This window comes from Hyaena hyaena, unplaced genomic scaffold, assembly GCF_003009895.1.
Source record: "Hyaena hyaena isolate Hyena2069 unplaced genomic scaffold, ASM300989v1 scaffold_1114, whole genome shotgun sequence".
In the NCBI taxonomy this organism is placed as follows: domain Eukaryota; kingdom Metazoa; phylum Chordata; class Mammalia; order Carnivora; family Hyaenidae; genus Hyaena; species Hyaena hyaena.
The window spans coordinates 297,803-421,016 of NW_024081733.1; the positions used below are offsets into that span (position 1 = coordinate 297,803).

The window sequence follows — 123,214 nt, forward strand, 5'->3', positions numbered from 1 at the left end:
CGGAGGACCATGGGGGAGGAGATGGGGAGAAATGGTTGGGGAAACGGAGAGAGGCAAACCATGAGAGACTCTTGAATGCTGAGAACAAACTTAGGACTCATGGGTGTGGGGGGGGGGGAGAAGGGAGATGAGCGTGGAGGAGGGCACTTGTGGGGATGAGCACTGGGTGTTATATGGAAACCAACTTGACAATAAACTATTTGTAAAAAAAAATAAAATAAAAAAATAAAATTAAATGAAAATGATTTTTAAAAAGAGGAAAAAAAAGGTAGTTTCACCACAGATGTTTTTCATAGAGTTCATTGTAAGGAACTTTCTTTATAGTTCCCCGAATATGTTTTCAAACACTTGTAACACAGTGAAACAAGATACCAGTTGAACGATGGCTTTCCACAGTGATTTTTCCAGAGAAATAGCAAGAGAAGGATGAGAAAAAGATATTCATTTAAAAAAATCACAAAACTAGTAATATCACAGCAATAAATATGTATCTATCAATAATTAATTTGAATGTAAATGGGTGACATGATCCAATCAAAACCATTGGGAGGAAAAATGGATAAAAAATAAGACCCATCCACATATTGCCTACAAGAGATCCATTTTAGACCTAAAGATACGTGTAGATTAAAGTGAGAGGATGGAGTAGCATTTCTCATGCAAATGGTTGTCAAAAGAAGGCCGGAGTAGCAATTCGTATAGGAGACAAAATAGACTTTAAAAATTAGACTGTAACAAAAGACAAAAAGGACTCTATATCATAATAAAGGGGACAATCCAACAAGAAGATATAACAATTGTAAATATTTATGCACCCAACTTAGAAGACCCAAATACATTAAACACTTAATAACCAATGAAGGAACTAATTGGTAATAATATAATATGAATAGGGGACTTTATTTATTTTTTTATTACGAATAAGAGACTTTAACATGCAACTGACAGCAATGGACAGATCATCTAAACAGAAAATAAACAAAGAAACATGGCTTTGAATAAAACCTTGGCCCAGATGGGTTTAAGAGATATATTCAGATCATTCCATCCTAAAAGAGCAGAATACACATTCTTTACAAATGCATATCGGACATTCTCAGAACACATCACATGTTAGCTCATAACGACAAATACAAAAGCACTGAAGTCATCCCATGAGTCTTTTCTGACTACAGTGCTATGAAACTAGAAGTCAACCACAAGAAAAAAAACCTGGAAAGACCACAAATACATGGAGGTAAAATATCATGCATTTAAACAATGAATGAAAGGAAAGAAGAAGAAGAAGAAGAAGAAGAAGAAGAAGAAGAAGAAGAAGAAGAAGAAGAAGAAGAAGAAGAAGAAGAAGAGATTTTAAAAGTACATGGACAAATCGAAAATCTAGGCATAAGTTGTCAAAGTCAACACCCCAAAAACAAATAATTCAATGAGGAAATGAGCAAAAGGCATGAATAGACCCTTTTCCATAGAAGATATCCACATGGGCAGCAGACACATAAAATGATGTTGAATACCACTCATCATCAGGGAACTACAAATCAAAACTACAATGAGGTATCACCTCGCACCTCAGAATGGCTGAAATTAACAATTCAGGCAACAATAGATGCTGTCAAGGATGTGGAGAAATAAGAACACTTTTGCACTGCTGGTGGGAATGCAAACGGATGCAGCCACTCTGGAAAACAATATGGAGATTCCTCAAAAAAATTAAAAATAGAACTTCCCAACAAACCAGCAATTGTGCTATTAGATATTTATCCAAAGGATACAGGAGTGGTGATTAGAAGGGGCACGTGCATCTTGAAGTTTATAGAAGCCCTATTGACAATAGACAAAGTATGGAAAGAGCCTGAATGTCCATCGACTGAAGAATGGATAAAGAAGATGTGGCATACATATATAATGGAATACTGCTTGGCAATAAAAAAAGGATGAAATCTTGCCATTTGCAAAAACGTGAGTGGAACTAGAGTGTATTATGTTAAGCAAAATAAGTCAGTCAGAGAAAGACAGATATCATATGATTTCACGCATATGTGGAATTTAAGAAAGATAACAGATGACCTTAGGGGAAGGGAATCAAAAGTAAGATAAAACAAAGAGAGAGACCAACCATAAAAGACTCTTAAATAAAGAGAAGAAACTGAGGGTTGCTGGTGGGGGGTTCGGTGGGGGGACGGACTAAATGGGTGATGGGCATTAAAGAGGGCACTTGTTTGGATGACCACTGGGTGTTATATATAAGTGATGAATCACTAAATTATATTCCTAAAATCATCATACTGATATAACATACCACATGTTAACTAACTTGGATTTAAATTTTTTTAAGTGCATGAAAAAATGAGAATGAAAACATAATGGTCCACAAATTCTGGATGCAGCCAAACCGATTCTAAGAGGGATGTTATAGCAATATAGGCCTACCTCAAGGAGCAAGAGAAATCTCAAATAAACAACATAATCTTGCACCTAAAGTAGCTAGAAAAAGAACAACAAACAAACGTAGAAACAGCAGAAGGAAGGATATAATGAAGATTGGAGCAGATATAAATGATACAGGAAAGGAAAGAAGGAAGGAAGGAAGGAAGGAAGGAAGGAAGGAAGGAAGGAAGGAAGGAAGGAAGGAAGGAAGGAAGGAAGCTAGAAAGAAAGAAAGAAAGAAAGAAAGAAAGAAAGAAAGAAAGAAAGAAAGAAAGAACACAAAAAAAATAGAAGGGATCAATAACACCAGAAGCTGTTTTTTTTTTTTTAAAGAATTTAATAAACCTCTAGCCAGATTTGGCACAGAAAAGAAAGAAAGGACTAAAATACATAAAATCACAAATGAGAAAAGAGAGATGACGATCAACAACACAGAAATACAATCTTAAGGGAATACTATGCATAGACACATGCCAGCAAATTGCCACCCTAGAAGAAATTATTAAATTCCTAGGAACATATAAATGGCCAAAACTGAAACAGGAGGAAATAGAAAATTTGAACAGACTAATAGTAAATAAATCAAGTCAGTAATTAAAAAGTTCCAACAAACCCTACCAACCATTAAAGAATATTTAATACCTATTCTTCTTAAACTATTCTCAAAAATAGAAAAGGAAAGAAAACTCTGAATTCATTCTATCAGGCCAGTATTACCCTGATACCACAACCAGGAAAAGACACCACTACAAAAGATAAGTACAGGCCAAAATCCATGATGAACATACATGTAAAATTTTCAATACAAGAATAGCAAACACAATTCAACAATGCATTTAGAAAATCATTCATCATGGGGCGCCTGGGTGGCTCAGTCGGTTAAGCATTCGACTTCGGCTCAGGTCATAATCTCACGGTTCGTGAGTTTGAGTCCCGCTTCGGGCTCTATGCTGACAGCCAGGTCAGAGCCTGGAGCCTGTTTCAGATTCTGTATCTCCCTCTCTCTCTGACCCTCCCCTGCTCACGCTCTCTCTCTCACTCTCTCTCTCTCAGAAATAAATAAAACATTTAAAAAAATCATTCATCATGATCCACTGTGAATTCCTCCTGGGTCAAAGTGTGGTTTGATATCCACAAGTCAATCATTGTGATACATCACATCAATAAGAGAAAGGTTAAGAACCATAGGATCATTTCAATAGATTCAGAAAAAGCATTTGGCAATGTACAACACCCACACATGATAAAAAAAAAAAAATCCTTCAACAAAGTAGGTTTAGAGGGAACATACCTCAACAAAATAAAGGCCATCTATGAAAACCACAGGGAGCATCATCCTTACTCAGAAAATACTGAGAGATTTTCCTTAAGGCAGGAACAAAACAATTCTCACCAATTTCACTCAACATAGTACTGAAAGAGATAGCCAACGCAATCAGACAACAAAATGAAAAGAAAGAAATCCAAATCAGAATGGAAGAAGTATATCTCTCACTATTTGCAAATGAAAGGATACCACATATAGAAAACCCTAAAGACTTCACAATTAAAATGGCTAGAAATGATAAATAAATTCAGTAAATTCTCAGGATCTAAAAATCTATGTACAGAAATTTGTTGCATTTCCATAGACTAATAATGAAGCTGCAGAAAGAGAAATTAAGAAAACAATCTCAGAGGGGCGCCTGGGTGGCTCACTTGGTTAAGCGACCGACTTCAGCTCAGGTCATGATCTCACAGTTTGTGGGTTCGAGCCCCGTGTCAGGCTCTGTGCTGACGGCTAGCTCAGTGCCTGGAGCCTTCTTCAGATTCTGTGTCTCCCTCTCTCTCTGACCCTCCCCTGCTCACACTGTCTCTCTCCTCTCTCTCTCTCTCTCTCTCAGAAATAAATAAAACATTTAAAAAGGAAAGAAAAGAAAACAATCTCAGAGGGCGAGGTAAGATGGCAGAGAAATAGGGAGTTCTGTACTTCCTGTCTGCATCTCTAAAACAAAGAAGTGCTGAAGCCAAAGGACTCTGAACCACAAGAGTCTGGGAGGAAAAGAGATAGAGTCCACTAAGAAGGCAGCTTCATAGGGTATTCAGAGAGAGATCCTATCTGTAACTGTGGAGATTTCTCTGCGCTGGGTGCACCAGTCCCAGTTGGCATCAGGAAGAACCGCTCACCTACTGTACCCCCTACTGGATCCCTGGTTAGGAAGCAATCCGGCCTGCACAATTACATTTCAGGCAGTATTAAAGTGCTTGGTCTAATATCTGTAAATGATGTGGGGCTTGGGACATAGAACACAGCCCAACTTGGCTACACTCGCGGCACAGGGAGATTGGACCCAAAAGAGTGATTTACAATGCTTGGTTCAAGAAGGGACTGCGGGGCCACCATATTTCTCCCAACAACTACTAAGGCGGGGCCTCAGGGAGTGGCCTGCAAAACCCGCAGTGGAGCCAAGACCTGCCTACAACAAACCATGCCCATCTGTGCTGGAGAGATGCTTTTTTCTGGGTGTGTGTGTTGTTTCTGTGTGTGTTTTTGTTTTTTGTTTTTGTTTTTTATTGTTGTTGTTTTGTTGTTGTTGTTGTTGTTGTTGTTGTTGGAGACCAGGGCAAGACCAGCACTGATGCATTGCCATGATTAACTCTAGATCAATTCTTGCTATTCAGATATATTCTCCCTTATCTCATTCTTATCACTTCCCTCCACTGGACTGGACACCCAGGTTATAGGTTTGCTTAAACAGTCACATTTAATCCATTCTCGTGATACATATTCTACACCTCCATCATTACCTCCCTTTCTCTCTCTTTCTCCCTGGAATAATCAGACTATCTAGTTTCACTGGGTAATATTATCTTCATTCCTTTCTCCTTGCCTCTTAACATATTCTACTTTTTCTCTCTCTGAATTAAGTCTCTTAGTCTCTCTGCATGGTCAATGTTCAATTTATATTTCTCCCCACCCCTGGAATTTCTATCTTTTATATGCTTTTCCATCAGGACGGCCTCCACCCAGCTCTTTATTTGTAGCTGGGATTACTGCTTTTATGATTTTACACTGCCCTTTTTCTCTTGTTGTTTTTGTTTTGTTTTGTTTTCCTTTTGGTTTGCTTGTTTGCTTGATTTGTCTGTGTGTTTGCATGCTTTTGTTCACTGTTTGTTTGTCTGCCTGTTTTCCTTTCCAGAAAACTTTCCTTTCTTTTCCAGGGCTACCTCAAGAAACAAGCAAAAGTACACATGGTGGAGAGCCCCAGATATCACTACGAGTAGGGAAATATAATAACCAAAGGCACAACAGGAGATACCAAGGGACACAATAAAAAGAACACTTTCTGAAGAGACAGGTCTGGACAGTCAATGAGCCTTCTTTAATACAGCAATACTCACAGGTGCAAAGACATAACAAGCTTTTTTTTTTTTCCTAATAGGTTATTGTCAAGTTGGTTTCCATATAACACCCAGTGCTCATCCCCAAAAGTGCCCTCTTCCATGCCCATCACACTCCCTCCCCCCCACTCCCATCAGTCCTCAGTTTGTTCTCAGCATTCAAGAGTCTCTCATGGTTAGCCTCCCTCCCTGTCCCGTATTATTTTCCCCCTTCATCTCCCCCACAGTCCTCCGTTAAGTTCCTCCTAATCCTGCTATACGTGCAAACATATGGTATTTGTCCTTCTCTGCCTGACTTATTTCGCTCAGCAGAACACCCTCAAGGTCCATCCATGTTGCTACACATGGCCAGATTTCATTCTTTCTCATTGCCATGTAGTATTCCATCGTATAGATAAACCACATCTTCCTGATCCATTCATCCCTAGATGGACACTTAGGCTCTTTCCATGTTTTGGCTATTGTTGAGAGTGCCGCTATGAACACCGGAGTACATGTGTCTTATGCATCAGTACTCCTATATCCCTTGGGTAAATTCCTAGCAGTGCTATTGCTGGGTCATAGGGGAGTTCTAGTGTTAATTTTTTGAGGAACCTCCACACTGTTTTCCAGAGGGGCTGTACCAGTTTACATTCCCACCAACAGTGTAGGAGGATACTCATTTCTCCACATCCTCGCCAGCACTTGGAGTCCTCTGATTTGCTCATTTTTGCCACTCTGACCGGTGTGAGGTGGTATCTCAGTGTGGTGTTGATTTGTATTTCCCTGATGAGGAGGTATGCTGAGCATCGTTTCATGTGTCTGTTGGCCATCTGGATGTCCTCTTTGGAGAAGTATCTGTTCATATCTTTTGCCCATTTCTTCACTGGGTTGTTTGTTTTTGGGGTGTGGAGTTTGGAGACTTCCTTATAGATTTTGGATATTAACCCTTTATCTGATATGTCATTTGCAATTATCTTTTCCCATGACGTCAGTTGCCTATTAGTTTTATGGATTGTTTACTTTGCCGTGCAGAAAATTTTAATTTTGATGAGGTCCCAATAGTTTATTTTTGCTCTTGATTCTTTTGCTTTTGGGGATGTGCAAGTAAGAAATTGCTGCGGTGGAGGTCAAGGAGGTTGTTTCCTGCTTTCTCCTCTAGGGTTTTGACGGTTTCCTGACTCACGTTCAGGTCCTTTATCCATTGTAAGTTTATTTTTGTGTATGGTGTGCGAAAATGATCTAGTTTCATTCTTCTGCATGTTGCCATCCAGTTTTCCCAACACCATCTGTTAAAGAGGCTGTCTTTTTTCCATTGGAAACTCTTTCCTGCTTTGTCAAAGATTAGTTGGCTGTATACTTTTTGGTACAAATCAGATTTCTCAATTCTTTTTTTTTTATAATTTTTTAAAAATATTTTTATTTATTTCTAGGAGAGAGAGAGAGAGACAGCGTGAGCAGGGGAGGGTCAGAGAGAGAGGGAGACACAGACTCTGAAACAGGCTCCAGGCTCTGAGCTGGCAGTTAGCACAGAGCCCGATGCGGGGCTCGAACCCACGAACCGCGAGTTCATGACCTAAGCGAAAGTCGGACGCTTAACCGACTAAGCCACCCAGGTGCCCCTAGAGTTCTCAATTCTATTCCATTAGTTTTGCGTCTGTTTTTGTGCCAATACCACACTGTCTTGATGATGACAGCTTTGTAGTAGAGGCTAAAGTCTGGGATGGTGATACCTCCCGTTTTGGTTTTATTTTTCAGTATTACTTTGGCTATTCGGGGTCTTTTGTGGTTCCATACAAATTTTTGGATAGTTTGTTCTAATTTTGAGAAGTATGCTGGTGCAATTTTGTTTGGGATTGCATTGAATGTGTAGATTGCTTTGGGTAGTAATGACATTTTAACTATGTTTATTCTTCCAGTCCTTGATCATGGAATGTTTTTCCATTTCTTTGTGTCTTCTTCAATTTCCTTCATAAGTTTTCTACAGTTTTCATCATAAAGATTTCTTGTATCCTTGGATATTTTCTTTTTTTTTAAATTTTTAATGTTTTATTTATTTTTGAGAGATAGAGAGAGAAAGACAGCGTGAGCAGGGGAGGGTCAGAGAGAGAGAGACACCGATCTGAAGAGAGGCTCCAGGCTGATGTGGGGCTCTGTCAGCACAGAGCCCAACGTGGGGTTTGAACCCACAAACCGTGAGATCATGACCTGAGCCAAAGTCGGACGCTTAACCAACTGAGCCACCCAGGCACCCTATCCTTGGATAGGTTTATTCCTAGGTATTTTATTTTATTTTATTTTATTTTATTTGTGCAATTGTGAATGGGATCAGTTTCTTGATTTCTCTTTCTGTTGCTTCATTGTTGGTGTATAATAATGCAACCGATTTCTGCACGTTGATTTTGTACCCTTCAACTTTGCTGAATTCTTGGATCAGTTCTAGTAGGCTTCTGGTGGAGTCTGTCGGGTTTTCTATGTAGAGTATCATGTCGTCTGCAAAAAGTGAAAGTTTGACTTCTTCTTGCCAATTCTGATGCCTTTGATTTCCTTTTGTTGTCTGATGGCTGATGCTAGGACTTCCAGTACAATGTTAAACAACAGTGGTGAGAGTGGGCATCCCTGTCGTGTTCCTGATCTCCGGAGGAAAGCTCTCCGTTTTTCCCCATTGAGGATGATGTTAGCTGAAGGCTTCGCATAGATGGCTTTTATGATGTTTAAATAAGATCCTTCTTTCCCGACTTTCTCGAAGGTCTTTATTAAGAAGACATACTGTGTATTGTCAAATGCCTTTTCTGCATCTATTGACATGATCATATGATTTCTATCTTTTGTTTTGTTGATGTGATGTATCACATTGATTGATTTGTGAATATTGAATCAGCCCTGTAACCCAGGATTGAATCCCACTTGATCTTGGTGGATAAGTCTTTTTATGTGCTGTTGAATTAGATTTGGAAGTACCTTGTTGAGGATTTTTGCATCTGTATTCATCAAGGATATTGTCCTGTACTTCTCCTTTTTTGCTGGGTCTCTGTCTGGCTTGGGAATCAAAGTGATGGTGTCTTCATAAAATGAGTCTGGAAGTTTTCTTTCGATTTCTATTTTTTGGAATAGTTTGAGAAGAATAGGTATTACTTCTGTTTTAAATGTCTGGTAGAATTCCCTAGGGAAGCCATCTGGACCAGGGCTCTTATTTGCTGGGAGATTTTTGATAACTGATTTGATTTCTTCACTAGTTATGGGTCTGTTCAGGTTTTTTTTTATCTCATCCGGTGTGAATTTTGGTAGTGAGTGTGTGTTTAGGAATTTGTCCATTTCTTCTAAGTTGTCCAGTATGTTGGCATATAGTTTTTCATAGTATTCCCTGATAATTGCTCGTATTTTGGAGGGGTAGGTTGTAATCAGTCCGTTTTCGTTCATGATTTTGTCTACTTGAGTGCTCTCTCTTTTCTTTTTGTGGAGCCTGGATAGAGGTTTGTCAATTTTGTTTATTTTTTCACAAAACCAACTCCTGGTTTCATAGACCTGTTCACCTGTTTCTTTGGTTTCTATATTGTTTATTTCTGCTCTGATTTTTATTATTTCTCTTCTTCTACTGGGTTTAGGGTGCTCTTGTTGTTCTCCCTCTAGTTGCTTTAGGTGCGCTTTTAGATTTTGCAGTTGTGCTTTTTCTAATTTCTTGAAACAGGTCTGGAGCGCAATGTACATTCCTCTTAAGACTGCTTTTACTGCATCCCATAAAGTTGGGATGTTGTATTCTCATTTTCACTTGTTTCCATATATTTTTAAATGTCCTTTCTAATTACCTGATTTGCCCATTCGTTCTTTAGTAGGGTGTTCTTTAGCCTCCATGTTTTAGGCGGTTTTCCAGACTTCTTCCTGTGATTGATTTCGAGTTACATACCATTGTGATCTGAAAGTGTGCATGGCATGATCTCAATTCTTTTGTATTTATGGAGGGCTGCTTTATGTCCCAGTATGTGATCTATCTTACAGAATGTGCCATGCGCACTTGAGAAGAATGTGAACTCCATAGCCTCAGGATGTAGAGTTCCAAATATATCTGTGAAATCCATCTGGTCCAATGTGTCATTCCAGTCCATTGTGTCTTTGTTGATTTTCTGTCTAGTTGATCTGTCCATTGCTGTAAGTGGAGTATTAAAGTCCCCTGCTATTAGCACATTCTTGTCTATCAGACTGTTTGTGTTTGTGATTAATTGTTTTATGAATTTAGGTGCTCCCATATTTCGTGCGTAGACATTTAATATTGTTAATTCTTCCTGATGAATGGACCCTTTAATTATTATATAATACCCTTCTTCATCCATTGTTACTGTCCTTAATAAAGTCCAGTTTGTCTGATATCATTATAGCTACTTCAGCTTTTTTTTTTTTTTTACTTCCAGTATCATGATATATATTTCTCTATCCCCTTACTTTCAATTGGAGGGTGTCCTCCTGTCTAAAATGAGTTTCATGTAGGCAGCAGATAGATGGATTTTGTTTTTTTTAATCCATTCTGCTACCTTATGTGTTTTGATTGGGGCATTTAGTCCATTTACATTCAGTGTTATTATTGAAATATATGGGTTTAGAGTCATTGTGTCGTTTGGGGGATTCATGCTTGTGGTGTGTCTCTAGCATCTTGCCTTCCTTGCAACATTTCCCTCAGAGAGTCCCCCTCAGGATTTCTTGTAGGGCTGGTTTAGTGGTGATAAATTCTTTCAATTTTTGTCTCTTTGGAAAGACTTTTATCTTTCCTTCTATTCTGAATGATAGGCTTGCTGGATAGAGGATTCTTGGCTGCCTATTTTTTCTGTTCATCATATTGAACATCTCCTGCCATTCATTTCTGGCCTGCCAAGTTTCAGTAGATAGGTCTGTCACCACTCTGATAGGTTTCCCTTTGTATGTTAGGTCCCTTTTTTCCCTAGCTGCTTTCAAAATTCTCTCTTTGTCCTTTTATTTTGCCAGTTTCACTATGATATGTGGTGCAGAAGATCAATTCAAATTACGTCTGAGGGGACTCCTCTGTACCTCTTGAATGTCAACGTCTACTTCCCTCCCCATGTTGGGGAAGTTCTCTGCTATAATTTGTTCTAGGACTCCTTCAGCACTTTTCCCTGTCTCTTCCTTTTCTGAGTTTCCTATGATAAGGATATTGTTTCATTTGATTGTATCGCTGAGCTCTTGAACTCTTTTTTCATGTTCCTGGATCAATGTATCTCTTTTTTTCTCAGTTTCTTCTTTTTCTATAATTGTGTCTTCTAAATCACTTATTCTCCTTTCTCCCTCTTCAACTCGTGCGTTGGAGGCCTCCAGTTATTCTGTATCTCATTTATCGCATTTTTAAATTGATCACAACTATTTTTAAGCTCCATGGTGTTTGTAGCCATAGTTTCTTAGATGTCTGTCATGCTTTTTTCAAGCCCAGCGATTCATTTTATGATTATTGTTCTAAATTCTTGTTCAGTTATGTTGCTTTTATCTCTTTTGAGCAATTCTTTAGCTGTCAATTCTTCCTGGAATTTCTTTGGAGGAGAGCTCTTTCGGTTTGTCATTTTGGTTAGCTTCTATCTCTTGTTAGTTTTAAAAGCTTATTATGCTCTCTGCACCTATGAGCGCTGCTGCACCAAAGAAGGCTCTTTGACTGTCCAGGGCCTCTCTGTTCAGAAAGTGTTCTTTGAATGATATCTCTTGGTCTCTCTTGTTGTGACCTTGGTTTTTTTATTTTGCTACTCATAATGGTATTTGTGACTCTCCACCACGTGTACTTTGGCTTGTTACTTGAGGTAGCTGCAAGAAGCTTTTCTCAGCGGATTCTGTCTCCTTTTCCTCTCAAACTCTTGGATTCTGTAAGGGTTTCTATGGCTTCAGGCCTTCTCCATGTGAGATATGGGAGCGAGTGCAATGTACGGAGTTCCCTACTTCTCCGCTGTCTCCATAACAAACTTTTAAAACTTACAAGAGATGGAAGGCTAGCCAAAATTATGAAATGAAAAAACTCTCCCTAAGAAATTCCAGGAAAAAATGACAGCTAAAGAACTGCTCAAAACAGATATAAGCAACATAACTGGACAAGAATTGAGAACAATAGTCATAAAATTAATCGCTTGGCTTGAAAAAGGCATGGAAAACGTCAGAGAAGCTATTGCTTCAAAGACTATAGAACTTAAAAATAGTTGTGATGAATTAAAAAATGCTATAAATGAGATGCATAATAAAATGGAGACATCCAGTGCACGGAATGAAAAGTCAGAGAGGAGAATAGGTGAATTAGAAGTCACAATTATAGAAAAAAGGAAGCTAAGAAAAAGAGAGATAAACTGATCCAGAAACTCTAAAGGAGACTTGGAGAGCTAAGTGATACAATCAAACAGAACAATATCCGTATAATAGGAATTCCAGAAGTAGAAGAGAGAGGAACAGGCGCTGAAGGAGTCCTTGAAGAATTTATAGCAGAGAACCTCCCCAAACTGGGGAAGAAAACTGCCATTGGAATCGAAGAGGCACAGAGTACTGCCCTCAGACGTAATTTGGATCGATCTTCTGCACCACATATCGTACTGAAACTGGCAAAATATTAGGACAGAGAGAGAATTATTTTTGGGATAAAAAGGCCCTAACATACAAAGGGAAACCTATCAGAGTGGTGACAGATCTATCTACTGAAACTTAGCAGGCCAGAAAAGAATGGCAGTAAATACACAATATGATGAAAAGAAAAAAATATCCACCCAGGATTTCTATCTAGCAAGCCTGTCATTCAGACTAGAAGGAAAGATAAAAGTCCCGATAAACAAAAAATGAAAGAATTCATCACCACTAAACCAGCCCTACAAGAAATCCTGAGGGAAACTCTCTGAGGGAAATGTTGCAAGGAACACAAAGTACCAGAGACGCCACCAAAAACATGAATTCTACAAAGAACACAATGACTCTAAACCCATAGTTTTCAATAATAGCACTGAATGTAAATAGACTCAATGCTGCAATCAAAAGACATAGGGTAGCAGAATGGATAAATAAACAAAATCCATCAATTTTCTGTCTACAAAAGACTCATTTCAGACCTGAAGACACCTTCAGATTGAAAGTAAGGGGATGGAGAAATATATATCATGCTTCCGGAAGTCGAAAGAAAGATGGAGTAGATATCCTTATATCAGACAAACTGGAATTTAAAGCAACGGCATTTACAAGGGATGAAGAAGGGCATTATATAATAATTACAGGGTCTATCCATCAGGAAGAGCTAACAATTATAAATGTCTATGTACCGAATACGGAGCATCCAAATACATAAAACAATTAATCACAAACAGATAAAATCTTATGGACAAGAATGTGCTATTAGAAAGGGAATTTAATATTCCATTTACAGCAATGGATAGATCCACTAGACAGAAAATCACTAAAGAAACAATAGACTTGAATGACACATTGCACAAGATGGATTTGACAGATATATTTAGAACTGTACATCCTGAGGCTATGGAATTCACTTTGTTCTCGAGTGCGTATGGCACATTCTCCAAGATAGATTCCATATTGGGTCATAAAGCAGCTCTTCAGAAATATACAAGAATTGTATACTATGCACGCTTTCAGATCACAATGCTAAGAAACATGAAATCAATCATAGGAGAAAGTATGGAAAACCTCCAAAACCATGGAAGTTAAAGAACACCCTACTATAGAATGAATGGGCCAGTTATCCAATTAGAGACGAAATTTAAAAATACTGGAAACAAATGAAAATGAACATACAACAATCCAAACTCTTTGGGATGCAGCAAAGGCAGTCCTATGAGGAAAGTACATTGCAATCCAGATGTATTTCAAGAAAATTGAAAAAGCGTAAGTACAAAATCTAACAGCACACCTAAAGGAACTAGAAGAAGAGCATCAAGAGCACAAAAAACACAGCAGAAGAAGAGAAATAATAAAGAACTGGGCAGAAATAACAATATAGAATTCATAAACACATATGAACAGATCAATGAAACAAAGAGTTGATTTTTTGAATAAATAAACAAAATTGACAAACCTCTAGCCAGGCTTCTCAAAAAGAAGAGAGAAGACCCAAATAGACATAATCATGAATGAAAATGGACTCATTACCACCAACTCCTCAGAAATACAAGCCATTATCAGAAAATACTATGAAAAATTATATGCCAACAAACTGGAGAACTTAAAAGAAATGGACATATTCCTAAACACACACTCACTACCAAGATTCACATGGGAAGAGATAGAAAATCTGAAGAGACCCATAACTAGTGAATACATTGAAACAGTTATCAAAAATCTCCCAACAAATAAGAGCCCTGGGCCAGATGGCTTCGCTGGGGAAATCTACAAGACATTTAAAACAGAGTTAATACTCATTCTTCTCAAGCTATTCCAAAAAACAGAAATTGAAGGAAAACTTCCAGATGCATTCTATGAAGCCGCCATCACTTTGATTCCCAAGCCAGACAGAGACCCAACAAAAAAAGAGAACTACAGGCCAATATCCTTGATGAATACAGATGCAAAAATCCTTAACAAGATAATAGCAAATCGAATCCAACCGCATATAAAAAAAGACTTATCCAACATGATCCAATGGGATTCATTCCTGGGTTACAGGGCTGGTTCAATATTCACAAATCCGTGAATGTGATACATCACATTAACAAAAGAAAAGATACAAACCATATGATACTGTTGATAAATGCAGAAAAAGCATTTGACAAATTACAGCATCCTTTCTTTAAAGACCCTCGAGAAAGTTGGGGTAGAAGGAATCTACTTAAACCTTCTAAAAGCCATTTATGAGAAGCCCACAGCTAATATAATCCTCAATGGGGAAAAACTGAGAGCTTTCCCCCTGAGATCAGGAACACGACAAGGATGTCCACTGTTGTTTAACATAGTGCTGGAAGTCCTGGAATGAGCAATCAGACAATAAAAGGAAATAAAAGGCATCAGAATGGGCAAAGGAGAATTCAAACTTTCACTTTTCACAGACTACATGATACTCTACATGAAAAACTCAACAGATTCAACCAGAAGCCGACTAGAACTGATACATGAGTTCAGCAATGTTTCATGGTACAAAATCAACGTACAGAAATCAGTTGCATTTTTATACACCAATAATGAAGCAACAGAAAGAGAAATCAAGAAACTGATCCCATTCACAATTGCACCAAAAAACCATAAAATACCTAGGAATAAACCTAACCAAAGATCTAAGAGATCTGTATGATGACAACTATAGAAAACTTATGAAGGAAATTGAAGAAGACACAAAGAAATGGAAAAACATTCCATGATCATGGATCGGAAGAAAAATATTGTTAAAATATCATTACTAGCCAAAGAAATCTACACATTCATTGCAATCCCAATCAAAATTATAACACCATTCTTCTCAAAGCTAGAACAAACTGTCCTAAAATTTGTATGGAACCACAAAAAACCCAGAATAGCCAAAGTAAACTGAAGAAGAAAACCAAAACCAAAACGGGAGGCATCGCCATCCCAGACTTTAGCCTCTTCTACAAAGCTGTATTCACGAAGACAGTATGGTATTGGCACAAAAACCGACACATAGACCAGTGGACTATAATAGAGAACTCAGAATTGAACTCACAAATGCATGCCTAATTAATGTTTGACAATGTCAGAAAGAGTATCCAGTGGAAAAAAGACAGCCTCTTTAATAGATGGTGCTGGGAGAACTGGACAGCAACTTGCAGAAGAATGAAACTAGATCATTTTCTCCACATAGAAACAGCATATAGAAAATTAAACTCAAAATGGATAATGGACCCGCTTGTGAGCCAGGAAACCAAGAAAATCCTAGAAGAGATTGCAGGGCACAAGCTCCTTGATCGCAACTGCAGGAATTTCTTACTTGACACATCCCCCAAGGCAAGGCAATCAAGAGCAAAAATGAACTATTGGGATTTCAGAAGATAAAGAGCTTCTGCAAGGGAAAGGATACAATCAATAAACTATTAAGCAACCGATGGAATGGGAAAAGATAGTGGCAAATGACATATCAGATAAAGGGCTAGTATCCAAAATCTATAAGGAACTCACCAAAATCCACACCTGAAATACAAATAATCCAGTGAAGAAATGGGCAGAAGACATGAACAGACACTTCTCCAAAAGGACATCCAGATGGCCAACAGACATATGAAACGATGCTCAGCGTCTCTCATCATCAGGGAAACGATTTTTTTCCCTAAAATTCTGCTTTTTTAATCAGAATCTATATGGAACACATTATGGTGGGACTAGAACATAGAGTCATTTGGATAAAAATTGATTGGTCCTACAAAATTCATTAATTTTAAAATAAATACAGATAAACTAGAACTGGTATGTTGACTATATTTTTTAAATCGATCAAGCAATTAAAATGTTTTAATGTTTTCTTGAAAAAACGCTTAAGCAACAAACATTCTGTTAGTATATTTCTTTTTCTTTCCCTTAAATAGTTTATTGTCAATTTGGTTTCCATTAACTCCTAGTGCTGATCCCAAGTGCCGTCTTCCGTACCCATCACCCCCTTCTCATCCCCCCCACCACCATCAGCCCTCAGTTTGTTCTTAGCATGCAAGAGTCTCTCATGGTTTGCCTCCCTCCCTCTCCCCCACTATTTTCCCCTTCTTCTCCCCAATTTTCCCCCTTTAAATTCCTCCTAATCCACCTATACGTGCAAACATATGGTATCTGTCCTTCTCTGCCTGACATATTTCGCTCAGCATAACACCCTCAAGGTCCATCCATGTTGCTACACATGGCCAGATTTCATTATTTCTCATTGCCATGAAGTATTCCATAGTATAAATAAACAACATCTTCTAGATCCATTCATCAGTTGATGGACACTTAGGCTCTCTCCATGTTTTGGCTATTGTGGAGAGTGCTGCTATGAACATTGGGGTCCATGTGCACCAATGCATCAGCACTCTTGTATCCCTTGGGTAAATTCCTAGCAGTGCTATTGCTGGGTCATAAGGGAGATCTAGTGTTAATTTTTTGAGGAACCTCCACACTGTTTTCCACAGAGGCTGCACCAGTTTACATTCCTAACAACAGTGTAGGAGTGTGCCATTTTCTCCACATCCTCGCCATCATCTAGAGTCTCCTGATTTGCTCATTTTAGCCACTCTGATGGGCATGAGGTAGTATCTCAGTGTGGTTTTGATTTGTATTTCCGTGATGATGAGTGACGCTGAGCATCGTTTAATGTGTCTGTTGGCCATCTGGATGTCCTTTTTGGAGAACTGTCTGTTCATATCTTCTGACCATTTCTTCATTAGATTATTTGTTTTTCGGGTGTGGAGTTTGGTGAGTTCCTTATAGATTTTGGATACTGGCCCTTTATCTGATATATCATTTGCCACTCTCTTTTCCCATTCCCCCTGTTGCCTAATAGTTTTATTGTTTGTTTCTTTTGCCGTGAAGAAGGTTTTTAACTTTTTTTTTAAATATTTTTATTTATTTCTAGGAGAGAGAGAGAGAGAGAGACAGCTCGAGCAGGGAAGGGTCAGAGAGAGAGGGAGACACAGACTCTGAAACAGGCTCCAGGCTCTGTGCTGGCAGTCAGCACAGAGCCCGACGCGGGGCTCGAACCCAAGAACCGTGAGATCATGACCTGAGCGAAAGTCGGACGCTTAACCGACTAAGCCACCCAGGCGCCCCCAGAAGGTTTTTATCTTGATGAGGTCCCAGTAGTTCATTTTTGCTCTTGATTCCCTTGCATTGGAGGATGTGTCAATTAAGAAATTGCTGCATTTGAGGTCAAGGAGGTTGTTTCCTGCTTTCTCCTCTAGGGTTTTGACGGTTTCCTGTCTCACATTCAGATTCTTTATCCATTTTGAGTTTAATTTTCTGTATGGTGTGAGAAAATGACCTAGTTTCATTCTTCTGCAAGTTGCTGTCCAGTTCTCCCAGCACCATCTGTTAAAGAGGCTGTCGTTTTTCCATTGGATACTCTTTCTGACATTGTCAAACATTAATTGGGCATGCATTTGTGAGTTCAATTCTGAGTTCTCTATTGTAGTCCATTGGTCTATGTGTCGGTTTTTGTGCCAATACCATACTGTTTTGATGATGACAGCTTTGTAGAAGAGGCTAAATTCTGGGATTGTGATGCCTCCATTGTGGTTTTCTTCTTCAATATTACTTTGGTTTTTCAGGGACTTTTGTGGTTCCATACAAATTTTAAGATAGTTTATTCTAGCTTTGAGAAGAATGCTGGTGCAATTTTGATTGGGATTTCCATGAATATGTAGATTGCTTTGGGGAGTAATGACATTTTGACAATATTTATTCTTCCGATCCATGAGCATGGAATATTTTTCCATTTTTTTGTGTTTTCTTCAATTTCCTTCATAAGTTTTCTATACTTTTCATCATACAGACCTCTTATATCCTTTGTTAGGTTTATTCCTAGGTACTTTATGTTTTTTCTGCAATTGTGAAAGGGATCAGTTTCTTGATTTCTCTTTCTGTTGCTTCTTTACTGGTGTATAAATATTCAACCAATTTCTGTACATTGATTTTGTAACCTGAAACTTTGCTGAACTCATGTGTCAGTTCTAGTAGGCTTCTGGTGGATTTTGTCGAGTTTTCCATGTAAAGTGTCATGTTGTTGGTAAAAAGTGAAAGTTTGACTTCTTCTTTGCCAATTCTGATGCCTTTTATTTCCTTTTATTGTCTGATTGCTGATGCATATACTTCCAACACTATGTTAAACAACAGGGGTGTGAGTGGACATCCCTGTCGTGTTCCTGAATTCAGGGGAAAGACTCTCAGTGTTTACCCATTAGGATGAGGTTAGCTAAGGGATTCTCATAGATAGCTTCTATGGTGTTTTTTTTTTTAAATTTAATGTTTTTTAAATTTATTTCTCAGAGAGAGAGAGTGAGCGAGCGAGCAGGGGACGGTCAGAGAGAGAGAAAGAGACACAAAGTCTGCAGCAGGCTTCTGGCTCTGAGCTAGGTGTCAGCACAGAGCTGACACAGGGCCAGAAACCACACACCGCTAGATCATGACCTGAGCTGAAGTCGGATGCTTAACCGACTGAGCCACCCAGGCGCCCCTATCCTATGTCTTTTGATTGGAACATTTAGTCCATTTACATTCAGTGTTATTATTACAAAATATGGGTTTAGAGTTATTGTGTTCTTTGTAGGATTCATGTTTGTAGTGGTATCTCTTGTACCTTGTGTTTTTTGAAATTTTTCTCTCATAGAGTCCTCCTCAGGATTTCTTGTAGGGCTGGTTTACTGGTGACAAATTCTTTCAATTTTTATTTTGGAAGACTTTTATCTCTCCTTCTATTCTGAGTGACAGGTTTGCTGGATAGAGGAATCTTGGCTGCCTATTTTTTTCCTGTTCATCACATTGAAGATTTCCTGCCATTCTTTTCTGACCTGCCAGTAGATAGGTCTGTCACTACTCTGATAGGTCTCCATTTGTATGTCAGTGCCCTTTTATCCCTAGCTGCTTTCAGAATTCTCTCTTTGTCCTTATATTTTGCCAGTTTCACTATGATATGTCATGCAGAAATCAATTCAAGTTATGTCTGAGGAGAGTCCTCTGTACCTCTTGGATTTCAATGTCTGTTTGCTTCCCCTGATTGGGGAAGTTCTGTGCTATAATTTGTTCCAGGACTCCTTCAGCACTTTTCCCTCTCTTTTCCTCTTTTGGAATTCCTATGATACAGGTATTGTTCCCTTTGATGGTGTCACTCAGCTCTTGAACTCTCCTTTCGTGCTTCTGGGTCAGTTTATCTCTCTTTTTCTTGGCCTCCTCTATTTCTAAAATTGCGTCTTCTAATTCACCTGTTCTCTCTGCCTCTTCAATCCGTTCATTGGTATATCTCCATTTTATTAGGCATGTTGTTTATAGCATTTTTTAATTTATCACAACTATTTTTCAGCTCAACAGTCTTTGTAGCAATAGCTTCTCTGATGTCTTCCTTGCCTTTTTCAATCCCAGCATTTAATTTTATGACTATTGTTCTGAATTCTTTTTCAGTTATGTTGCTTATATTTGTTTTGAGCATTTCTTTAGCTGTCATTTCTTCCTGGACTATCTTTAGAGGATAGTTCTTCCGTTTCATCATTTTGGCTAGCTTTCTGTCTGTTCTAAGTTTTAAATGCTTGGTATGCACTCTGCACCTGCAAGTACTGATATATTAAAGAAGGCTCATTGACTGTCCAGTGCCTGTCCATTCAGGAAGTGTTCTTTGAATGGTGTCTCTTAGTCTCTCTTGTTGATACTTTGATTATTTCATTTCCCTACTCGTAGTGGTATTTGGGACTCTCCACCATTTGTATTTTTGCTTGTTTCTTGAGTAGCCCTGTCTCAATGTGGCCCTTTTATGTTTTTGTTGCAAAGAAGTTCTTCTGATGGTTTCCAGGTCTTTTTCAGAGGGAATCTTTCATATGTAGCCGTATAATTGGTATGTCCGCAGGAGGAGGTGAATTCAGGATATTCCTATGCTGGCATCTTGGATGGCCACAGATCACTGATTGATCAATAAAGGATGTGAGCCGGGAACAGCCAGACAGAAGGGTACAAAGGAGGAGGTCTGGGGGTAGGGCGGGCAGGTTCCCTACCCTCTCCAGGCCTCCACTCTCCCCATGTCTCCACGTGCTCACTAACTGGAAGCTCCTCAAAACCCAAGCCTTATTTTCTTTATTAGTACAGTGGCGCTATTAACATCTATCAAGAACAACTGTTATGAAATTACAGAGATTCCCGGTACATTAAATTCAGAAATCAAATAGAATTTAAATGCCATTAGTATGGCCCCTCAACTCCATGGGAGCTTATTCGCATGTGATACCAAGGAGTCTTCTAGGGGAATAGTTATTTTAAAGGATGGGAGAATCAAGAATAATGGTTCAGTGTTTAGAAGAAAGATTCTGAGTACAGTATGCCACTCACATAAACATAGTCTATGAGAATTCATTCCTAAGTCTTACCAAAAGCGGACTTAGAGATTTCTCTAGAAACTTTGCCTGTCTTACATGAAACTGGTGAGATTACAGTCAGCTTTTCCGCATAAAAGAGATCATTTTAGCCTTTTTTTTTTTTTTTTTTTTACTAAAAAAAGTAGAAAAAGGGAGCATCATACCTGGAAGGCAGAGAAATGAGGTAAGGTGACTTATGGCATGTAGTTATGAAAAAATATATGTTACAAGATATAGGAGAACTTCTTGAAAAATTCGTAAGTCTTTTTAAGAGTCATTTCAGTTTACTAGAGTTCCCAATGAGGCAATATTGGAAGAACTAGGAGAAAATATTTGTAACTAGTTATTGTTACTTAAAGTTTTCCCAGATGATTTTACAGTTAAAAATTCCATGCATATTCGCTGAAAGAATAATATGAACAATTCTTATGTACCCATCCTCAAGTTCTTTTGGTTTTTAATTTAAATTTTAGTTAACATAGAGTGCAATATTGTATTTTTGAGTAGAATTCACTGATTCACCACTTACATACAACACACATTGCTCATCACAAGTTCCCTCCTTAAAATAAGATGAAAACAGGGGTGCCCGGGTGGCTTAGTCGGTTAAGCGTCCGACTTTCGCTAAGGTCATGATCTCGCGGTTCGTGGGTTCAAGCCCTGCGTCGGGCTCTGTGCTGACTGCCAGCTCAGAGCCTGGAGCCTGTTTCAGAGTGTGTCACTCCCTCTCTCTCTGACCCTCCCCTGCTCATACTGTCTCTCTCTCTCCTAGAAATAAATAAAACATTAAAAAAAAAAAAAAGATGAAAACAACCAGGGAAGCAAACCTTAAGAAACTCTGAGGATTGATGGAGGGGGCTTACATAGGGGGATGGGCTAAATTGATAATGGGCATTAAGAAGGGCACTTGGGATGAGCACTTGGTGTTATATGTAAGTGAAGAATCACTAAATTCTACTCTTAAAACTATTATTACATTATGTGTTAACCAACTTGGGTTTAAATTTAATTGATTAATTAATTAACTATTTGAAACACTAAAATAAATTCCCTTCTTAATACTCATCACCCACCTAGTCCATATCCCACCCACATCCCTCTGTCAACCCTCAGTTTATTCTCTAAAAGTTTCTTGTGTTTTATTTTCCTCTCTTTTTTTCCCACCCTTCCCATATCTTCATCTGTATTATTTCCTGAATTCTACATATGAGTGAAATCATACAATATTTGTCTTTCTCTCATTGACCAATTTTACTTACCACGATACATTCTAGCTTCATCCACATTGTGGATGGCAAGATTTCATTTTTGATGGCTGAGTAATATTCCATGATATACATACCACATCTTCTTTATCCATTAATCACTCAATGAGAATTTGGAATCTCTCCATTGTTTGACTATTGTTGATAATTTTGGTATAAACATTGGGATGTACCCCTTTCAATCTGTATTTTTGTATCCCTTGGGTAAATATCTAATAGGAATATTGCTGAATAATTGGGTAGTTCTATTTATAGTTGTTTTGAGGAACCTTCTACTATTGTCCAGAGTTGCTGCATGAATTTTCATTCCCACCAACAGTGCAGGAGGGTCCCCCTTTTCTTACATCCTTGCCAACACCTGTTGTTTCTTGTGTTGTTAATTTTAGCCATTCTGACAGGTATCTTACGGTTTTGATCCGTATTTCCCTGTTGATGAGTGATGCTGAGTATCATTTCATGTGTCTGTTAACCATCTGAATGTTTCCTTTGGAAGTGTATATTCATATCTTCTACCCATTTATTAACTGGGTTGTTTTGTTTTTGGCTATTGAATTTGATAAGTTCTTTATAGATTTTGAAACTAACTCTTTACCAGATATGTAATTTGCAAATATCTTTACCCATTCCATAGGCTGCCTTTTAATTTTCGTGATTGTTATCTTCACTGTGCAGAAGCTCTTTTATCTTGATGAAGTCTCAATAGTTCATGTTTTTTTTTTTTCTCCTTGCTTTCAACGACATATTTAGTAAGGACTTGCTTTGGCTGAGGACAAAGAGGTGATCTTCTGTGACCTGTGGTCTTCTCTAGGGAGTTTGATCATTTCCTATCTCTCATTTAGGTCTTTCACCCATTCTGTTTTTTTTTTTTTCCAACGTTTAAGTATTTTTTGAGAGAAAGAGGCAGAGTGTGAGTGGGAAAAAAGCAGAGATAAAGAGAGACACAGAATCTAAAGTAGGCTCCAGGCTCCGAGCCACCAGCACAGAGCCCGACACAGGGCTCAAACTCACAAGCCATGAGATCATGACCTGAGCCAAACTCAGACGCCTAATGAACTGAGCCACACAGGCACCCCTCACCCATTCTGAATTTGTGTTTGTGTATGGTGTAATGACGTGGTGCAGTTTCATTCTTCTGTATGTTGCTGTCCAGTTTTCCCAGTACCATTTATTTAATAAACTTTTTCTTTTCCAATGTATATTCTTTCCTGTTTGTCAAAGATGAATTGACCATATAGTCATGGATCCATTTCTGAGTTTTATATTTTGTTCCCTTGATCTGTTTGTCTGTTTTGTGCCAGTACCATACTGTCTTGATGACTATAGCTTTATAATATAGCTTGAAATCCAGAATTGTGATGTCTCTAGTTTTGTTTCTTTTTCAGGATTGCTTTGGCTGTTCGGGTTTTTTTCTGGTTCCATACAAATTTTAGGATTGTCTCTTTTACCTCTGCAAAACAATGCTGGTGGTATTTAGTTAAGGATTTTGAGTAAACGTGTAGATTCCTTTGGGAAGTATAATCATTTAATCAATGTTTGTTCTTCCAATCAATGAGCATGGAATGCTTTTCCATTTCTTTGTGTTTTGCTCGTTACTTTCATAAGTGTTCTATGGTTTTCAAAGTGCCGATCTTTTACCTCATTACTTAGGTTTATTCCTAGATATCTTATGGTTTTTGGTGCAATTGCAAATGGGCTCCATTCTTTGCTTTCTTTTTCTGCTCCTTCATTGTTGGTGTATAGAAATACAACAAATTTCTGCATGTTGAATTTATATCCTTCAACTGAGCTGAATTCATGTATTAGTTCTAGCAATTTTTTTGTGGAATCCTTTGGGTTTTCTACATAGAGTATCATGCCATCTGAGAATAGAGAATGTTTGACTTCTTCCTTGCCAATTTGTATGCTCTTTATTTCTTTATGTTGTCTGATTGCTGAGGCTAAGTCTTCCATAGTATGTTAAATAGTAATGGTGAGTGAGAGTGGACATCCATGCCTCATTCCTAACCTAAGGGGAAAAGCTCTAGTTTTTCCCTATTAAGAATAATATTTGCTGTGAGTCTTTCATATATGGTCTTTATGATGTTAATGTATGTTCCTTCTATCTCTACTTCCTTGAAGGGTTTTATCAAGAATGGATGCTGTATTTTGTGAAATGCTTCTCATGCATCTATTTACAGGATCATATGGTTCTTTCTTTTATTAACGTGATGTATCACTTTGATTTATTTCCAAATATTAAAACAGACCTGCAGCTCAGGAATAAATCTCACTTGATCGTGGTGAATAATTCTTTTAATGTTCTGTTGAATTTGATAGGCTAGTATCGTGTTGAGAATTTTTGCTTCCAAGTTCATCAGAGATATTGGCCTGTAATTTTCCTTATTAGTGAGGTCTTTGTTTTGTTTTGAAATCAAAGTAATGATGGCTTCAGAGATATTGGCCTGTAATTTTCCTTATTAGTGAGGTCTTTGTTTTGTTTTGAAATCAAAGTAATGATGGCTTCAGAGAATTATGGAAACTTTCATTCTCTTTCTTTCTTTCTTTCTTTCTTTCTTTCTTTCTTTCTTTCTTTCCTTCTTTCTTTCTCTTTCTTTCTTTCTTTCTTTCTTTCTTTCTTTCTTTCTTTCTTTCTTTCTTTCTTTCTTTCTTTCTTTCTTTCTTTCTTTCTTTCTTTCTTTCTTTCTTTCTTTCTTTCTTTCTTTCTTTCTTTCTTTCTTTCTTTCTTTCTTCCTGGAACAGTTTGAGAATAATAGGTATTAACTCTTTTTTAAATGTCAGGTAGAACTCCCCTGGGAAGTCATCTGGCTCAGGACTCTTGATTGTTGGGAGATTATTTTTAAATTAAATTTACTTATTTATTTTCAGAGAGAGAGAGAGAGAGAGAGAGAGAGAGAGAGAGAATGTGTTGGAGAGGAGTAGATGGAGAGGAAGAGAGACATCTCTAGCAGCAAGTCCTCCAACGTCATTGTCCTGCTGTTAGCACAGATAATGGACGTGTACTTCGTCTCCTCCGTGCTGCTGATTCGAATGAGCATGCCTCTAGAGTATCGTACCATCATCATCGAGGTCCTGGGGGAGCTCCAGTTCAACTTCTGTCATCGTTGATTCGATGTGATCTTCCTGGTCAGTGCCCTCTCCAGCATCCTGTTCCTCTATTTGGCTCACAAACAGGCGCCAGAGAAGCCTATGACACCCTGAACTCCTGCCTCTCACAGGCTGCGACAGGCCAGTCAGAACTTGAGTAGAAGAGGGAAAATGGAGGGGAGCAGGGCTTAACATTTTTTAAACAACCAAAACACTGAGGTAGCAGATTCTACCTCCAGCTTCTGCCTTCCTCCTCAGACAATACTGTGACTGTGTAGCATTAGCTAGAACGCGAGAACGTGAAATAAACTCAGGCCAGCACTCCGCAGAGAGCATCCCGTGTGGGTTTGAGGCTGACGCGGCAATGGCGGAAGACGGTGAGTAAGAGCCAAGAAACTAGTTTGGGAAGAACACACGGGAACTCTAGGGCAAGGAGAAGTCCGAGATGGCTGGGCCACGCACACAGGATTTCTGTCAAGGCTTACGTGGAGGAGGTGATGGCTTCCCCTTAAGACTGACAATCATTAAAATCAGACTGTAACCCTTAAAAGAGAGAGAGAGAGAGAGAGAGAGAGAGAGAGATTCCAAGCAGGCTCCACACTGTCACAACAGAGCCTAAATGGAGGCTGAAACCCATGAATGATGAGATCATGACGTGAGCTGAAATCAACAGACGCTAGGGGCATCTGGGTGGCTCAGTCAGTTAAGCATGCAACTTCGGCTCAGGTCATGATCTCGCAGTCTGTGAGTTTGAGTCCCATGTTAGACTCTCTGCTGACAGCTCAGACCCTGGAACCTGCTTCAGATTCTGTATCTCCCTTTCTCTGCCCCTCCCCTGCTCATGTTCTGCCTCTCTCTCTCTCTCTCTCTCTCAAAAATAAATATTAAAATTTTTTTAAAGAGTCAGACATTAATAGACTGAACCACTCAGGTGCCCTTATTTGTTGGAAGATTTTTTTATTACTGATTCAATTTCTTTGCCTGGTATGAGTATGTTTAAATTTCTTCCTATTTGAATTTCTGGTTTGTTTCTGGAAATCCGTTTCTTTCTTCCAGATTGTCAGGTTTTCACAGTATTCTTTTACAACTGTTTGTATTTCTGTGATGTTAGTTGTGATCTCTCTTCTTTCATTCGCTATTTTATCTATTTGGGTCATTGCTCCTTTTTTTTTTTATAAGTATGGCTAGGGGTTTATCAATTTTAGTAATGCTTTCAAAGAACCTGTTTCATTAATCTGTTCTACTGTTTTCTTTGTTGCTGTTGTTGTTTCTATATCATTTATGCTCTAATCATTATTGTTTCTCTTTTGGTGACTTCAGGCTTTATTTATGGTTCTTTTTCTAGCTCTGTTAAGTATAAGTTTAGGTTGTGTATTTGGGACCTTTCTTGCTTATTGAGATAGGCCTGACTTGCAATAAACTTTCCCCTTTGGACTGACTTTGATGCATTCCAAAGGTTTCGGACTGTTGAGTTTTCATTTTCATTGGCTTCCATGTATTTTTAAAAATTTCCTGGTTAACCCATTCAGTCTTTAGTACAATGTTTTTTAACCTCCATGTATTTGAAGGCTTTCCAAATTTTTCTTGTGGTTGAATGTAAGTTTCATACCATTGTTATCTGAAAAGAGGCATGGAATGATCTTGATCTTTTGTACTTCTTAAGGGCTGTTTTGTGACCCAATGTGATCTATTCTGGAGAATGTTTCATGTGCACTTGAGAAGAATGTGCTTTAAGATGAAATGCTCTGAATATATCCTTAATCTACAAGGGAATACAGATCAGGCTTGCAGCAGATCTGTCCACAGAAACATTGCAGGCCAGAAAAGAGTGGCAGGAAATATTCAACATGCTGAATGAGAAAAATATGCATCCAAGAAGTCTTTATCCAGCAAGACTGTCATTCAGAATAGAAGGAGAGATAAAGACTTCCCCAGACAAACAGAAACTAAAGGGATTCATGACCACTAATGCAGCCCGACAAGAAATTTGAAGGGGAACCCTATGAGTGGAGAAAAACAAACAAATAAACAAACAAGCAAGAAAACAACAGACCGAATGCAACAAAGACCAGAAAGGACCAGAGAACATCACTGGAAATACCAACACTGCAGGCAACACAATAGTAGTAAATCAATATCTTTAAATACTCACTCTGAATGTAAATGGACTAAGTGCTCCAAACAAAAGACATACAGTAATCGAATGGAGGGGCGAAAAAAACAACAAAATCCATCTATATGCTGCCTACAAGACTCATTTTATTTTATTTTTATTTATTTTTTTATGTTGAGCTTCTTTTTTTTTTTTTACAAAAGTTTATTGTCAAATTAGTTTCCACATAACACCCTGTGCTCTTCCCCACAAGTGCCCTCCTCCATGCCCATCCCTCCTCCCCCCCACATCCATCAGTCCTCAGTTTTTGTCAGCATTCAAGAGTCTCTCATGGTTTGCCTCTCTCCCTTTCCCCCACCATTTCCTCCCTTCTTATCCCCCTTGTTCCTCAGTTAAGTTCCTCCTAATCCTCCTATATGTGCAAACATATAGTATTTGTTCTTCTCTGCCTGACTTATTTCACTCAGCATAACACCCTCAAGGTCCATCCATGTTGCTACACATGGCCAGATTTCATTGTTTCTCATTGCCGTGTAGTATTCCATGGTATAGATAAACCACATCTTCTTGATCCATTCATCTGTTGATGGACACTTAGGCTCTTTCCATGTTTTAGCTATTGTGGAGAGTGCTGCTATGAACATTGGGGTACATGTGCTCCTATGCCTCAGCATTTCTGTATCCCTTGGGTAAATTCCTAGCAGTGCTATTGCTGGGTCATAAGGGAGTTCTATTGTTAGTTTCCTGAGGAACCTCCACACTGTTTTCCAGAGGGGCTGTACCAGTTTACATTCCCACCAACAGTGTAGGAGGGTGCCCGTTTCTCCACATCCTCGCCAGCATCTAGAGTTCTCTGATTTGCTCATTTTAGCCACTCTGACTGGCGTGAGGTGGTATCTCAGTGTGGTTTTGATTTGTATTTCCCTGATGAGGAGGGATGCTGAGCATCGTTTCATGTGTCTGTTGGCCATCTGGATGTCCTCTTTGGAGAAGTGTCTGTTCATGTCTTCTGCCCATTTCTTCACTGGGTTGTTTGTTTTTCGGGCGTGTAGTTTGGTGAGTTCCTTATAGATTCTGGATATTAACCCTTTATCTGATATGTCATTTGCAACTATCTTTTCCCATTCCGTTGGTTGCCTATTAATTTTCTGGGTTGTTTCCTTGGCTGTGCAGAAGCTTTTAATCTTGATGAGGTCCCAACAGTTTATTTTTGCTCTTGATTCCCTTGCTTTTGGGGATGTGTCAAGTAAGAAGTTGCTGCGGTGGAGGTCAAGGAGGTTGTTTCCTGCTTTCTCCTCTAGGGTGTTGATAGTTTCCTGTCTCACGTTCAGGTCCTTTATCCATTTTGAGTTGATTTTTGTGCATGGTGTGAGAAAATGATCTAGTTTCATTCTTCTGCATGTTGCTGTCCAGTTCTCCCAACACCATCTGTTAAAAAGGCTGTCTTTTTTCCATTGGATATTCTTTCCTGCTTTGTCAAAGATCAGTTGGCTGTATACTTTTGGGTCCACTTCTGAGTTCTCAATTCTGTTCCATTGGTCTATGTGTCTGTTTTTGTGCCAATACCATACTGTCTTGAGGATGACAGCTTTGTAGTAGAGGCTGAAGTCTGGGATGGTGATACCTCCCGTTTTGGTTTTATTTTTCAGTATTACTTTGGCTATTCGGGGTCTTTTGTGGTTCCATACAAATTTTTGGATAGTTTGTTCTAGTTTTGAGAAGTATGCTGGTGCAATTTTGATTGGAATTGCATTGAATGTGTAGAGTGCTTTAGGTAGTAATGACATCTTAACTATATTTATTCTTCCTATCCATGAGCATGGAATGTTTTTCCATTTCTTTGTGTCTTCTTCAATTTCCTTCATAAGTTTTCTATAGTTTTCATCATACAGATCTCTTGTATCCTTGGTTAGGTTTATTCCGAGGTATTTTATGGTTTTTTGTGCAATTGTGAATGGGATCAGTTTCTTGATTTCTCTTTCTGTTGCTTCATTATTGGTGTATAAAAATGCAACCGATTTCTGTACGTTGATTTTGTACCCTGCAACTTGGCTGAATTCTTGGATCAGTTCTAGTAGGCTTCTGGTGGAGTCTGTCGGGTTTTCTATGTAGAGTATCATGTCATCTGCGAAGAGTGAAAGTTTGACTTCCTCTTTGCCAATTCTGATGCCTTTGATTTCCTTTTGTTGTCTGATGGCTGATGCTAGGACTTCCAGCACTATGTTAAACAACAGTGGTGAGAGTGGACATCCCTGTCGTGTTCCTGATCTCAGGGGGAAAGCTCTCAGTTTTTCCCCGTTGAGGATGATGTTAGCTGAAGGCTTCTCATAGATGGCTTTGATGATGTTTAAGTAGGTTCCTTCTATCCCAACTTTCTCGAGAGTCTTTATTAAGAAGGGATGCTGTATTTTGTCAAATGCTTTTTCTGCATCTATTGACAGGATCATATGGTTTTTATCTTTTCTTTTATTGATATGATGGATCACATTGATTGATTTGCGAATGTTGAACCAGCCCTGTAACCCAGGAATGAATCCCACTTGATCTTGGTGGATGATTCTTTTGATATGCTGCTGGATTCGATTTGCAAGGATCTTGTTGAGAATTTTTGCATCCGTATTCATCAAGGATATTGGCCTATAGTTCTCTTTTTTTGTTGGATCTCTGTCTGGCTTGGGAATCAGAGTGATGCTGGCTTCATAAAATGAGTCCGGGAGTTTTCCTTCGACTTCTATTTTTTGGAATAGCTTGAGAAGAATTGGGATTAATTCTGTTTTAAATGTCTGGTAGAATTCCCCAGGGAAACCATCAGGTCCAGGGCTCTTATTTGTTGGGAGATTTTTGATCACTGATTCGATTTCTTCACTCGTTATGGGTCTGTTCAGGTTTTCTATTTCTTCCCGTGTGAATTTTGGTAGTGAGTGTGTGTTTAGGAATTTGTCCATTTCTTCTAAGTTGTCCAATTTGTTGGCATATAATTTTTCATAGTATTCCCTGATAATTGCTTGTATTTCTGAGGGGTTGGTTGTAATAAGTCCATTTTCATTCATAATTTTGTCTATTTGGGTGCTCTCTCTTTTCTTTTTGATAAGCCTGGCTAGAGGTTTGTCAATTTTGTTTACTTTTTCAAAAAACCAACTCTTGGTTTCATTGATCTGTTCAATTGTTTCTTTGGTCTCTATGTTGTTTATTTCTGCTCTAATTTTTACTATTTCTCTTCTTCTACTGGGTTTAGGGCGTTCTTGTTGCTCTGCCTCTAGCTCCTTTAGGTGAGCTGTTAGATTTTGGACTTGTGCTTTTTCTAATCTCTTGAAATAGGCCTGGAGAGCAATGTACTTTCCTCTTAGGACTGCCTTGGCCGCATCCCATAGATTTTGAATTGTTGTGTTTTCATTTTCATTTGTTTCCATATATTTTTTAATTTCCTCTCTAATTGCCTGATTGGCCCATTCATTCTTTAGAAGGGTGTTCTTTAACCTCCATGTTTTTGGCGGTTTTCCAGACTTCTTCCTGTAATTGATTTCAAGTTTCAAAGCATTGTGATCTGACAGTGTGCATGGTATGATCTCTATTCTTTTATATTTATTGAGGGCTGCTTTATGTCCCAGTATGTGATCTATCTTGGAGAATGTGCCATGCGCACTTGAGAAGAAAGTAAATTCCCTGGCCTCAGGATGTAAAGTTCTAAATATATCCGTCAGATCCATCTGGTCCAATGTGTCTTTCAAGTCCATTATTTCTTTAGTGATTTTCTGTCTGGTTGACCTATCCATTGCTGTAAGCGGAGTATTAAAGTCCCCTGCTATTAGCACATTCTTATCTATAAGCTTGTTTCTGTTTGTGATTAATTGTTTTAGATATTTAGGTGCTCCCATATTCGGTGCGTAGACATTTATGATTGTTAGTTCTTCCTGATGGATGGACCCTGTAATTATTATGTAGTGCCCTTCTTCATCTCTTGTGATTGTCTTTAATTTAAAGTCCAGTTTGTCTGATATAAGTATCGCTACTCCGGCTTTCTTTTGATTTCCTGTAGCATGATATATATTTCTCCATCCCCTTACTTTTAATCTGAAGGTATCTTCCCGTCTAAAATGAGTTTCTTGTAGACAGCATATTGATGGATTTTGTTTCTTAATCCATTCTGCTACCCTATGTCTTTTGATTGGAGCATTCAGCCCATTTACATTCAGTGTTATTATTGAAATATGTGGGTTTAGAGTCTTTGTATCTTTTGTAGGGTTCATGTTTGTGGTGGTGTCTCTGGTATCTTTGTTCCTTGCAACCTTTCCTTCAGAGCATCCCCCTCAGGATTTCTTGTAGGGCTGGCTTCGTGGTGACAAATTCTTTCAATTTCTGTTTATTTGGAAAGGTTTTTATCTCTCCTTCTATTTTGAATGACAGGCTTGCTGGATAGAGGATTCTTGGCTGCATATTTTTACTGTTCATCACATTGAAGATTTCCTGCCATTCCTTTCTAGCCTGCCAAGTTTCAGTAGATAGGTCTGTCACCACTCTGATAGGTTTCCCTTTGTATGTTAGGGCCCTTTTCTCCCTAGCTGCTTTCAAAATTCTCTCTTTGTCCTTGTATTTGGCCATTTTCACTATGATATGTCGTGCAGAAGATCGATTCAGGTTACGTCTGAGGGGAGTCCTCTGAGCCTCTTGTACTTCCACATTTACTTCCTTCCCCAGGTCGGGGAAGTTCTCTGCTATAATTTGTTCCAGGACTCCTTCAGCACCTTTCCCTCTCTCTTCCTCTTCTGGGATTCCTATGATACGGATATTGTTGCGTTTGACCGTATCGCTGAGCTCTCGAATTCTTCTTTCCTGTTCCTGGATCAGTTTGTCTCTTTTTTTGTCAGCTTCTTGTTTTTCTATAATGGTGTCTTCTAAATCACTTATTCTCCTTTCTGCCTCTTCAATCCGTGCATTGGAGGCCTCTAATTTATTATGGATCTCATTTATCGCATTTTTTAATTCTTCATGCCTATTTTTATTTTCCATTCTGTCTGTAGCCATAGTTTCTTTGATGTCCCCTATGTTTTTTTCAAGCCCAGCTATTAATTTTACCATTATTATTCTAAAATCTTGTTCAGTGATGCTGCTGATATCTGTTTTGAGCAGTTCATTAGCTGTCATTTCTTCTTGGAGTTTCTTTGAAGGTGACCTCTTTCCTTTCGTCATTTTAGTTAGCTTTCCAGCTCTTGTTCGTTTTAGAGACCTGTTAATGCTCTCTGTATCTATGAGCGCTGCTATATCCAAGAAGACTCTTTGACTGTCCAGGGCCTATCCTTTCAGAGAGTGTTCTTTGAATGGTATCTCTTGTTCTCTCTCGTTGGGACCTTAGTTATTTTATTTTCCTACTCGTAGTGGTATTTGGGACTCTCAACCTTGTGTACTCTGGCTTGTTTCTTGAGGTAGCCCTGGAAAAGAAAACAGACAGACAAACACACAGGGAGCAGGAGCACACAAACGCACAGGCTAATTCAACTAGCATGCAAAGCGAGTGGGAAAACGAGAAAGTTAAGAGAAAAGACGGAGGAGGGAGGGCGAATAATAGGGAGTATAAAATACATAATAGGGTCAAAAAGGAGAAAAGAAAAGGAAAAAAGAAGAAAACTGATGGACAAAAAACGATTTAAAGCATATAACCGGATTTCCCAGCTACAGTGAAATAGCCGTGTGTATGCAGTGCTGGTTGAAGAGCATACAGAAAGAGAGAGAAGACAGGGCTGGACTGAGGCAAAATTGGAAATAGAATGAACAGGCAGAAGGGATATGAAGCTTTTTTCAAAGAGGTAAAGGGTAGAATATGGTTGGATAGGTGAGAGAAGGATGCTGGTATTATCCAGAGAAACTATATAGTCTAATTACTCCTGAATGAAAGAGATGAAGATGTCGGTAGGTGTAGAATTTACATCTACAGAATGGACTCATTGTGATTGTTTAAGCAAGCCAGCGACTAGAGTTAATCAGGTCAGTGTTCTTGGGAAAAAAGTGAAAAAGGAGAAAGAAGAAGAAAAAAAGAAGAAAAAAAAAGGGGAGGAGGGCACCTCTCAGACAGGGATGGGCGTGGCGTCATCCACTGCCTCAGGCGGGAGTTCTGCCTTGGCGGTTGTGGGGAGGAGAGTGGCGGTGCTCCAGTCCCTTCTTGAACCAAGCGCTGCACTTCGCTTTTTTGGGCGTGTAAACTCCCCGTACCGGGAGCGCAGCCAAAGTTGGTTGCACTCTTCAACTCAGGCCAGTCCCAATCTCCAAATACCAGTCCAAGAGCCCAGCTGAAATTGCCTTAGACACAGCATCCCAGGAAACACCCTCGGGGCAATTCCAGGCCCCCTGCCGAGCTCTGGGGGTGGAGTCAGAATCGCTGCTTCCTTCTCTGGGTCAGGCTGGCGAGCATGGGCGGGGGCTTGCCTGCCGGGGCGCTGAGACTGAGCCTGCTGGAGTGAGGAAAACCAGGTCCTTCTATGGCTTGTCACCCGAAACATGAACTCACAGGCAAATTTCCCAGTTTTTAGCTCTTTGCCTTCCCTCTGGAGCCCCAGCCAGCCAGGAGCGCGGACGCCCGGTGCCCGCCCGGCTCTTTCAGGGGCCCAAGCCCCCCGGGAGGACAATGGCAGCAGGCGCGCCGCTGCTCTTAAGTCCAGCCGCCAGGAACCGGCACAAAGAAGCAGTCTATGCTCAGCACCCCCAGTACCAGTTGGCGCGAGGGGACCTGGCGTGCTGGTATTTGGCAAGTACGGTCTTTCTCTGCCCCAAGCAGAGGTTTTTCCCCCCAAGCGGAGTTTTTTTCTGTTTCGGACTCTCTGTTTTTCCCCTCTCACTCTCCGTAGAGGGTAGAGGGGGATCGCCTCCGACCCTGGAGTCTCCGATCCCGGCCCGATTTTATCTTCCCCAGTTCGCACTCACGTTAGAAGGCTTTCTCAGTGGATTTTGCGTCCTTTTTCTCCCAATCTCTCAGGTTTTGTAAGGTTTCCAATGGCTTCAGATCTTTTCCGTGTGATGTATGGGCGTGAGTGCAAGTACGGAGCTCCTTACTTCTCCGCCATCTTGCCCCCTCCCCCTATCTACAAGACTCATTTTCGACCTGAGGACACCTGCAGGTTGAAAATGAGGGGGGGAACCATTTCTCATGCTAATGGAGATCAAAAGAAAGCTGGGGTAGCCATACTTATATCAGACAAACTAGGCTTTAAAACAGAGACTCTAACAATAGAGGAAGAAGGGCATTATATCATATTTAAGGAGTCTATCCATCAAGAAGAGGTAACAATTGTAAATATTTATGCCCTCAACTGGAAACACCCAAATATATAAAACAATTAATAACAAACATAAAGAACCTCATTGATAATAATACAGTAATAGTAGAGGATGTTAAAACTCAACTTAAATTAATGGACAGATCATCTAAGCAGAAAATCAACAATGAAACAATGGTTTTGAATGACACACTGGACTGGGTAGACTAGCTAGAAGCTACCTAGAAAAAAGATAAAAAAGAAAAGCAAAGAGGAAAAAATCGTTTAGATAAAGTTAAAATATTTAAATAGTTTTTAAAATTTAAAATTAATTAATCACTCTTTCTGTAGCTAAAAAACAAAGAAACAAAAGATACAAAAACAAAAACCAGAAGAAACAAATACAAATCCAAAAGACACTAGATCTTTTTTCCCCTAGTGCCAAAGATTTGCAGTAGCACTCTATGATCAGTAGTGTTGGTGTGGGAGAGGAGTTTGTGCTGGTCTTAGGGAATGGGGCCTGCTGCTCTGATTCTCAGGTGCATTTGCCCTAGTGGAAATGTGCCTACAGCGGTTTGTGGGAAGGGTTTGGTGCAGCAGGTCCATTCTCCATCTGGTGGTGCTGTTTAGCTCACTGAGGTTAATCAAGCTTTTGGGTATGGGTAGAAAATGGCTTTGCCCTTTCATTCATCTCAGGAGCAGGGAATCCACACCACCCCTCCTCAGTAAGCTCTCATATATGTGCAAACATTGACGTCACCTGTGTCCCTGGTTTCCATCCTGATTTCACCTTGTCTGTGTCCAAACTGTCTGCCTGCCAAACAGTGTAGCCCTCCTGTGTTTTATCTCAGGCTGTGTTTCAAAACCCCACATTTTAGAGACCTCACTGATTAGGATCCGCACTGGTCTTCTGGGAGAGTGTTTCCCTGTATTGTGGATTTTGCATGCTGGTTACAGAAGACAGCTATGTGGCGGTGTCCTTGCTCAGAGTTCATGGTAAATTGCAACACATAACCAGTTCCAGGGATTGCTAACCTCAGCTGGAGTTTTTGTTCATATACTGGTGAACTGGACAGCTTGATGGTACCTGCAGAGTCCTTTGCCTACAGAGTGGCTAGGTCACCTCTACCAAATGCACTCAAAGCAGGGGAACCACTTCTTCCCATATGTCCCTGGGGATCCTCAGGCTACCCGCTGCTGGCGCTCAGCTCTGCTTTCCCATCAAAGCACTGCTAAGTGCCCCAGGCACAAACCTGGCAATGTTGCAGATCTCTGAAACTTTGGAATCTGTGCTCCATTCTTTATTGAAAATTGGTGGTATTGTCTGTTGTTCCCGAATTCTGAGTCCCCTGAGACCTCCAAGGAGCCAGTCACTGATGCAAGTACATAAGGGTCTTTATTACAAGCTCGAGCAGGGGCTCACCCGTCTACCGGAGCAGCGGCAGCAAGGAGAACCCTCCAACAATGGCGAGCAGGGTTTTTATGGGGTAAGGGACGGGGGTGTTACAGTGCACACGTTGTACATTTTGCATCATCACGTAAGCACCAATCATAATTGTACAACACCCACGGTTATAGTTTTGACCATTCACTATCCGTGAGGCGACCGTTACGTTTGGAGGGACCCAATCATGACCTTTGAGAATCCTTTGAAAATGACCAATTATAAGGTGAGCTCAAAGGGCCTATGTGGGGTTTAGGCAAGCAGTGAGTGATTGGCTAGTTTGTGCAGAGTAACTACCTGCAGTTCCGGGCCCTGACTCAGACCACAGGAATGTTACACGTTTCTTTTGATTGGCTGATCCGAGTGTGGTCCTGAGGGTGGCTTCAGCTGAAGCTTTCCCTGGAACCAGGCTACGTGCAGCCCGAGGTTGCTCTTAATGGAGGACTTAATTTCAGGCTCTTCATTGTCATCCTCTCCTTTTTCCCCGTCAAAGGTTTTGGGGAGTAGTTTTCTTGTGGAATTACCTGAAGGTGTTTTTGCTCTTTTTTTTTCCCCTCACGGGCTTTTTCTCTCTCCTCTGTCGCTCTTTCTACTCCCACCATGGTTACTGCTTCCTCCCCTGGGGAGCACCCATGACTCTTTTCTTCCACTTTTTTTCCTCTTTTTTAAAAAATTTTAATTTATTTTTGAGATAGAGAGCAGAAGAGGGTGAGAGAGAGAGGGAGACACAAAATCCGAGACAGGCTCCAGGCTCTCAGCTAGCTGTCAGCACAGAGCCTGATGTGGGGCTCGAACCCATGAACCGTGAGATCATGACCTGAGCTGAAGTCGGACGCTCAACTGACTGAACCACCCAGCCACCCCTTCCACAAACTCTTAAACACAGTTCTTACCTTTCACGGGTCGTTTTTCTGGCTTATAGACATGAAGCTTGGTTCTCTAAGACTGCCAGTCAATCTCTTGGTGTTCAGAATGATTTAATATTTATCTAGCTTTGCTTGAGGGAGGAGGCACCCTGCGTCGGGTCACCCTTCTCCTCCATCATCTTACCTTCAACCCCCCATCTTCCAATTTTAACATGACCACTTTATAGCCCCCTTCACTCTCTCAAATTTTCATTGGGATATTTTAATTTTTTTATAGTTTATTTTTGAGACAGAGACAGAGCATGAGTGGGGGAGGGACAGAGAGAGAGGAAGACACAGAATCTGAAACAGACTCCAGGCCCTGAGCTGTCAGCACAGAGCCTGATGCGGGGCTCGAACCCATGAACCATGAGGTCTGACCTGAGCCGAAGTCGGAGGCTTAACCAACTGAGCCACCCAGGCGCCCCATTCACTGGGATATTTTTTAAAAAATCCCAAACATCATTTTATGTCATGGTAAAATACTTCATATGTATATTTAAAATATAAGAATTCTGTTTTCCAACATTACAACAGTATAATTATCACAACTTAAGTTAACAGTTCTTGGGGCACCTGGGTGGTTCAGTCGGTTGGGCATCTGACTTTAGCTCAGATCATGATCTCATGGTTTGTGAGTTCAAGCCCAGTGTCGGGTTCTGTGCTGACAGCTCAAAGCCTGGAGCCTGCTTCGGATTCTGTCTCATTCTCTCTCTACCCCTCCCCCACTGGTGCTTGCCCTCTCTCTCTCTCTCTCTCAAAAATAAATAAATGTAAAAAATTTAAAAAGAAGCTAGTAGTTCTTTAATGTCATTAAATACTCAATTAGTGCTCAAATTTCCCTATTTTTTTCTCATATTTTACAGTTAGTTTCTGAATTGGGATCCAAACCAAGATCCAGAGATTACATTTCCTTGATTTAATGTTAATTCTCTTTTAACATTTTGGGGAAGATCAAATGACACAATGGATGATAAAGTGCTTTTGTGAAGTTTCCACACTTTATAGAAGAAGAATATAAGGCTTAAGAGAGATTACAGACCTGCCCAAGGTCACAAAACCAATAACTTGAGGACACAAGGTAAACTCAGATGACCCTAACTGTAGACTACACTTCTCCTCTACTTATGCTTACTTAACATATGCAATTTTGAGCACCCATATGACTTCTAGGTGGCAGCTCTCACTTTTCTTCATTGAGGGAATAGGAAAGGTGACAAGGGATCAAGTGTATGGTGATCAGGAACTGACTGAACAGTGCTAAATGCCCAGATAAAGGTAGAGACTATGAATGCTAAGCAGGTCCAGACTACACAGGGTTAGAGCGTGTTCCCTGCAGTACTTGACTGCTCAGAACAATAGCAGTAACTATCCTTGATTTGAGCTCTCCAAGTAGTATCTAGAAAGGATGGAAATGAAGAGAGCCTGAAGGCATTGGCAAGTGGAATATTAAAACAATGGACCAGAAGGTCCAGGCTGTAGTAAAAAGGCAGGATGGAGTTGGTGCACCAGGAAAGTGCCCCAGGCCTGTAGTTTCCAAGGCCCAGGAATATGTGGGCAGGAAGAACTTAGGGGTAGAGGAGGGAGACTAGGAAATATGAGAGGGGGCTGAGGGGCAGAAAGGGAATCTGAAGGCTTAACTTTTAAAAGGCTGAGCCCTTTTGGATGTGGAAAAATCTGGGAATCAGGAGTTGAGATGGAGCATACATGAAGGTCCAAAAGGCTTTGATCTAAAACTGGAAGGAATTAATGCCTTTTCATAAGGAATGAGCTTTAGACAGTAAAGACCATCTTGTTCATGGAAGAAGTTCAGCCTCAGTCTTTCTAGATTTTATACAGGATTGGATTTCTTCCCAAAAGGTTTTTGTTTGTTTGTTTGTTTGTTTTGTTTTGTTTTGGTCCCATGTTACTGAGCTCTTTTATATTAAATTCCTCATCATAGTTCACTGGCTACTGCAGCAATGGCCAGAGACTTCCTTTGGTCATGTTAGGGACTAGGCCATTTAGAGATGCCCTAGAAAAGAGGAGATCCAGTGTAAAGACATCTAGATGTTTAGATGAATTAGGAAAAAGTTGGCATCCGGAACCTGGAATAGGTTGGGATTCAGAAGACATTGGTTCTAGCTCTCCCTTTGTAATAGACTGATTTGTGACCTATGCCAGTCCATTCCCCTCTCTGGGCTTAATGTTCCCATTAGTATGAGGATGAGTTAGACTAAATGAATCTAAGCACCTTTCCAGCTCTAAATTACTAGGCTCAAATCTAACAATGGATCAGCTATGCAAGGAATGGGATCTAATGTCTGAAAAGCTATTAAAAGAATTTGAATGGGATCACACAGGGAACATATGAGAAGGGGGAAAAAGAGAGAGGGAAACAAATCATAAGAGACTCTTAATGATAGAGTAAAAACTGAGGGTTGATGGAGGGAGGTGAGTGGGGAGGGTGGGATAAGTGGATGATGAGTATTAAGGAAGGTACTTATTATGACAAGGACTGGGTGTTATATGTAAGTGATGAATCACCACGTTCTATTCTTGAAAATATTACACTATATGTTAACTAACTAGAATTTAAATAATTCTAGTTTGAAAAAGAAAAAAAATTGAAAAAGAAAAGTAAACCATATTAAATGATCACTCAGTAAAGAGAAACTATTATATTTTGGCTCTTTCAGATCCGTCTTCACACAAATGCATGTGTCACAGAGTGATATATATTAGAAGGCATCAAGCAAGTCACCTAACATCCTGACAAGCCATATTTTTTGAAGGGATGTGGTGCCTTGCCAGAGTAGTATTAGGCAGAAGAAGTGTACTTATCTGTAGGCTTTTCTCTTGGGAAAACATACAAACAAACATATCTTTGGGGATTTGCTAAGCTGGTTCTTCACTTTTTCCAGGTGCTGCTATATATGAGCATCTGTTCCTTACTCCTTTGGGATAAATACAGGCAGCTGCTTGCTGTGGAAGCATCCCTTCTGCTTTCTGGATGGAACCCAGATACCTCCTGGTGGCCAGTGTAGTTACTTGGTCAGAATGTGGAACAATGTCTGGATTCAGGGTTGGCAGTAGGACCCAAAGATGTGCCCTTGGAGATGTCAGGGTTATGGGATTCCAAACTTGAATGGCTAGGCTGTGATAATGTATAGAGGAGAAAGGAGTAGGCATAACTGCTTCTTCACTGGGTGTGCACAACAATATGGGGGAGGTTCTGTAATATGTGCACCCCACCACCAGCAGGGTGCAGCAGAGTGAATGGGTCAGGACCAGATCTCAAACTATCTCTCCAGAGCCCTGAAGCATCCTGACATAAATTAAAAACAGTAAATGACAGCTGCTCTTAGCACCACCAGAGAAAAAGAAGTCTCACAGCACAGCTTGGCCCAAAGGTGCAGTAAGTGACCAACCATCCCAGTTTGCCTAGGGCTGAGGGATTTCCCAAGATATAGGAGTTTCTGTTTTAAAACCAGAACAGTCCTGGGAGAACTGGGACAAGAATGTCATGCTTTGTGGGAACACAAAGCTGTCACCCTCTCTCCATTATCATCTGTTCTTCCTGGTGCTCTGCCAACTCTACTGGGCTCAATAAAAGCTATGCTGATCATACAAGAGGTCGAATTATAAAGTGGTAATACTAGTTAACAAACTGAAGCTTTTAGGCAAAGGAGTAATATTACCGGATAGATGTTTACCGCCTTAATATTTTATTATGAAAAATTTATACATACAGAAAATTTTATAAGTAACACCCACATGCCCTCACCTAGATCTTACAATTAGCATTACATTGAACTCATTTGATTACATATCTACTCTTCTATCCATCCATCAATCCACCTAAGTGTTGAAGTATTTTATAATAAATTGCAGGCATCGGTACACTCTTCTAAGCATTTTTGTGGTTTAGTGAAGTCAGACCCAAATTTAAAGACACCTTCCTTCTACCAGCCTCAGTTTTCTCATCTCTAAATTGGTGACACCAAGTGTTGCTAGGAAGATTTGATTTACTTGCTTTATTACTCAAAAATGCTTTTTTTTGTGCACTTTATAAGTGTTAGCTCATTTTATTCTCATTACAATTCAATCAGGTAGATTCTGTTATTATTCCCATTGTAAAGATAAGCTTTCAAGAAGTTAATGAGCTTACTGAGGGTCACACAGCAAATGGCATTGCTGAGAGTTGAATCCGGAATCTCTGATTTTACTAATTGATGCTCTTAGCCACCACACTATGCTACCTTCTGCATGTGATAAAGTATGTGAAAACACTTAACAGAGTGCCCAATAAATTATGAGCATCCAGTAATGTTATGAAGAGAGGACTACCACTGCTTCTGCACCACATTTGAGAAAATGGAGGCCAAGAGAGGGTTAGTAGCTCCCCTTCTTCATTTTGAAAGTTTTCACTGCAACCCCACACAGCAGGTATTATTTCCAGTGTACAGATTAGGAAACTGGAGGTCAGAAAAGTTTGGAGACTTGCTAAAAAATTCACTGCTAATAAAACAACAACAATGGATTTGAAGCCAGAAACAACTGGTTCCTGAGGCAGTGTCATTTCTGTATGTTGTACAGTTCAAAAAATACTGAAGTGCACATAAGCCTATACCACATATGAGGGATTCTTTTGTTTTTATAGTTTTTTTTTAATTTATTTTTGAGACAGAGGGAGACAAAGCATGAGCAGAGGAGGGCCAGAGAGAGAGGGGGACACAGAATCTGAAGCAGGCTCCAGGCTCTGAGCTGTCAACACAGAGCCCGATTCGGGGCTCGAACCCACGGACTGTGAGATCATGACCTGAGCCGAAGTCGGATGATTAACCGACTGAGCCACCCAGGCGCCCCCACATATGAGGGATTCTTGTTAAGGGATACTCTTCCCACCCTAGCCACAAGCAGAAAGAGTGTGGTAGAAAGAGGGGCTTCTGCCTACCTCCTAAGAGGGGTCTGTGTCTTTTACAACTGTTAAACAGACTCAGTGGCAGGTGGCAGCAGAGCCTGAGTCTCATCAAGCTCCAGGAAAGGAACCATGGTTTTCAGCTATCAGCTCTCTCTACTTGGGATGCCCTACATGGTGTAATCTCTTCCATATTGTACCCTTCCCCTTCCGCATCCTCTCCTACTTCTTTCCTAACCCCCTTTTCTCCCTTCTCCTACTCTTCTTCCTCACTATCTTCTTCCTTCTTCTTCCTCCTTCTCATTTTTATCCCCTCAGGAAGTAACTCATAATCATTATTTTCTTCCTCATAGCTACCATTTACTGAATGCTTCTCAGGTGCTATTCTAAGCACTTTACATGTATTAGCACATTTAATTTTAACAATGTTATGAACAGAGTACTGCCACTGCTCCTGCCCCATATTTGATAAAATGGAGACCAAGAGAGGATTAGTAACTAAGCTAGGGGCACCTGGCCCTGAGTTAACAGCTTTCCCAGAATTTAACTTGGGACATATTGGTCATTCCAAATATGCTGATAGCTGAGGGCACAGTAGTAATAGGGAACTGGGCTTTGAGAGCAGATTTGCTAAAATTGCCTGGTTTTCAGTAGAGTGAGTTCCTAGTCTCAGTGTAAAAGCAACCTCTCGCACAAAGCATGCAAAAAATTCATTCCCACTATATCAAACGTTAAGAGGTCCACAGACTGGGTTATTCCAAGATTGGAAGGCCTGAGTTCTAGTTGTGGCTTTAGTTGCTCATAACTTGCTGTATGTCTTTGTGTCAGTTTCCTTCTCTGGGTTTCATTTATAAAATATGGGTAATAATATGTGCTCTACTAACAGTACAGGGTTATTAACACTAGCATCAGATGAGAATATTGAAACAGGTTCTTCAAGGCTAATGGATTTTACCCTTGAGAGTAACTTCCTTTACTCTACTCCTTCACCTTTTCTCTCTCCTCCATCTCCATTATCTTCTTCTTTAACTGTATTTTTAATTCCTTCTCTTCCCTTCTTCATTCTCCTTTAAGCAGGTCTCAGACTTACTTGCAGCACTGCACTTAGGCAAAAGGAACAAAGCCTTCAGAGGCAGATGTACCTAGGTCTGACCTCTGGCTCTGCCTTTTTCTTAGAGTTGTTGGGCAATTATTTTACCATTTTGAGCCACAGTTTGTTTGTTTTTTTTTTTAATTTTTTAGGGTTTATTTGTTTTTGAGAATGAAAGGGGGGGTGGGGCAGAGAAAGAGGGGGAACAGAATCCAAAGCAGGCTCCAGGCTCTGAGCTGTCAGCACAGAGCCCGACGAACTGTGAGGTCATGACCTGAGCCAAAGTCAGATATTTAACTGACTGAGCCACCCAGGCGCCCCTGAGCCACAGTTTTATCATCTATAAAATGGACACACATCACATCTGCCTTGCAAGGCTGTTGTTGCAAGATGTGGTAGATTGTCTGTAAATATGGCCAACAATTCCTCCTATCTCTGACATGCATGCAGTCCTTCCCATCAGGATATGGATTCCGTTTTCTTCACTCTTTAAATCTGGGCTTGCTTAGACCAGTAGAATACAGCAGCAGTGTTGCTGTATCATTTTTGGTCTTATGCCACAAAAGGCCTTGAAGCTCTGGTTTTTACCTTTTTGGAGGCTGCTGCCAATGTCTGACTACTCAACTTGGAATACAGGCCATAAAGGAGTTGGGAAGCCCAGGCAGCCCATAGCTCTTCCAGCCACCGCAGGTGAGGTGCCAGATAAACATAGTGCCAACATCTTGGATCCTCCAGTCCTAGCCAAGCTGTTCGAGGCAACACCACTTGGAATAGAAATAAGCTATTCCCTGAAAGTCTTGCTAAAATTGCAGATCATGAGCAATGGTTGTCTTAAGCCACTATGTTTTTTGTTTTTTGTTTTTTACAAATAGTTTATTGTCAAATTAGTTTCCACATAACACTCAGTGCTCATCCCCACAAGTGTCCTCCTCCATGCCCATCTCCCCCCTCCCCCCCACACCCATCAGTCCTCAGTTTTTGTCAGCATTCAAGAGTCTCTCATGGTTTGCCTCACTCCCTATACCCAACAATTTAAACCCTTCTACTCCCCCTTGTTCCTCCGTCAAGTTCCTCCTAATCCTCCTATACGTGCAAACATATGATATTTGTCCTTCTCTGCCTGACTTATTTCGCTCAGCATAACACCCTCAAGGTCCATCCATGTTGCTACACATGGCCAGATTTCATTCTTTCTCATTGCCACGTAGTATTCCATCGTATAGATAAACCACATCTTCTTGATCCATCCATCTGTTGATGGACACTTAGGCTCTTTCCTTATTTTAGCTATTGTGGAGAGTGTTGCTATGAAGATTGGGGTACATGTGCTCCTATGTCTCAGCATTTCTGTATCCCTTGGGTAAATTCCTAGCAGTGCTATTGCTGGATCCTAGGGGAGTTCTATTGTTAGTTTCCTGAGGAACCTCCACACTGTTTTCCAGAGGGGCTGTACCAGTTTACATTCCCACCAACAGTGTAGGAGGGTGCCCGTTTCTCCACATCCTCGCCAGCATCTAGAGTTCTCTGATTTGCTCATTTTAGCCACTCTGACTGGCGTGAGGTGGTATCTCAGTGTGGTTTTGATTTGTATTTCCCTGATGAGGAGGGATGCTGAGCATCGTTTCATGTGTCTGTTGGCCATCTGGATGTCCTCTTTGGAGAAGTGTCTGTTCATGTCTTCTGCCCATTTCTTCACTGGGTTGTTTGTTTTTCGGGCGTGTAGTTTGGTGAGTTCCTTATAGATTCTGGATATTAACCCTTTATCTGATATGTCATTTGCAACTATCTTTTCCCATTCCGTTGGTTGCCTATTAATATTCTGGGTTGTTTCCTTGGCTGTGCAGAAGCTTTTAATCTTGATGAGGTCCCAATCGTTTATTTTTGCTCTTGATTCCCTTGCTTTTGGGTATGTGTCAAGCAAGAAGTTGCTGCGGTGGAGGTCAAGGAGGTTGTTTCCTGCTTTCTCCTCTAGGGTGTTGATAGGTTCCTGTCTCACGTTCAGGTCCTTTTTCCATTTTGAGTTTATTTTTGTGCATGGTGTGAGAAAATGATCTAGTTTCATTCTTCTGTATGTTGCTGTCCAATTCTCCCAACACCATCTGTTAAAAAGGCTGTCTTTTTTCCACTGGATATTCTTTCCTGCTTTGTCAAAGATCAGTTTAAGCCACTATGTTTTGAGGCAGTCTGTTTCACAATAGATAAATAAACCAGAAAAACTAATGAGGTAGTAGCACTCCAACCAATGGCTAGCAGGTGTAGGTGTTCAACACATGATTGTGCCCTTCCCATTCAGAAGTGTACCTGGGAAATGACTGGCCTAGCTAGTGGTGCTACAATTTACTTTTATAATTGACAAATCAGAACTCCACTGTGTCAAGGATGCAGAGCAATAACCACTCTTCATATACTTCCAGGGACCTACTGAGGCCTATACAGGTTAAGGTATACTCAAAGTCACATAGTGAGTGTCCTCTTTGTGTGCACAGTGAGCCTGGGCCACCTCAAAAGCAGGCCTATAGATAAACAAATCTGGGGTAAGGAAGTAATATTAGGAAAGACACATAGTATTTCTTTTGACTAGTCATTTAATCTACCTGAAGGAAATTAACATGTATTGAGTGCTTACTATGAACCTAGCATTGCTTACAATAGTCCTGGAAGTGGGTACTATAATTTTCCCGATTTTCCAGATAAGTTCACTGAGGCACAGAGAAATTTTTGTCATCTATTGAGTTACTGGGAAGTACTAGGATAGTTTAATGTACAGGATGTTAATTAGGGAGCTCATGGGATCAACATTTGTAGAAGAGAAGCATTAGAGGAGGCAGGGCTGAACAGAGGGAGATATTGAGCTGAAACAGTCTTTTAAAAAAATATTTTTAAGTTTATTTATGTATTTTGAGAAAGAGAGCACAAACAGGGGAGGATCAGAGAGAAGGAGAGACATAATCCCAAGCAGGCTCTGCACCATCAGCACAGAGCCTGATGTGGGGTTGAACTCACAAACAGTGTGATTATGACCTGAGCCAAGACTGAGTCAGACGCTTAACTGACTGAGCCACCCAGGCACCCCTAACTGCAACACAGTGTTAATGGAAACCTTAGTCCACCCTATGGGGAGCTCTGAAACTAGATGGTCTTTCAGTGTTGTTCCCTATGGTATCTGTGTAGGGAATGAGGCCTTTGCATCCCTGTATCAGTCACTGGATTCATAGTTTCTAATTTCGAGTTTAGAGTTATTTCAACTACTTCTATCATCAAACCATCCCAAAAATAAGAAAGGCTAAAAGAAAAAAAGAATGATTATAGAGAAAAAGCAGAAAAAAATAGGCTCTAAAACCAAATCTGGGTTCAGATCTTAAAATTTCTCTTACCAGCTGTTTAACTTGAGACAAGTTATTTAACTTCTCTGAACTTGGGTTTATTTTTTGGAAAATGGTAATAAAAGTACTTAGCTTGGAATATTTGGGAGCACCTGGATGGTTCAGTCAGTTAAGCATTTGACTCTTGATTTCAGCTCAGGCCATTATATCAGGGTTGTGAGATAGAGCACTGTATCATGTTCTGTGAACTGGGTGTGGAGCTTCCTTGAGATTCTCTCTCTCCCTCTCCTTGTACCTCCCCCCCCCACTTCCTCTCTCTCTCTCACTTTCTCTCTCTCTCTCTCAAAAATAAAAAAATAAAATTAAAAAGATTGTTTTGAAAATCAAATACAATCATGTACATAAAGTATCTTGCATAGGGACCTGGCACAGAGTGGGTACTGAATAAATGGAAATTACAATAATAGGGTAAATTATTGTGCAGTGGTTTGTTTGGTTTCCTCATTTATAGGGCAGAGGGATTAAATGTGAAGAAAAGCTGGGACGCATGGGTGGCTCAGTCAGTTCAGCTCAGGTCATGATCTCACGGATAGTGGGTTCAAGCCCCACGACGGGTCTGTGCTGACAGCTAGCTCAGAGCCTGAAGCCTGCTTCGGATTCTGTGTCTCCCTCTCTCTCTGACACTTCCCTGCTAATGTGGTCTCTATCTCACTCTCAAAGAATAAATGAAACATTAAAAAAAAAGTGAAGAAGAGCTACCCAGAAGGGGAAAAGGCACTATATCTTTTATATTACTTGGTACTTATAGGCATTCAGTCAACATTCACTCCAATGAACAAATGTTTATTTAAAAGAATTTGTACAGATGTAACACTCTTACTTACAAAGATCAGAGGAACTTTTTTATATTATGAACACACTAACACCAGCAACTTAAAACTACAGTTAAGGAAAGAAGGGAAAATATTCCCCTTTCCCTAGCCAGGGACTGAGACTTGGGGTTAAAACTTTTTCACTCAGCCAACTCCGATCTCTGTCCTTTAAGTATAAGAGTAACTTAACTAGACATCTGATTTTGGTAGAGAAGAGAGCTACAGGGCCTGGGAAGCCTAGTGCCTTTTCTTTTCTAAGGGAAGGCCACCTGGAGAATCTATAGGATAGGGAATGGCCAGCAGATGACCTGAGCTGAGGCTTCCTTACAGAAGAGGGCAGACCTAAGTGAGGGAAGGACGAATGAAAGTCCCACCCTCCTACCTGTGTGAAATGGTTAGCACTCACTTGATTCTCAGATATATCAGTATGTAAGTACCATATTAATGGTTTTTAACAAAAATGGTTTTGAACATTTGGCAACACAGAAGTTGGCATGGGGTCCCTCACAACCTAAGCCAGCTCTTACATTAGAGCCCAAATGATTTATTTAGGCAGCAAGTTATAAAGGACCTGTGGAGTGGATGTGGCTCCCTAATTTAACAGTGGGGAACTTCTGTCACTGATTTGAAAAGCTAGGGTTATGGGAGAAAGACCCATGAGTCTCAGGATTTCTAGACACACAGCCTGGTATGTGAGAACTTTAGTATATCTGGGAGACTAGGGTGGGAGTGAACTCCATAATAACAGCCAAGCCTCCCAAATGAATAGGAAAAGGAGGCCTTGTCCAAGTTACTTCTGGACCTTGATTAGATGAAATGAGATGAGGGTGGCAGTGGGGGAGAAATATACACCAAGGGTATTGGAAAGTCCTGCAAGAATACTATTGTCCTTTCAGAGCCTAAGGAGGGGGGCACACTGGAGCAAGGGCCTCTTCAAACCCTCAGCCCTTAGGCCCCAAGTCTCAGACACAAGAGGCAAAGAATCACACCTGGGTCTTCTGTCCTTCCCTCAACTTCAAACAAGGGCAGGGATTTAAATGTGGGTGGGAAAGAAGGTATCATCAGACACACTGTCATTAGCGCCTGAACCATATCTCTTCTTAAATCAGAAATTCCAAGAGAAGAAAGAAATAAGAGCAAAGTGAGAGGGGTTGTGCTTCCATCACATTAAATAGGAAACTTGGTAGAGGTAGGGTAGGGTGGTTTCAAATCAGGACATTAATCATTCTGGCCAAGGGGAAGGGTTATGAGCAGTAGAGCTCTATGTATTCCCCATCTCTTCACTCATCCTGCTTCCGTTTTGGCTTTTTGGGGTTCCGGGACCGACTCTTGGCTTTGCACAGAGGACAAATAGGTGCATTCCGATGAATTTGCTGATGACATGACAAGCAGGCCTGGTGAAAGGACACAGACAAAGAAAGTTAGTGATCAGATTCTTCTAGCCTATGGTTCAGCCTTCTGATCCCCAGGAAGCAATTGTGATTTCCCAACAGAAAGGAGTAGTAATTAATGACTGAGACTCAAGTAGAATTGATCTCTCAAGTAGAGAGATCAGTGCCAGATGTAACAGATGTAAGGGCTATAAACGAATGAGGGTCAAAGAGGGGTACTGAGGAAAAATATCCAAAACTGGGATATAAGACAAAATGAAACTTATATATCCACTTAATATTATATTAAAACATGGTCCAACAGGCCCTATCAAGGATTATTCCATTCTCTAGGACAGATATTAGTAAACTTTCTCTACAAATGCCAAGAGAATAAATATTTTGTTTTATTATATTTTTTTAGAATAAATATTTTAGAGTCTTTAGGTCACATGGTCTTAGTTACAACTATTCAACTCTATTCTACATGAAAGAGACTACAGACAATACATAAAAAACAAGCATACATGTATGCCAATAAAACTTTATTTACAAAAACTGGGAGCAAATCAGACTCAGCCTGTGGGTTCTAGTTTGCTGATCCCTGCTTTAGGAGAATGTTCCTTTATTTGACTATTTACTATTGATCAGGGCCCAAACTCTGATTTATGCTAATAAGCAACAAATGGTTTTTGCCCAGTAGACATACAGATTATTTCTGTTTCAAAGGAAAGATAATTACAAAGGTTACAGTTTACTGCCCTGTAGGACATCAACCAGTTCTGCAATTTCCAAACTTATTTCAGCATTCCTTTCCTTCCCTTACTATATATATATATATATATATATATATATATATATATATATATATATATATATATATTTCTTTTTTGTTTTTTAATGTTTTATTTATTTCTAGGAGAGAGAGAGAGACAGCGTGAGCAGGGGAGGGTCAGAGAGAGAGGGAGTCACAGACTGAAACAGGCTCCAGGCTCTGAGCTGTCAGTCAGCACAGAGCCCGACGCGGAGCCCGAACTCACGAACCGCGAGATCACGACCTAAGCGAAAGTCAGACGCTTAACCGACTAAGCCACCCAGGCGTCCCTATATGTGTTTCTTAAATGCTTTTCGAACCAGCTTTGTATCCTGCTGACTTCCTCATTAACAACACTTGCTCACTATATATTTGTGCAAGTCTCATTTCTAACTTTTTAAAAAAATATGCTTTAGCAGAGCCTGTCAATCTCCCTGCATTGTAGCCCCTCTGGGAATGTGAGGAAATAAAACCAGCTGGTCTGCCACATGAGCAAATGCTCAACATCACTCATCATCAGGGAAATACAAGTCAAAACCACAATAAGATATTGCCTCACACCTGTCAGAATCTCTAAAATTAACAACTCAGAAGACAACAGATGTTGACAAGGATGCAGAGAAAGGGGAACCATTTATTTATCTTTTTTAATTTTTAGTAGTTTATTGTCAAGTTGGTTTTCATATAACACCCAGTGGTCATGTCCACAAGTGCCCTCCTCCATGCCCATGCCCTTCCCCTCTCCCCCACCCCAGTCAGCCCTCAGTTTGTTCTCAGCATTCAAGAATCTCTCACGGTTTGCCTCCCTCCCTCTCCACAACTATTTTTCCCCTTCTTCTCACCACGGTCCTCCGTTAAGTTCCTCCTAATCCTCCTATATGTGCAAACATATGGTAGCTGTCCTTGTCTGCCTGACTTATTTCACTCAGCATAACACCCTCAAGGTCCATCCATGTTGCTACACATGGCCAGATTTCATTCTTTCTCATTGCAATGTAGTATTCCATTGTATAGATAAACCACAGCTTCTTGATCCATTCGTCAGTTGATGGACACTTAGGCTCTTTACAGACACATAAAACGATGCTAAGGGGAACCATTTTTGCACTGTTTGTGTGAATGGAAAATGGTGCATCCACTCTGGAAAGCAGTATGGATCTTCCTCAAAAAAAAAGAAAAATAGAACTACCCTACTACCCAGCAATTGCACTACTAGGAATTTATCCAAAGGATACAAAAATGCAGATTCAAAGGAGCACATGCACCCCAATGTTTATAGCAGTACTATCAACAATAGCCACATTATGGAAAGAGCCCAAATGTCCATCGACTGACGAATGAATAAAGATGTGGTGTGTATATATATGATGGAATACTCCTTGGCAATGACAAAGAATGAAATCTTGTCATTTGGAGTAATGTGGATGGAAGGGTAGTATGCTAAGTAAAATAAGTCAGAAAAAGACAAATATCATATGATTGAACTCATAGGTGTTTTTTGAGAAACTCAACAGAGATGAATGTAGGGGAAATGAAGGAAAAACAAGATAAAAACAGAGGGAGGCAAACAATAAGATTTTCTTAAATACAGAGAACAAACTGAGCGTTGCTGGAGGGGAGGGGAGTGGTGGGATGGGTTAAATGGGTGATGGGAATTAAGGAGGTCACTTTTTATCATGAGCACTGGTAAGAGATGAATCACTGGGTTCTACTCCTGAAGCCACGACTACACTGTAAGTTAACTAACTTGAATAAGACAAAAAAGTTAAAAATAGAACTACCTCATGATCTAGCAACTGGACTACTAGGTATTTACCCCAAGGATACAAAAATAGTTATTGGAAGGAGAACATGCACCCCAATGTTTATAGCAGCACCATCAACAATAGGCAAATTATGGAAAGAGCCCAAATGTCCATTGACTGATGAATGGATAAAGAAGATATGGTATGTGTGTGTGTGTATGTGTGTGTGTGTATGAATATTACTCAGCCATCACAAAGAATGAAATCTTGCCATTTGCAACAACATGGATGGAAGGAGTATATTATGCTAAATGAAATAAGTCAGTCAGAGAAAGACCAATACCATATGATTTCACTCATATGTGGAATTTAAGAAACAAAATAGATGAACATAGGGGAAAGGAAGGAAATAAAATAAGATAAAAACACAGAGGGAGGGAGACAAACCATAAGAGGCTCTTAAATACAGAGAACAAACTGAGGGTTGCTGGAAGGGAGGTGGGTGGGGGATGGTGGATGAGTGATGGGCATTAATGAGGGCTCTTGTTATGATGAAGACTGGGAGTTATATGTAAGTGATGAATCACTAAATTCTACTCCTGAAACCACTACTACAGTATATGTTAACTAACTTACATTTAAATAAAATCTTAGAAGAAAAAAAACCCAGCTGGTCCACTACAGTATATGTACAACACCCCTTCTTCTGTGTCCTAAGCAAAGGCTGTTTTAGAAAGGCATCAAATAGGTAACTCCAAAGCCCCAGTCCCAGTTTTCTATGAAGCTACTTGAAGAAACCTTTCCTCGTCCACAACCCCTACCCAGCTCACTTACTTTCATAGGTGGGGGTTGTTGCCTGAAGGTGGCTGTCTGACGAGTGTCCTGCTTTCTAGCCACTTGGAGTTGTTGGGCAGCAGCGGCTGCAGCAGCCAGGGACTCAGGGATGGGGGGCTCCTGAGGCTCCGTCTGCCACTCTGCTTTCTGCTTCTCAAAGTAACTTTGGAGATGAAAGACATTAGCTGGATCATTCTGAAAGCATGGAGAACCTTGCCCCTCCTAAAGGCTCCATGCCACAGAACCAAAGGGGTTTGGCTGTGGCTCTGTATAGAAAGTTCCTGCACCCTCCCAGCACAAGGTTCCCCTTGGGTATCTGACCCATTGTCTTGGAAGGGTTATATTTCTGCTCTCTGGCTCTGACAGATCCAGAAAATCAAGAATCCCAGGGCTAGCAAAGTCCTTAAAGGGAATTTGCCTATTGTTTATCCCATGTACCTTTGCAATATTCCCATTAAGGCCTATACTGACATACTTCTCAGAATAAGAAGCTCATAACATCCATAGGGAGCTTGCTCTACCTTAAGGAAGTCGGCTTCCTTCTACTGAACTGAACTGTCTCTGAAAGGTGAGTGTAGTTCTTAATTCTGGGTCTTAAGATGAAGTTCCAGGCTAGCCCCTGGAGACCATGAAAGCCCAGCATTTTATGTTTTCAAAGGTTTACAGATACCCCTTCTAAACTTTGACTTGGGAACTGACCTTGTAAGAGTCACACACACACACACACACACACACACACACACACACAGTCAGACACAGTCTTGTGTTACCAAAATTGCACAAATAATTTTAAAATCCACCTAGAAATACTATTCTAATCATCGTTATTTTGGTGTACAGGGACTTGCCCAAGGTCATAAAATGAGTCAACCACTGACAGTCTTGGGGCTAGGACTGGGTACCATACTTTTTAAACCAGATTTTATGTGTGCATATGTGCCACTACATGTGTGTGTAAGTGTGTGTGTGTGTTGTGTGTCTATGTTGTGGGGACAGGGAGCAAGCAGCTTACTCTAAGGACAGCTTCTCCTCCTCTTCACATAGGTCAGGGAGCCTCTGCAGGCCTAGAGTCATGCGGAGAGCATCCACATGTTCCTTCAGTGGCTTATACTCATCATGTAGCCGCCGTGTAGACTCTAGCAGCTTGTTTAGGTCATTCTCAGACTGTTTGATGGTGTTTTCCATCTGAAACATGGAGTGAGGTAGGTACCAAGAAAAGACAGCAACATTCTCTACAAGGTTCTACAGCTAAATGGATAAAATAGCACAGACTCCAGAGCCAGGCCAATCTATTGTCATGTCCTTAATTCACCATGTAGTCTATGTGACTCTCTTCAAGCTTCAGTTTTTTCATCTGTATAATGGTGATAATAATAGTTCCTACTTCATATAATCTTAGGAAACTTCAGTGATTGAATGCATATAAAGCTCTCAGTACAGGGACTACCACAGAGTAAAGGCTCAATAAAAGGTAGTTATTATTCAAATATAGAACTTTAAAGCTAGAATGGACCTTGGAGCTCATTTAGTATGCCCCACCAACATTTTACAGATCAGATAATTGAGACTCAGAAAGAAGAAGAAACTTCCTCGGAGAAATACTTCTTAGGGGAAAAACCTAGACAAAAACTCAGGACTTCTGCTTCCCAAGCTAGTGGCTTTTCTCTTAGATCAGTGGTTTTCAAAATGTGGTCACTAGATCAGCAGCATTAGCACCATCTGGAAACTCATTAGAAATGCAAATTCTCAGACACCACCCTAGATATACAAAATCAGAAATTCTGGGGTGGAGTCCAATAGTCTATATTTTAAGAGCCTCTTCCAGGTGACTTTGATGTATGTTTAAGTTTGAGATCAACTGTCTTAGATTCTCAGCCCCAGCTAATATTTTGTTAACCACATTGGCTTTGTATCCTTGGTTAGCTGGCAGCAGAAATGCCAACTCCTCATGAGACCCTGGAACCCTGTGATCTTGTGACACAGAAAATACCAAGTTACTACTGTCTAAATCACATCTATATTTCCTTTAAGGTCCTAAGCTTGGAAATTTCAGGAAATAAGTATTGTCATAAAAATGAGTCTCCCAAGAATAGAAACGTAACTCCTTCAATGTAATTTTTAAAAAATATTTTCCATTGTCGTAGGCTCTAAGGATTGGAAAGGACATTATAAGTCAGCACCTCCAATTTTCCTCCTGGTGCAGGAATCAATACTGCAGCTCAAACAGGTGATCATTCAGACTATACTTGAATAACTCCAGAAAGTGAGGAGCTTATCACCTTAGTAGGCATTTTTTTCCCCATGTTCCAAGTATCTCCAAAAGAGAGACTCTAATGAGGGAGCCTCATTTTAGTAGACTGGCAGAGATTATTTGTTTAGCCTACTCGGAAACTTTGGAGCCCTTTGAGCTAGACCCTAGGGGCAGCTGTCTGCTCTGCTTTACCTCAAGGCTAACTCTCAACTCCCAAAATGAGAGTACATCAGTGCTGAAAGAGACCTTAGAGGTGACTGAATCCCTGTCATAGTAAAGAGAAGGAAAATAAGGCCTAGAAGAAAAAGGGACTTGACCACTGATATACAGTCAATCAGTGACAGAGCCAAGACTAGATCTCAGAACTCCTGGATTCTTCCATTCAACTACAACCTGATGCCTATTCCCCCAAGTTGGTTGGCCACAGCCACACCACAAGGAGAGGCCACGGTACTCACTACGTGTCTACTTCTCAGAAGGCCCAGAGGTAGTCTTCTGGAAGTCGGCTACATACCACATTGATATCAGCATGGATCAGTCGGAGTTCCTCCACATGGGCCATCTTCTCCTGTAGCAACAAGTCCATCTCCTGCTTGTATTCCTTCAGGTGCCTCTCCTCTGATTCAAGGGCCTCAAACTCAGCCTTCAAACGTGACTTAATCTTCTCCATCTGAAGAGTCTTGTTCCTGCAATTACCAAAAAGCAAGAAACAGACCAATAGGAGAAGGGAGGAAAATGGGAATGGAGTGCAGTTAGGCCCTGAGCCAGGGCTATTCTTCTAAGCCACCTTTCTAAGCTTTTCTTTCTCCAGGCAGAGCCAACCTGAAGCCATCTCCAAAAGTTAGGAGATTCTTTATTCTAAGATAGAAGCTCAGTGGGTCTCAAAAGGGGATAATTTCATTCTTTTGTGGGACATTTGCAAATGTGGAAGATTTTTTGCTATTAGACTTATTCAAGAGAGAACATTACTGGCATGTAGTGAATATGGGACAGAGATGCTCTACAGCCTCTCAATGCAGAGGAAAGTCCCACACCACAAATAACTCTCACTCAAAATGCCAACCATGACCTTTTAAGAAATTCTTAAAGAAGAATTTTGTACAATGATGGAAATGTTCTGTCTCTATGCTTTCCAATACAGTAGCCACTAGGCATGTGTAGCTACTGGGTACTTGAAATGTTGCTAGTGCAACTGAGGAAATGAATTTTGAATTTTATTTAATTTTAATTAATTTAACTTAAACCACACATGTGGCTAATTGGACAGCAAAGCTCTACAGGGTCCACTACTCAGTTCTAGAAGAGGAAGGGGACTAGAAGAACTATAGCTCATTTATCTTCCTCAAAAATAAAACATGTTTCTGGTTGTTAAATTCCAAATGTATACTCTGTGGTTCAGTAATCCCACACCTGTGAATTTATTCTAAGGAAATAATTAAAGAAAATAAAAAGTTAATACACAGGAATGTTAATTATGGACTATGGACAAAATTGCATTATTTGGAAGCCATTAGAAGGGATCATTATAAAGACTTGTGACATGGAAAGTATTGAAGATAAGCTCAATGAAATGTATATATACTCAGAATGTATTTTTCAAAATGTACATGAACAAAATGTATTGGCATGGTTTCAAAGGTATTTAAGACAACTTGAAGCCTGCCTACGTGAAAGGGCCACAAAACTTTGGAAGGAGGCCCCTCTGCAGCACACTGTTGTCCTCTCACTAGCTCTCTACTCTCTGGTTTTGAGGTACTTCCTAGCTGTTATCCATCACTCAAATTTGGCATCTCCTTTCTGTGGATAATAATCTTAGGATTCCACGTGCTTACACTAATGGATTAACAAGACATAAAGAATTACAAAGCCATAGGATGCTCTCACCCAAGCTTGGGTAAACAAGATTAGGACTCCAGGATATAGCAAAGAGGGGCAAAGCCCCCCAGGATAGAGGGGAACAAGGCCCCCAGAATAGAGAGGGGGGACAAAGGCCCCAGTACATAGGTATATGAGATAAACAAGATTAGGCATTCAGGGCAAAAGCGCCCCCCAATTTAGTACTATAGCAGAAAGCTATATAGCTTTCACAGGAAGAAAGGTCCAAATTAAGTAAACAGGTAAACAGGGCTATAAACCACTGCACTGTGCTGCAGGTGAAGCTGCCCAGAGCAGAGATGATTAACAAAAGAAACCCTGAGGTCACGTATCTTATCTGTCTCATCCCCTAGGCTAGCTAAGATAAACAGGTGGTGCCTCATGTCTGCTGTAATCAACCTTTCAGTGGACTGCCAGGTGCCAGGATTTTGTTTTGTATTAACCCAAACCCCTAAACCCAAATATCTTCAAGGCCCCCTTTTCCTCACTTCTATGAGTTAATGTTCACAGATTTATTTTCTCTTTGTGCATGTCCATTACATGTTTGTAAGCCTTCTGATCCTAATAAAAATGGTGTAAGGACCCTTATTCAGGGCTCTTGTCTTTTCCTGGACATTAGCCATCTCTTGATTTTAATCCTGTGTCTGTTCTCTTACTGGCCAAGAGAGAACTTTAGACTTAGAGTCTACAACACCTTTCTTCTGCCTTAGTAGCTGGCTTTTTCCTCTGCTCCAGCCCGTCCCATGGGTGCTCTTGCTCTACACACTAGACTATGGCCTCTGGCTTTAGTCTGCTTCTGTCTTTAGTCTCTCTGTCCCGTGACTCCTGGCCTAAGAGGTGACCCTCAATGGCACAGAACCACAAAAAGAGTTGTGTTAGGTAGGCAGGATGATGGGAGAAAATTTTATTTCTTTATTCAAAATTTATTTCCATGTTATATTGTTTTGCCTTATAAAAGGGTAAAAAAGATGGCTGTTATTATCCCATTTATAAAAAAGGAACTTGAGGGGATGTAGGTAAGATGGTGGAGGAATAGGGTGACTCTAAGCTTGCCTCGTCCACTGAACACAGCAAAATATCAAATCATTCAGAACACCCAATAAATTGATCAGAAGTCTTAGAGAACAAAGCTACACATCTAAACATTAGAAAAACAACCTGTGGAAGGTAGGAATGACATGAAAGAGTTTGTGGGAAAAAAGAGCTGTGGGCATTCCCCAGGGGGAGGGAGTACTGACAGTGGTGGGAGTAGCCAGAGAGAAGGAGGAAAGAGAGAGAAGCATGGGGGAAAAAAGAGTGAAAACATGCACAGGTGACTGCACAAGAAAACAACTCCCCAAAACCTTTGATGGGGAACAAGGAGAGGGTTACAATATCACCAGTTTTCTATAAAGAACAGAGTGAAGAATCTGAAGTTTCAGAGGTCTGCAACATTGCCAGGTTTGTGCCTGGGAAGCTGAGTAGTGCTCTTGTGGGAGAGCAGAGCTGATCTCCAGAAGTGGGCAGCCTTCTCCAGGGTCACATGTGGAGAAGTGGTTCGCCTGCTTGGAGTGCATTTGGTAGAGGTGATACAGCCTCTCTACAAGCAAAGAACCCCGCAGGTACCATCAAGCTGTCCTGCTCACCAGCATAGGAACACCAGCTGGTGAAGGTCTGTAAACACTGGTGTCCTTGTGTGTTGTGATTCACCATACACTCCCAACTGCTGTGAAGATACGTGGCTGTCTTCTAAGACTCCAGCCACAGCTTGAACTGCATTTAGGAGAGGTGAAACATCCTCTCCATGGACAAAGAATCCCATGGGCACCATTGAGCTATCTCATTCAACAGTATAGGAGCAGAGAGTCTGCTGAGAGCTTCCATTACTGGTGCTGGCTGTGTTGCAACCATAAACTCTGATCCACCATGTGGTCTCCCAGCTATCTTCTGTGACAAGTTGGCACTGGCCAAAATGCAGGGAGACTTTCCCCCAAAGGATCACTCTGGGTCAGTGCTGCAGGAGTCTCTGAAATATGGGGTTTTGAAACATAGCTGTGCCTGATATAATATACAGGAGGTCTGTGACATTTGGAAGATGTACAGCTCAGAACCAGACAGGGTGAAGGCAGGTATCTGATGGAAATGAGGGACACAGGCAGAATCACTGTCAAAGTGGCTCTGAGGGCTAACTGAAGAGTGGTGGTATGCTCCTGAGGTGAGAGAACAGGCAAAGCCATTTTCCCCCTGCACTCAGCAGCTTGATCCACCTCATTGAGCAAAACTGCTATCAAGTGGAGAACAGAACTGCTGCACCAAACAAACTCTCACTGTGATCCACAGGCACATCTCCACTACAGCAATTACACCTAAGAATCAGAGCAACAGGCCCCAAACCCAGAAGGCCAGCACAAAACCCTTACTCTCAAAAAGTATACTGATCATAGAGTGGTGCAAAGCTTCAGCTTTAGGGGGAAGGAAATAGCATTGTTCAGAGTTTTTTAAATTGTATTTCTTGTTGTTTTTGTTTTTCTATATGTTTTTGTTTATTTCTTCCTTTTTATTGATACATAAGTAACAATTTTTAAATTTTATTATTAAATTAATTACTTTAGTATATATATTTATTCTTAATATTTTTTCTTTTTTCTGTTTCTTTTCTTTCTTTCTACCTTTTTTCTATCAAGCTTCTTTTAACAATCAGACCAAAACAAACCTAAGATCTAGCTTCTGTTATGTACTTTATTAAAAAATTTTTGTTTTCTTCCATTAAAATTTATTTTATTTTATTTTGCTTTCAGTCCCTTTATCACAAAAAATGTTGTAGGAATTAACACCAAAGAAAGAATGGCCACAGATTTACTCAAAGGAGATATAAGAAAGATGTCTGAACTAGACTTAAAACAACAATTATAAAGATATCAGCAGGGCTTGAAAAAAATTAATAGATGACACTAGAGAATCTCTTACTGCAGAGATAAAGAACTAAAATATAGGCAGGTCAACATTAAAAATGCTATAACTGAGATTCAATTCCCAATTGAGGCCATATAAACAAGGACAGATAGAGCAGAGGAGCGAATCTGTGATATAGAAGAAAAAATGGAAAGTAATGAAGCTGAAAAGAAGAGGGAAATAAAGGTCATAGAACAGGAAGGCAGACTTGGGGAACTCAGCAACTTATTAAAATGTAACAACATTCGTATTATAGAAGTCCCAGAAAGTGAAGAGAGAAAAAGAGGGCAGATGGTTTATTTGAACAAATTAGCTGAAAAATTCCCTAATCTGGAGAAGGATACAGGCATTAAAATCCAAGAAACACAGGGAGCTCCCATTAAATTAAACAAAAGCTGATCATCGCCAAGGCATATCATAATCAAATTCACAAAATAAACATGCAAAGAAAGAATTCTGAAAGCAGTAAGGTGAAATAAATTCCTTAATCTACAAGGGAAGACAGATCAGGTTTGCAGCAGATCTGTCCACAGAAACACTGCAGGCCAGAAAAGAGTGGCAGGAAATATTCAACATGCTGAATGAGAAAAATATGCATCCAAGAAGTCTTTATCCAGCAAGACTGTCATTCAGAATAGAAGGAGAGATAAAGACTTCCCCAGACAAACAGAAACTAAAGGGGTTCATGACCACTAAAGCATCCCTCCAAGAAATTTTAAGGGGGACTCTATTAGTGGAGAAAAACCAAGCAAGAAAACAACAGATCAAATGCAACAAAGACCAGAAAGGACCAGAAAACATCACCAGAAACACCAACACTACTGGCAACACAATGGCGCTAAATCAATATCTTTCAATACTCACTCCGAATGTAAATGGACTAAATGCTCCAATCAGAAGACATAAGGTAACAGAATGGAGGAAAAAAATCCATCTATATGATGCCTACAAGACTCATTTTAGACCTGAGGACACCTGCACGTTGAAAGTGAGGGGAACCATCTGTCATGATAATGGAGATCAAAAGAAAGCTGGGGTAGCCGTATTTATAATCAGACAAACTAGGCTTTAAAACAGAGACTGTAACAATAGATGAAGAAGGGCATTATATCATAATTAAGGGGTCTATCTATCAAGAAGAGGTAACAACTGTAAATATTTATGCCCCCAACTTGAGCACCCAAATATATAAATCAATTAATAACAAACATAAAGAACCTCCTTGATAATAATACAGTAATAGTAGAGGATGTTAAAACTCCACTTACATTAATGGGCAGATCATCTAAGCAGATAATCAACAATGAAACAATGGCTTTGAATGACACACTGGAATGGATAGACTTAACAGATATATTCAGAGCATTTCACCTTAAAGCAGAATACACATTCTTCTCAAGTGCACATGGAACATTCACCAGAATAGATCACATTGGGTCACAAGTCAGCCCTTAAGAAGTACAAAAAAATCAAGAAGTACAAAAAATCAAGATCATTCCATGCCTCTTTTCAGATAACAATGCTATGAAACTTACATTCAACCACAAGAAAAAATTTTAAAAGCCCTAAAATACATGGAAGTTAAAGAACATTGTACTAAAGAATGAATGGATTAATTGACAAATTAAGGAAGAAATTTAAAAAATACATGGAATCAGGGGTACCTTTGTGGCTCAGTTGGTTAAGCTTTCGACTTCGGTCAGGTAGTGATCTCACAGTTCATGCATTTGAGCCCTACATCAGGCTCTGTGCTGACAGTTCAGAGCCTGGAACTTGTTTTAGATTCTGTGTCTCTCTGACCCCGCCCCACTTGCACTCTCTCAAAAATGAATAAATGTAAAAAAAAATATTCAAAAATACATGGAAGCAAATGAAAATGGAAACATGACAGTATTTTGGGATGCAGCAAAGACAGTCCTAAGAGAGAAATATACTGCAATTCAGATTTATCTCAAGAAGCAAGAAAAGTCCCAAATGTACAACCTAACCTTACACCTAATGGATCTAGAAAAGGGGCGCCCGGGTGGCTTAGTTGGTTGAGTGTCCGACTTTCGCTCAGGTCATGACCTCGCGGTTCGTAGGTTCGAGCCCCGCGTCAGGCTCTGTGCTGACTGCCAGCTTAGAGCCTGGAGCCTGTTTCAGAGTCTGTCACTCCCTCTCTCTCTGACCCTCCCCTGCTCATGCTGTCTCTCTCTCTCCTAGAAATAAATAAAATATTTTTAAAAAAATTAAAAAAAATAATGGATCTAGAAAAGAAATGGTAAATAAAGCCTACAGCCAGCAGAAGGGCGGTAATAAAAATCAGAACAGAAATAAATGATGTAGAAACAACAACAACAAAAGCAGAAGAAATCAGCAAAATGAAGAGCTTTGAAAGCATTACCAAAATTGATAAAACGCTATGCAGACTTGAAAAAAACAAACAAAAAAAGGAGCAATGACCCAAATAGGTAAAATCATGAATGAAAGAATACATATCACAACCAACACCAAAGAAATACAACTATAACAGAATATTATGGAAAATTATATTCCAATAAGAGGGAAATCTGAAAGAAATGGAAAAATTCCTAGAAACTCACACCCTACCAAAAGTGAAATAGGAAGAAATAGAAAAATTGGACAGACTCATAATGATAAAAAAATTGAATCGGTAATCAAAAATCTCCCAACCAACAAGAGTCTTGGGCAAGATTACCGGGGGAATTCTAGCAGACATTTAATGAAAAGTTAACACCTATTCTTTTCAAACTGTTCCAAAAAATACAAATGGAGGGAAAGCCTCCAAATTTATTCTATATAGTCTACATCATCTCAATCCAAAACCAAAGATCACACTGAAAGGGAGGATTACAGACCAACATCCCTGATGAACCTGGATGCAAAAATTCTCAGCAAGATGCTAGTAAATAAAATTCTACAGTACACTAAAAGAATTATTCACCATGATAAAGTTGGATTCATTCCTAGGCTGTAGGGTTGCTTCAGTCATTGCAAATATGATACAATACATTAATAATAATTTAAAAAGGGGGCGCCTGGGTGGCTTAGTCGGTTAAGCGTCCGACTTTCGCTTAGGTCGTGATCTCGCGGTTCGTGGGTTCGAGTCCCGCGTCGGGCTCTGTGCTGGCTGCCAGCTCGGAGCCTGGAGCCTGTTTTAGTCTGTGACTCCCTCTCTCTCTGGCCCTCCCCTGCTCACGCTGTCTCTCTCTCTCTCTCCTAGAAATAAATAAAACATAAAAAAAATAATAATTTAAAAAGGATAAGAATCATGTGATCCTGTCTATAGATGCAGAAAAAACATTTAACAAAATAGAGAATCCATTCTTGATTTAATCCATTAAAAACTGTCAAGAAAGTAGGGACACACAGAACATAACTCAAAATCACAAAGGCCATATATGAAAGACCCACTGCTAATACCATCCTTAATGGAGAAAAACGAAAGCCTTTCCCCTGAGGTCAGGAACCAGATAACTATGTCCACTCTCACCAATACCGTTTAACATAATACTGTAATTATTACCCTCAGCAATCAGACAACAACAGCAGCGACAAAAATAAGACACCCAAGTCAGGGGACCTGGGTGGCTCAGTTGGTTGAACGTCCACCTTAAGCTCAGGTCATCATCTCACAGCTCATGGGTTCAAGCTCCTCATTGGGCTCTGTGCTGACAGCTCAGAGACTGGAGCCTGCTTAAGATTCTTTGCCTTTCTCTCTCTGCTCCTCCCTGTCTCATTCTCGTGTTCTCTCTCTCTCTCTCTCTCTCTCTCTCTCTCCTTCTCCCCCTCTCTCTCCCACCCTCTATCTCTCTCAAAAATAAACATACACTAAAAAATATATCCAAATCAGCAAGGAAGTCAAACTTTCACTATCTGCAGAGGATATGATACTCTATGTAGAAAATCCAAAAGACTCCACCACAAAATTGCTAGAAGTAATACATGAATTCATCAAAAGTTGCAGAATATAAAATCAATGTACAGAAATTTTTGCACGGCTATACACCAATAATGAAGCAACAGAAAATGAAATCAAAGAATCGATCCCATTTGCAACTGTACTCAAAATAATAAGATACCTAGGATTGAACCTAAATAAAGAGGTAAAAGATCTTTACTCTGAAAACTAGAGAATGGTTATGAAAGAAATTGCAGAAGACACAAATGAATGGAAAATCATTCTATGTTCATTGACTGGAAGAACAAACATTGTTAAAATGACTATACTACCCAAAGCAATCTATGCATTTACTGCAACCCCTATCAAAATATAGCCAGTATTAGTCACAGCACTAAAACAAACAATTCTAAAATTTGTATGGAACCCCAAAAGACCCTAAATAGCCAAAGCAATCCTGAAGAAGAAAAACAAAACTGGAGGCATCATGATTCAGGATTTGAAGCTATATTACAAAGCTGTAGTCTCCAAGACAGTATGGTTCTGGCACCAAAACAGACACATAGATCAATGGAAAAGAATAGAAAACCCAGAAGTGGACCCACAATTATGGTCAACTAATTTTTGACAAGGAAGGGAAGAATACCAAATGGAAAAAAAGAAAAACAGTCTCTTCAGTTAATGGTGCTGGGAAAACAATGGTTACATGCAGAAAAATAAAACCAGACCACTTTCTTACACCATGCACAGACATAAACACAAAATGGATGAAAAAACTAAAGAAGAGGAGCTTGAGGCAAGATGGCAGAGAAGTAGGTGCTCCATGTATTTCGCTTGCACCCATCTCTCAAACAGAGAAGGCCTGAAGTCATAGGACACTGAGCCACAGGAGTCTCGGAAGAGAAAGAGAGTACACTGGGAAGGCAACCTCATAAGTGCCTGAGTGCGAACTGGGGAAGATAAAAGCGGGCTAGGACCAGAGACACGGAGGGAGGAGAGGGAGCCTGGCTTGTGGGCAGCCTCAGTGAGTCGAGGGGAAAAGAAAGAGCAGCTGAAACTGCTCATACAACTGTCCCTGGAGAAGAGAAAAACCTTGGCTTGGAAGGAGAGTGTTTTTAGTTCTAGCTGGGGTGCTGACTTTGAACTAAGTGCTCCCAGTCCCAGAGGGGGCCAGGAAACACTGCTCTGCTGCGCTCCCGGCACCATCCCCAGCAGCGAAGACATTGCTGGCCTAAGTCTATGTCCCCCAGGCTTGATTCCTGGCAGTGAGGAGGCACAGGGCCCAGGCTGAATTCCCCAGGCTTGACCCCCAGCAGCGGTGAGGCAGCAGGTCCCAGGCTTGACCCCAGCAGATCTGAGGCTGTGCCACTCCCCCTCCCCACCCCACTTGAACCCCTGACAGCAGGGAAGCAGTGACCTGTGCTGCAGGACTATGTTTCCAGCGGAACCAATAAAGCGCGTAGACTGGGACCTGGAAAGGAGACAGGACGTGGGGTATAGAACACGGCCCACATTGGCTACTCCTGCCGCACAGGGAGATCTGACCCAAAACAGTGATTTGCAACACTTGATTCAAGAAGGTACTGGGGCACTGCCATTTTTCTCCCCACAACCACCAATGAGGGGCCTCAGGCAGTGGCCAGCAGGACACAGTTCAGGGTAAGACCCGCCTACACCAAACCGTGCCCATTCCCACTAGAGAGCTGCTTTTATTTGTACCAGAGCCAGGGGCAAGACCAACATGGATACAATGCCGTAATTAATTCTAGATAATTCTTTCTATTCAGATATATTCTCCCTTTTCTCATTTGTAACCCTACACTCTGCTGAATGGTGCACTCTGGTCTCTGGTTTGCTTAAACAGTCAAATTTAATCCATTCTCTAGATGTACATTCTACAGCTCCACCGCAACCTTTTTATCTCTCTCTCTCTGGAGTAATTAGACTATATAGTTTCTCTGAGTAACATCATTTCTTTCTCCTTGCCTCTAAACATATTCTATGATTTCTCCCACTGAATCAATCCTCTTAGTCTCTCTACCAACTCACTTCATTTCCAATTTCACTTACTCCTCGCCCAGTCATTTCTCTCTTTATATATGCTCTTCCAGCAGCACTGCATACACCTGGGTCTTTATTTGTAACTGTGAATTCGGGTTTTATGCTTTTAGACTGTCCTTTGTCTTCTAGTTTTTTTTTCTTTTTTTCTTCTTTTCTTTTTTTCTTTTTTATTAATTTTTATTTTTATTATTTGTCTTCCGTCCTTCCTCTTTTCTCTTTTTTGTTTGTTTTTTTTTTTTTTTTCTTTTTTTTTTTTTTTTTTTTTTTTTTTTTTTTTTTNCTTTTTTTTTTTTTTTTTTTTTTTTTTTTTTTTTGTCCTTTTCTTTTTTTTTTCTTTTCTTTTTTCTCTTTCGGTTTGCATGTTTGTTGGATTTGTCGTACATTTGTGTGCCTTTGTTGCCTGTGTGGTTGTCTGTCTGTTTTCTTTTCCAGGGCTACCTTAAGAAACAAGCCAAAGTACACATGGTGGAGAGTCCCAAATACCACTATGAGTAAAGAAATAAAATAATCAAAGTCTTAACAAGAGAAACCAAGAAGCATGATTCAAAGAACACTTCCTGAACGGGCAGGCCTGGAAAGTCAAAGAGCCGTCTTTAATACAGCAGCACCCGCAGGGGCAGAGTGCATAACAAGCTTTTTTAATTAACAAGAGATAGAAAGCTAACCAAAATGATGACATGGAAGAACTCTCCTCCAAAGAGATCCCAGAAAGAAATGAAAGATAAAGAACTGCTCAAAACAGATATAAGCAACATAACTGAACAAGAATTTAGAAGAATAGTCATAAAACTTTAAGGCCAGAAGAATAGCTGGCCTTAAAAAAGGCATGGAAGACATCAGAGAAACTATTGCTAAAAGGCTATGAACCTTAAAAACAGTTGTGATGAATTACAAAAATGTTATAAATGAGATGCATAATAAATTGGAGGCGTCCAATGCACGGATTGAAGAGGCAGAAAGGAGAATAAGTGATATAGAAGACACAATTACAGAAAAAGAGGAAGCTGAGAAAAAGAGAGATAAACTGATCCAGAAACATGAAAGGAGAGTTCGAGAGCTCAGAGATACAATCAAACGGAACAATATCTGTATCATAGGAATCCTAGAAGAGGAAGAGAGGGAAAGGTGCTGAAGGAGTCCTTGAACAAATTATAGCAGAGAACTTCCCCAATCTGCAAAAGGAAGTAGACACTGAAATCCAAAAGGCACAGAGAATTCCCCTCAGACATAACTTGAATCGATCTTCTGCACAACATATCATAGTGAAACTGGCAAAATATGAGGACAAAGAGATAATTCTGAAAGCAGCGAAGGATAAAAGGCTCCTAACATACAAAGGGAAACCGATGAGAGTGGTGACAGACCTATCTACTGAAACTTGGCAGGCCAGAAAGGAATGGCAGGAGATCTTCAATGTGATGAACAGAAAAAACAGGCAGCCAAGAATCCTCTATCCAGCAAGCCTGTCATTCAGAATAGAAGGAGAGATAAAAGTCTCATCAAATAAACAAAAATTGAAAGAATTTGTCACCAGTAAACCAGCCCTACAAGAAATCCTGAGGGGGACTCTCTGAGGGAAATCTTGCAAGGAACGCAAGGTACCAGAGACACCACCACAAGCATGAATCCCACAAAGGACACGATGACTCTAAACCCATATTTTTCAATAATAACACTGAATGTAAAGGGACTAAATGCCCCAATCAAAAGACATAGGAGAGCAGAAGGGATAAAAAAACAAAATCCATCTATTTGCTGTGTACAGGAAACTCATTTTAGACTGGAGGACACCTTCAGATTCTAAGTAAGTTGATGGAGAAATATATATCATGCCACTGGAAGTCAAAAGAAAGCTGGAGTAGCTATACTTATATCAGACAAATTGGACTTTAGTGTAAAGATAGTAACAATGGATGAAGAAGGGCATTATATAATAATTACAGGGTCTATCCATCAGGAAGAGCAAACAATTATAAATGTCTATGCACTGACTCCGGAAGCACCCAAATACATAAAATCATTAATCACAAGCAGAAACAATCTTATGGATAAGATTGTGCTAATAGCAGGGTCTTTAATACTCCACTTACAGCAATGGATAGATCTACTAGACAGAAAATCACTAAAGAAACAATGGACTTGAATGAAACTTTGGACCAGATGGACCTGACAGATATATTTAGAACTCTACATCCTGAGGCCATGTTATTCACTTTCTTCTCAAGTGCACATGGCACATTCTCCAAGATAGATCACATACTGGGACATAAAGCAGCCCTCCATAAATATAAAAGAAATGAGATCATACCATGCACACTTTCAGGTCACAGTGGTATGAAACTTGAAATCAATCACAGGAAGACGTCTGGAAAAACTCCAAAAACATGGAGGTTAAAGAACACCGTACTAAAGAACGAATGGGCCAATGAGGCAATTAGAGAAGGAATTAAAAAAATATATGGAAACAAATGAAAATGAAAATACAACAATCCAAACTCTATGGGATACAGCAAAGGACATCCTCAGAGGAAAGTACATTGCACTCCAGGCCTATTTCAAGAAATTACAAAAAGTGCAAGTACAAAATCTAACAGTGCACCTAAAGGAACTAGAGGGAGAGCAACAAGAGCACCTAAAACCCAGTAGAAAAAGAGAAATAATAAAAATCATGGCAGAAATAAACAATATAGAAACCAAGCAAACAGTTGAACAGATCAACGAAACCAAAAGTTGTTTTTTTGAAAATATAAACAAAATTGACAAACCTCTAGCCAGACTTCTCAAAAAGAAAAGAGAGAGCACTCAAATAGACAAAATCATGAATGAAAACGGACTTATTACAACCAACCCCTCAGAAATACAAGCAATTATAAGGGAATACTATGAAAAATTATATGCCAACAAATTGGACAACTTAGAAGAAATGGACAAATTCCTAAACACACACTCACTACCAAAATTCACACGGGAAGAAATAAAAAATCTGAACACACCCATAACTAGTGAAGAAATCGAATCAATAATCAAAAATCTCCCAACAAATAAGAGCCCTGGACCTGATGGCTTCCGTGGGGAATTCTACCAGATATTTAAAACAGAATTAATCCCAATTCTTCTCAAGCTATTCCAAAAAATAGAAATCTAAGGAAAACTCCCGGACTCATTTTATGAAGCCAGCACCACTCTGATTCCCAAGCCAGACAGAGATCCAGCAAAAAAGAGAACTACAGGCCAATATCCTTGATGAATACAGATGAAATCCTCAACAACATCCTTGCAAATCGAATCCAACAGCACATAAAAGGAATTATCCACCAAGACCAAGTGGCATTCATTCCTGGGTTACAGGGCTGGTTCAATATTCACAAATCAATCAATGTGATACATCACGTCAACAAAAGAAAAGATAAAAGCATATGATCCTGTCCATGGATGCAGAAAAAGCATTTGACAAAATACAGCATCCCTTCTTAGTAAAGACCCTCAAGAGACTTTTAAATATAGAGAACAAACTGAAGGTTTATGGAGGGAAGTTTTGGAAGATTGGCTAAGTGGGTGATGGGCATTAAGGAGGGCACTTCATTGTGATGAACACTGGCTGATATGTTAGTTGTGAATCACTAAATTCTACACCTGAAAGCAATTTTACCACATATTTTAACTAATCAGGATTTTTAAGAAATAGAAATAAAAATGATAAAACATAAAAATTTGCACAGTGAAGAAAATCAACTAAAAGGCAACCTTCTGAATGAGAAAACATATTTTCAAATGGCATATCTAATAAAGAGTTACTATCCAAAATCTTTAACAAACTTACCAATCTAAACACACAAAACAATAACTCAGTTAACAAATGGGGAGAAGACATGAAGAGACATTTTTCCCAGGAAGACATTCAGATGGCCAATAGACATATGAAAAGATGCTGAACATCACTCATCATCAGGGAAACACAAATCAAAACTACAATAAGATATCCCCTCATACTTGTCAGAATGGCTAAAACTAACAACAGAGGAAACAACAGATGTTGGTGAGGATGAGGAGAAAGGAGAATTCTCTTACACTGTTGGTAGGAATGCAAAGTGATGCAGCCACTCTGGAAAACAGTATGGAGGTTCCTCAAAAAGTTAAATATAGAACTCCCTTATGACCCAGCAATTACACTAATAGGTATTTAAACAAAAGTTATAAAAATTCTGATTTTTTAAATAAAAATTTTTAATATTTTATTATTTATTTTTGAGAGAGATAGAAGCCAAGCATGAGTGGGGGAGGGACAGAGAGAGAGAGGGAGACACAGAATCTGAAGCAGCTCCAGGCTCTGAGCTGTCAGCACAGAGCCTGATGTGGGGCTCAATCTCACAAATCACAAGATCATGACCTGAGCCGAACTCGGACGTTCAACCGACTGAGCCACCCAGATGCCCCACAGAAATAATGATTTGAAGGGATACATGTAACCCAGTGCTTATAGCAGCACTATCAACAATAGGTAAATTACAGAAAGAGTACAAATCTCCGTAGACTAATGAATGGATAAAGAATGGTGTTTATGGTGTGTGTGTATTTGTGTGTGTTTGTGTGTGTGTGTATACATATATATGTGTGTGTAATTTGGATTTTGAATCAAAAATTTGGAATTTGAATAAAAACTTAAAAACAAAACATATTTCCATGTAAAGACTTATACACCTATGTCTAGAGAACCATAATTCCTAGAAGCTGAAAGGTGGACACAACCCAAATGTTTATTAATATGTCAGGGAATAAACAAAATGTGGTGTATCCATACAATGAAAAACCATGTCAATAAAAAGGAAAGAAACAGTAGCATATGCTACAATGTGTAGGAACCTCAGAAACAGTATGCTAAGATATATGCAATGTCCTTAAAATGCAAACCTATAAAAACAGAAAGTACATTCCTCATTGCCTAGGGCTGTGAGTGGGAATGGAGATCAACTGAAACTGGCCATAGGGTTCATGATGTGATGGAAATCTTCTAAAACTGTTTTGTGGTGATAGTTATATAACTGAAAATTTACTAAAAGCTCCTGAATTGTTCACTTACAATGGATGTTTTCTACAGTATGTAAATTACAACTCAGTAGAGCTGCTAAACATATATCCTCCCATGGCTTCTTACCACACCCAGAATTAAATCTAAACTCACAACATTGTCAGAAATCAAATTCTAAGGTCTTTCTATTCCTCTGCCCCTGTTTCTCTTGGAAAATAAATGACTATCCAGAAGGCTTGTGTATAGGAAAATAGATTTTTAATGAAGTTGGTCAACTGAGGTACCCAGGGGGACTAGGGAGGGTGTTAATGATGTAAATCCAAATGGAGACATTACCCTTGTGGTTGATTGCCCTTACTATGCTCTTCAGGCTTAATATCTAGTGCTCAACCTTCCATGCTCTATTAACTGGGTAGTTTGAGCTCAAGATCAAATTTAAGTAAAATGTCCTTCCTTTTTCAAATCTAGGTCTTGGATGACTCCGTGAAGTAGAATCTGTGACATTTGGCTCTATAAGTTAGGAAAGCATTCAAATCATTAAAGATGTGATTTTATGTGGAAAAATTTCTAATCAAATGCTCCCAAGAGACTAAAGTGCAGCTGGTATGGCCACAGAATTGCAGAAAACCCACACGATACTTCCTTAGGGTTTCCCACAGTCACTGGGACCAGTCTTACTCAACTGTTGAACAAGGATACCTGACCTCCCTAAGCCACAGACTATCCAGACAGAATCCTGAATCAAAATAAAAACATTCAGCTGGCTGACTTCTTTCCAATGGATTTTTGCTGGCTAATGTGGAAAAAGAAGGGTATAGAGGAGAAGTTCTAAGGCAATAGAACATCCATTCTTGGGCCAAACGTGACAGGTTCATCTGTCATCCAGCTTTGGAGGTGACTTAGCCTCAACACCCACGCAACAAGCAAGGTAGGACATCTGGGACCTGTAGGATTTCAGGAGGCGCATATCAAGTGAAGACATTCGCTAGTGAAGATGGATTTAAAAAAAACTACACAGATTTGTTGATGAGCTACGGAAATGGTGCAAAAATGGACAGATCCAAAATATATTATATACATATAACCCACCAGTTCTTATTAATGCAGTGATTTTTCAAAGTGTGATCCCTGGATCAGCAGTAACAATACTGCCTGGAAACTTGTTAGAAATGCAAATATTTACTTAGGCCTCACCTGAGATCTATTGAATCAGAGACTCTGGAGCTAGGACCCAGCAATCTGTTTCAATGGTCCAGAAGGTAGAGCCTGATGCATAATCAGTATGCTAATGTTTAATAACCACTATGCTAATTCTTCAGATGTAGGGACTCAGAGAGAGGGAGGAATGAAGAATGATTCCAGATTTGGGGTTGGGGCTACATTTATTAATGGGGCAGACTAGAAAAGGGGAATATTAGTGATGGGGTGGAATTGAAACTTCTGTTGGGGCCTGTTTGAGATGCCAGTGACTCATCCAGTGGGGTTGGTTAAGTGGGAAGTTGGATATGTGAGTCTGGAACTCAGGAGAGAGATCTGAGTGATTTACCTTGATTCTAAGATCCTTGAGAGCAGGTCTAATTTATCTTAATGGTTCCCACAGAATATCCAGTCTGGTGTATAGCACAGATCAGGTGGTTGGTAAATGTCACTGAATGAAGAAAGGGAAGCAAGCTTTTCTTGCTTATTCTAGTCTAGTTAGAATGCTCCACAAATATTGAGTGTTTTTCCATTTTATATTTATTTGCTCATCTGGGGAAACAGCTACTGTCAGAAAAGCAGGTATCTTAGAACAGTTCAGCTTGAAGACTTTCTTACAGCACACTATCATATGTCAACTCCTTTCCATTCTCTCTCCTGTGATCAGCATTGTTTGGCTTGACGTACCCATTCCTAAATCACAGAGGTACCAGATCTCCTGTGATGAGCTGCTGAGTGAGCACTAGGGATGTATCAGTTCTCAAGGCAGGTGACAGAGGAGCCTGCTAAAGCTGCCAAAGCAATGACTGAGTGAAGTAAGGAAAGGAGATATATGTCAATTCAAAACTTTATCAAAAGGCACTTGAGTGGAATAATAAATCTCTATAAGTTTCCTTGTAGGAGCCCAAAAAGGTAGTGATCCATTTGGGCTGGGAATTTGAAAGGTTTCAAACAAGAGGTAGGGTTTGTTCTGGGTCTTCCTTGAAAAATGAGTAGGACATATAGGCTTAGAATGAGGTAAGGGCATTCAAGTATGAGAGATTGACACTGGCCTAGAGGAATGGAAGTTTGTGAGAAAGCAAGGAACTTTCATGTAGGAAAAAAAAAAAGGATAGGTTGAATGAAAAGGAATAGTAGCACATAAAATTGGAAAGGTGGGCCTGGGCCAGACTTGCGGGGTTCAGGGGCAGGCATGAATATAACAATTGTAGGCAAATATCTGTCCAGTAGACATACAGTAAGAAATGACCTACAGCAACAAATAATTTTCATATTGTGACCAAATACACACATACACAGATAAAAACTTGAAAATAAAAGTTTCTGAAAAGAATACATACCATTTCTTATGCAATGTACACTTATATTTTCTTATTTTGTTATTTTTAGTTTTTAATTTTTTATGTTTTTATTTTATTTTTGAGAAAGAAACAGAGTGAGAGTTGGGGAGGGGCAGAGAGAGAGAGAGGGAGACAGAATCTGAAGAAGGCTCCAGGCTCTGAGCTGTCAAGCACAGAACCCGACGCAGGCTTGAACTCAATGACTACAAGACCATGACCTGAGCTGAAGCTGGCGACCAACCGACTGAGCAACTCAGGTGCCCCTTGTTATTTTTAAAAAAGGTTTTACAAATGTTACTGGCAACTGACTAACTTATTTCATGAAACACACGGTTAATGACCTGTGTTTAAAAAAAAAATGCTATAGGCAATGGGAAGTCAGTAAATGTGTTTGAAGGATAACATAGTAACACCAGCGTTTTACAAAGGCAGGTCTTATAGCAATGTGGATGGCATTCAAGACAGGGAGGGAGCATGAAGATAGGAAAGTAATTCCTATAGGTATAAATTGATAAAACATTACAAATATGCAGGCCGGTCATGATAAAGGAATAATAGGGCAGTAAGTGTGGAAATGTTGAGTGGGGCAGGAATTTGAACCATACGGCAAATGTAGAAACAGTAGGACTTGCTAAGACTTCAGAGACAAGTTGTAAAAAAGGCGGGGGGTGGGGGAGTAAGCAACACTGACATTTAGGTTTTAATCTGAGGTAACTATTCAGAGAATAATGGCATTAAACCAGAAGTTTAGGGCAGTACCTGGACTAGGGTAGGGGAAAACAGTCATAAGAGTTGGCCAAGGTAAGCATCATCTGTGGAACAACCAGATGGATGAGCCTGGGAGGCCATGGGATGCATTGGGCTGAAGCTTGGAAAGAAGCTACGAGGTAGAGATTGGGGATTTGTAATTATATTTGAAGCCATGGAGTATAGCTGGTCATCCAGAAAGAAAGAAAGAGGACCCAGAGCAGAAACTTAAGAGAATCTCCTTCACAGCACAAAACAGACATGATTCTGAGATATTCTGGATTCTGTTTCAGACCACTGCAATACAGTGAACATTACAATAATGAGAGCCAATATTTTTTATTTCCTTGTACATAAAAATCTATGTTTACACTGTACTGTAGTCTATTAAGTGTGCAATACTATTATGCCTAAAAAGATGTACATATGTTAAAAATATTTTATTGATAAAAACTGCTAAACATCATGTGATGTTTCAATGAATGATAATCTTTTCACTAGTGGAGGGTCTTGCCTTGATGTTGATGTGTGCTGACTAATTAGGGTGATGGTTGGTGAAGAGTGGGGCTGCTGTGGCCATTTCTTAAAATAAGACAATGGAGTTTGCCGTATCAATTGACTCTTCATTTCATGACTGATGTCTCTGTAGCATGTGATGCTGTTTGGTGCCATTTTACTTACAGAAGGTCTTTAAAAATTGAAATCAGTCCTCTCAAATGCTGCTTTTTAATCAAATAATATATATGTAATATCCTAAATCTTTTGTTGCCAAATGACAAACATGAAGACAAAAAAATCTTCATGGCATCTGCACTAGGAGTATATTCCATCCCAAGAAACCACTTTCTTTACTCATCCATAGGAAACACCTCCTCGTCTGTTAAAATTTTATCATGAGATTGCAGCAATCTAGTCACATTTTCAGGTTCTACTTCTAATTCCAGTTTTCTTTCTATTTGCACCATATCTGCAGTTAGTTCCTCCAATGAAGTCTTGAATCCTTCAAAGTCATCCATAAGAGTGCAATTATTTCTCCTAAATTCCTGTCACTTTTGATATTTTGATCACTTCCCATGAACCATGAGTGTTGTTAATGACATCTAGTATGGTGAACCTTTTCTAGAGTTTTTCAATTTATTTTACCCAGATCCATCAGAGAAATCACTATTACAGCCATAGCGTTACAAAATATATTTCTTTTTTTTTAAATTTAATGTTAATTCATTATTTTTGAGAGACAGATACAGAGCACAAGCAAGGGAGGGGCAGAGAGACATAGGGATACACAGAATCTGAAGCAGGCTCCAGGCTCTGAGCTATCAGCGCAACGCCCAATGCGGGGGATTGAACTCACAAACTGTGAGATCATGACCTGAGCTGAAATTGGATGCTTAACCATCTGAGCCAGCCAGGCACCCCACAAAATGTATTTTTTTAATTTTTTTTTATTTATTTCTAGGAGAGAGAGAGAGAGAGACAGTGTGAGCAGGGGAGGGTCAGAGAGAGAGGGAGTGACAGACTCTGAAACAGGCTCCAGGCTCTGAGCTGGCAGTCAGCACAGAGCCCGACGCGGGGCTCGAACCCAGGAACCGCGAGATCATGACCTAAGCAAAAGTCGGACGCTTAACCGACTAAGCCACCCAGGCGCCCCATAAAATGTATTTCTTAAGTGTGAAATTATTCTTGATCCATGGGCTACAGAATGGATGCTGTGTTAGCAGGTACAGAAACAACACTGATCTTTGTTCATTTCTATCGGACCTCTTGGGTGGTGCATTGTCAGTGATTAGTAATATTTTGAGAATAACTTTTTTTCTCAACAGTGTCTCATTGGTAAGCTTAAAATATTCAGTAAACCATATTGCAAACAGATGTGCTTTCATCCAGGCTTCGTTGTTATGTTTATAGACATAGGCAGAGTAGCTTTAGGATAATTCTTAAGGGCACTAAAATTTTCAGAATGGTAAATAAGCCTTGGCTTCAGTTTACAGTCACTGGCTGCATTAGCCCCTAACAAGGAAGTCAGCCTGTCCTTTGAAGCTTTGAAACTAAGCATTGACTTCTCCTCTCTGGCTATGAAAGTGCTAGATGGCATCTACTTCCAATTTAAGGCTGTTACATAAACACTGAAAATCTGCTGTTTAGTGTAGACACCTTCATTAATGATCTTAGCTACATTTCTGGATAACTTGGTGGAGCTTTTACATCAGCATTTACTGCTTCACCTTGTACTTTTGTGTTATGGAGAATACTTCTTTCCTTAAACCTCATGAACCCACCTCTGCTAGTTTCAATCTTTTCTTCTACATCTTCCTCACCTCTCTCAGCCTTCAAATAATTGAAAAGTGTTAGGGCCTTGCTCTGGATTAGGCTTTGGATTAAGGGAATGTTGTGGTTTGTTTTATCTTCTATCCAGTACACTAAAAGTTTCCCCTTAGCAACAACAAGGCTGTTTTGCTTTCTTAATGTTCAGGTGTTTATTGGAGTAGCACTTTGAACTTCCTTTAGGAACTTTTCCTTTGCATTCACAACTTAGCTAACTGGCACAAGAAGCCTAGCTTTTGACCTGTCTCATCTTTTGACTTGCCTTCCTCAGTAATCTTAATCATTTCTAGCTTTTGATTTTTTTAATGCTTACTTTTGAGAGAGAGAGTGCACTGCAGAAGTGAGGGATGGGCAGAGAGAGAGACACAGAATCTGAAGCAGGCTCCAACTCCAAGCTGTCAGTACAGAGCCCTACGCTGGGCTTGAACTCACGAACCATGAAATCATGACCTGAGCTGAAGTCAGACGCTTAATTGACTGAGCCACCTAGGCGCCCCTCTAGCTTTTGATTTAAAGTGAGATTTGGGGATTAAAGTGAGAGATGTATTTCTTTCACTTGAACACTTAGAGATTGTTGTAGGTATATTAATTGGTCTAATTTCAATATTGATGTATCTCATTGTATAGGGAGACACAGAGATGGAGAGAGACGGAAAAACAGCTGGTCGGTGGAGCAGTCAGAATAGACATCATTTACTCATTAAGCCCACCATTTTATATTGGTACAGTTCATGGTACTCTGAAACAATTACAATAATACATCAAAGATCTCTGACCACAGATCACCACAAGAAGTATAATAATAGTGAAAAGTTTGAAATTTTACAAGAATTACCAAATGTGACATGGAGACATGAAGTAAGCAAATGTAGGAAAAATGGCACGAAAAATCTTGCTTGATGCAGGGTTGACACAAACCTTCAATTTGTAAAGAATGCACTATTTGCAAAACACAATAAAATTAGGTATACATGTATATACTTCCAAAATGTGTTTTTCCCTTTTTTAAGTGGGGAAAGCTCATTGTGTATAGATATGTGTGCATGGGTGAGTATAATGTGTGTGCATGAATGGAATGGACATGTCAAAGAGGTATTAGTATGCTCTGGTTCATCTAGTGGTGGCTGCACTCACTTTCTCTGCCTCATTTCTTTTTTTCCCTTTTCCATCTCCCTTCTTTTGTTCTATTCTCCTCTTCCCCTTTCTACATGTCTGCATGCTCTTTCATGACCACTTGAAAGCCTAAAGAATGGATTAGAAAAATAGGCCAGTGTGAGATTTGGGGACTGTGGTCTGAAATAGCATTGCATTGTGGTTGGGATTGGGAGGAAAGACAGGGCTGGGTACATGGTCAGAGTCAGGAATGAGGAATGGTCTGTAGTGGAAGAATCTATTACTGAGACATTTCCCATTTCAAACTCTCCCATTTGTAGGCATGAGTGCTGAGTATGAATGTGTTTCTTTCTGGGCCTCGGCCTGGCGGGGGTGGTCTGTCTAGCTTCCAGTTTGTCTTAATCAGGTCTTTTGTTGATGTTGCTTGCCATTATCACTGCTACTTCAGCTCAGAAGCAATATTCTTGTTAGTTTTTAACAGAAATGGCTGCTCTGCTCATACCTTCAAGGGATTTGAGAATAAAGTAGCTGAAGAGTTACATAACAGTTAATCAGATTATTGCCATTTTTTGAAATGCATATGCCATGTGAATAGGATATATTATCTCCCTTTCTTAGCTGTGTGACTATAGATAGGTTACCTAAACTCTCTGAGCCTCAGTATCCTTACTGTAAAATGGGGATAATAGTTCTTACCATATATTTAAGACTGAATATTAAATGGACCAAAAGTTTGAAATTAGGTGATCAACAAATATGTTAGTTCCTTTCTCCAGCTCCTTCTATCCCTTCTTTTGTTCCCTTCTCTCCACCTCCCATAGATATTTACCTGTCTATGTGTGAACATCAACTATGTATTTGTAGTACTTTCCCCACTTTAAATTCTTAAACCAACTGATATAACCTTTGCATATTACTGTAAAATTGTCAAAAGCAAACTAATTTATTTATTTTTAATTTTTTAATGTTTTATTTATTTCTGAGAGAGAGAGAGAGAGAGAAAGAGAGAGAGAGAGAGAGAGAGAGAAAGAGAGAGAGAGAGAGACAGCGTGTGCAGGGGAGGGTCAGAGAGAGAGGGAGATACTGAATGCAAACCAGGCTCCAGGCTCTGAGATGGCAGTCAGCACAGAGCCTGACATGGGCCTTGAACCCATGAACCATGAGATCAGACCTGAGCCGAAGTTGGATGCTTAACTGACTGAGCCACCCAGGTGCCCCAAAAGCAAACTAATTTAAGTGATTTGGGAGGCAGACACACCTAGAATTATTATATCTTCTTGGTGGCTTGACCTTTCTCATTATGTAATATCTCACTCTGTTCCTAGGATTTGTCTTTGCTCTGAAATCTTCTTTATCTGACATTAACATAGCCATGCCTGCTTTCTTTTAATTCAAGCTTCCATAGTATCTTTTCCCCTCCTTTTACTGTCACCCTACCTATATCATTATATTTGAATTACATTTTTTATAGACAGCATATGGTTGTATCATTTTAAGTCCATTTTTAATTGGTGTATTTACCATTTATATGCACATGATTATTACTATGTTAAGTCTCAGCCTGCCATTTTATTTTGTATCATCTGTTCTCTCTGGTTTTAGTGTTTTTTTCTTCTTTGTTCTGCTTTCCTGTGGGTGACTTGAACGTTTTTTTTTTAAATGTTTGTTTATTTTTGAGAGAGAGACAGAGAAAGACAGAGTACAAGCAGGGTAGGGGCAGAGAAAGGGAGATACAGAATCTGGGGCAGACTCCTGGCTCTGAGCTGTCAGCATAGAGCCCAAAATGGGGCTTGAACTCACAAACTGCGAGACCATTACCTGAGCTGAAGTTGGACACTTAACCGACTGAGTCACCCAGGTGCCCCTTGAACATTTTTTTAAATTCCATTTTGATTTATCTATAATGTTTTTGAACACATCTCTTTGTATAGCTTTTTTAGTGTTTCCTTTCATAATTATATTATGTATACATAATTTATCTCAGTCATTTGATGCCATCATTGTTATCAGCTCAGGTAAAATATACAAACATCACCCCACTTTTACATCCCTTTACACTCCCCTATTTGTGACAGGAATGTCTTAAACATTTCCTCTATGTATAGTGAGTACTACATGAGACAGGGAGACCAACTTTAATCCAATCATCAAACATAATTGAGACAACTCAAAAGAAAAAGACTTTTCTTATATTTACCCATGTTTTAGCTCACTGTGTTCTTCCTTGCAAGAGTCCTTTTATTGTTTATTTTGTATTCAAAGAACCCACTTTAGTCATTAGTCATTCTTACAATGTAGACTTCCTACTGATAAATTCCCTGCTTCAAGTCATTTTAGAATGTCTTAATTAATCCTTTTATTCATGTAGGTTATTATAACTGCACATAAGATATTGGGTTTCATTTGGGATTTCATTCAGGATTCATGATTCCCTTCCTTCAGCACTTGAAAATGTTGTGTCAGTTACCACTAGGGTCTGATCAGTGTCTGATGAGAAATCTGTTGTCTTCTAATTTTTTCCCCGGAATGTATAGGTAAGAGGTTGTTTCTTAGATCTTTTCTTTGCCTTTTGTTTTCAGAAAGTTGATTATTATGTATCTTGGTGTGAATTTCTTCACATTTATCCTAATGGTGTTTGCTTAGCTTTTTGAATCTGGTGGTTCAAGTGCTTTGCTCAATTTGGGAAATTTTAGCCAGTATTTCTTCAAATACTTTCATAGTCCTTTTTTCTCCTCTTTTCCTGAGATTCTGTTGACATAGATGTTAGATCTTTTTCATAGTCCCACAGGTCTGGAGGGTGTGCTTAAGTCTTTTTTTTCTTATTTTTTGGAATCTAATTTTCCTTTGTTTGGATTGTGATTTCTATAGTTTGATGTGTAAGTTGTCTGATTTTTTCCTGTCTTCCCCATCTTGCTGTGGAGCCCATCCACTCAGTGTGTGTGTGTGTGTGTGTGTGTGTGTGTGTGTGTATTTGTATATATGTATACAATTTAAAGTAGATTTTTAAAAATGATCAAACCATATGTTGCCTATTAAAAAATGCACCTCAAATATAATGATATAGGTAGTGTGACAGTAAAAAGAGGGGAAAAGATAACATGGAAACTTGAATTAAAAGAATCCAGGAGTGACTATATTAAAACAGATAAAGCAGATTTCAGAGCAAAGGAACAGAGTGGGATATTACATAATGAGAGAGGGTTAGGCCACCATGAAAATATAATAATTCTAGATGTGTATGCCCCCAATATGTAAGTGTGTGTATATATGTAATATTTATGTATTATGTATATATATGTATATATATATATATTATATATATATATATATATATATACAATATTTTCCAGTTCACAAATTTGTTTGGTTCTCCTTTGTTTTGTATATACTTGCTGAGATTTTCTATGTGCTGAGATATTCAATTTCAAAATTTAACTGTGTTGCAATCGCTTAGTGTATCATTTTTATGATACCTACTTTAAATTCTTGAGATGAACCCTGGGTGTTGTATGGAAGCCAATTTGACAATAGATTATATTTTTAAAAACCCTTGCAAGATATTCTAACATCTGTGTCATCTCAATGTTGGCATGCATTTATTTTCTCTTGTCATTTAAGTTGATAATCTTGGTATGGCAAGTGATTTCTCTAAACATTAAATTTGGACACTAGACGCCTTTTAAATCTTTTGGTTTTGCAGATCTGACATGTTTTTTGTTTTGTTTTGCAGGAAGTGATCATTATAAGTTCAGGTTCTCCAGTGGGTGCTTTGTTGACTGCCAGGTTTGCAAGGGTCTTCTTGTTACTGCTGGTTGCTGCTGAGACTTCAGTCCTCTCTGTAGGCCTCAAATGTACCCATTCTAGCTGGGGATACCTGGTTTATAGTGGTAAGGGTAGAAGTTCTCCATGTGTTCTCCACTGGGAGGAATTAGTTCCTTTGCTTTCAATTGTTCCTTATTTGGGGATTGGGCAGAAGTTTCTTTAAATTCCAGTAAAAGTAAAAGTCTAGGCCCTCCACTTGCAGGCCTAAGCTTTTTATTAGCTGTATTATTATGATGATAGCTGGCCTCCTGACACAGGAAAGTATCTCACTCCCTATCTCCTTGTAATTTTGCAGAAAAAAATTGCAACATATCCCCCTCTCCAGCCTTTCCTAGACCCTCCATGGGATAGAGTGGGAAATCCAGAGCCTCTGCACACAGACTGACTGTGTTCCTCTCAAAATCTGACATTTTCAAGTTGTTTGGCTCTGGGAAAGTTACTTAAATGTTCTGAGCTTCCATTTTCCCAGTTGTAAAAGAGATGTAGGAAGCTCTCCGGACTCTTGCTGAAATAAGCAATAGTGGATCAGTGAACTTGGCACACCAGGTGCTCAATAAATAATAGTTTCCTTCCCTTTACACCCTTGTGGAAGTAGAAATGCAAACCCGCCAAAGGACAAAAAAAAAAAAAAAAAAAAGCTCAAGTGCTTCCCTACACCACCTATATGTGTGAGTCTCACCTAAGGCATTCACTCCAATGGTTAAATCTTTTGGTCCAAAGTCTTCTTTCTTAAAGAGACATACTTGATATTCACCCACGCTCCCTTTTTCTCCAGGTTCCATGAAAACACTAAAGGGAGACTGCGCAACTCAGGCCAAGCTGGAGCGGGCAAAGGGGTGTGGTTCTGGCAAAGGATAGTAGGTGCAGAAAAGCCCAGGCAGTCCACTTTCCAGTGATATTTGTTCTGAACAAGGACATCATTGCCTTGCTAATGCTGCTCTTGGAGGCAAGGGGTCAGGACACAGTCAAATTCAAATTTGTTTGCCTACCCTACACCTCTGGAGTCTTAGAACTGCAGTTGAGTTCCCACCTTCTGGCACACCCACCACTTACCCAGTCTCCATTGCTGCCATCCCCCTTATGAAGCACCAGGTAAGAGAGGAAGAAGGTGGTGAGTGTGTGAATGCAAGAAAGGCATACTCGCGAGTGCTTGAATGCTCGCATCCTCCCAGTCCCAGCCTGCCAGATACCTCTGCATTTCCAACTCTCAGTCCCTAGCAGCCACCACCAGCTCCAGTGCGGTGGACCTTGCTCTCAAATGGCTAACCTGAGCTACAGGTCCTGAAGTTGATCAGGAGACTGAAAACAAAAAACAAAAACAAACAAACAAAAACCAAAAACATCTCGACTCTGAAAGAGCAAAGAGCCAAATAACACCCTGGAGCCAACAAACACTAAAAAAAATAATAATGGATTTAAATAGGCCATCCACCAGCTCCCATCCCAAGATGGAAAAAGCTTTCTTGGAACCAACAACCCTTCCCAACCCCCCTGTGTCTCCATCTGGCTTTCTCTATGACACTGGCAATTCTCTGGTCAGTGTCTCGGCTGGTCTCAGTTCCGACACTTTCCAGCCTCCCTTATATCCTTGAATTCCGAGCATCGGTTCCTTTCCAGGCCCTCTCCACAAGTAGCTTAACAATAGATACTTTCCGTAGGTAACTCAGCTCCCTCCCGCAGCGGGGGATTTGGGGGCTTCCAGGGGGTCTTAGGGGCGCTGCAATGTTCCGCTTACCTGATCTCTTTAATGCTTTCCAATTTGCACATGATTTCTTGTTCATCTGCCATGCCTTTCACTCTCAATTTCACGTCCCGAGAAATGTACAAACACACAAGCCCAGGGATACAATAGATACAACGTAACCACCTCCTCCCGGCATGGGGCTCTGAGACTGTGCGGTAGGGATTCTGAGCAGGCCTGGGAGCTGTAGTCCTCAGTTCCAGGAGAAGCCAGGCAGCACAAGGACCAGCGAGACTACAACTCCCAGAAGGTCTAGCGAGACATGCTTCTTTCGCTTCCTGCAGCCACATTTTAAGTCAATTTGTCACAAATAATTATGTCAAAGGTTGTGAGGTATTCAAGCGAACGGGGATGTTCGTCTGGCCTGTGCTGAAAACATGGGGAAAAAATACCCCAGAAGGCAACTGGAGAGATAAAAGACGTACTCACACCCCTCCAGGGGCCCTTACGCCTACTCACCCCCAGAAGGTAATCAGGAGTCGCTAATTAGTGGCCGCTTTGTGGCTGGAGAGAAACCCAGCAGAATTCTTTTTTGGGATGCTGAGTGTTCTGGTAGAAGCTAGGGAATTAGTGGTTTTGGCATTCAGATGGAGATGTGGGAGGGCTGCGTTGGAGAACAGGCAGGGGAGGAGGGAGTAGCTGCTAAAGCTGGGGGAATAGGGGAGTGACCTAGTTCCTTCCAGTCTTCAGTCCGTCCTGCAAACTGTTAACTGAGTTCAGATTGTGCTAATCAATGAAGGAGGTACTGGGGGGAGTTACTGGGTGAGGCAAAAATAAAGATAAATAAGTCGTTGGCTTTGAAGAGCAGGAGAGACTGTAAGGAGACCCATTTATTACAGTGCCGTGTTCTATCATAATACAGGAATGGATAAGGTGTAACCTGAGCAGAAAAAATATAAATAGGTCTCAAAAGGTGACTGAGAATCTGCCAGACCACTGGGGAGGATAGACTTTCCCGGAGAGGGTACAACACATATATAAAGGAATGGACAAGTGGACTACAGTGTCTGAAGTATAAAGTTCATATATGGGCTGTGGAGGTAGGAAAGAGAAGTGTGGGGAAAGTATGTAGAAAAGGTAGGATGGAGCCAGAATATGGAAGACCTTGAATGTCACACTGAAGAGTTGGGACTTAATCATAGAGGCACACATTTATTCAATATACATTTATTAATTGCTTAGTATGTGCCAAATAATGCCAAATTATTTTATGTTTCAAAGCATGGGAGTGATAAGATTGGAGGGATGTTTTAGGGAGGTGACTCCAGAAGCCAAGTGGAAAATGGTTTGGAGGAGATGAGAGCTTGCAAGAAATAGTTACTTCCAGAGGACAGACTTGGCCAGAGAGTCTCTTTACAAAAAGAGGACTTTGGTTCATTCCCAACTAAAGGTGAATCAGAGCTCTCTCTGATTGAGCTTGCCCTTTTTCTAAGTCTCAGGTTCCTTATTTGAAAAATGAATCTATTTAGCCCCACTTCAAAGGCTTGTTGTGAGTACTCAATGAGATCATCCCAATGGTACTGAACACAGGGTTTGGTAATTTTTAGGCTCTAGAAATAAGTTAGTGGAATATAAATCTCAGGACATTCTGGATGTCCACATTGATTTTTTCAGAAGTTCTCTAGGGAAGAAATTGAAAACCTTCTCTTCTTTGGATCCCAGAAATATTTTTCACAACCAGGAAATTCTTCATGGTGTCTAGCCTAATACTTTCTTGATGGTCTTGAAGATTCCTGTCATAAAATGTCACTAGCAAGCATTTGAAGACATTGAGTTAATTTATCACAAAGACTGTGGGTCTGAGCTACCCTACCTTAGAGTCCAGAGGCAAGAACGGGACCAAGCTGTGTCCTTTAAGAGGAGGGCAAAGGGAGCAAGTCTGTGTAAGTGCCTGGTACATATCAGCTACTGTGCTGAGATCTGCATGTACAGTACCTCATTTCATCCTCACAACCACTATGAAGGTGGTAGGTAGATTTATCTCCTTTTACAAGGAAGAAAACTGACTCATATAGGGAAAGCATCTTGGCCCAAGGCCACACAATAAGTTACAAAGCTAGAGCCTGGACTCAGTTTGAACCAAGTTAGTTGTAGATTAAGGAAGGGAATATGTATGAAAAATATGGAGATCAAAAGTAAAATGGGGTCTTAGATGTATATATTTATGTCAAGCATAAATTGCTTTATGGGTTAACTCTGGTTTGAGGAGAAATGGAGGGAGTGTATGGTGATGTGTGGGAAGCAATTTAGGAATTTCTTTTGAGGTTTTAAAACTAACATTTCTTCTTCCACTATCCATGTACTCTTAGAATTTTTACCGCACATTGTATTCACATATCTGATAAGGGTCTAGCTTTGCCTCTTTTTAAATTAAATGTGTTAATAGCTTTACATTCTGATTTTGAAAGTAATTTTGCAAGTATCTTGTCTTTAAAGCCTCAACAAAACCCTATTTCACAGATGAGGAAATAGTCCAAGAGAGGCAAAGGACTTCTCCAAAGGTACGTACTCTGTCTGACATAGAAACAGGACTCTTAACTCAGGGGCTTATGCTCTTCCTTTAGCCCCACACTACCTGTATCAAGCTGCTGCATTTCCCACGGGATCCAAATGTCTCTGTTACTTCAGCCAGATAGTATATTCCAATACAGGGGACCTACAGAGGGCCAAATATGTCATATGATCCCAATCCATGATATTAAAAGAAGATGACAATTAATTTAAGAGAAGGAATCATGGGAGCACCTAGAGTTTGGAAGGTTTGTTCTATTTGTAACAATCAAGTGTCCAATTAAGGAAAGGGTTCATAAGCCTTTTATTTTTTTTTAATTTTTTAAATGTTTTATTTATTTCCGAGAGAGAGAGAGAGACAGCGTGAGCAGGGCGGGTCAGAGAGAGAGGAAGATACAGAATACGAAACAGGCTCCAAGCTGTGAGCTGTCATCACAGAGCCCAATGCGGGTCTCAAACCCACAGACTGTGAGATCATGACCTGAGCTGAAGTTGGACACTTAACCAACTGAGCCACCCAGGCGTCCCATTCTTGAGCTCTTTAATAACTGGTATCTCACCTGCTCTTTACTGAGTTGTAAGAAACTAGGCTAATTAGGAGAGAAAGGAAAATGTTATTGATAAGAAAGGAAATAGAGGGGCGCCTGGGTGGCTTAGTCGGTTAAGCGTCTGACTTTCGCTCAGGTCATGATCTCATTGTTCGTGGGTTCGAGCCCCGCGTCGGGCTCTGTGCTGACTGCCAGCTCAGAGCCTGGAGCCTGTTTCAGTCTGTGACTCCCTCTCTCCCTGACCCTCCCCTGCCCACGCTGTCTCTCTCTCTCTCTCCTAGAAATAAATTAAAAAAAAAAAACATTTATAAAATAAAATGAAATAAAAAAAAAGAAAAGGAAATAGAAATTATAGCCTTCTGCCCCTTTTCCTGAAGCAGTACATCAAACAATATTCAAGCCAAGCTGGTAGTATTCTTATAGTAAGTGTTCAATAACTCACTTGATTAGAAGTTTGTAATGGATGAGAGAATATTTAGGAGCTATGCTAGCAGTAAGTTCTAATGAATTTTTTAATTAGAAAAACTGATTGCTTTGAGGTGGTGGGAAAAAAATCTTAATCCTATCAGGACCAGCATTGTCCTTATTGCTAAGAAACAGGTAAGGAGAGCAAGGAATGTTGGGGTGAATACCATTAAAATGCAAGGAATTAGTAAAGGAGAAGCCAGCCAGTTGCTTGTAGACATGATACTTTTAAGAAATAGATCAAGATTTAAAGAGTAGAGGCCAAAATATTTGAATTCATTATATTTTCCTGTGCTTCAATAGTAAACTGAAAACTAAGGAGGCAGAGATGTAACTGCCTTCCAAAAAGTGTTGCAAAGTGCTTATTAAATTTCTCAAACCAGGGGTGCCTGGGTGGCTCAGTCGGTTAAGCGTCTGACTTCAGCTCAGGTCATGATCTCATGGTTTGTGGGTTCAAGCCCCATGTTGGGCTCTGTGCTGACAGCTAGCTCAGAGCCTGAAGCCTGTTTCAGATTCGGTATCTCCCTCTCTCTCTGACCCTCCTCTGCTCATGCTGTCTCTCTCTATCTCTCTCTCTCTCTCAGAAATAAATAAAACATTTAAAAAATAAAAAAAATTTCTCAAACCATGTTTCTTAATTATCATTTCTAAGAGAAAAATGAGCCAAAGTTTTTGGTTCACTCAGCTAAAAACTATTTATTGTGTACCTATTATGTCAGGCATTATGCTCTGCAGCAGAGATCCCATAATAGATAAAACAGTCCATCAGCTCTGCCCTTAGCAAACTTGCAGTTTATTTGGAGCGACCAGTTATATTACAAAGATTATACACAAATATATAACCATACCCAGCAATTAAGGATTAGAAGAAGTCTGGGTTCTCAGCATTCAAGAATCTCTCATGGTTTGCCTCTCTCCCCCTCCCCCACTATTTCCCCCCTTCTTCTCCCCCACGGTCCTCCGTTAAGTTCCTCCTAATCCTCCTATACGTGCAAACATATGGACTCTTGAATGCTGAGAACAAACTGAGGACTGATGGGTGTGGGGGGAGGGGGGATATGGGCATGGAGGAGGGCACTTGTGGGGATGAGCACTGGGTGTTATATGGAAACCAACTTGACAATAAATTATTTGTAAAAAAAAATAAACATTCAAAAATTTTTGAAATTCAAATATAACAGGCACTCTGTATTTTTATCTGCACCCAGATAAAACTTTATTATCTTTAAAGGTTAAAAAAAAGAAGAAGAAGAAGAAGAAGTCTGGGTTCTGTGAGTACACATAATATGAGAATAAACATAGTCCTGGGCAGAGGGCAAGGTTATAGTCAAAGAAAACCTTCCCAAAAGAAACTAAGCAGAAAAGGAGGGAAGGAGCAGGAATTTGCTCAAGCAAATGTTTCTTGGGCACCTACTACATGCCAGACACTCTTCTAGGTACTGAGGATGTAGTGCTTTTCATGTATTAATTCAGATTAATTTTTGCAATGACTCAATGAAGTATTTCTGTTATTATCCCCATTTTATAGAAAAAGAAGCTATAAGGCATAGAGAAGTTAGATAACTTTACCAGAGTCACTCAACTACTAAGTGATAGTACTGATTCCTGAATTTAGATAGTCTATCTCTGGAAACCATGACCCTAACCACTATATTCTGTTGCTTCCCTAAGATTCCTGGCCTCATGAAATTTGTGTTCTAGTGAGAGGAGCCAGACAATAATCACAGAAAAGAAAAAGTAAATAAATATGATAATTTTAGGTGAAGATAAAGCCAATAAACAAACTAAAAGAGGATAATGGAATTACAGTATTAACAGAAGGGAAGATATTTTAGATAGGATGTCCAGGGAAGTCTCTACATTGGAGTAGAGACCTAAAAAGGAATCAGTCATGCAATGATCTGGAGAAAGTATTCTAGGCAGAGGGAACAGCCAGTGTAATGGTCCTGAGGCAGAAACATGCTTGAGCTGTGAAAGGAAGTAGGTAGGATTCTAGCTGATTTATGGGAACAGTAGTAGATTGAGGAGATGGGCAGAGACAGTATCTTGTAAACCCTAGTGAAAAATTTTATTCTAATTACAATGGCATCCATTGAGGGTTTAAAGTAATGGAGAAACATGATCTAGTATTTTTAAAATAATTTTTAATGTTTATTTTTGAGAGAGAAAGACAGAGTGAGATCAGGGGAGGGGCACACAGAGAGGGAGACACATAACCTGAAACAGGTACCAGGTTCTGTGCTGTCAGCAAAGAGCCTGACACAGGGCTCAAATCCATGAACCTTGAGATCATGACCTGAGCCAACGCTGGACACTTAACTGACCAAGCCATCCAGGCACCATGATCTAATTGTTTTTAAATTTTCTTAAATGTTTATTTATTTTTGAGACAGAGACAGAGCATGAGCTGGGGAGGGGAAGAGAGAGAGGAAGACACAGAATCTGAAACAGGCTCCAGGCTCTGAGCTGTCAGCACAGAGACCGATACAGGGCTCAAACACACAGACCACAAGATCATGAGCTGAGCCAAAGTCGGACGCTTAACTGACTGAGCCACCCAGGTGACCCAACCATGATCTAATTTTTAAAGCTCACTCTGACTGCTATGAGAATAACAGATTGTACTGGGTCAATAGTAGAAGGAGGAAAACTAGTGAAGGGCTATTGCAGTTATCAAGGAAATAGATGATGGTGGCTTAGATTGGGTTAGTAACAGTGGATGTGAAGAAAACCAGACTGACTGGAAACATATTATTGGATCCAGAACTGGTATGATTTGGCCACTGGTTGGATAAAGAAGTATGAAGGAAAAGATAGGGCTTCTAAAATGACTCCTAGAGTTTTAGACTGGACAATAGGGTAGTGCCATTCAGTGAGACAGGGAAGAATGGAAGACAACCATAGGATGTTAGTTAGAAGGGCTCCCACATGTGGCATATGGAAAATCTGAAGATGAGAAATGGTAATTGACCTGCCTGTGGTCAACCAGTAACTTGGGAGCAGACATAAGCAGTCCCATTTTCATAGTCTTCCAGAAACTTTTTATATTCTCCATCTATTCAATTAATCTGGCCTAATAATTATTATAATGTGTGTGGGTTAGTAATTGAAGACTTACTCAAGATTCCCTTAGGACATGGAAACTGTGGGTGATTAGCATATAATTTGCATTTGCCTACATGGATTATGCTAGGTATTATCAGGCAATGTTTCATCTGAGATTCTTGCTATTTGTGTTTTAGTTGTTAAATGTTTATTCATTTTTTTAAAAAAATTTTTAATGTTTTATTTATTTCTAGGAGAGAGAGAGACAGCGTGAGCAGGAGAGTGTCAGAGAGAGAGGGAGTCACAGACTGAAACAGGCTCCAAGCTGGCTGTCAGCACAGAGCCCGACGCAGGGCCCGAACCTACGAACCGTGAGATCATGACCTAAGTGAAAGTCGGACGCCCAACCGACTAAGCCACCCAGGCGCCCCTGTTTATTCATTTTTGAGAGAGAGACAGAGACAGAGAAGGAGAGAGAGAGTGACAGAGCACGAATGGGAGAGGGGCAGAGAGAGGGGGAGACACAGAATATGAAGCAGGTTCCAAGCTCTGAGCTGTCAGCACAGAGCCAGATGCAGGGCTTGAGCCCACGAACCATGAGATCATGATCTGAGCTGAAGTCGGATGTTTAACTAACTGAGCCACTCAGGCACCCTGATTCTTGCTATTTTTGATGGTTTTGTGTCATTAAACTATCTTCCTCCTCTACCATTTCTCACCTGCCCAATGTCACTGACCTAAATCCACCAAATTAAAGAGCAGGATATTTAAAAAAAATGATCTCAGAGTAGGGAAGACCCACTCCAAATCTGTAAACCATATTGTGAAAAACCCTATTGTAAAAGTAGCCTAGTGTACACTTACTAAATTTTCTTAGTAAACATTCATTCGCTTCCTCCAGAACTCAAGAGAGAAGATACATTGACTGCTGAGTCTATGACTTTGGATTCAAAGTCCCTTCCCCTACTAGGTCTCAGTCTTCGCATCTCTAAAGTGATAAGATGGCAGTCTGTAATATACTCCAGAACTTAGAAAATATCTAACAGAGGATTGATGCTTAAAAGCTCCGTTGTCTAAGCCCAACAAGATGTGAACCTAGGGCTCTCTCTTGTTTATTTTCCTGTGTCATCCATCCCCCCAACTCCCAGTAGATTTGAGTCATTTAAGCCATATACCCTTGCTCTTTCCTGATTATCCTGTTCTAAAGGATACAGTCATTCTCTCATTTCCTTGAACTTTCTCCTTATGTACTTGTTCCCACAGCACTTGCATTTTGACCAGGAGAGGCAAAAAATCATGTGAACAATTACTTTTGTTGTATTTATTTCTTAAATGTATGCAAGTTTTCTAAATTTGTATGGATCAGCTTCCATGAAGAGGCAGGGTAAGGAAGCAGGAGAGCTGTGTTGAGGGACTGGCTGCACCACTAAGCAGCCAAACTCTTTCTGGGTCTCAGTTTCCTCATTTGTAAAATATTATCACACTAGATGAGGAACTCCAGGGCCTACTCTAGTACTGACATTCTGAGATTCTATTTTCTACCACATATACTTTTAAAAATACATCAACTTACTGAGAATATTTGCCACCAGTCCTTTCCTCATTGTTTCTCATTTACCCAAAACCACACAAATGAGAGAAGGAGGCAGGAGACCTGGTTTTTATGTCAAGCTTTGCCATTGGCTCTCTGTGTGAACTATGCAGGTCTGTTTCCTTCTCTGTACTTCCATTCCAACATTTCTAACACAAAGGGGTTAGACTATTTGGTCTGATATTCTAGGTCAGTCACTCTGGGATTCTACGATGTTATAATTGAGTGTCTTTGAGAATTAATGGGTAGACAAAAGAAGTGGATAACTATATTTGAAACTTTTCTGACTTATCCCCCTGAACACATAAGCTCGTAATGGTCAGGACTTTCCAAGATGTGTGTTCACCTGTGTGTTAATATATTTGCTGTTCTACTAAATGCTTTCATCTATATGTTTCATTTTTGCTGGAACCTGTCCCAGTGCTCATTTAGTTTCTATGGTAGCAGAACAGCAGCCTCTATCTGTTGTTGCTTACCAGAGAGATGGTCAGAGCCATGTTCTCAGAGTGCCATCATACAGAAATGGCCTTCCTTTCCTTGGCTTTCAAGCCAGCACTGCTTTTTTTGTTTTTGTTTTTGTTTTTGTTTTTGTTTATTTATTTATTTATTTATTTATTTATTTATTTATTATTTCTAGGAGAGAGAGAGAGAGACAGCGTGAGCAGGGGAGGGTCAGAGAGAGAGGGAGTCACAGACTGAAACAGGCTCCAGGCTCCGAGCTGGCAGCCAGCACAGAGCCCGACGCCGGGCCCGAACCCACGAACCGCGAGATCATGACCTAAGCGAAAGTCGGATGCTTAACCGACTAAGCCACCCAGGCGCCCCAAGCCAGCACTGCTTTTACTGCCTTTTTCTCTGAGTGCATTTCTCCTCCTTTGCTTCTTTTCTTCCTCATGACTTCAAAATAGAAGCTATCCCCAAGGTATTGACATCAAATTTCTTCTTTTTCTTCTGCGTTATTCCTTAGAGAACTGACAACACCCCTCCCTCTTCCTTCAATTCTGACCTCTTTGAAGAAGACCAGACCATATGTCTAGCTCAAATTACCTTCAGGCCCTCATTACTAAGTGCCTGCTTTGTATCTCCAGGATCAGGTATGGAGCTGGGCTTCTAGAAGAGCTGAATCATATTTTTCCCAGTTTGGGGCATCATACAAGCACTCATAGGTTCCTCCTCCCCCTCATACAGATGTTTAAGGATTAAATGAAAAAAAGATAATGTGTGAAAAAAGTACCCTGCATAATGGCTGAAATATAGTAGGCATTCAGTACCTGTGAATACCTTTTACTGTCCTGTCCACTTTTCCTAATTCTCATAGTCGCTTTGTGTCCCCAAATTTGGAGACCAATTAGTGAACAGAAGTAGGAGCAGAGCATTAAAAATGATAAATAGTTTTTCTTGATTTATACATAAGAAAAAAAATGATAGAGGTTTATTTAGAGCCCTCAGAATGGACAGGGGAGCACATTATGTGAAGGTTGGAGTCATTGTCTTCCCCTTAATATAAGGCTTTAATTATAGTAGAGGCTTAGCGGGATGATAACTTGTAAAGCCACCATGACAGAGAAACAACCACAAAGGAAAATTTGGACAGATTTAACTATATAAAGATTGAAACTATACAACACAAAGTGATATTCATAAAATAAAAATAAAAAACAAACTAGGAAAATAAAAATAACTCCTAAGTCTTAGTGTTACCTTACCCAGGGGTTGGTTGCATTGTGAACAGGAGACAAAATCTGAAGTGAAAGGAATGAATCTCAGTAATGAAACATCAGGCATCTTTAAGTAAATACATTTGGAGATAAGTGAAAAGGCAAATATCTTTTCCCTGAGTTTTCAAAATCCCCTTGCATGGGCCCCATATAACTGCCCAGCTTGACGTCCCCATAAATCCTTTCCTTTGTTAGCACAGTGGTAGTATGCACGCAGGTGAGACACCCAGTCTCTTCAGTTAGGCTGCATGTCTGTGCTCCAGTATGGTTAGCTGTTTGACTTATAGACCAATCACTTACTTCTCTGAATTTTGTTCTTCTCATATGGAAAATGGGTATGATAGGTGTTATAACTACCTTTCAGAGTTGCAATGAGAATTAACTTGAGTTAATATTTGGAACTGGCTTAAAACCAGTAAGCAATATAGAAATATTTGCTATTATATTAAGATGGATATTTTTCAATAAACTTTTCACCTTTTTATTTACCACCATTGACAACCTAGCTCCCCCACCAGTCAGATTCCCATTACCCTCTAAATACTAAGGATTGAAAGGAAGAATTGTGCCTTTCTGCTTAGGAATGAAAATGCCAAATAAGTACATTAATGATGTAGTCACCAATATGTCATAAAATTGAAAATACAAAATATTTAAATTTCTGACATTATTTAAAAATAGGGAAATTATAGGGGGCACCTGAGTGGCTCAATCAATTAACCATCTGCCTCTTGACTTTGGCTCAGGTCATGATCTCATGATTTGTGAAATTGAGCCCTGCAATGGGCTCCATGCTGACAGTACAGAGCCTGCTTGGGATTTTTCTCTCTCCCTCTTTCTCTCTCTGCCCCTCCATTCTCTCTCTCCCTCTCTCCCTCCCCCTGCTTTTTCTCTCAAAAAATAAATAGATAAACTTTTAAAAAGTAGGGAAATTATGTTCCTGGTCTTATAAAATGACCACTAATGTACTATACAAATTGATTTCATGATCTACTATTTGGTATTGATCTTTTATTTGGTATTAACCAAATAATGTTACATGAACCCTACATATAGCACATTGGCACACAAAAATACATCTCAACTTTATCATAAATGAGATTAAAAATCAGTATTCTAACACTATGGAAGACTAAACTATTAATACAGTTTGCTTTCTTTAAGTTTAGATAAGCTTTCTGGAGAATGATTTGTATGATTTGGGTTTCTTGGGGGGAAAGAAGATATTCAAGGATGGGACAAAAGAATTCAACAAATATTTTTTTTTCTTGATCCAACATTTCACTTCAAAAAATGTTTATTGAATAAGCTCTCCATTTTAGGTGCTACTCTAAGGTCTGGAAGTCCAGAGAAATAACAGCAGTTCCTACTTTCAGGAAGTTCATAGCATAATTGGAGATGGGCTGGTAAGCAAACAATAGCAATACTTTGTGATGATTTGTGTTATAAAGAAGAAGTTGATAGCATGCTCTGGGATCATATAGAAAGGACTAAGGAATTCTAAATGAAAGAATCAGGAGAGTTTTCTGAGACAAGTATTCTGAGAGTTGGGTCTGTTTCAGGCACCATTAGAAAGCTTGAAACAATATCCCAGGCAACTGGCATGCATGTTCCTAGAACCCATGTTCCTCTAAACCAACACATCTTGATAAAGAATGACTCAACATTTCTCCCCCTCTGGATCCTCTTACTTCCTTAGTTTATTTAACACACAAAGGCTAGTGAATATCAGTTCTCCAAAAGCCTCTCAGAAATCAGCTAGATCAGTGGTTTTCAAATTGGGTTTAAGAGAGCCCTAAAATTTAGAGTAAAGGGGAGCCACTGCACTCCTGGTTAAACTAGAGCTTAGTTGGCATTGTTTTCCATTTTTGGGTTTTCATGAAAGAGATTTTTCAACATAGGTCTCTGTTGTTTAAAAAATTACTGGATATTGAAAACCAGTAATTTAGTCCTACTTGTCCTTATTTTAAAGATAAGGAAACAGGATTAGAGTAAACAGGACCTGGCCAAAGACCAAAGAAATGCAACAAGAAAACAAGTGCTACTAAGATAAACATGCTTATCTTTTACTTTTCAAAAACAGCTTTTCCAAAGTGCCTTTTTAGACTATAAATCTTCCAGTCCCCAGCTAGAAGCTCTGCCTAGTGTGGTCCTGTTAGCAGGGGAGGGTCACATAATGATGAAGGGGGCAAGAATTCAGGACCAAGAATTCTCTGCATTCCCCTATTACCACATATTCATGTTGGTGTTACATGAGTGTTTGGTGAAGACTCAGGCCCTACATAAAAAGCTGGACTAGTAACATTAACTGACAAGCCGCAGACAGGAGAGTTTGTTGGAGTGTGACATGAATTAACAGAAGTATCCCAACAGGCAGGAGATGCAGAGCAAGAAGGCCCCAAGGGAGTACATATTTGGAAGATGCCAGCAGGAAGCTGCCTCCAGCTGTGTCCATAGAGACAAGGGCTCCAGCCACCAGACTTCAGTTAGCTCTGATATGGAAGCAATGGAGGAAGGTAGATACACTTTTCTGTGAGATAAAAGCTGGTCTCTGTAGTAGAGGGATTGGTGACCTGAGCAGCAAATTAAGCATAAAGTAAAAGGCAAGAGCCTAATCATCAACACTGGGACAAAATGCTGATTCTTTCCAAATTGCCTCATAAGTTTAACGCAGTTGATACCAAAATACAGAAAAAAAAAAAAAAAAAAAAAACTGAGGTAGCTAGAAACAAGATAGTTCTAAAATTGATATGGAAAAGCAAAGGAACAGGAATAGCTAAAAGCAATTTTGAAAGAGAAGACTAAAGTGAAATAAATCATTTTAATCTCTTTCAATACTTATTATATAGCTACAGTAATTAATACTGATTGGAGGAGGGGTAAACACATAAATCAATAGAATAGAATAGAGAGCCTAGAAATAGACCCACACAAATATACTAAACTTAGTTTTGGCAAAGGTACAAAAGCATTTTGGTGGAAGAAGAATGGTCTTTTCAATAAATGATGCTGGACTATGTGGATATCTATTGAAAAAAAATTAATCTTGACCTAAACCTCACATCTTATGCAAAAAATAACTCAAAATTGATGAGGGACTTAAATGTAAAATGTAAAATTATAAAATTTTAGGAAAGGAAAACAAGAGAAAAGCCTTGGAATCTAGGGCTGGGCAAATAATTCTTAGATTTACACCAAAAGCATAATCCATAAAAGGAAAAATTGATAAATTGGACTTTATCAGGATTTAAAACTTCTGTTTAAAGAAGATGAAAAGATAAGCTGTAAGAAAATATTTGAAAACCACATACTCAACAAAGAACTAGCACCTAGAATATATAAGGAACACTCAAATGTTAACAGGAAAAACACCTAATTTGATTATAAAATGGGCAAAAGATATGAAGAAACATGTCACAGAAGAGGATATACAGATGGCAATTAAGTACACAAAAAGATATTCAATATCAGCCATTTGGGAAGTACAAATTAAGACCACAATGAGATACTGCTACATACCAATCATAAAGTCTAAGATTTAAAAAAATGGTGAAACACCAAATGTTGACAAGGATTCAGAGAAACTGGATCATTCATATATAGCTGGTGAGCATGTAAAATGGTATGGCTACTCTGGAAAACAGTTTGGGAGTTTCTTTTTTAAAAAGGGAACATGTAACTATCATACAAGCCAGTAAATGCAGTCTTAAGCATTTTCTTACAAAAAAGAAAACTTATGTTTATACCAAATCCATATATTTATAGCCATTTTATTTTTAAAAGCCCAAAACTGGAAATAAACCAGATGTTTTTAACACATGAATGTTTAAACAAGCTGGGGTATGTTCAACCATGGAATATTACTCAGCAATAAAAATATAATTATGTTGAATAAAAGCCAATCTCCAAAAGTTACTATATGATTATGTAACATTCTTGAAATTGTAGAGAACAAATTAATGGCTGTCAGGGTTTAGAAAGGGGATGGTGGTAAGAGGGAAGTGGGTGTAGCTATAAAAGAGCAATGTGAGGGATCCTTACAGTGGTGAAAATATTCTATATCTTGACGTATCATTGTAAATATCTTCTTTGAGATATTTTACTATATTTTTGCAAGAGTTACCATTGGGGAAAAACAATAAAGGGTACACAGGATCTAGCTGTATTATTTTTGCAACTGCATATGAATCTACAATTTTCTGAAAACAAAAATCAAGAAAAATATTGTTTATCTTAATTACTATGGGTTGTTTTTTTTTTTTTGGATCCCCTTAAAATTCTTCCCAAGACAAATACCTCACTCATTTCACCTTAGTGCCAGACTTTTTCCTTCTATTCTGTATCTCAGGGCCTAGCATAGACCAGGCCCTCAGTGGATTCATATTCTACAGGTGAGGAGTGGATAGCTCTCTTCAGATAAGTCATTCCCAGTCATTCTATCTTCACAGGGAAAAACAGCATTCTTTGTATACTTCTGTCCATGTTTATTTCTTTTCCTTTTGGCATAAAGATCAACTTCCAACATTGTTGAACAAATCTGGACTTAGTTTATAAGCCCAAACATATCAGTGATCTTCCACATTTTCAAGAGGTATTATAGGGCACACACTTCAGTGACAAGGAGCCTATACCAGGTGTCTAAACCCTTAGCATCTAATGCAAGATCATCAACTCACTGACTTCAGGACATTTGGCAAGTCACGTTACCTCTTGGAGCCTCATTTTCCTCATGTACCAAATGGGAATAGTAATGTTTTCCTGTCGAAAAAGCTTTGTAACCTGTAAAATGGTGTATCTGAAAGACATATAAAGTTCCATTTTACACCTCCCTATCTTCATAAAGTGAATAGAAATAAGAAGAAATGTGTGGGGAGAAGGGAAGGGGACATGTAATAGTTACTACATAAGGACCCACTTGGGAGTGGCACTATATTGGTATAGTTCTTTTCATTGGACCTTGAAGATCATCCCAGTAGTCAATACTGGTTAAGGATAGGATTTCTTAGTGTTGAGGAGTCTCAGATTATTTCCATTTTTGAAGGGTCTTGGGAATATTATAAAGTAAAAGTTGATAGTTCCTCAATAAGGTAAGTTACCATGTGACCCCTTAATTCCACAACTAGGTATATACCCAAGAGAAACAAAAACTTATGTCCACACAAAAACTTGTACGTGAATAGTCATAGCAGCATTATTCATAAAACCCCAAAAAGTAGAAATAAGCACCCAAAGTCCATCATATGACAAATGTATAACCAAATATAATTTCTCCTTACAATGAAATATTATTTATCCATAAAAGTGAAATACTGATCACCTGCTAAAACATGGATGAACCTTGAAAATGTTCACTAAGTGAAAGAGAACAGATAGAAAGGCCACATATTGTATTATTCCATTTATGTGTAATATTCAGAATAGGGAGATCCATAGAAAGTAGCTTAGTTGTTACCAGGGGCTGGGGGGGGGGAGTTATACAGAGCAATTTCCTAATGGGTATTGGTTTTCTTTTGGTGGTTATGAAAATGTCCTAGAATTAGGCAGTGGAAATGATTGCTACAACATTTTGGATGTAATAAAAGCCACCAAATTATACATGTAAAAAGTAATTGTACATTTTAAAATGAGTGAAAAAATTGTCAAATATCTTATATCAGTGACAGTATTAAACTCATCTGGAGATAATGCCAGTCTCAAATTAAGACCTTACATGAATATGACTTTCAGGCCAAATGGGTCTTCTCATCCCTCATACTCTCTAACTCCACCCTTTTGATATACTGTGATTGCCATCTGCATGTGTGTTAAAAAAAAAATGTAGCTGAATATCCAAGCTCAGATCTTCCCGTGTCTGAGCATTGGCAAGACATATAACAACTCTACCCACTGCTTTGTGCAGTTTAGAATTTACTTGCATTCTCAAGTTTGGGATTGGATTTCCGTTCACAATAGCTGAACTCCCCAAGCTTTCTTCCTCCCAGGCATATCCAAGATTAATTGGTCTCAGGGACCAGACCTGGTCATGTCAGTAATCTCATTCCCTAACTCTCCAACTTGCCTGCTCTGCCCCAGTTGTGTTCAAGTCTGCAGAGCTAGGTTTCTGCTATTCCCATTTTGGTGTTGATGGTTACTGTGGTTGATACTGCCAAGTTTTACTCCCCCTTTTCTTCCTACAATTACAAAATATTACCATGGTTTATCATTCTCTGCCTTGCTTTTATTGCTTGCCAGTACCTTTACTTGGGAAAGATCTTACCCCCACACTTCCTAGCCACTGATTATGTTCTGAAGTATACTATTCTAAAACCGCAGGTTCTATCTGTCTGCTGATTCCTGATTATTGTGCAGTATTGGTCTGGATACATGGCTTCCTAAACCGCCAACCATAAGGCTTAATTTAGTTCTGCCACTTCAGGAATCGGGCTTTGGTTCTAGACCACTTAACTGTGCAATCCTTAGGTAACCTCTGCAAATAGAGCCATTGCATCCCCCCCCCCATAGTATTACTAGATTTAGCAAATAAAGTACAGAATACCCAGTCAGATTTAAATTTCAGATAAACAATACTTCTTTAGTATATCTCATGCAATATATCAGACATACTAATTTTTGTGGTTTATTTGAGATTCAAATTTAGCTGATCATCTTGCATTTTATTTGGCATTTCTGTCACCATGGGAGTTGGCATAAGCTTAGTTAGCCCATCCTTTTAAGCTCCTTATCTTCGTGTCATCCCCCTCCCTTCATGTACTGCCTGATTGATTTACTTCTTTTTTTTAATGTTTTTTTATTTATTTCTGAGACAGAGAGAGAGAGAGAGAGAGAGAGAATCTTAAGCAAACTCCATGCTCACCACAGAACCTGATGCAGTGCTCAATCCCATGACCCTGGGATGATGACCACATACAAAATCAAGAGTCAGACGTTCGACTCACTGAGCCACCCAGGCACCCCTCAACTCTATTTTATATACTCATTCCTTATTCAGAATTATCACAGGAGCCATTTGATTGCTTATGTGTTGAGAATTATGCTGGGTACTTTCACTTCATCCTCAAAGCACTTATTATTTCGATACATGATTTCATAGATGAGGAATCTCAGGTGCAAATAGGTGAAATAAATTTACTAAAATCCACTTACTAAATGGCAAAGCCAGGATCCTACTCATATTTATTTTCATGGTTCTAAGATAATTATTTCCCATTAAAAAGAAATATGTCAGAATTTTTAAAATTTTCCTTTTGTTTTAAAATTAACTCGAGCTTTTTATTTGCCAGTTATAGAAATACAACTTCACTTTTTACATGATTATTCATCATTGAATAACATTTATTGAGTACTTACTATATTTTAGGTACTATGTTAAGCCTTTACAAGGATAAATTAATTTATTCTTAAAAGCACTTTATGAATTAGTCATTACTATTATTCTCATGTTAAAGCTGCAGAAACAGAGTGAGGGAGAGGTAATATAACTACCTCAAGGTCACTAAGTTAATAAGTGACATGCCTAGGATAAAACCTAGGGAAACTGGCTGAAGAGCTCGTGTGTTTAACACCATGCAATACTCTATATGAATAAGATAAAGAAAATTTTGGTTTATTAGGTCTGCATTAATTAAATCAGGGTGTTCTTAGGGATCTAAAACAAATTGTTCTTTATATTAGTCAATGTCCAGAAACTTTGTACTCTTTTATATTGCTGAGTTGTTGCAGTAGCCTTCATCTTTTTCAGTTTATAGACTTCATAGTTGAAAAGCAAGTTTCAACTGGAACTCCTTTCACCATTATAAATTATTAGGTGTGATATGCTTTTTGTAATCTTCTTGGCTTTTTCCCCCACTGAATCAATGATATAGTGTTAAAGCAACAGTATTTCAACAGATACTTATGATGGATTTTTTCCCATTTATAAGGTGGCCAGGCAGTAAGTGAAAATATTGGAATTTAATGATAGTCTGTTCTTTATATCTCACCTTCTTCCACCAAAAGAATTTCATGCAGTTTACAGAGATGCACACTTTATGAAAAATATAGTGAAAAAGGAAACAGGAACGAATGGGAAATAAATGCATAAAGTAAGATAAAAGTAGAGGTAAAGACAAGAAAGAAAGTCTTGCATAATTGCTAGTGGTAGCCACAATCTATCTCTGAGTTTCTTAGCAGCCAAAGTCAGAATAAAATTACAAAATTAATCATGCTTTCCAAAGGATTCATTGGAGAAAAAAAGCAGATTAGTTTTTCAAGTTTCCCTTTTCTTTAAAAGACAGGTTCTAAGTGACAGTAGGAAAATAGTGGAGCAGGCAGCTCTACCTCCATCCTATTAACAAAACAATGAAAAACAGGCAAAAAATTTTTGTTAGAACCATCTTTGTTAGAAATGTGGAAAACAAAGGTTTACAATAATTAAGACAATTTTAATCAAGAAATTCTTGTGGAAAATTATTGTACAAAAGTTTGTGGTGTTTCTATTTGTCATTGTCCCACCCTCTCCTCAGGTTGATGATGGTCTTGAAGATGACAGTTTTATTTGTAGAGTGAGACTCTGGTACCAGCTTCCAGAAGAAACACAATAGACTTCATTTACAAATTATTACATAGGTCTGTTTTAACCTGTTGGATAACTTAAGGACTGATGCAAGGCATTCATTTCTGTTTTGCCCAACTTGGAGTATACCCAGGCCAGTAAACTGATGGATGTTGCTTGAAAACATTGTAAGGCAAAACAGACAAACCACACATTTACTGGAGCAAAAGACTACTGTTTACATATGCAATAGACCTGAGGCCTGAGAGAAAAAGCTGGAGGAGAGTTTCCTTGGGAAATTAGGGCATTCAAAAGTACCTGTGTATATAAAGGAATTTAGAAAGCCTTGTATGCACAAAGGGCAAGATGCATCCTCACAAAATGCCTGTGAAGGCCTTAAGCTTTCACTTTGGACTGATTCTTAGGCTTGATGATTAAAGGTCAGGTACAGGCTAAGTGTCAAAGAAAGGCCTATCACACAACCAATCTGCAAAGACAGGGAGATGTGGGCTTTTGTTTGTTTCCTTAGGTCCTGACATTTATGGAAATATGGTCACACAAGGGCTAAGAAACAAACCAGCTAAGAAACAAAAACTTCAAAAACTACACACAATAAGAAATACAATTTCTGCAAGTTAAGCAAAGTCACTAAGCAGACTATTACAGCTTTAAAAAAAATGCAACAGTAAACCTGGGGAAGAATGATAATCATATTTCCAGACTTATCACATTATAATATTCAAATGTAATTTGCAACAACAACAATCACAAGGCATACAAAAAAAAATGAAGAAATGCCTCTTCATAAAAAAAAAAAAAAATCGCAGAAACCATCTCAGAGCATGCCCAGACACTGAGCTAACTAAACAAAGACATTAAGACAACTGCCTTAACGGCTGGGGCCCCTGAAAGAGCCGCGCAGACACCGGACGTCCGCGCCCCTGGCTGGCTGGAACTAGAGAGGGAAGGCAAGGAACTAAAAACTGGGAAATTAGCCTGTGAGTTCCTGTTTTGGGGTGATGAGCCATAGAGGGACCCGGTTTTCCTCACTCCAGCGGACTCCGGCTCAGAGCACCCTGCGGGCAAGCCCCCGCCCATGCGCACCAGCCGGCCCACAGAAGGAAGCAGCGATTCTGACTCCGCCCCCAGAGCTCGGCAGGGAGCCTGGAATTGCCCGAGGGGGTTGCCTGGGAAGCTGTGTCTAAGGCAATTTCAGCGGGGCGCACGGACTGGGATTTGGAGATTGGAACTGGCCTGGGTTGAAGAGTGCAACCAACTTCGGCTGCGCCCCCGGTACAGGGAGTTTACACACCCAAAAAAGCGAGGTGCAGCGCTTGCTTCAAGAAGGGACTGGAGCACAGTCACTCTCCTGCCCACAAGCGCCTAGGCAGAGCTCCCGCCTGAGGCATTGGATCACATCACGCCCATCCCTGCCTGAGAGGTGCCCTCCTCCCTTTTCCTTTTTTACTCTTTCTTTTTTTCGTCTTCTTTCTCTTTCTCTCTTTTTTCCCCAGAACACTGACCTGATTAACTCTGGTCGCCAGCTTGCTTAAACGATCACGAGTCCATTGTGTAAATGTAAATTCTACACCTAATGACATTTTCAGCTATTTCTCTCAGGAGTAATTAGACTATATAGTTTCTATGGATAATTCCAGCACCCTTCTCTCACCTATCCAACCATATTCTACCCTTTACCTCTGAAAAAAGCTTCTTATCCCTTCTGCCTGTTCATTCTATTTCCAATTGTGTCTCATCCAGCCCAGCTTTCTCTCTGTTTCTCTATGCTCCTCAACCAGCACTGCATACACACGGCTATTTAACTGTAGCTGGGAAATCTGGTTATATGCTTTAAACCGTTCTTTGTCCATCGGTTTTCTTCTTTTTTCCTTTTCTTTTCCCCTTTTTGACCCTTTTATGTATTTTATACTCCCTATTATTCGCCCTCCCTCCTCCATCTTTTCTCTTAACTTTTTCGTTTTCCCTCTCGCTTTGCATGTTAGTTGAATTAGCCTGTGCGTTTGTGTGCTCCTGCTCCCTGTGTGTTTGTCTGTCTGTTTTCTTTTCCAGGGCTACCTCAAGAAACAAGCTAGAGTGCACAAGGTGGAGAGTCCCAAATATCACTACGAATAGGAAAATAAAATAACCAAGGTCCCAACAAGAGAGACCAGGGGATACCATTCAAAAAACACTCTCTGAAAGGGTAGGCCCTGGAAAGTCAAAGAGCCTTCTTGGATATAGCAGTGCTCATAGAAACAGAGAGAATAATAGGTCTTTAAAACCAACAAGAGCCGGAAAGCTAACTAAAATGACGAAACGAAAGACCTCTCCTCCAAAGAAACTCCAAGAAGAAATGACAGCTAATGAACTGCTCAAAACAGATATCAGCAGCATCACTGAACAAGATTTTAGAATAATAATGGTAAAATTAATAGCTGGGCTTGAAAAAAACATAGGGGACATCAAAGAAACTATGGCTACAGACAGAATGGAAAATAAAAATAGGCATGAAGAATTAAAAAATGCGATAAATGAGATCCATAATAAATTAGAGGCCTCCAATGCACGGATTGAAGAGGCAGAAAGGAGAATAAGTGATTTAGAAGACACCATTATAGAAAAACAAGAAGCTGACAAAAAAAGAGACAAACTGATCCAGGAACAGGAAAGAAGAATTCGAGAGCTCAGCGATACGGTCAAACGCAACAATATCCGTATCATAGGAATCCCAGAAGAGGAAGAGAGAGGGAAAGGTGCTGAAGGAGTCCTGGAACAAATTATAGCAGAGAACTTCCCCGACCTGGGGAAGGAAGTAAATGTGGAAGTACAAGAGGCTCAGAGGACTCCCCTCAGACGTAACCTGAATCGATCTTCTGCACGACATATCATAGTGAAAATGGCCAAATACAAGGACAAAGAGAGAATTTTGAAAGCAGCTAGGGAGAAAAGGGCCCTAACATACAAAGGGAAACCTATCAGAGTGGTGACAGACCTATCTACTGAAACTTGGCAGGCTAGAAAGGAATGGCAGGAAATCTTCAATGTGATGAACAGTAAAAATATGCAGCCAAGAATCCTCTATCCAGCAAGCCTGTCATTCAAAATAGAAGGAGAGATAAAAACCTTTCCAAATAAACAGAAATTGAAAGAATTTGTCACCACGAAGCCAGCCCTACAAGAAATCCTGAGGGGGATGCTCTGAAGGAAAGGTTGCAAGGAACAAAGATACCAGAGACACCACCACAAACATGAACCCTACAAAAGATACAAAGACTCTAAACCCACATATTTCAATAATAACACTGAATGTAAATGGGCTGAATGCTCCAATCAAAAGACATAGGGTAGCAGAATGGATTAAAAAACAAAATCCATCAATATGCTGTCTACAAGAAACTCATTTTAGACGGGAAGATACCTTCAGATTAAAAGTAAGGGGATGGAGAAATATATATCATGCTACAGGAAATCAAAAGAAAGCCGGAGTAGCGATACTTATATCAGACAAACTGGACTTTAAATTAAAGACAATCACAAGAGATGAAGAAGGGCACTACATAATAATTACAGGGTCCATCCATCAGGAAGAACTAACAATCATAAATGTCTACGCACCGAATATGGGAGCACCTAAATATCTAAAACAATTAATCACAAACAGAAACAAGCTTATAGATAAGAATGTGCTAATAGCAGGGGACTTTAATACTCCGCTTACAGCAATGGATAGGTCAACCAGACAGAAAATCACTAAAGAAATAATGGACTTGAAAGACACATTGGACCAGATGGATCTGACGGATATATTTAGAACTTTACATCCTGAGGCCAGGGAATTTACTTTCTTCTCAAGTGCGCATGGCACATTCTCCAAGATAGATCACATACTGGGACATAAAGCAGCCCTCAATAAATATAAAAGAATAGAGATCATACCATGCACACTGTCAGATCACAATGCTTTGAAACTTGAAATCAATTACAGGAAGAAGTCTGGAAAACCGCCAAAAACATGGAGGTTAAAGAACACCCTTCTAAAGAATGAATGGGCCAATCAGGCAATTAGAGAGGAAATTAAAAAATATATGGAAACAAATGAAAATGAAAACACAACAATTCAAAATCTATGGGATGCGGCCAAGGCAGTCCTAAGAGGAAAGTACATTGCTCTCCAGGCCTATTTCAAGAGATTAGAAAAAGCACAAGTCCAAAATCTAACAGCTCACCTAAAGGAGCTAGAGGCAGAGCAACAAGAACGCCCTAAACCCAGTAGAAGAAGAGAAATAGTAAAAATTAGAGCAGAAATAAACAACATAGAGACCAAAGAAACAATTGAACAGATCAATGAAACCAAGAGTTGGTTTTTTGAAAAAGTAAACAAAATTGACAAACCTCTAGCCAGGCTTATCAAAAAGAAAAGAGAGAGCACCCAAATAGACAAAATTATGAATGAAAATGGACTTATTACAACCAACCCCTCAGAAATACAAGCAATTATCAGGGAATACTATGAAAAATTATATGCCAACAAATTGGACAACTTAGAAGAAATGGACAAATTCCTAAACACACACTCACTACCAAAATTCACACGGGAAGAAATAGAAAACCTGAACAGACCCATAACGAGTGAAGAAATCGAATCAGTGATCAAAAATCTCCCAACAAATAAGAGCCCTGGACCTGATGGTTTCCCTGGGGAATTCTACCAGACATTTAAAACAGAATTAATCCCAATTCTTCTCAAGCTATTCCAAAAAATAGAAGTCGAAGGAAAACTCCCGGACTCATTTTATGAAGCCAGCATCACTCTGATTCCCAAGCCAGACAGAGATCCAACAAAAAAAGAGAACTATAGGCCAATATCCTTGATGAATACGGATGCAAAAATTCTCAACAAGATCCTTGCAAATCGAATCCAGCAGCATATCAAAAGAATCATCCACCAAGATCAAGTGGGATTCATTCCTGGGTTACAGGGCTGGTTCAACATTCGCAAATCAATCAATGTGATCCATCATATCAATAAAAGAAAAGATAAAAACCATATGATCCTGTCAATAGATGCAGAAAAAGCATTTGACAAAATACAGCATCCCTTCTTAATAAAGACTCTCGAGAAAGTTGGGATAGAAGGAACCTACTTAAACATCATCAAAGCCATCTATGAGAAGCCTTCAGCTAACATCATCCTCAACGGGGAAAAACTGAGAGCTTTCCCCCTGAGATCAGGAACACGACAGGGATGTCCACTCTCACCACTGTTGTTTAACATAGTGCTGGAAGTCCTAGCATCAGCCATCAGACAACAAAAGGAAATCAAAGGCATCAGAATTGGCAAAGAGGAAGTCAAACTTTCACTCTTCGCAGATGACATGATACTCTACATAGAAAACCCGACAGACTCCACCAGAAGCCTACTAGAACTGATCCAAGAATTCAGCCAAGTTGCAGGGTACAAAATCAACGTACAGAAATCGGTTGCATTTTTATACACCAATGATGAAGCAACAGAAAGAGAAATCAAGAAACTGATCCCATTCACAATTGCACAAAAAACCATAAAATACCTCGGAATAAACCTAACCAAGGATACAAGAGATCTGTATGATGAAAACTATAGAAAACTTATGAAGGAAATTGAAGAAGACACAAAGAAATGGAAAAACATTCCATGCTCATGGATAGGAAGAATAAATATAGTTAAGATGTCATTACTACCTAAAGCACTCTACACATTCAATGCAATTCCAATCAAAATTGCACCAGCATACTTCTCAAAACTAGAACAAACTATCCAAAAATTTGTATGGAACCACAAAAGACCCCGAATAGCCAAAGTAATACTGAAAAATAAAACCAAAACGGGAGGTATCACCATCCCAGACTTCAGCCTCTACTACAAAGCTGTCATCCTCAAGACAGTATGGTATTGGCACAAAAACAGACACATAGACCAATGGAACAGAATTGAGAACTCAGAAGTGGACCCAAAAGTATACAGCCAACTGATCTTTGACAAAGCAGGAAAGAATATCCAATGGAAAAAAGACAGCCTTTTTAACAGATGGTGTTGGGAGAACTGGACAGCAACATGCAGAAGAATGAAACTAGATCATTTTCTCACACCATGCACAAAAATCAACTCAAAATGGATAAAGGACCTGAACGTGAGACAGGAAACTATCAACACCCTAGAGGAGAAAGCAGGAAACAACCTCCTTGACCTCCACCGCAGCAACTTCTTACTTGACACATCCCCAAAAGCAAGGGAATCAAGAGCAAAAATAAACTGTTGGGACCTCATCAAGATTAAAAGCTTCTGCACAGCCAAGGAAACAACCCAGAAAATTAATAGGCAACCAACGGAATGGGAAAAGATAGTTGCAAATGACATATCAGATAAAGGGTTAATATCCAGAATCTATAAGGAACTCACCAAACTACACGCCCGAAAAACAAACAACCCAGTGAAGAAATGGGCAGAAGACATGAACAGACACTTCTCCAAAGAGGACATCCAGATGGCCAACAGACACATGAAACGATGCTCAGCATCCCTCCTCATCAGGGAAATACAAATCAAAACCACACTGAGATACCACCTCACGCCAGTCAGAGTGGCTAAAATGAGCAAATCAGAGAACTCTAGATGCTGGCGAGGATGTGGAGAAACGGGCACCCTCCTACACTGTTGGTGGGAATGTAAACTGGTACAGCCCCTCTGGAAAACAGTGTGGAGGTTCCTCAGGAAACTAACAATAGAACTCCCTTATGACCCAGCAATAGCACTGCTAGGAATTTACCCAAGGGATACAGAAATGCTGAGGCATAGGAGCACATGTACCCCAATGTTCATAGCAGCACTCTCCACAATAGCTAAAACATGGAAAGAGCCTAAGTGTCCATCAACAGATGAATGGATCAAGAAGATGTGGTTTATCTATACCATGGAATACTACATGGCAATGAGAAACAATGAAATCTGGCCATGTGTAGCAACATGGATGGACCTTGAGGGTGTTATGCTGAGCGAAATAAGTCAGGCAGAGAAGGACAAATATCATATGTTTGCACGTATAGGAGGATTAGGAGGAACTTGACGGAGGAACAAGGGGGAGAAGAAGGGCGGAAATGGTGGGGGAAAGGGAGAGAGGCAAACCATGAGAGACTCTTGAATGCTGACAAAAACTGAGGACTGATGGATGTGGGGGGGAGGGGGGATGGGCATGGAGGAGGGCACTTTGGGGATGAGCACTGAGTGTTATGTAGAAACTAATTTGACAATAAACTATTTGTAAAAATAAATAAAAATAAATAAAAAATAAAAGGATTGAAATATAAAAAAAAAGACAACTGCCTTAAATATGCTAAAATAACTCAATAGAACAGTGAATAAAGAATTAAAGGGCACTGAGAAGGAATGTAGTATATAAATAATATGAGAATGTAGAGATGGAAATTATAAAAAGCCAGAGATGTCTGTAAGGCCTCAGTTTTTGTGGAGGTGACGACAGGTCTCATTTCACAAGCAGACAAGAGCACACCTAATAAAAACTTGCCACATTCAGGCCAGGGACCAAATCGTGCACACAGCAGGCAAGGAGAACCTCTGCAGATGACTGGCCTGAAAGGATAGAGCAGCCAAAATACAACAGTAAAGTGTACATAGCACACACTAGAGACACTCCCTGAAGCTTGACCTTTTCTTCATAAGGATTATTTTCAGAAGCATAATTGGCTTTTCTAACTCAAGAAAACAGAAACAAACAAAGTGCCAAGATGGAGGAATTTATCCAAAATAAAAGGACAAGATAAGGCTACAGCCAGAGATTTAACAGAAACAGATATAACATGCCTGATGGAGAATTTAAAGAAACAGTCACAAGGATACTCACTGGGTTAGAATCAAGAATAGAAACCAGTGAGGAACTTACCACAGAAATAAAAGACTTAAAAAAGAATCGGAGAAAAAGAATACAATAAACGAGATTGGAGATAGGATTAATGCAATGAACAGCAGGCAGGAAAAAGCAGAGGAATGAATTAGGAGTCACCAAAGAAAAGAGTGGAAAAAAAAGGCGAATAATTTATTTGAAGAAATAATAGCTGAAAACATCCTTAATATGGGGAAGGCAACAGATATCAAGATCAAGGAGGCACAGAAGACTCCCATCAAACTCAACAAAAGCAGGCCAACACCGTGATATATTGTAATTAAATTTGCAAATTATAGTGATAAAGAAAAAAGTCTTAAAAGCAGCAAGATAAAACAAGCAATCAACTTATAAGTGAAAACTTATAAGACTAGCTAGGGGGTTCTCAATAGAAACTTGGTAAAGCAGAAGGAACTGGCATGAAATATTCAACGTGCTGAAAAGGAAAAATATCTGTCAAGAATACCCTATGTAGGGGCACCTGAGTGGCTCAGTTGGTTGAGCGTCTCCCTTTGGCTCAGATCATGACCTCGCAGTCCATGGGTTCGAGCCCCAGATGGGCTCTGTGCTGACAGCTCAGAGCCTGGAGCCTGCTTCGGATTCTGTATTCTCTCTCTCTGCCCTCCCCTACTCATGCTCTGTCTCTCTCTCTCAAAAAGAAACATTAAAAAGAATTAAAAAACAACATAATACCCTATCTAACAAGGCTTTCAGAATAGAAGGAGAGATAAAGAGTTTCCCAGGAAACAAACAAACAAGCAAACAAAAATGAGTTCAAGACCACTAAAGCACTTAATAATTCAAGAAATATTAAGGGGGGACTCTGCAAAGCAGAGACCAAAAGTGACAAAGACAAGAAAGGATGAGAGAAAAAAATATCTGGAAACAATGGCAAAAGAAGTAATAAAATGGCACTTAATACATATCTGTTAATAATTATTTTGAATGTAAATGGACTAAACACTCCAAACAAAAGACATAGAGTGTCAGAATGGATAAAAACTCAAGACTCCACTATATGGTGCCTACAAGAGTCTCACTTTAGACCTAAATACACCTGCAGATTTGAAGTAGGGGGTTGAGAAATATTTATGACAAAACTGGATGTCAAAAGAAAGCCAGAGTAGCAATAATTGTATCAGACAAACTAGACATTAAAACAAAGACTGTAACAAGAGATGAAGAAGAGCACTATATCATAATAAGACAATCCAACAGGAAAATATAACAATTGTAAATATTTATGATCTCAAAATGGGAGAACCCAAATATATAAAACAATTAATAACAAATATGGAGGAATTTATTGATAATACAATAATACTAGGGGATTTTAACACCCTATTTACATCTGTGACAGACCATCTAAAGGAAAGAAAAAAAAAAGGAAACAGCTTTGAATGACACACTGGACCAGAGGGACTTAATAGATATATTCAGAACATTTCATCCTAAAGCAGTAGAATACACATTTTTTTCAAGTGCACATGGGAAATTCTCCAGAATAGATCACATACTGGGTCACAAATCAGCCCTCAACAAGTACAAAAAGATTAAAATCATCATGTACCTTTTTTGACCACAATGCTATGAAACAAGAAATCAACCCCAAGGAAAAATTTGGAAAGCCCACAAATACAGGGAGGTTACACGACGTGCTGTTAAACAATGAATGGGTCAACCAGGAAATCAAAGAAGAAACTAAAATATATATATATATATATATATATATATATATATATATATATATGGAAACAAATTAAAAAGAAAACACAGTGCTCCAAAACCTTTGGGATGCAGCAAAAGTAGCCATAAGAGGAAAGTATAGAGCAATAGAGGCATACATTAAGAAGCAAGAAAAATCTCAAATAAGCACCCTCAACTTACAAAAAAATAAGATAGAAAAAGGAAAACAAATAAATCCTAAAGTCAGCAGAAGGAAGTAAGTAATAAATATTGGAATAGAAATAAACGATATAGAGGGATGCCTGGATGGCTCAATCAGTTAAGCATCCAACTCTTGATTTTGGCTAAGGTCTTGACCTTGTGGTTCATGAGTTTGAGCCTGGAGTCAGGCTCCATGCTGACAGTACAGAGCCTGCTTGGGATTTTCTCTACCTCTGCCCCTCCCCCACACATTCTCTCTCTCTGTCTCTCTCTGTCTCTCTCTCTGTCTCTCTCTCTCTGTCTCTCTTTCCCTCCTCCCTCTCAAATAAATGAACATTAAAACTTGTTTAAAAATAAATAAATGATATAGAAATGAAAAAAAGTCAGTAGAACAGATCAGTGAAACTAGGCACTGGTTCCTTGAAAAAATTAATAAAATTGATAAACCCCTATCCTGACTTATCAAAAAGACAAGTGAAAGGACCCAAATAACTAAAGACACAATTGAGAAAGAGAAGTAACAACCAACAACACAGCTATACAAACAATTTTAAGAGAATATTTTGAAAAATTGTATGGCAAAAAATTGGACAACATGGAAGAAATAGATAAATTCCTAGAAACATATAAACTACCAAAAATGAAACAGAAATAGAAAACTTGAATGGACCAATAACCAGAAAAGAAATTGAATTGGTAATCAAAGAACTCCCAATAAACAAAAGTCCAGGGCCACATGGCTTCACAATTGACTTCTACCAAACAATTAAAGAAGAATTAATAACTATACTTCTAAAACTATTCCAAAAAATAGAAGTGGAAAGAAAACTCCCAAACTTATTCTACCAGGCCAGCATTACCATGATACCAAAATCAGATAAAGACTCCACTAAAAAAGAGAAGTAAAGCTAATAATATTACTGATAGCCTTGGATGCAAAAATTCTCAATAAAATAATAGCAAACTGAATCCAATGATACATTAAAAGAATCATTCATCCTGATTTAGTAGTATTTATTCCTGGGCTGCAAAGGGTGATTCAATATTTGCAAATCAATCAACGTGATACACCACATTAAAATTTTTTTAAAAAGAATAAGAACCATATTATTCTCTCAATAGATGCAGTAAAAGCATTTGACAAAGCAGATCAATTTATGGTAAAAACTCTTAACAAAGTAGAACTAGAGGGAACATACCTCAAGACAATAAAGGTTATTGACTAAAAACAGAGAGCTAATATCATTCTCAATGTGGAAAAACTGAGAGCTTTTCCTCTGTGGTCAGGAACAAGACAGGGATGTCCACACTCACCACTTATTTAGCAAAGTACTCGATGTAATAGTCACAGGAATCAGAAATAAAAGTAATCCAAATCAGCAAGGAATAAGTAGAACTTTCACTATTTGCAGATGACATGGTACAATATATGGAAAACTTGAATGACTCCACCAAAAATTTGCTAGAAGTGTCATACAAATTCAGTAGTGTTGCAGGATAAAATATCAATGTACACAAATCTGTTGCATTTCTCTACACCAATAATGAAGCATCAGAAAGAGAATTCAAGAAATCAAACCCATTTACAAGTGCACACACACACACGCACGCACACACACACACATAATATATCTAGGAATAAGAGGTGAAAGTCCTGTACTCTGAAAACCATAAAAGACTTACAAAAGAAATTGAAGATGATACAAAGAAGTAGAAATACATTTCATGCTCATTGATTGGAAGAACAAACATTGTGAAAATGTTATACTACCCAAAGGAAGCTATACATTTAATGCAATTTCTATCAAAATAACAAAAACATTTTCCACAGAGCTAGAATAAACAATCCTAAAACATGTATGGAATATAGAAGATCCCAATTAGCAAAAGCAAATGGAAATGAAACAAATGGAAATTGGAAAATGAAAAGCAAAGCTGGAATCATCAATGTTCCAGACTTAAGTTATATTACAAAGCTGTAGTAATCAAAACAGTTTAGTACCGACACAACAGTAGACATAGAGATCAACAGAACAGAAGAGAAAATCCAGAAGTGATCCCACAACTATCTGGTCAATTAATCTTCAAAATGCAGGAAAGAATATCCAAAGGGGGAAAAATCAGTCTCTTCAACAGTTGCTATTTGGAAAACTAGACAACAACATTCAAAAGAATGAAACTTGATCACTTTCTCACACTATACCCAAGAAATATTCAAAATGGATTAAAGATTTAATATGACACCTGGAACCATAAAAAATACTAGAGGAGAACACAGGCAGTAACCTCTGACATAAGCCATAACAATTTCTTTCTAGATATGCCCCTGAGTCAAGGAAAACAAAAGCAAAAGTAAACTATTGGGACTTCATCAAAATGAAAAGCTTCTGTATAGCAAAGGAACAATCAACAAAAGGCCTACATATGAAATGGTAGAAGATACTTGCAAATGACATATCTCATAGAGGGTTAGTATCCAAAATCTATAAAGAGTGTCTAAAACTCAACACCCAGAAAACAAAATAATATAGTTAAGAGAAGAGCAGAAGATATACATAGACGTTTTTCCAAAGAAGACATACAGATGGCTGACGTATAGAGGAGAATTGGGAACCATATTGGACTGTTGGTGAGAATGCAAACTGATGCAGTCACTCTGGAAAACAGCATGGAGGTGCTTCAAAAAGAGAAAAATGGAACTGTCCTACAATCCAGAAATTGCACTACTAGAAAACACAAAAAATATAGTGTTATCTACAATATCCAAATTATGGAAAGAGCCCAAGTGTCCATCAACTGATGGATAAATAAAATGTGGTTTATAATAGAATACTACTCAGCCATAAAAAGAATGAAATCTTGCCATTTACAATGATGTGGATGGAGCTAGAGAGTATTATGGAAAGCAACATAAGTCAGAATAAGACAAATATAATATGAGTTCACCCATGTGTTTCACTTTGTGAAAGAAAACAAAGGAGCAAGGGGGAGAGAGTGAGAGAGAGAGAGAGAGAGAGAGAGAGAGAGGCAAACTGGGAAACAGAATCTTAACCATAGATAACAAACTGATGGGTTACCAGAGAAGAGGTGGGTGAGGGGAATGGGTTAAATAGGTGATGAGGATTGAGGAGTACAGGTGTTCTGATGGGCACCAGGTGTTGTATGTCAATGGTGAATTGCTAAATTCTACTTCTGAAACCATTATATGTTATCTAACTGGAAATTAAATAAAAAGTTCGGGGAGCTAAGACAGCAGAGTAGTAGGAGGACCCTAGGATTGTCTCTTCCCACGAACACAGCTAGATAAATATCAACTCACTGTAAACACCCAAGAAATCAATCTGAAGACTGACAGAACTAACTGCCCAACTAAGAAAGATAAAAGAGGCCACATCATGGAAGGTAACAGGTGCGTAGATGTAATTTGGTGGAGAAAAGGATCGCGGATGCTACAGAGGGGAGGCGGCCCTGTTCTTGGAGAGAGACAGACAGGCAGACAGACAAGGGATCACATAAGGAAAACACTTCCCCAAAGCCATTGATTGGGAAAACTAAAGGGTCTGATTATCATGGTTTTTTACAAGGGGAGACCAAAGACTGGAGTTTTAGAGGTCTGGGTCATGGCAGGTATGGAACCCAGTGGGCACTTCAGTGTTCTTGTGGAGTAGGAGGGAAGATATCCCTGAAGTGGTGGTGCAATATAAAGATCCCCTAGGACACACTGAGAGAGACAGTTGACCCTACTCGGAGTGTATCTGTGAGAAGTGGCATTGTCTCTCCAGGGAAAAAAAGAGCCTGCAGGCACCATTAGGATACCCTGCTCCACAGCTTAGGTGAAGAAGCATCTGTTGAGGATGACTAACCTGAACACTGACCTTTTGCTGCGCCTTACTCCGAACTTCAGTCTCCTATGAGTTGGTGCGACTGCACTTGTTGAACAAACTGGCACCAGCCCCAGCATGGTGAGACCCTCTTACCAGAGCAACATACCGTGTCATTAAAGTTTGGGTTTTAAAACTCAGCTGGCCTGCCTGGGATAAAATACAGGTGTGCTGCACGTCTGGGTGAGCAGATGTCCTGGACATAGTGTGAAGGCATGGATCAGTGGAATGCGTGGGACAGACAAGGGGTGTTTGTTCACTCATGTGTGAAGGATTCCTGGATAGCTGCGAATGGGGAATAGCCTCATGTGGGATGAAGGATAGGGCTGGGGCCACTTCCCTCTCTGCCCCTCAGCATAAACTAACTTTAGTAAGCAGCACAGTGCCAATAATACCAGCCAAAACTGATTATACCAAGTCATTCACCCAGTGCTCTGCATGGTGCTAATTCACTAGAGCAAGTGTGCCTGAGAACCAGAGACGTCATCCCCTCCCTTAGAAGACTAGCATACCCCCCCCCCACGTGTATCACATCTACTGGCCATAGAGTGCTGCAAGGCTTTAGCTCTAGTGGAAATAACATTAGGCCTTTTGTAATAAGCAGACCAGATCACACCTAGTTAAAATTCAACACACTCTGGCCAAGGGCAAAACATTCCTTACTGCAGGCAAGGAGAAACTGTAAAGGACTGACTTAAGGGAGATAACAACTAAAACACAGGAGCAGATTGCACATAGCACACTCCAGAAACACTTTCTGAAGCATCAGACCCCTGGACAATATATGACCCTTCTTCATAAAGGACTGCTCTCAAGACCAGGAAACATAACAGGGTTTCCTATAACACATAAGAAAATGCCAAATTGGAGGGATTCATTCCAGAAGAAAGAACAAGGAAAGGTCATAGCCATGGATCTAATCAAATCATATGTAAGTAATATGCCTAATCCATAATTTAAACCAACAATCATAAGCATACTACCTGGACTTGAGAAAAGCATAGAAGACACCAGGGAGTCGATTACCACAGAGATAAAAGACATAAAAACTACTCAACCCAAAATAAAAAATGCTATAACCAATATCATATTTCTGATCAACATGAGTGCAAAAATTCTCAACATGATAGTAAGAAATCCAATCCAACAGTACATTAAAAGAATAACACACACACACACACACTCAAAATCATTCACCATGACAAGTGGGATTTATGCTTCAGGTGCAAGGGTGGTTCAATATTTGCAAATCAATCAATGTGATAAAATAAATTAAGAAAATAATGGTAAAACACCATATGATCCTCTCAACAGATGCAGAAAAAGCATTTGACAAAGTTCCTAATCCATTCTGGATAAAAACCCTCAACAAAGTATGGAAAGTATGGAAAAAGGGAACATACCAAGCCTAATATTATCTTCAGTGGGGAAAAACTCAGATTTTCTTCTATGGTCAAGAACAGGGCAGGGATGTCCACACTCAACATTGTTATTTTATATAGTACTGGAAGTAGTAGCCTCAGCAATCAGGCAACAGATGAAATTAAATGGACCCAATTCAACAAGGAAAAAGTCAAATTTCCACTATTCTCAAATAACATGATAGTCTATGTAGAAAATCTGAAAGACTCCACCAAAAAATGCTAGAACTAATACACGAATTCGTGAAAGTCACAGGTTACAAAATCAATGTATTGCATTTCTATATACCAATTATTAAGGGGCAGAAAGAGAAATCAAAGACTCAATCCCATTTACAATGGCACAAAAAGCCATATAACCAGGAAGAAACCTAACCAAAAGAGGTAAAAGATGTGTACTCTGAAAACAATAGAACACTTATGACAGAAATTGAAGAAGACACAAAAAAAAAAAAAAAAAGGAGAAAAGATTCCAAGCTCGTGGATTGGAAGAATATTGTTAAAATGTCTATGCTACCCAAAGCAATCTATACTTTTAATGCAATTTCCATCAAAATGCCACCATCGTTTTTCACAAAGCTTGAGCAAAATTCTAAAATTTGTATTGAATCACAAAAGACCCCAAATAGCCAAAGCATCTTGAAAAAGAAAAGCAGAAGACTAAGATGGTGAAGAAGTAGGAAGACCCTGGGCTTTCCTAGTCCCTCTAACACAGCTGTTTGGAGGTCAAATTAATTGGAACACCCAAAAAATCAATTTGCAGACTCGCAGAAGTATATCCATGGCTGGAGGGAGTTTCACACATGGAGGTGTGTGAAAGTTAACTGGGGAGAGACAAATGGCGGTACCATTGAAGGGAGGGAACCTTTTATTTGGAGAGACAAGAAAAGGGAGAGAAAGAGAGGGGTTGGGAGAGTGTGGCATTGGGTTTGCCCAAGACGAAAATCTCTGTGTACCACGCATTGGAGATGAGGAATACTGAGTGTAGCAGTATTGTTTGTTTGTTTGTTTTGCAAATACCATTTTGAAGTCAAACTCTGAGATTTTAGAAGTGCATGCTTTTTCCAGAGTGGAGCGGTGGCTGGCACTCCTGGGGAGGTTGGAGCTGGCTGTGGAGTGCTTAGCATGGTGTAGAGGTCTGTGGGGGAATTTTTGGAGAGAACATTCTCCTTCCTGGAGTACTTTTGGACGAGGGTATATTGCCTCCCTAAGAACAAAAGACCTTGCAGTCTCCAGCAAAAGACCTTTCATCAACAGGGGACAGAGACACACCCAGAGGAAATATAACCTTTGCTACTTATAGGTGCAACAGCATAGGTTCTGTGCACTGCACAGGTGTGTAACTATTTTTCAGGGACAAAGGACCTCAGACACAGCGTGGATAGTCTCTACACCTGAGGATTGTGGGGGGGGGGGTGGTCCATGAGGTCCTTTAAGACTTCCAGTCCTGAATCTTGGAAATGCACCATAAAAAATGCAGGAGAGTTATGATACAGGGAGAGCTTACTGCCCTTGCTATTCTGTAAGGGGTACCTGAACAACAGGGGATGTGAGATCCCCTGACCAAGGATGAGAGATTGGGGGTGGCACCATTTTCCGCCCAATACCAATATGGTGGGACTTCAGAGCTTCAGAGAACAGCACAGAGGCCTCCAATGGAGGTGGGACAAGCTTACACCTAATTCTGCCCCAGGTGCCTGGCAACTTCTTATTTACTGGAACAAGGCTGACTCTGAGCCAACACAACAGGCCTCTCCTGTAGAAGACCAGCACAGCCAGCACCCCCCATACACCAAGTGTACTGAATATCATATTTGTCAAAAGACACCTGCAGTTTTCATGTAAATAGGACCAGAATTATTTTTCTTCTTCTTCTTTTTTTTTTTCCTTTTGGAATCAGGTTCATAGTTTATTTGTTTATTTCATGTCCTTTTCTCTTTTTCTCTGGATCAGACTTTCTTTCTTTGGCCTTCATTTTTCTTTTCCTCATTTGTTATTTTCTTTATCTTTGGAATCAGTATTATATATATTTTTTATTCTCTGTGTGCTTTTTGTTATTATTCTCTTTTCTTTTCTATATTTATGGGATAAGTGTTTTTCTCCATTTCCCAGCCTTGTTTTAACACACAAATCAAAGCACACCTACTTAAAGTTCCAAACACTCTCCAATGAAAGAAAGGAGAAGCTCTGTACAGGACTGACCAGTGGGAAAGAGCAATCAAAAAACAATAGCAGAGTGCACACAGAATACACCAGGAATACTTCCTGACGTGCCAGGTTCTGGACAATGTTTTTTTTATATATAACATTTATAGCATTACTCTTTTTAATATAGCATTACTCCCAGGTGCAGGAAACGTAACAAGGTTTTAAAACATGCAAAAGACAGAAACTTGGCCAAAATGACAGGACTGAGGAATTCTCCCCAAAAGAAAAGTCAAGGAGATATAAAGGCAGGGACTTGCTCAAAACAGATAGAAGCAATGTATCTGAAAAGGAATTTAGAACAATAGTCATAAGACTAATAGCAGGGTTTGAAAAAATACACCAGAAAAACCCTTCTGCAGAGACCAAATACCTAAAAACTAGTCAGGCTGAAATTAAAAATGCTGTAACTGAGATGAAAAACCAACTGGATACAGTCACAATGAGGACTGAAAAGGCAAAGGAAAGAATAGGTGACACAGAAAATAAAATTATGGAAAATAATGAAGCTGAAGAGGGAAAGGAAACAACTAGATCAGGAAGGTAGAATTAGAGAACTAAATGATTCCATGAAAAGTAACAATATCTGTATCATAGGAAATCCAGAAGAAGAAGAGCAGGAAAAAGGAGCAGAAGGCTTATTTGAAAAAAAAAATTATAGCCACTTTGAACAAATCTAGGGAAAGTAGGAAACAGACATTCAAGTCCAGTAGACACAGAGAACTCCACTCAAAATCAACAAAAATAGGGGAACACCATGAAATAGTATATTGAAACTTACAAAATACAAAGATAAAGAGAGAAGTCTGAAAGCAGCTAGGGAAAAAAGGTTCTGAACCTACAAGGGTAGACACATGGGTTTAGTAGCAGATATTGTCCAAGGAAACTTGACAGGCCAGAAGGGAATGACAGAAAATATTCAATGTGCTGAATGGGAAAACCTGCAGCCAAGAATTCTTTATCCAGCAAGGCTATGATACAGAATAAAATGAGAGATAATGACTATCCCAGATAAATAAAAACTAAAGGTGGTTTTGACCAGTAAACCAGCCCTGCAAGAAATTTTAAGGGGGATTCTTCGAGTATAGAAACAAAAGAAAACCAAAGTAACAAAGACTATGAATGACCAGAGAACATCACCAGAAAAACAACTCTATATGTAACACAATGACACTAAATTCATACCTTTCAATATTCACTCTGAAGGTATATGGACTAAATGTTTCACACAAAAGACATTGGGTATAAGAATGGATAAAAACAAAAACAAAACAAGATCCATCTGTATGCTGCCTACAAGAGACTCATTTTAGTCCTAAACCTGAAAAATGAAAGTAAGGGGATGGAGAACCAACTATCCTGCTAATAGATGTCAAAAGAAAACAAAATGAGCCATATTTATATTAGAAAAGTGAGATTAAAAAGAATATAATAAAAGAGGAGTAAGGACATTATATCAAAATTAAGGGGTCTATCCATCAAGACCTAACAACTGTAAGTATTTATGCCCTCAACCTGGAGAATTCCAAATATATAAATCAATTAATCACAAACATAAACTGATTGATAATGATACCACAATAGTAGGGGACATTAATACTCCACTTACATCAATGGATCATCTAAGAGGAAAATCAACAAGGAAACAATGGCTTTGAATGACACCATGGACCAGGATCAACTTAACAGATATATTCAAAACATTTCATCCTAAACAGCATAATACACATTCTTCTCAAGCGCACATGGAATATTTTCCAGAATAGATCACATACTGGATCATAAATCGGCCCTCAAAAGGGACAAACATATTGAGAACATACTTTGCATATTTTCAGATCATGACGCTATGAACCATGAAATCAACCACAAGAAAAAATTTAGAATGCTCTCAAATATATGGAGGTTAAAGGACATCCTACTAAAGAATAAATGGATTAACCAGGAAATCAAAGAATAAATATATAAAAAAACATGGAAGCCAATGAAAATGAAGACATAACAATCCAAAATCCTTGGGTTGCAGCAAAGGCAGTCGTAAGCGGAATGTATATTGCAAATTAGTCCTATCTGAAGAAGCAAGATGGTCTCAAATACACAATCTAACCATACACCTAAAGGAGTCAGAAAAGGAACATCAAATAAAAACTAAAGCCAGCAGAAGAAGAGAAATAATAAAGATTAGAGAAGGAAAAAAAATATATTTAGAAATAACCACCGTAGAATAGATCAATGAAACAAGAGCTGATTTCTTTAAAAAAAATTAACAAAATTGATAACCCCTTATCCAGACTTATCAAAAAAAAGGATATGGGGCACCTGGGTGGCTTAGTCGGTTAAGCGTCCGACTTTCGCTTAGGTCATGATCTCGCGGTTCGTGGGTTCGAGCCCCGTGTCGGGCTCTGTGCTGACTGCCAGCTCGGAGCCTGGAGCCTGTTTCAGTCTGTGACTCCCTCTCTCTCTGACCCTCCCCTGCTCACACTGTCTCTCTCTCTCTCTCCTAGAAATAAATAAAAAGATTAAAAAAATAAAGGATAGAGGACCTAAATAGATAAAATCATAAATGAAAGAGGAGAGGTCACAATCAACATCACAAAATTCAAACAATTATAAGAATACTATGAAAAATTTTACTTCAACAAAATGAGAAATATGGAAGAAATGGACAAATTCCTAGAAGTTTACAAACTACCAAAACTGAAATTGGAGAAAAATAGAAAATTTGAACAGAACCATAACCAGCAAATAAAGTGCATCAGTAATGAAAAAATATCCCAACAAACAAGAGTCCTGGGCCAGAGGGCTTCCCGTGTGAATTCTCCCAGACATTTAAATTGTTACAAAAAAGTAAATAGAAATAGAAGGATTTTCCAAACTCATTCTATGTACCCAACATTACCTTGGTTCCAAAACCAGACAAGGACCCCACTAAAAAGGAGGATTACAGGGGTGCCTGGGTGGCTCAGTCGGTTAAGTCTCAAACTTCAGTTCAGGTCATGATCTCGCAGTTCGTAGGTTCGAGCCCCGTGTTGGGCTCTGTGCTGACAGCTAGCTCAGAGCCTGGAGCCTGTTTCAGATTCTGTGTCTCCCTCTCTCTCTGACCCTCCCATGTTCACACTGTCTCTCTCTCTCAGAAATAAATTTTTTAAAAAGCATTAAAAAAAGTAGAATTACAGGCCAATATCCCTGATGAACTTGGATGCAAAAATTCTCAAGATACTAGCAAATCAATCAACAGTACATTAAAATAATTGTTCTCTATGAGCAAGTGGGATTTATTTCTGGGCTGCAGGGCTGGTTCAATATTTGTGAATCAATCAACATAACATATTAATAAAAGAAAGGAAAAGAACCGTATGATCCTTTCAAGACAAAGAAAAAGTTTTTGACAAAATACACCATCCTATCTTGATAAAAAACCCTCAAGACAGTAAGGTAGAAGGAACATACCTCAATATCATAAAAGCCATATATGAAAGAACCACAGCTAATATCCTCAATGAAGAAAAACTAAGAACTTTTCCCCAAAGGTCAGAAACACAACAGGGATGTCCACTCTCACCACTGTTGTTCAACATAGTACCGTAAATCCCTGCCTTACCAATTAGACATGAATAGAAATAAAAGCCATCCAAAATTGCCAATCAAGTAGTCACGCTTTCACTCTTTGCTGATGTCATGATACTCTATGTGAAAAATTTGAAAGACCACCAGAAAACTGCTAGAAATGATACATGATTTTAGCAAGTCACAGGATATAAAATCAATGTACAGAAATCAGTTTCATTTCTATATACCAATAACGAAGGAATAATGAAAGATAAATCAAGAAATCAATCCCACTTACAATTGCTCCAAAAACCATGAGATACCTAGGAATAAACATCATCAAATATGATGTTCTATACTGAAAGCTATAGAAAGCTTATGAATGAAATTGAAGAAGACACAAAGAAATGGAAAAACATTCCGTGTTCATGGATTGGAAGAACAAATATTGTTAAAATGTCTGTAGTACCCAAAGTACCCATTCAATGCAATCTCTATCAAAATACAACATTCTTTGTTGAGGTAATTCAAACAATAATAAAAATTTTATGGAACCAGAACAGATAAAAAAATAAAGAAATGTTGAAAAAGAAAACCAAAGATGAAGGTATCACAATTACAAATTTCAAGCTGTATTACAAAGCTGTAATCATCAAGGCAGTATGGAACTGGCACAAAAATAGGCACATAGATCAATGGAATAAAATAGAAAACCCAAAAATGAACCCACAACTTTCTGGTCAACTAATCTTCAACAAAGCCGGAGAGAATATCTGAAGGAAAAAAGACAATCTCTTCAGTAAATGGTGCTGAGAAAACTGGACAGCGACATGCAAAAAAATGAAACTTGACCACTTTCTTACATCATAACCAAAAATAAATTCAAAATTGATTAAAGAGCTAAATTTAAGACACAAAACCATCAAAATCATATAAGAGACAACTGGCAGCAACTTCTTTGATCTCAGCCACAGCAATTTCTTATTAGACAAGTCTCTGGAGGCAAAGGAAACAAAAGTAAAAATGAACTCTTTGGACTTCATCAAGATAAAAAGATTCTGCACAGCAAAGGAAACAATCAGCAAAACTGAAAGGCATCCAATGGAAAGGGAGAAGACATTTGTAAATTACTTACTGTAAAAAAGGTTAGCATCCAAAATCTATAAAATACATATCAAACTCAACATATACCCACACACAAAACAAATCATTAAAGAAATGGGCAGAAGTCATGAATAGACACTTTTCCAAAGAAGACATCCAGATGGCAACAGATACATGAAAAGGTGCTCAGCATCACTAATCCTCAAGGAAATACAAATCAAAACCACAATGAGATACCTCCTCACACCTGTCAGAATGGCTGAAATAACTCAGGAAACAGAGGATATTGGCAAGGATGCAGAGAAAGGGGAAGTCTTTTGCAGTGTTGGTGGAAATGCAAATTGGTGCAGCCACTCTAGAAAACAGTATGGAGATTCCTCAAAAAATTAATAATTGAACTACCCACAACCCAGACATTGCAGTACTAGGTGTATATCCAAAGGATACAAAAATGTTAATTTGGAGGAGAGAGGGCAAGATGGCGGAGAAGTAAGGAGCTCCGTACTTGCACTCGCGCCCATACATCACACAGAAAAGATCTGAAGCCATTGGAAACCTTACAAAACCTGAGAGATTGGGAGAAACAGGACGCAGAATCCACTGAGAGAGCCTTCTAACGTGAGTGCGAGCCGGGGAAGATAAAATCGGGCCGGGATCGGAGACTCCAGGGTGGGAGGCGATCCCCCTCTACCCTCTACGGGGAGTG

General features: G+C 39.4%; 1 protein-coding gene across 2 annotated transcripts; it reads right to left on the minus strand.

Annotated features, from left to right (window-relative positions):
- Positions 1-46,973: 46,973 nt before the first annotated feature.
- On the minus strand, positions 46,974-82,250 carry ZC4H2 (zinc finger C4H2-type containing). 2 transcript variants are annotated; one of them, XM_039222302.1, is made up of 5 exons: positions 82,111-82,250; positions 54,552-54,723; positions 52,799-52,971; positions 51,787-51,949; positions 46,974-48,417 (listed from the first exon to the last, which is right to left on the minus strand). In XM_039222302.1, the coding sequence occupies exons 1-5, from the start codon at positions 82,161-82,163 to the stop codon at positions 48,304-48,306; spliced, it is 675 nt and encodes a 224-aa protein (XP_039078233.1). In that variant the 5' UTR covers positions 82,164-82,250; the 3' UTR covers positions 46,974-48,303. The 2 variants fall into 2 exon arrangements, with proteins under 2 accessions (XP_039078233.1, XP_039078234.1); XM_039222303.1 differs by lacking the exon at positions 51,787-51,949.
- Positions 82,251-123,214: the final 40,964 nt, after the last annotated feature.

Excerpts from the sequence above, each read along its gene's own strand:
- ZC4H2 (XM_039222302.1), bottom strand. The coding sequence starts at position 82,163 with ATGGCAGATGAACAAGAAATCATGTGCAAATTGGAAAGCATTAAAGAG. Across the intron at positions 54,724-82,110 it reads GAAAGCATTAAAGAGATCAG|GAACAAGACTCTTCAGATGG; the intron begins GTAAGCGGAACA and ends TGGTAATTGCAG. Across the intron at positions 51,950-52,798 it reads GAGGAGAAGCTGTCCTTAGA|TTACTTTGAGAAGCAGAAAG; the intron begins GTAAGCTGCTTG and ends TCATCTCCAAAG.